General features: G+C 42.7%; 1 protein-coding gene across 4 annotated transcripts; it reads left to right on the forward strand.

Moving 5' to 3' along the window:
* The first annotated feature begins 3,244 nt into the window (after nucleotides 1–3,244).
* Nucleotides 3,245–87,619, forward strand: KIT (KIT proto-oncogene, receptor tyrosine kinase). 4 transcript variants are annotated; one of them, XM_079919982.1, is made up of 21 exons: nucleotides 3,245–3,443; nucleotides 40,378–40,647; nucleotides 44,346–44,627; nucleotides 45,697–45,833; nucleotides 52,326–52,497; nucleotides 56,362–56,551; nucleotides 58,968–59,083; nucleotides 71,584–71,698; nucleotides 73,353–73,546; nucleotides 74,727–74,833; nucleotides 74,928–75,054; nucleotides 75,332–75,436; nucleotides 75,954–76,064; nucleotides 77,308–77,458; nucleotides 79,326–79,417; nucleotides 79,949–80,076; nucleotides 81,151–81,273; nucleotides 84,751–84,862; nucleotides 84,977–85,076; nucleotides 85,425–85,530; nucleotides 86,655–87,619. In XM_079919982.1, the coding sequence occupies exons 1-21, from the start codon at nucleotides 3,377–3,379 to the stop codon at nucleotides 86,781–86,783; spliced, it is 2,934 nt and encodes a 977-aa protein (XP_079776108.1). In that variant the 5' UTR covers nucleotides 3,245–3,376; the 3' UTR covers nucleotides 86,784–87,619. The 4 variants fall into 4 exon arrangements, with proteins under 4 accessions (XP_079776108.1, XP_079776110.1, XP_079776109.1 ...); XM_079919984.1 differs by having other exon boundaries at nucleotides 73,353–73,534; XM_079919983.1 differs by having other exon boundaries at nucleotides 3,246–3,443; nucleotides 52,329–52,497.
* The last annotated feature ends 56,560 nt before the right edge of the window (nucleotides 87,620–144,179 follow it).

The following is a 144,179-nucleotide window of genomic DNA, read 5'->3' on the forward strand; positions in this document are numbered from 1 at the left end:
ACTTCTGCAGGAGATGTTCCTGAGGGCAGAAAAGCTCTGCTTGCATTGGTACTAATGAGCTATAAGTCTAGAGCTGCATATGAGGTCAGGGAAGCAATACAGGAAAGCATTGCTGAAGGATGGAGATGAAAAAGAATGCACGTGTGTTCACACACACACACAAACACACACACACCCCACCTTCGAGTCTGATGACTTTGAGCTCTTAGATCTAGGCAAGTCTGGGACATTATCACCCCTTGACTTTCCAGTTATCTGGGCTAATACATTTTAGGTTTCTTTGTTTGTATAAACTAGTTTGCAACTTCTACAATTGCAATCGAGAGTTCTCATTAATACAATTACAAAAACAATAAAAATACATAAAGTATAATCCATGAAAGGGTCCAGGGCCAATCACAAAACAGAGTACAGAACTGGTCCCACAAATCATACCTGAGATATAAAACATTTCCATTATTGTAAATGTTTCTACTGGACATGATCTAAAGTATAGTTCATTCCCCTGGAAGTTCACTCGTAGCACCTTCTATATGCCTCCTTTTAGTACATAGCTGGCAGGGGGTACTATTAAAAATAGCTAATAACCCTAAAGCCACAAGGACTGGAAGCTCTCTGTTGTGCCTGTCATTAAACCTTTAATTGCTGGATCTGGGGAGATTTGGGGTATCTCAAGGGAGGAGTTGGAGTGAGAGGGTACTAAGGTGTTTAGGGAGGTAGGTTTGTTTCCAATCAGTACAGAAAGATTTCAATATTCTACCAACCGATGTGGCCAGCCTGGGTATGTACAGGCTGAACACGAGCCCTGTTAACAGATATTATAGTTTCTTATTTGGGTATCTGTTTTTCCTCCTGGAACAAGAAACCCTCTAGGTAGAGACTCTGTCTCACTGATTTTTGTATCGTATGCCTACCTAGGTGCTCATAGGTGTTTTTGAATGGTGAACATGAATGATAGTCCAGCATTGTATAATTCCCTATTGTTTTTTATTTTTTTTTCTGATAGACGTTTCCTGCCTAGAATTAAATTGCAATATGGTCTCTTTTCAGCCACTCTTCTGAAGACTTGTTATCCTCTCCAATATCAGTTGATTGAAGAAGAAAATTGTAAATTTTCTTTCAGGCAAAATGTTGATATTTTTAACACATAGTGATTTTTTCCCCCACTACGAATGATTTTAGAAATAAATCAAGATCCTAGAAACTTATGATTGCTTTGCATGGTAGGTTTTATCTCTGTCATTTTAAGAAGAAGATGTGGTCTGATGGTCCTGAGCACAGAGCCCTTTAAATTTCAGCTCTCCCACCGCTGTGTGCCTTGAACCATTTGCTAGGACATTGGGGTGTGGGTTCCCACACTTGACTGTAAGAACTGTGGCAGGACCCACACCTGTCTATGAACAATGGTCCTCCCAGTGCCTAGCCCGTCCTCGTTCACAGTAGACACTTAGATGCTTATTGAATGAATAAATAAAAACATTTAAAGAGAGGTGATCATATATATTGATGAAGTAGTGATAATTTTTAAGTGATTAGCTTTTTAAAAAATTTATTTATTTATATTTGGCTGCGTTGGGTTTTCGTGGCTGTGCGCGGGCTTTCTAGTTGCAGCAAGCGGGGGCTACTCTTCTTGTGGTGCGCAGGCTTCTCATTGCGGTGGCTTCTCTTATTGCAGAGCAGGGGCTCTAGGCGCGCGTGCTTCAGTAGTTGTGGTTAGTGGGCTCTAGAGCGCAGGCTCAGTTAGTTGTGGCGCATGGGCTTAGTTGCTCCGCAGCATGTGGGATTTTCCCGGGCCAGGGCTCGAACTCCTAACTCCCCTGAATTGGCAGGCGGATTCTTAACCACTGCGCCACACCAGGGAAGTCCAAGTGATTAGCTTTAAAAGTCACTTTTCTTAAACCAATTTAGGTCCTATCAACATCGAACAGGTGAGCTTTCAATATTAAATAAAGGGGGTGGCAGAGAATTGGTTAATTATAAAATTTGGCTGCTACTTTAGAGAAGAGTCTAGGTGTATCTAAATTATTCCATAGCTTTTTCTTATGGGCACTTCCCATTTCTTTTCCATTCTGAAGATTTCTGGAGAGGTGTTTACTGATTTATTAGAATGCACAGGGAAAGCTCATCATACCTGGGGTCAGTCTTATAATGACTGGGTCTCCCCTCTTTTAGCTGTGTGATCTTGGGCTACTTTTAGAATTGAAATAATATACATATTTGTTCCGCGACCTCACAGAGCTGTTACTGTGAGCATGAAATAGCATTCAGCCTAAGGAGGAACTATAAAACCCCATACAGATACTGTTGTTTCCTTGGGTAAAGCACTTCCTAGGCCGTGAAACTTGGCTTAAGAGGATCATTTTACTATTGTTTTGCCTTGGTACAGGCTAGGGCAGCTAAGAAGAACACAAGAATCCCCACCCCTGTAACTGTCGTCTGATAGAGAGGCAGAGAAACCCTACAGGAAAAAAAAAAAAAAAAGGCGCCCAGAGGGCTTCCAGAACAACGACTTTGGCGCAAATGGATTTAAAAACTCGGGTTCCCAGAGTAAACTTCTCAAGGCCCCTTCCCACCCCAAAGCCCCAGTCTCCAGAAAGGTCTCAGCAGGGGCTTGTTGGGCAGAGGCCACGCCGACCAACAGAAACCAACTGTGATCTTACAGGTTGAGGAGCAGGTGGAGAAACAGAGCATTAATAATTACCCACGCCTGGGCTCAGCTTTTTACCGCGGCGCCTGGCGCCACGCTTGATCCCCCTCGAATAACAGGAATAGAGAAGAATGTCGGGGCCCAATCCCATCGCCCCCCCCCCCCCGTTCCTGTCCCCCGCACCACCTTCCACCACTAGCGGCGTCCAGCCTCCTCCCTTGGGAGCGTGCTCAAGGGGCGGAGGCGGACCTTTATTGTCTGGGGAGCACCTGCCAGGTGGCGGGCCGGTCCCCTGATGTGCGCGTGGCGCCCAGCTTCACAAAGCGCGTGGGCAGCGCCACTCTCGTCCGGGAACCGCCTCTGGCAGCCCTACTATATCACAGGAGAGAAGAGGTGGAGAGATGAAGGGGCTCTGGGGTCAGGAGCGGGCGGTGAGGGCCGGTGTGCCCGCTCCCTACCCGCGGGCTCGGTCCCCCGGGATCAGCTCGTCGAAGGAGCAGGGGTCAGACGCCGCAGCCAGGGAGCAAGACCCTGGAGTGGGGGAGGGAGGGAGGGGAGGCGAGGAGGGGCGCGGAGAAGGGGCGTGGCCGGCACGCAGTGGGAGGGCGCTGGGAGGAGGGGCCGCTGCTCGGCGCTCGCAGCTCTGGGGGCCCGGCTTTGCCGCGCTCAGTGCACTTGGGCGAGAGCAGGAACGTGGAACGGAGCTCCGCTCCCAGCGCAGCCACCGCGATGAGAGGCGCTCCCGGCGCCTGGGATTTCCTCTTCGTCCTGGTGCTCCTGCTCCGCGTCCAGACAGGTGGGAGGGCGCTGCGGGCACCCGGACCGCGTCCCCCGGCTCACCCTGTGCCCCCGTAGGGCCCGAACACGTTGGGGTGTGTCGGGAGAGGTGGTTGCCGGCCCTTTGGTGCCGGGGCATTTCAGCCTCCGGGAAGATTCGGGGCGGCCCTGGGACTCTCCTGCGCCCTGCCCTGCTCACCTGCGCAGGGAGCCCCCTGTCGCTGGTGGTGGGCGCACTGAGCCGGGGGTCTTCCGGGAATGGGGGCGGCGAGGGGGGCTTTGGCTGAGCGAGGTGAGGCTGAGGGCAGCGGGTTGCGTGCGAGTTTGGGGATGCTTTTGTGCGGAGGGTGAGCGGGCGCAGAGGCGGGCGGCGAGGTGGTTCGCATGCAGCGCGTTAATCTCCGCCGGGCGAGGCGCGACCGCTGCTTCCTTTTGTTAAAAGTTGTGCGTGTGTGACCGGCGCACCGGAGGACCGGCCCGCAGGTTCTCAGCCGCGCGGAGGGCGAAGTTGGAGGAGAGCCTTTTCTTTGCTCTGCGGCGGCAGCTTTCCAAACCGCGGCGCTCTTTGTGCCCCAGAGCAGGGGACGGACCCCGCTGCCTCTTCTGCTCCAGGCGCCATCCTGGACCCGAGTCGAAGACTGCGTTGTCCTCGGGTCCTCCGGTTATGCCTTTTGCACGGGGAGCGTGCCGCGTGCGGCTCTGTGGCCGCGAACCTGGAGGTGCGGCTCCGGAGACAACTTGGGTAGGGCGTGTGGAAAGCAGCCGCTAGGTTGCAGACTTTTTGCTTTTGTAGATTCTGTGCCCGAGGCTCGCCCCTTTCTGCCGGGTGCCGTTTCTTTCCTGCAACGCGCCTCGGAGCGGCTGAGGGCTGCGTTTGCTGCCTGCTCCCGGGGGAGGCGGGGACGGTGCGCCGGCACCCTGCGGTTCCTGACCCCAGCCGCCATCCACGCACGGCCGGAGTACCCGGCCAGGCTGGCAGGGCTCTGCAAGCCCCTCTACACGGTGTCTGCGACCTGTAATCGCAGGTCCCTGTTTTCTTTGGGAATTTTGAGATTCGCAACACCCCCCATATGCTATCTCTACTGAAGAGCTGCCTGAGGTGAGGGGTGGGAGATGGAGTGGAACTTTCTGCAAATCTTACTTATATCTTAAAGCTGTTATGAAAATCCGTTATATCTGCGCGGGAACTTGGGTCTTCAGGTGGAGGAGGATTTGCAGGCTCCTGGAAGCCTCAGATTCCTGCCCCTTCTCTTTTTTTCTGGGCGTCGCTGGTGCGCAAGCGAGTGCAGGTCACCCGACTAACCCCTGAAGCCCTGCTTTTTCCCAGGTCATTTTTATTTTTTTTAACCTTTAAGGCTAACTTGATGATGTAAGGATAGAAAGTGAGTCTGAACTGGAATTCAAGGGCTCCAAAGGAAGCATCGCTGTGACTATTGTGGGACTCTATCTACTGCTGATCAGTTTTCCCATAAAGTCTTAAGATGCAGCCTTCCCCTTCCCGGTCTTATAAGGCATTGTGAGGGCTTTCCTGTGGGGGAAGAGAGGTAGGAGGGATCATGAATGAGTGTCCGGATTCCCGTGGCGGATTTGACTGCCTAAGCTTCAAATTAGACGTTTGGTCCTTTCCATCTTTGTGCCTTGACATTTTAATTTCAGTGAAGGGGTGTGCAGTGGACCCATCGGGCACACAAGAAAGGTAGACTACACATACTATTTCCCATTTTTTAAATTAAATGAATCCATTGCTCCCTTATTCCTCATAATTAGCCGGCTCCATCGAACAGATTTTTTGGCAAAGGGGATTTTAAGGTCTGGCTCCTGGGGGGCAGTGTGGTGTAGTGACAAAGCCTTGTGCTGCCTTTCTGGTTCTCCTTTTCTCAGCTTCTATTGGCTGTGTGCCGTTGTGCCAGTCCCTTAAATCTGTGGGAGCCCGGGGTCCTCAACAGGGCAGCAAGGGGTCTGCACCATGAAGGATCCTTTGGGTCCCAAATTCTCCTCTTCCAGTGTTATGAGCGTAGACTCTACACTTCTTCTGAACTCTTTCCCTGAATCCTTCCTGCCTCCTTGAAATTCCACTGCCTCCTGGTCACAGCGACCGCTTGGTGGTGTCCTGCTGGTCTGCCTCTGGTTAAAGCAGGGAGATGTGTGTTTCTCCAGTCCAGACATGCTCCCCTACAGTTTCCCTTTGAGGCTTAGGAGGTGCCAACTCTGCAGGACCCTCCATCGTCACCAGGCCCGCCCCGCCCCAGTGTTTACAACTCCTGTGCCCAGCAGGATGAACCTGCAGTGAATAGTGAATCATACCCTCCCCTCGTTCCTGCAGGTGTGAGGCTAGAGTCATCCCCAGCAGCTGGACACATAACATTCTGAATGACTGTCCTGCTGGAAATAACATGATGGTCTTATAAAAGGGAACCCAGATAATTCACTTACCACTTTCTGGTGTTTCCCACCCACCCACACATTTTTTCTTCAGACTTTATAAACCATTCATGCTGTGCTATTGCAACACGTTTTCTAGGGTGCCTCCAATTTCACGTTAGTGCCAGACCCAATGCTGGGGCCTTTGCCTGCAATTTCCAGTCCTCTCAGCAAGCCCTGGACGTAGTCTTGTTACCATCCCTACCATTAAAGCTGGAGAAACTGGCTGAGGATAAGCGAGTTCCCAGAATAATCAGGGGTGAAGCCTGAGGTTGGCCCCATATGCCCAGCTGTATTTCCAGTCACATGATTTCTAAGAATCAGTTATAAATTGAGATTTATTTGAAACTGTTTATATCATATGCCAGGCATTGTTGGAGGTTCTGGGAATATAGGATGGCCAAGATCATTACTTTCCCATTGTTGGTGAAAAAGACCTAGGTTTCCTGTCATACGATGTCTGAGTTAGTGTTCTCAATTTGAGGGAAGTATTCATTGAAGGGGGAGTCATTCAGTGATAGCTTCCCTGAGGCGTTTGTAGGCATTTGACGCTGGGTATGAGGGCTTTAGGTGTTAGCTGTCCTATTCCAGGTAGAGTCCCTCCAAAATGAAGATGCACTGTCTCTAACATGATGGTGCAAGTTAGTTGAAATTTTTTTCCATCCCCACTGCAAAAAACTAAAAGTGGTCTTAGCATTATATACTTGTGGGGTACCTGTGAGAGAGAAAAGCCCCAGTGATGGGTGACATCATTGGCTGTTTACCCTGGACGAGCACAGTGAGATATAATGGCAGCTCAACACTCCAAGCCTTTCTTTTTCCAAAACAAATGCTCATCAGAAATGTGCCAAGTTATTTTGTGGGCTTCCCTTGGAGCACGTTTATGTACAGATGTTGTTGTGATGGATTTTGCTGCTGTTGTTGACGGCCCTTAGAAGTTGCCCTGAGGATTTTGACTCATTTCCTCAAGTCTCCCCCAGCTGATTAAAGAAGGACACCAGGAAATGAGCCGCGGTGTCCTGAGCGGGAATTCTTGAAGCTGGACTGCAGTGCAGGGACCCCTTCAAAGGCAGCGGTCAAGGCTGCAGCGGCATTTTCTCCAGAATGAATTTAGTTTAAACAGCTGATGGGCTAGGGAAGTGCTTAATGTTGCTTCATTCACATATGGGAACTTTTTAAAAAAGGGGACTGAAGGACGTTTGAAGAAATCCTAAGCATGCAAAATTTCACCTGCAGTCTCTGTAACTTGAATAGATATTTTCGTGGCTGCAGATCCAGAGTGAAGAGGGCCTGCAAGGGAGTCACCAGAGGAAAAAGTTTGAATCTAGGCCGAATCCAGTGTAAATCTTTGTTGAAAGCAGAGAGGACTTGTGAGGAAGCCTAGCCTGGCAGCTCTTAGTCTCTTGACATTTTGGACCCGAGACAGCCCATCTTTTGACTTCAGACTCTTAATTGCAAACTCATAGCCCTTGCTTGGTTGTGTTTCGTTTGGCCCACCTGATGTTTTTTTAGAAAACATTGGGGCAGTATTTAAAATATGGAGAATTTATATCAAGATCTAGGTTTCTTTATTCTCTCGAAGAATCGAAAACTCCCCATCTTTAGATGGGACCTCTACTCTTTCCATTGCTCTAGACAGTACCACTCTATACTGCCAGTCAGGCTTTTAGGCATTTAGCCTTGGGTCCCGGTGAGCACAGGTGGGACCACGCAGGTACTTAGTGGAAGGAGCACAGGCCTAAGGAATGAAAACAGCCTTGTATTAGTCTGCTGGCTCCATGACCGACAGCTTTGTGACTTCGGAACAAATTGCTTACCCTTGCTGAGCTGCACTCTTTTCATCCTAGTTTTAGCTGTGTGACTTTGGGAAAATTACTTAACCTCTCTGTGCCAGTAAATGTGTGGCTACATATAAAGTTTTTAGAATGGTACTGCCCGGCACGCTCATGGTATAAGCTCAACACATGTCAAGCTCTGTACATATTTATTATCTGTAAATTAGGAATTATTGCTGTCCCTAAAATGGGAATGATGCCTTCTCTAATATGAGTACTCTAAAGGTTAGAAACAGATTCTTGTAAAGATACTTGGCACAGGGTCTGGGATGGCATAGGCACCTGACAAATGAAGAAATTCCATGAGTATGTAGAATCTGACTATTTCTCTTTATAATCCTTGCACGCAGATACCAATAGGTACTAACTTGACAGCTTTTAAAATGAAATAAACTTTAATTTTTGTCTTGAGTTTTACATAGCTTTTGACAAAACAGTTGGGAATCACTAGTGTTAAAGAGTGAACAGACCTTTGACTATTTTTTCCGCCGGGGGGGGGGAGAAAAACCCAGAAGATTTTTTTTTTCAACATCTTTATTGGAGTATAATTGCTTTACAATGTTGTGTTAGTTTCTGCTGTATAACAAAGTGAACCAGCTGTATGTATACATATATCTCCCAGAAGATTTCTCTAGTGGAAACATTCATACCTTCTAATTTTTCCATTCATCTTATGCTTTAGCCTTAATGCTTATGAAATGTGTTGGTTGGGTATTTTCCGCTGCATACCTTTCTGACAGTTAGGTTTTTAAGGCTTTTGCAAACTTTAAAGTTTAAGCTAAATTGTTATTCAGGGCATGAGGCATCAGAGTTAAGAGTTTGGGCTCCGAAGTTGACAAGTTTGTCCAGCTTGGCCTCTTGCCAGCTCTGTGACCTGGGACGAGACCCTTCACCTCTGCTTAAGCTTCAATTCCTCATCTGTAAAATGGGGATGATGGCATAGGCCTACTGAAAGGAGTAAATTAGATCATGCACGAAACACACTTTGCATACCGTCCCTTACAGGGAAGGCATGGGGACTCCACCATCAGGCTGATTTTATGTTTCTTTTTCAGCATTTGTCTCTTAGGAAAGAAATTTGGAAATGGTTTTAAACCAGATTATATAGAGGGGTTTCTTTTAGTATTAAGATGAAGCTTATCCATTCAATGTCTAGGTTTTTAAAAGGTTCACAGTTAGTGTTAATGCATACTTCTCTCCCTGGTTCTTTGTTTAACCTTATTCACAGACTGCTTTCCACCAAAGGGAATATAGCTTTCTGGATAAAAGTTTAGGAGGCGAAAGTTCTGTCAATGGCCCATTTTCTCAGTGAATAAGTAAGTGTAGCTCACAGAGGGTCCATGAACCCAATATTGCCTTGTAAAGTGGCATTGAAAGCACCTTGAGAAGGGAGGAGCTTTTCCGTGACTATATGAGGCCCTTCCCTAGCTGTGAGGGACCAAGCTGAACTTGTCCGTTGCCATGGGCTGGACACACAGCAGTGCTCAGGCAGTACTGGTTTAACTTCTCTCCTGTTCTCCAGCACTTGTACAGAGCTTTGAACTAGTGAATGCTGAGCCAACATTTCAGATTCAGTTTAACAAAGGATGATCAATCCTTATGCCTTGGTCCTTGTAGGGACTATATGTGTGGGCTCTGGGGGTGGGGTAGGAACAGAGTAAGAGCAGAGCCAACAATTCAAAGAGAGAATTGGTGTCATAAGAAGTGCAAAGTGCCCAGGCCATATTTCACAGGAGAGGAGTTTACGTCTTGGTGGGCATGTGATAGAGATCAGGGATCAGTCCACATGGGAGATAATATTTGACATTAATTTCTAAACTTTAAAAGAGGGTAGAGTGTCTGTAGTTGAGGCTTGTGTTGGAAAAAGCTCCTGAAACAGGGAGCAAGAGATTAAGATCTTATTTGAAGATTTTCAGATCTTTCAGTTGGTGTTAGGACTGGGGGTAGAGAATTGGAGGCGAAGAGGCTGGAAAGGTGGACTCTGATTAGCCTCAAGGAGCATTGGAGGGGGAGGGTATATTTAGTGTTGAGTTTGGTCCAGATTCTGAAAAGAACTTTGAAGTCAAGGCTACGGTAGACTTGACCCGTAGTGGCCCTCCCAGCTTTGCTTGCTGGTCCAGGGCTGTTCGCTCTACTGTTCTGTCCTGTTAAGCGCACTCCCCAACCTGCTTCAAAAACTTGGACATCCCCTTGCTGTGGGCAGCCAAAACTAAGGGAGGCGTGTGTGTGTGTGCGTGTGTGTTTAAATTTTAGTAAAATGCACATAACATTAAATTTACCATCTTAACCATTTTTTTGGTGTACAGTTCAGTGGTGTTAATTACATTCACATTGTTGTGTAACCCATGTCCAGAACACTTATATCTTGCAAAACCAAAACCCTCTCTACCCATGAAACGCTGAGCCCCTGACAACCATTATTCTACTTTCTGTCTGTATGAGTTTGACCCTCTAGGGACCTCATTCCATATTTGTCTTCGTGACTGCCTTATTTCATTTAGCATACTGTCCTCAAGGTTTATCTGTGTTACAGCGCATGTCAGAATTTCCTTCCTTTTTAAGGAAGGCAGTGTATGTATATGTATATGTATATGTATGTACCGACCACATTTTTTTCTCCATTCATCCATCGATGAACACTTGTGTTGCGTGCCCCTTTTGGCTATTGTGACGAATGCTGTTATGAACATGGGTGTACAAATATCTAACGGAGAGTTTCTGAGGGGCCTCTGTTAGGATGGTTAGGCCCACAGCTGAGAGCTACGTGTTGGTGGGGAGCTGGGCAGAGAGCGGGACCTTCGGTCATACTCTTTTTTTTTTGTTTGTTTGCGGTACGCGGGCCTCTCACTGTTGTGGCCTCTCCCGTTGCGGAGCACAGGCTCCGGACGCGCAGGCTCAGCGGCCATGGCTCACGGGCCTAGCCGCTCCGCGGCATGTGGGATCTTCCCGGACCGGGGCACAAACCCGTGTCCCCTGCATCAGCAGGTGGACTCTCAACCACTGCGCCACCAGGGAAGCCCGATCATACTCTTTAGATGGTTAGGTGGTCTCTGGATGAAGGAGTGAGTGCTTGCGTGTTGGGGTGCATGCTCTGGAAAGAAGGGGGAACACTTAAGAGACATGAGGAAGATAAAGGTGGCAGACTTAGTTACTTTGCTTGGCAAATTTACAGGCATCTTGGATGTGCCAGGCACTACGAGATTGTGGGGAAGGGGAACAGGAACTATTGTGGGTGTGGTAACGGAGATCCGGGGGTGCTGTGGAGTTCACAGAAATAAAGCCAAGAAGAGGAGCCCGTTTGAAAGAGGCCATAAGATGCTGGACTCCGCTATGTTTGTTTATTGATTATTTACAGGCTGCATTTACTTGACACTTAATTTCACAGACACGATGATAGATATAAATGAAAATCTTCTTAGGGTCATGTCCATGTTAAAAACTAAACCTCAAAGGTCACAGACCATGGCTCTATAATATTACAGTAGGATTTGGGGATCCTAAAGAATTGTGTGTTGTGTACCCGTCGTGTAATGAAAAGTAAATTTTCATGAAAAGAAGTCGATGGCAGGAAGATAATTCTTCATTTAGTCTCTGCATGAGACTATTTTAAAAGTCTGTTTATTGGTTTTCTCAGAGAACAAAATGGATGTTTTAGGCACAGAAGAGGACGTAGAGTTGATTAAAGCTTTGGGAAATAGGCCCTTTGAGGGCAACTTAAAGAATTGGATTTATGAAGCCTGGAGAAGATAAGGTAAAGGAAGGTTTAGTGAATGACAGTCTTCAAATATTTGTAGTATGTGAGTGAAGAATGGGACAAAATGAGAATAGTTGAAATTGCCCCAGAAAGAAATTGAGGCTTTTTTTTTTTTTTTTTTTTTTTAGGGAAAATTCTTTGATTGGAAGGGTTGGAAAAGACTTTATTGTGTTACCAGAGTTATAGGGCCTTGGCTATAGGTATGAGAAAAGCCAAAAGTAATTGTCATTCTGAAATGGTTAGGTCCTGCCCACCTCAGTTGGCTTGATGACCCTTTAAGGGCCCAGCTGAAATCTTTCTAAATAAAACAACCAGCTGTTTTTCTCTCTTCACTGCCTCGGCTGTGGGCTGGACTGTTTCTTATAAATTCTGGGTAGACTCTAACACGATCCTTACAGTTTTTGGTTATATTGAAAATAGCCAATAAAGAACTCACACCTAAAAAGGGGTTATTGATCGATCTATTGGAGTTGGGGACGGTGGATCTAACCACAGAATGAATTGTGCAAGTGCACGATAGCTTAAGCTGAGTGCCAAAATAAGTGCCCAAAACAAGGAAGTTCGAGGTCCGGAGAAATCTATAATCGACCATAATTAGCCCTAACCTAAGAATGACTGTGCTCTGTGATCACCCGACTGACTGTTGATTCTGAGACACAGCCAGCCATGCTGCATGTAGGCTGACAGATCTGTAAGGGTGAAGGAAGTCCTTTTCCCTTGATTACTCAGGGATGGACTGTTCAGTCTGGGGTTTACCCAGCACCCTCACTTCCCTTCCCACCTGTCCCTTCCCTTTGGTCATTTCGTGGTCATGGCTCAGTGGCACGTTAGATCAGCCAGTGGTCCAGCAGGGGAAGGTGGTAGAAATGAAATTGCAATTGGGCAGTCTCTGGTTGATTACATCATTTCACTTGTTCTGTCAACATGCATGATGATTTCTGAGATGTGATCCCTGCCTTCAAGGAGCCTGGGATCTGTGGAAACGTAAGTGCTTGGTGTAGATGTTCACACAGTTAAGATTTGTAATAAGATTTAAATACTTGTGCTGGTCCTGAAGCCAGGACACATATTCATTTGCATTGGGTTGGAGGAATGAGCATCATTTCTTGAGTAGAATGGCTGATTCCAAGGAAGATCTGGGACCTGAGTTGAATCTCGAGGAATGGGGCAGGAATTGGTCAAGGTGTGAACAGCAGAAGTAGAGGTTTACAGTCAGCTGAAAGACTCCCATAGAAAAAAACCTCTGTGGAGACCAGCAGAAGATGAGATAGGATAAGTTTTAGGGCACCTGGATTTTTCTTCAGTAACTGCAGTGTCTCCTGCGGTACCATATGTGATGAGATTTTTGTATGTGTCATCTGGTCAAGTAGGTGCTTCCTCAGAGAAATAACTTTAAAAAACGGAAGAGTATAGGTCTCACTTTTGCATGATATTACATATGTGGTATGCACAATGCAAATCCAGAGAGATCCACGGATGTGTACTTTGAGTTGCTTTTAAGTCCAGGGCTAATTACCCTCCCCTACCTCCTCCTCGCCCCCCGCCCCAGCCAAGATCACAGGTTTTGTAGGCTCAACATCTGAGTTGAGATGATCTTTGAGTCTCTGCTTCTTAACAAATTTTAAATATTTATTAAAATGATAAGTCAGGAATGTAACAGTCTGCATAAATTCACTTGTTCAACCAACCAACCAACCAACCTGGCAACAAATGAAACCCCCAAGCCTGAGGGGTTTCTAAGAGTCCTGACTGGCTTAGGCCATCTTGGGATTCTGCTGTAGGTTCCCTAGCCCTGCGTTTAGAAGGTCATTAAAAGGTAATGAGGGGGGCTGGTCACTGCCCTTCCCAAAGCAGTGAGCTTTGGGGAGGAGGTGGCTGTTTGTGGCGGGCAGAAATCTATCACTTAAGGAAAGAGTGTGAGTGATGGTACTTTCCAGGGAATGCCTTGTTCTTGACCTAATGGATTAAAATATAATAGGGAAAATGAAAGAAGGAGAAATCCTTACTTTTTCCCTTGTGTCTCTTAAGTTCTTCAGTGAGGCAAAACATCCCACTTCATTTGGGTTTATCCCAGGTGACTCACGTTATTTCAAAGGGTGTTATAAAATTCTTGAAAGCGATCAGGGCTGCCAGTAATTTAAATATGATGGCCTATGCAGACTCGTTAGCAGAGGAATTGCTTTGCAGGGTTAGAACAAAGGTGGCGTTGTCACAAAGAACTTTGGAAATTATTTGGTGTCTCTTTTTATTGGAAGGAAGTATTTATAGAAAGGGATCTAATGTAGGTGTGACTTCTGAGGAAAACATTTACTAGCGATTTTGTGTGGCATTTGGCTGTTATTCTACTTGGCTAGTGCATGCTTAAAAAAAAACAAAACTACGGGCTTCCCTGGTGGCGCAGTGGTTGAGAGTCCGCCTGCCGATGCAGGGGACACGGGTGCGTGCCCCGGTCCGGGAAGATCCCACATGCTGCGGAGCGGCTGCGCGTGAGCCATGGCCGCTGAGCCTGCGCGTCCGGAGCCTGTGCTCCGCAACAGGAGAGGCCACAACAGTGAGAGGCCCGCGTACATCTAAAAAAAAAAAACTGTTGTTTAAAAAATTGAAAATTATACTACTTGGAAAGACTATGGGTACGTTATAAAGTGATAAGTTTTAAAGTTTATAAATGTTAAAATGCATTTCCATCCTAATTTTCACAATGTAGATTTCTTTTTTACCGGCTGATGGAAGATTTGCGTTTCAAGGAATGGTCTGGTAAAACTGCATGGACTGGCCTTTCGGCTTTTCGTCATTGTTAAGTCAAACCAGGATTCTTACTCCAAAAATATGTCATTAGAATCACCACTTGAAAACAGTTAATTGGGATGTTTAAAGGTTTTTCTCCTTATTTTAGTATAGTCAGTATATTTACTACAGGGAAATAGTAGACACGTTTCTAGCTCAAGCAAAATGTATCACTTTCATGAAAAAGAACCCCCCTTTCCAGCTTTTTAAAATAAACTAGCATATGTAGAAGGGTTTATGAATTTTTTAGGAGATTTGAATGTGTAGCCTCATTTCCATTCCAGTCTTTTCAAGGGATAGTATTTTAAATGATCACCTTCGTTTCAGAATGACTGCCTTCTAAGAAGGAGCTGGCCAGGATGCCGAAAGAGCTCAGGTAGTGAGTGGCATGCCATCAGGTGAGGACAAATCCAAGGCAGGTGCAGATGGCTTCTCTCTCCATTTGGAAAACTTGGAACAGCAACTCTGGGCATAAAGCTGTAGTGCTTAGGATTTACAGTTTCATTCTGTTAGTCCCTTCAGTATCTCTTAAACGGACCCTACACGTACCAGGAATTTATAGATTTGTTCACAAATAATTATCGACGCAGTAGGGGGGCGAGTGGTATAGCTGTAAACACACCAGGCAGAAATCCTTGTCCTCTTGAGGCTTATGTTCTAGTGAATTCTTTTTCTTTCATGAGTCCAGGTCCGCAAAGAGCCCAGAAGGAAGAAAAAGTCTAGAGTCTCTCAGAGAAAGCGCCTTCCTTTAGATTTATTTCAGTTTCTTATTATGGTCAATTAAGGAAGGATGCAGAGAAAAGCAAGGTTTCTCAGAGGGTTGGGGGACGGGGTTCACAGGGAAGGAGGGACCAGAGGACGCAAAAATGAAGTTAGGTAGGGGTGGGTTGGGGAAGGGCCTGGGTCGGGGCCGACTCAGGAGGAGCTCTGTGAGATGTTGGTCGGTTGAGTCCTGTCCGCCCCGCCAGTGCCCTTGGGAGGGCTGAGCATCACACGCCAGCCTTCCAGCTTGTCACGGCTCCAGTCTTTGTAACTTCAGCCTCTCCAGCAGGTATGAGGATGTACTGATGAAGGATGTACCGAAGGGGGTGGCAGAAATGTCTGCAACGCCGGGGGAACACAGATAGGTGTCTTCACTTTCAGGACTTTGTGGAGCCTTGAATGTGCCAAAGTGCATCGTCCATCTGTGGCTTTAGGACCGTTTTTCCCAGAATGGACCAGAATGCTTTTTCACAGCTGAGAGAGGATGCTTCAGGGGTCCAGGCTGAATGCTCTCCAGTATGTCTCCAAGCACTGGAGGCTCTGCACCTCCTTTTTTTTTTTTTTTTTTTGCGGTACGCGGGCCTCTCACTGTTGTGGCCTCTCCCGTTGCGGAGCACAGGCTCCGGACGCGCAGACTCAGCGGCCATGGCTCACGGGCCCAGCCGCTCCGCGGCATGTGGGATCTTCCCGGACCGGGGCACGAACCCGCGTCCCCTGCATCGGCAGGCGGACTCTCAACCACTGCGCCACCAGGGAAGCCACTGCACCTCCTTTTTAAATTCTTTCATCTGTTTCTTGTTGAAATCTGACCACCTTCAGTTTTTAATATACCTGTATTTAACTAATGGCACTTTTGAGTCTGACAGAGCGCCATTTAGCCACTGTCTGTTATACTGGGCATGGTGTGTCAACTCCCGTGTTGCTGCAGCCAGCCTGGGTGAGGTGACAGGGTGACTTCATCTGACTTTGCATTTTAGCCTTAGGGTGGCCTTTCAGAGTTCCATGAGGTGATAAGCCCTCCAGCTTCAAATCGGGGACTCCCCCAGATGAGAATTGCCACTGTTTGTGCCCAGAACTGGAAAGTTCCTTCTCTGTCAAGTCTTAGGCCTGGAGTAAGACTCGTGCTGCCTTTAGTATTGATCCTCAGGAAGGAATCCAAGATAAAGACTGTCCAGGGACAGAAAGTGGTACCCTCTTGAGTTATGGGCAGGAAGGCATCCACTGACTACAGCTGGAATTGAAGGCATTAAGGTAGATACTCAGGTGCCTGGTACCATGTCAGTTAACAATTTCGATGAAACCAACAGCTTTAGGTATACAAGTGTGGATGCTTCATTATGAAATCAGTTGCCTTAAAGCACTTGGTTTAGATTTGCCGAAAGACTGTAGTGTTTCTAAGCCAGAGAATTCTTTTTATCTGGTGTCATCATCATTGGTTAGCACCTATTGTTTTGGGTGAGAATTTCAGGGCCTAAATTTAAATAGACCCTGTTTAAGTTTGCTATCAGTTGACTAGGAAAGGATTTAAAGAAAAAGGGGGGTGTCCTTTGACTTCTAGGCTGGGTTATTTGAAAACCTATTAGCAGCCATTTTATTTCAAGATGGAGGAATTGAATCTCACGTTAACTTTAAAAAATATGTAACTTTAAAATACATAGAAATGTAATTATATATGTATTTATCATGGGACCACCTCACACACGGAGAATAGTGAACGAACCCTCATATACCTGTCATCCAGCTTCAGCAGTTGGATCAACACCAGTCTTTCTGCTTCACCTCTACCCACTTCATCCTCCCATTTTTTTTTGGCCGCCCCACGCGGCTTGTGGGATCTTAGTTCCCCAACGAGGGAACGAACCCGGGTCCACAGCGGTGAAGGCCCATGTTCTCACCACTGGACCGCCAGGGAATTCCCTCCACCCTCCCATTATTTTGAAACATAAGCATCAGAGAATTGCATCTGTGAACATTTTCAGTATGTAGCTCTAAAATAGAAAGGTTCCCTTCCCTAAACATAATGATAATGCCAATGTCACAGCCTTCCAAAGCAATAAAATTCCACAGTGTCATTGAGTAGCCAGGATTCACATTTCCCTTATTGAAAATAAATATAAAGACATATACGAATATATAAATATTTGATAGACTCTAAGCAAGAGCCATATATGGCAGTTCGCTGATATGGCCTTTTAAGTCATTTCTTATTTATAGGTTCTATTCTCCAGTGTTTGTTGAAGAAAACTGAGGATTAGTCCTGTGCAGTTATCCACAGTCCGAATGCTGCTGGCTGCATTCCTGTGGTGCTGTTGAACATGTTCTCTGTTCCCTGAATTTCCTGTAAATTGGTCATTTAGAGGTATGATCATACTCAGGTTTGATTTCTTTTTTAGTAAGACGACTTAATAGATGGTGTGTTCCTCTATTATTCTATTTTCTTTCCCTTTTTTGGATATACCGTTGGGTACTTAAAAAGATTTGTGCTTTCTGTTCTAATGGTTGCCTTTATACTTCTACCTTTATATGATACCCTTGGTTCGCTCTTTCTGGGGCTCTATTTTCTATTGGTTTCCTTCTGTGAGTAACAATTTAAATTAGCTAGCAGCCTGTTCTTTCCTCTCCCTTTTCTCCGCTGCTTGGGATTTGAAGTAATAGCCTTTTACTATAAGGCCGTCAGCAAGCATATTCTACTTTGCAGATGCTCTCCCTTCCCTAATTTTTCTGATAACTGCACCAAAACTACCAGAATATACAGCAATCACATACTCTGCTGTCTCCTTTGTTATCACCATTTAATCTTTTTTTTTTTTTTTTTTGCGGTACGCGGGCCTCTCACTGTTGTGGCCTCTCCCGTTGTGGAGCACAGGCTCCGGACGCGCAGGCTCAGCGGCCATGGCTCACGGGCTCCACAGCATGTGGGACCCTCCCGGACCGGGGCACAAACCCGTGTCCCCTGCATCGGCAGGCGGACTCTCAACCACTGCACCAGCAGGGAAGCCCCCACCATTTAATCTTAGTTCTACAAGTAAATATATGTTTAATGCTTGCCACCAGTTCTTATGTTCTTCTGTCTTTCCTGACATTTTGGTTTTCTGAAGCTCATCCTCTAACAGATACCTCAGGAAGCATTCATGGGAAGTGCTTCCTGAATTATGTTCACAACAGCTTGTCTGTAGCCTTCGCTTTTATACTTAAAAGTCAGGTTGTCTGATATAAATCCTTGGCTCATCTTTTCTTTGCTCAAGGATCTTTAATATTTTACTATATTGTCTTTTGCTATAAAGTGTTGTCAAAGTCTGCTGGCAATCTGATTTTCTTTCCCTCCTATTTAACTTGGTATGTTTGCCTAGATACCCAAAGGCCTGTTTTTTGCCTTTATTCTTTGAAGTCCAGTAATTCTGTAGTGTTAGATGCTCTGGGTTGATATTTTCAGGGACATACTGTGCTACTTTAGTAAGTACAGTATCCTCCCATATCTGCAAGGGGTTGGTTCCAGGACCTCCACGGCTACCAAAATCCTGGATGCTCAAGTTCCTTAAATAAAATGGCACAGTACAGCCGGCTCTCTGTATTGTGGTTGTGGAACCTGCAGACACAGAGAGCTGACTGTAATTTCAAACTTTCTTGTAGTGTAGCCTTTGCTGTTTGTTCTATTCTTCTTCTTGGCTTTTGGAACTCCCATTGTGTGTATGTTAGATCTTCTTTGCCTGTCTTTTTATATTGATCTTTTTCTCTCAAATCCTTTTAATGTCTTCATAATTCGTTTGAATTAAAAAATTTTTCTCCTTTCCATTTTCTCCTTCTTTTGAGACATTATTCATTTTATTTGCTCTTGTGTTCTTTTTATTTACCCTTTATTTCTGAAATGATTTTTTTCTTTCATTTCTAATTCTTATTTCTTTATCTCCATTTTCAAATCTTCGTTTTCTCCAGTTCATTTCTTTTTTTCCTTTTTTTTTTTAAATTGAAGTATAGTTGATTTACAAGGTTGTGTTAGTTTCTGGTGTACAGCAAAGTGATTCAATTACATATATATATTCAATCAGCTCATTTCTGAGTTTTAAAAATTCTGATTTAGGCTGTTCTTTATACCTTCTTTTTATTTAATTTAGCTCATTTTTGAAATATTAGGTTATAGTTTTCATTTTTTTTGTGTCTTTCTGGCATGATTTTATTTTCTATACTAGGGATGTCATTCTATTCCTTATTTTTTCTTTAAAGAACGTATTTGGAATTCAACTGCTATTCTTTTCTGTTGTTCACTATGAGTTTTCGTATACTCTTATTAGAGCCATTATAGCTTTTCTAGCTTCACAGTTCTAGAGTACCCACTTAACATTGTTTTCACAAAGTGGTGAAAAAAATGGTCTTGTCTTTTCTACACCTAAGATCTTACTTTTTTTTAGTCTCCGTTCTCAGCCCCTACTTATCTGAACCTTTCCTTTCCTTTGCCTATTTAACTCATCTTAGATTCATCTTCAGCAGTTTCTCCTCAGTGTGGGGCTTTGACCTAGTTTGTTAGTTTATAGGGATCAGACCTCTCCCACCCCAGAACATTCCAGCCCATTAGAAATACATGGGTCACAATCCCCTCTGTACTTCCTAGGGAAGTTGGAACCTGCAGAGTCCTCTGCCAGCTTCTGTGGGTGTCCCCAGAATGGCCCTCTGAGCATTGTAGTGCGTACCTAACGGCAGTTCTTGAAGCTGTTGATAGTTTGTCCCCACCTCCTTCATACATAGGAGGGGGATATACCTTATCACCTGGTTTTGTGGGTAGGGGATACCTTATCACCTGGTTTTCTTGTAGATGCTATCCATAGGGTTTTTGGTTCTGCTCTATTTGTTTTTACGGTTAGGGTGAGTTGGGGATATTCAATAATTATGCTTCCACCACCATCTTGCCAGAATCTGTATGGACATTTTAACATAAAATTTGTAGACCTTTGGGTCTACCAAGTCGGGATGAAAGTAGCAAAGTCTTGAAACATTAAATCAGTAGTACCTGCCTTTAAAAATAATTTTCTTCCAAAATATAAGAAAGTAGAGAGAAAACTTAATGGTTTTAACTATCTGAAAACTGGCCACTTTATGGGCGACCTAAGCCATATCCTAAGCTTACTGTTTCGTTTTGTTTTTGAATTTTATTAATTTTTTTATACAGCAGGTTCTTATTAGTTACCTATTTTATACATATTATCGTATATATGTCAATCCCAATCTCCCAATTCATCCCACTCTAAGCTTATTGTTTATGACAAAATGTAATAGTTGAAATCATCTGAGTACCAGGAAGCCCATATCTGAGGAAAAGGTGTAAAGAGTGACACACTTTTGCCATTATTTGTTTGGTTTGATATTCCTTGAGTTCTGAAGGAGATAATGCTATTTTATAGTTTTAAAAGGGTTCAACCACATTTACACTTTTAATAACCATCTAGTAAAGATAAAATCATTACTTAATTAGGTGCATTTTTCTCTTTCAGCCTTTTTTTTCCCCCAGTGAAGCATTTGCATATCTCTAATTATAGTCATTTGAAAAAAAAGTGCTGCCAGGACTTGACATAATATTAATTCAGATTTCCAAAAATACTAAATTTCCTTCCTCCAACTTGAGTTTCCTCCAGTTGGCCATTGATTTAAGTTACATACTAAAAGGTGACAATTTTAGAATTGGCCCTTTTTTCCTCCTGTATTTAGGGATAGCCATTATTCTAAAGCCATAGAAGGAAGAAGTAAAACTTTCTCAATGGGTATATTGGAAACTTTTTTTTTATTCTGGAAAATAGAGTAAATCATTTTCAGACATTCCCTCTGGTTTTCTACAGAGATTGAGAAGAAATCATTTCAAAATGGGGCTGGTCATTAAGAATTCTTTGTAAACGGGTAGCAGGCTTAATGTATTGCTTGAAGTGAATGTCACCCAAGAAAAATTAAGGGAAAAGTCAACACTCATTAAGCAAATTGACCAGCCAAGTGTTTTGATGAATGTCGCAACAAATTTGAATAAACGAATTTTGTCCATTAGTGTGCTTTTAGACCAATGTGATTGTTTTGGTCTAATTATTTTTTATTTTCTGTATTCAAATGTAGAATGGCTGCAGAATTTACGATTGCAGCAATTATCTGATCAGCAATTTAGAAAATTGGTGAATAGTATCTGACTACTCACCAAGAAATGCCTGGCATTTGATACGCTGGTGCAGGACCACATACAGTCCAAGGAGAAGCCTGTGCTCTTTTCTCTGGTTCTCACCCACGGCAGATGAGAGCCCAGAGGCCGTCACTGGGTTAGCATGGGCTGTGGACATGGGCTCAGGGCCCTCGGATGTCACGCACCAGATTGAGGTCTGATGTGCTACAGAAGTTGTATTTGCCACCCAGTGTCACTATTCCAGAGTCCTGTAGCTGTGACTGGTGAATTCTGCAACATTTCCCACTTCTCAAGCTTGGGGATTCGAGAAATCTGTGCCCGACTGGCTGCCAAAGCTTGTCAGGGGGACCCAGTGTGAGGCCGATTTCTAGGTGTAAAAGCCAGGCAGATTTGCTCACTCAAGAAAATCTGTTTTGCAGGTTTGCTTTGAATTCCAAGATACAGATTCTGGTAAAAAAAAATTTTTTTTTGCTGCATTAATGCCACGGGTTTCTCCTGGTAGCTGCCTGCCTTGTGGGGGAGGGGATAACTGGTCCTCTACGTGGGGTCCTGGACCCAAATGCAAACTCTCCCTTCCCCTCCAGACCAGGGAGCGGGCCCAGCGGTCCCTTTTACCAAGCTGTCCAGGTGATCCTGGTACAGACTAAAGTTTGAGAACCTCCAGTCTTCAATGCAAAAATGATTGGGTTGTGTCACAGCGTTGGGCAGTGATCGTTAAGAAAATATTAAAGTTCGTGTGACCTCTTGAATGTCAGGCGAGGGTGTAATTCTCGGTTATCTTTCTGTGGCACTAAAAAGATAGATAGGAGTTTCAGTTGGTCCAGACAGGAAAGCAGACAATTGCAGTACTGTGGGACAGTGCCTCGCAGAGGCTGCAAGGGGCCTTCAGGAAACACGCGTGTACCAGGGGGAGGGGTGATGGGAAGGCCCCTCTTGGTGATATTTTAAAGGAATAGATGTGATCGTGTCCCTCTCTGACTAAAACCTTTCAGAGACTTCCCAGTGTTCCTGGAATAAAGTCTGTCCTCGTAGATCCCAGCCCACGCCTCCAGTGCCTCCTCTTGATCTCCATTTTGCAGATTCCCTGCCTCATCCTTCGCTGTCCGTGCTTTCTTCACTCCTTAAAGATGTCCTTGTTCCTTGGAGCTGCGGGAGCCACCCTGCCCCTCTGCCCACTGCCAGGGGCACTGTGTTTCTCCCTTAGTGCACCTCAGACCCCAGCTCGCATGTTTCCGTTGCGGTCCTTTCTGACCCCCCCAGGGTAGGTCAGGTCAGCGCCCCTTGTGTACAGTGCCCTTCTCCACACTCTGCACATTGTAATTATATAATTGTATAATTATTGGTTTACAGCTCACCCGTGGAGCTAAATATAAATTCATATACGTTCCACGAGAGACCCTGCCTTGTTTCCCTGCTGCCCAAGGGCCCAGCCCATGGCAAGCATTCAAGAAACATTTTTAGTTGAATGCATGAATGCGGGGGGGGGGGGGCAGTCCCATTTTTATCCCTAGGACATGCGGGCTGGTGAATGTATGCAATTTGGATGGAGGCGTCACCTAACGAGAGCGTATTTGTCACCATCATCTAATCCTCCTGCTAGAAAAGTGAGTCCCTTGCACAGTGGCAGCAGAATCTTATGATTATGGTTCTAATTTGGGATCTGGCCTGTGGACCCCCCAGGAGAAGTTCTTGAGTATTATGCTTCCAGGGATATGGGAAAGGAGGGAAATCCTCTGACCTTGGAGATGTTCATAATACCCAGGCCGGAAGCCAGCAGCCCGAGTGGTAAAGGTGGCACCTGCGAAGTTTTCAGGGAAATGACTGTTGTCCCCAGTCCCCTCAGGGCTTCCTGGAAGAGCTGCCCGCTCTGCTCCTAGAAGATGATTTGGGGCAGCTTCTTTCTCCCCACCCACTTTCAGATCTAGTTGGTGGAAGAACAGAGATGTGCTCCTTTGCCTCATTTTGGTCAATTTGTCCTGACCTGGGTAAAGCCAGGGGTTTTCATTCCTGTTCTAGAAGGTGACAGCATGGGAGTTACTCCCAGAGGCGACAGCTTCAAGGTGGGGGGCATTTTACCTCCAGTCAGAAACTAAGTAAGCCTTACATTGATAATTCATGGAAGGGCTGGCAATGGCACACATGGGTGTAATTTATAAAAATACACGTACTGAGAGCAAGGGCTCAAATTCTTTTTAAAGATGGAGATTTAAGATCTAGAGTGGCTTGCGGGAACCTTGCTTTTGATAGAGGAACTGATAATCTGCTATTTGCCAATTAATTGTTTTTGGTTTACATTTGGGGCTCAGCATACTCTCTTCCTTTTTTTTTTTTTTAATGTATTTGGCCGCGTTGGGTCTTTGTTGCTGCACGCTGGCTTTCTCTAGTTTTGGCGAGCGGAGGCTGCTCTTCGTTGCGGTGCGCTGTTTCTCATTGCGGTGGCTTCTCTTGTTGCGGAGCACGGGCTCTAGGCGGGCGGGCTTCAGTAGTTGTGGCTCATGGGCTCAGTAGTGTGGCTCGTGGGCTCTAGAGCACAGGCTCAGTAGTTGTGGTGCACGGGCTTAGTTGCTCCGTGGCATGTGGGATCTTCCCGGAGCGGGGCTGGAACCCATGTCCCCTGCATCAGCAGGCGGATTCTTAACCACTGTGCCACCAGGGAAGCCCCTCAGCATACTCTCTTATACCCAGTGTAAACTCTGTTAGATTTAGTGAAACATAATAAACACAGTAAGTTTTGGAACAAACATCATAAACACTATTTCTCACTTGCAACCATTTATTGGACATAAGGTAGGTATAGGATTTGGAGATAATGTATGAATCCTGATGTATCTCACCCCCAATTTATAGATGTCAAAACTCTGAGGCTTGGGCTTCCCTGGTGGTGCAGTGGTGGAGAGTCTGCCTGCCGATGCAGGACGTGGGCTCGTGCCCCGGTCCGGGAAGATCGCACATACCGCGGAGCGGCTTGGCCCCGTGAGCCTGCGCGTCCGGAGCCTGTGCTCCACAACGGGAGGGGCCACAACAGTGAGAGGCCCGCGTACCGAAAAAAAAACAAAAAACAAAAATACCAAAACAAAACTCTGAGGCTTGGAGAGGTCAGGTAACTTCCCCAAAGTTTCACAACACTCAGCTTGGAATCTGCAAAACGTACACCTTTTCCATTATATTCCTGTTGCCTCCCGTGCTCATCCAAGCTCAGAAAAGCACCATCAATCTCCAGTCTCTGAGCTTGCTTCTAGACTTTAAAATATTGCTGAATAAAGCTACAAAAGTTGCAAGATGACTACAAAGAACTTCAGGATACCCTTCACTTAGACTCTGCAATTAACATTTCCCCACATTTACTTTGTCCATGTATATACATATTGGCTTATCTGATCCAATTAAGAGTAAGTTGCTAACATGCTCCCCTGAAAACCCATCTGAGCCTCAGCCTTAGGTTTGATGAGAACACTGAGGCCCCCCAGGCTGAGTTCCTTCTTCTGCCCCCCACCTGTATGGTCTTCCCCCTGGCCTCTAGGCTGGGGCCTGGCTCCAAAGAGGGACACTCAGCTCACTTTTGCCCTCAGCCCTAGTCCCAGCCCTTTAAATTTAATTCAGAGGCTAAAACCCATCCAACTCCCTTTCTGGAAATTGGCTCTCTCCAGCACCTAACAAACAGAACCCCTTCTATGGCAGGGTAACACAGGCAAACAACAGGGGGCTCCCTGTTTCGTGAAAAAGTGGGGAGACCAGGGACTCGCCCCAGGTTGTTATCCAGGGCTGCAGCTAAACTGTTTGGCCCCTGCTAATTCACCTCTTTTCAAGACAGTTACCAGTTCTGGTAACCTTTTCTCTGTCAACTGCTTCAGATAAAATTGCTTTTTTGGTTTGTTTGTTTGTTTTTAATTAATACTTTTGTTTTTACTTCCTTTGTTTTAAACCAGCCCAGTGGCTATAAAACAACATTTTGAAAGTAGAACAGAAGGAAAAAACATTCTCTCTGCTCCATGTATGGGATGGAGGGGAAAGTACAATTTCCCTTAACTGACAGTTGTATTAAAAGCAGAATTTAGTATATAATCACTAGTAAAATGTATTGATTTACCCATTATGGTGAAAATTAGCTTAAATATCTATTTAAGCCAAGTATTATTCCAGGCATCTTTCAGAACTAGAAAAGCAGAGAGGCCTTTCAAAAATGTAGGTCACATTTGAAGACAGAGTTTAAAAACCGCCTCAGGAAAACACCTCAAATATCAGGATAAATGGATAAACTAAAATATGATATTTACATACCGTGGAATACTGTTCCGCCTTAAAAAAGGAAATTCTGACCCATGCTAACAACACAGATGAACTTTGGAGACGTTAGGCTGAGTTTAATAAGCGAGACACAAAAGGGTAAGTATTGTATGGTCCCACTTACACGTGGTCCCTAGAGCGGTCGGATTATTGAGACAGAAAGTAGAATGGTGGTCACCAGGGGCTGAGGTGAGGAGGTGATGGTGGAATGGGGAGTTATTCTTGAATAGGTACAGAGTTTCACTTTGGGATGATGAAAAAGCTCTGGGGATGGATAGTAGTGATGGTTGCACTACATTGTGAATGTATTTATTGCCACTCAAAATTTGTATAATTAAAAACGTTTAACATGATATTATGTTACGTATATTTTACCACCAAAAGATGTTTTTTAAATGCCCCAGTTGGCATATATTTATGTTCGCGAGTGTAAAAATATTGACCAGACAATCTCTTGCTTATTGGTGTTACATTTGATGTCATTAGAATGAAATGCTATAGAATTAGAACCAGAGCTTATGGGTGTCGCATATTTTTATTTCTTCAAGTTTTCATTTGCTGCTGACACAAACTCATTTCCCCTCCTGAGCCTGGGAATTGGCATGTTGAGGAATTGGCAATTTCTTGGTTGGAGGAAATGGCATAGTGATTACAGGCCCACACTCCACCACACATGTCCAGGACAGCGCTAACATGAAGGCAGTTTACGCCTGACACGTCCTTCTGCAGGTCCTTTCAAGGGTCTAGCTGTTGCCCTCTGTAGAGCGTGCAGCCAGGAGGTCTGCTTGGAGGTGAGACGCGCACGCGTCTGTTTTCCTTGGTACTTGGTAGGTCTGGGGTGAAGCTGGCCTTTGACTAGCGAGGCCGACCTTCCACGCTCTTCTTGCCGTGTTCCTTTTCACTTGGCTGTTTATTGTTCTTCAAGTCAAGGAAGTTAATGTTGAAAGCAGTCAGGAGCTTCCCCACCCCAGCTTCACAGATGGTAAGGGTCTTGTTCTGTTGTTTATTGGATTTCAGTCCTTCTGCTTCTTATCTGCTGTTTATTTCATTAAGTGCTTTACAGAATTCCAAACGTGGAAATCTCCGTATTTACAACAGAAGCTGCACTGGGCTATCAGGAAAAGCCCACTGGAAATTAGGACATTCCTCTTTTCTGCTACAGGGATGGATCCTCTTACATTATGTTTGTCAAATCCAGACCTCATCTGACTCCCCAAAGACCCACTTCATAATGGCCATGCGTATCTTTGAGATCAAAAGGGGAAGTCCTGGGTCTTCCCTGGTGGCGCCGTGGTTGAGAGTCCGCCTGCCGATGCAGGGGACGCGGGTTCGTGCCCCGGTCCGGGAAGATCGCACATGCCGCGGAGTGGCTGGGCCCGTGAGCCATGGCCGCTGAGCCTGCGCGTCCAGAGCCTGTGCTCCGCGACGGGAGAGGCCACAACAGTGAGAGGCCCGCGTACCACGAAAAAAAAAGGGGACGTCCTGCTCCCTCAAACATCGGGTTGTATTTTTCTTAGGGTGACTGAGTAGGAAATATATTAAGTAGCCCTATGTAAGCCTTTGCTGCTTGGGATGTATGCATGTCTAGAAGAAGTTTTGCAATATCGTAAGCTGAGAAGGATCCTCCTTTCATTGTCGAACGGGTGATACATGCATCTCCACACTTACTGTTCACTTCATAAGATATAAGAGCCAGGAATCAAGTTCCATGTTTAGGCCCTTATTTAATTCTGTTCAAACAGTGGTTTAAAAACAAAGCAGGTGATTAGTTATATTATTTATATCATAAGAGAATCACTGCTATTCATTATTGCCATAAATAGTTGAGTACTTTTTATGTCCAGCCAGTTTTGTTTTTTTTTAAAATAAAGGGTTTCTTTATTTTGACCCTATTATGGCCTAACTATTTGATTACAGATCCTAGAATCTTAGGGCTTTTGATGGCCTCTTTTTAGTTTTTCAGCAGAGGAAGCAGACGCCTCGAACCTAAGGGACTTGCCCCCGATTTAGAATCCAGAATTTCTCTATGTCCCCACCATTACATTTTTCCTTCACTAACTGCTTCAGAGCAAAAGTACAGAGTTACACATTTTATGTAAAACGTACAAATATTAAATATCTTAGCAGACACCAAACAGTAATTTTGCTCGTGCCTCCGACCTGAGAAAAGCTTTGACAGATGTCGTACCTTTAGAAGGCGTTTATTGGAAGCCTGAATCCTTGCTGCTGAGTCCTCTTAGTAAGTTTCCTCAGAAGAATGCAGGACATCTAACATCTCCTTGATCTTGGGTGTGCTTTTCAAACAGCAAAAGCAGCCTGAGGGCAGCTTCTCTTGCCCCCAGATGGCATGCTTGTGAATGGAGAGTTGATGGAAAAGAAGGAGTTGAGGGTTCAAGTACAAGGAAGCTCCCGGTTGGGCATCGTTGAGGGATCTGCGTGGGGATGTGCTTTAATAGCAGAGAACGAGGCCTGCGTGATTGGCCCAGGGATCACAGTAACAGCCAGAAAAGCAGAAAATACACATGTTACAGGAAAGGTGTGATCAACACAGGTGATTTATTAGTGCTGGGTTTGTCCATGTGGTTAAGGCAGAAAATAGAGGAGCTGACTCGGCCCCCAGGAGGAAACCGCTCTCAGGAGCAGAGGCCGGAAGGGCCCAAACCACAGGTGAACCCACCCCAGCTGAAAGCCTGCAGAAAGGTGAGCCAGTGTGGGGTGGGAGTTGGGGTGATGTGGCCCAACCCTGCCTCTCCAGAGAAGGGCACCCCTGTTTGCACTAGGGCATCCCTTTTTAGCACCAGGGAGCCTGGTGACTCACACTTGCTCGGACGTCCACGAGAATGTGGGACCCACGTGTGGTAGCACGGCTCCTTTGTGCCACAGATGTTTTTCTGAAAAGAGCGTGTTCAAAGAAAGAGGGGCGGGCTTCCCTGGTGGTGCAGTGGTTGAGAGTCCGCGTGCCGATGCAGGGGACACGGGTTCGTGCCCCGGTCCGGGAAGATCCCACATTGCCGCGGAGCAGCCGGGCCCGTGAGCCATGGCCGCTGAGCCTGCGCGTCCGGAGCCTGTGCTCCACAACGGGAGAGGCCACAACAATGAGAGGCCCGCGTACCGCAAAAAAAAAAAAGAAAGAGGGGCTTAAAAATAGTGTATTTACCCCGCCTCAGTCACCTCATGGCCACATTCATCAGCCCTTGAGGCCAGGCAGTAGCCGCCTAGGCCTCTCCAGCCAGTCTGTGTTGTGGTCTTCTCTGCTAGTCAGTCCTCTGTGTCCCTAAATCCCATTCCTTCCTTCCTTCCTTCCTTTGCTGTTCTCCCTGGCTGCCTGCGCCCTTGGATACTCATCCCCGCCCAGCTTTTCATGCGAGACCTCTGGCAGCTTGCATGTCTTCCATTTCCCCATCAGCCATTGCCTTTCCGCTCACTGACTTAAGGAGTCCTCCTTCCTCCTCCTCCCTCCCTTCCTCCCTCTCCTCTCCTTGACGTGCAGTCAAGGCTCCTCTTGTCCGACACCCCAGGCCTGCAGTACTGCCAGAGATTCTGGCAGGATTGGGTTCTGGTGTGCAGCCAGGGTTGCAAATGAGTGATATAACTTCCATGACTCTCCATCCCTCCTCCCTACTGCCAGTGACCAATCCTTTGTGCTGAAGGCTTTAGGGCTGGTTCTCTGTCCATTTCTGTTCCGCCACCTGCTGCCATGTCCTCCAAGATTCTAGCATCCTTCTAGAAGTCCCTCCGCACCCTCTAGCCTGGAATTTCCTGGTTCTCTCTTACCAGTCGAGTCATCACCGTCTCTACCCTACTGTAGCCGCCTTGGGCCTTGTCATTTCCCTCTCGGCCCCTCTGTTCTTTGCACTCTCCACTCCCTCCCTGGATGATTTTGTGGGCACCCCGGGATACCACCCCCTGTGTGCTGGTGAATGTGTCTGTGGCCCTGACCTCCCCTGCTGCTCCCACACCCATCAATTTGCAGAACCTTCCAGCTGCCACCTGCTGATCCAAATGCGTCTAAATCAGTTTTTTCCCCCTCCAGTCTGTGGGCACCCCATCTTCTCATAGGTGTAAGCCAAAAACAGGGGTGTCTTCTTTCCTTCCTCTTGCTTCGTTACTGCCTAGATCCGCCCATGCCGAGGCCCCGTACTCACCCAGTAAACACCCACCTCTCCTGTCCGTCCCACACCTCTGGCTTATGTTCTCATCAGCTCCTGTCTGGACCTAGTCTCCTAGCTGTCCGTGTCTCTTAAGTCCTGTTCTGTCAGTACTATCCTTCACTGCTTCCAGAGGGGTCCCCCCAAGACACACACCAATAGCTCCCCATCTGGGCAGGCTCCCCTCCTTACCATGACAAAGACCCTGCTGGGTCTCTGGCCTCACACCTTGATGCTGCAGGGATTTTGAGTGATACCTGACTTCTAAGCATGCGTCTTGCTGGTTCTGTGACATTGGCTCCTGTGGTTCCCCCACTCGATAGACCATCTGCGCCTGCAGTCTGGCCAGGTCGCACACATTTTTTAATCTGAGCTCTAGGAATTCTTTCTGACCCCTCTTTTTTTAAAAATTTATTTATTTTTGGCTGCATTGGGTCTTCGTTGCTGCGCATAGGCTTTCTCTAATTGAGGTGAGCGGGGACTACTCTTTGTTGCGGTGCGCGGGCTGCTCATTGCGGTGGTTTCTCTTGTTGCAGAGCACGGGCTCTAGGCACGTGGGCTTCAGTAGTTGTGGCACAAGGGCTAAGTAGTTGTGGCTCGTGGGCTCTAGAGCGCAAGCTCAGTACTTCTGGCGCACGGGCTTAGTTGCTCCGTGGCATGTGGGATCTTCTCGGATCAGGGCTCCAACCCATGTCCCCTGCATTGGCGGGGGGATTCTTAACCACTGCACCACCAGGGAAGTTCCTTGACCCCTCTTCTTGCCCACATGCTTCGTTGCCCTTTTTTTGTTTGTTTGTTTCTTTCTTTCTTTGTCTGCGATACGCGGGCCTCTCACCACTGTGGCCTCTCCCGTTGCAGAGCACAGGCTCCGGACGCGCAGGCTCAGCGGCCATGGCTCACGGGCCCAGCCGCGCCGCGGCATGTGGGATCTTCCCGGAGCGGGGCACGAACCCGTGTCCCCTGCATCGGCAGGCAGACTCTCAACCACTGCGCCACCAGGGAAGGCCCCCGTTGCCCTTTATGTCTGCACTTGCTTCATTGTATGGTCACTATGTGTGTGAGTTCAGCTTCCCCACTGGGCTGTCATGCCCTGCTCTGTATTCCTGGTCCTCCCAGGACCCAGGCCCCACACAGGCCAAACGGTAGGAGCTCAATTACCATTGCATCCATGAAGACACGTTTCTGAAGTGCTGGCTTTGTTATTGAGCCCTCTCTCTTTGCCACTAATGACTAATGCTCCAGTTTTTCTTTCTCTGTCCTTCGGTTCCCTTCTGTCAATTAGTTCATAATCTTTACACCAACATTGAAATATGCTCAAGGAGCTGCTTTTTTAAAAAAAAGACTGTGCTGCGGGATGTCTTTGTTATTGATATTTTGTGATTTTAAACTGACTTTCAAATGGCTGATCATTTTATAATGGTCTATTGCCATTGCTTGCAACCCTAAGCTGTCTCGAATATGGAAACAGATTTTGTATAATCACTAAATATCCTGGACCTAATGTAGTACCAAGGCCTGGCATGCAGAGAGAAATTTTATTTTTAAAAGATAAATACAAATTTGCATTGTACCAAGGAATTGGTTTTTTCAGGCCCCGAACTTAGGGGTATTACACTGAGAGACTTAAAGGATGGTGAGGAGACTGTGTCAATTACCTGCTGTTCATCTCATGTCTAAACCTGAGTAGATTTTAGCTGTGAGTTCTTCTCAGTTGAGTACTTTAAATCTCTATGTTATAAGATTAAAGATATATCTGAACTTTTCTGTTACCCAGAAAATCCTTTGGACAGTGTTCAATTGGAATTCAAGTGATCCATTTAGAACTGTTCTCAAACTTGTCCGTGGAGGTGCATTTAAAGGTTGGAGATGGTCGGGATTTGGGCGGTGTGTTTGTGAGTATGGAGTCGTGAAGCAGTTCAATTTCTTTGAAAGCTCATGTTTTCCCCCGAAAACAATGTGTTTGATTTTTTTCTTTCTATTTTATGCTACATATTATAATATAAAAGGATGTTTACTGTTATTTGTCACTGAGTGAAATTGACGTTCAAGAAGACTGTTAGTGGGCTTCCCTGGTGGTGCAGTGGTTGAGAGTCCACCTGCCGATGCAGAGGACACAGGTTTGTGCCCCGGTCCGGGAAGATCCCACATGCCGTGGAGCGGCTGGGCCCGTGAGCCATGGCCGCTGAGCCTGCGCGTCCAGAGCCTGTGCTCCACAACGGGAGAGGCCACAACAGTGAGAGGCCCGCGTACCGCAAAAAAAAAAAAAGAAGACTGTTAGCAAACACCCTAGATGAGGAAAGCACTGCTCTGTAAGATGATGTCTCAGATTATCTTCTTAAATCCTGAACCTCTGCATTTCCTATATGTAGTCATTCCTTCGCTGTGCACTTAGTGAGCACATGCTGTATTCCTGATGCCCTCTGAGGCTTTGAGCCTAGTGATGGCTACAGACCTTGCTTTGGATTCTGAGAGCTCACAGTTTGGGGGGTTGGGGTGGGTGGGATGGGGTCCTCATAGGATGAGCTTTTCCTCGAATACACATACAAACACGGGCACATGCAAACACACAGACAAAGACTTCCTGGCTCAGCTCCCATGGCCCCTCCTCCTGGAGCTTTTCATGGTCCTTTTGGGCAGAATGATAGCTGCTTCCTTTGAGTCTTGGGACCTGTTTGTGACCTCTCAGTATTTTTGTTTCATTTGTATTAGATTCGTCTCCTACACAAGGCTGAGTTCCCCATCAGCATCTCGTTCACCACCATGGTAATAATTATGCAATAGATGCACGTTGACATGAAAGATTTCTTAATGGTTCTGGGGGCGTGGCCTCACCACAGTGGAATGGGGGCCATGCTGGATCCTCCATGGCGTGGCTTCCTCCAATTTGCGTGGGGATCCAGAGTGGATTCACACTCTCCCTGTCGCTGGGCAAGAGCATTTTTAAGGACTTGTGTGGTTTTCACGGAGCTCATACCTCCCACCCCAGCTTTATTCTATTTCCAGTATCATCTACTTGTTTTTAAAGCCCCATGGGTGTTGTGGGCAGTTACTACGATCCTTCCATCTTGATTTTTATCCAGTTTACTCCTATGGGAATATAAAAGTGTGTCAGAAACAGTAGGATATACAAATCATTAGCCCTTTTATTATGAACTGTGGTTGAACAGTATGTGAACCAGAGAGGAGCTGAACTACAATGGAGCTTTGAGCTTTGCCTTATTCACAACTCTACTTCCCCCAAACTAGAATAGGCCTGTCTATGTAGGGTTTCTTCCCTGCCATTATTTTGCCTGGCTCCTTACATTTGTGTCCAAAGAGGAGAAGGTTTTGAAACGACTTCCTTACTTTTAACCCCAGCTATAAATTCAGTCTTTGCAGCTTTAGATATTTGTGAAGGGTATAAAGACCTTAGGAGGAGAGTTGAGACTCCAGAATGATTAACAGTTGACATGGTCCAACCACTACTGAAGGTGATTGGGGAGCACCCTGTGCTCAAGCCAGTCGCCCCGACTTACACAGGTCATTAAGAAGCTTGTACTGTGGAAGCCCACTCTGGACTCGAGTCTTTTAAGCCACAGATCACAAAAAATACAGGTCTACCTTGAATGGTTTATTTCACTTAAGAAAAGAAAGATCATGGCTTTGTTCTTTTTGATGGAGAAACAGAACCTTTTCTTTGAGTTTTGGTTGACTTTGAGTTTGGGTTGACTGATGGGAGTTCTCAGGCAGTCTGAGCTGCTGTCTTCCCCGTACACCACACCCACAATATAAGGCCTGCAGTTTCTAATTTCAGTTTCTTTAAACGTAGTGCCTGTGAGAGAGTCAGAATGCAGAATCCACCCCCCTCCTCCCCTGTGTTTGTGAAGTGGAGACCCTCCCCCAATCTTCTCATGTTTCACCCACGTTTAACTTGAAGTACCTGTAGGGTTTTTTCAGTTGAGCCACCTTATAGAGTGTTGCTTAGTTATCACAGAATCAACAGCCTTCCCCAAACACACACACACATACACACACACTCACACACACTCATTTCATCGATTTCATAACATGTACTTATATATAATATAAAATCAAGTCCAACTTCCATAAACAGGTTTGAGAATAAAACCAAAGGACTCAGATGGTGTGAGGAGAAAAGCACAGATGTACAGGAGAAGAACTCTAGTAGCCCTGAGCGTTCAAGTCTCTTGGGCAGTAGTCAGTGTGGTTTAAAATTTCTAGCTTATTCAGCCCAGAGCACTAATAAAAGAGGCTTCTGCTGTGAATGGCTACTCTGTATAAGGTAGTAGAGAACTGGGAAGAAAGAGAGCTGGTGTTCAAGCCCTCCAACACAGCTGTGTGGAACAAATAAAAATAATAACAGTGATTAATTTTTTAACGCTGTGATTTAAGATAAACTTGGGGGGCCCACAGAGGCTACTACTAGAGGTCAGAGTGGTCAGATAAGAAAGAGCCCAGGTAGCTGAGAAAATTTGAGGCTTCCCCCGGGCCTTGAAGAATTACTGATTTTTTAAAAACTTTAGTTTTTAAAAAAATTGTGGTAAAATATACATAATATAAAGCGTACCATTTAAAAGGGTCTAATTCAGTGCCATTAATGTACATTCACAACCATCACCATATCCATTTCCAGGACTTTTTTTTTCTTAATCATCCCAAACAGAAACCCATTAAACAATAACCCTCCATTCCTCCCTAGCCCTTGGTAGCCTCTATCCTACTTTCTGTCTCTGAATTTGCCTATTCTTGATACCTCATATAAGTGGAATCATACAATATTTATCCTTTTGTGTCTGGCTTATTTCACTTAGCATAATGTTTTCAGAGTTCATCCATGTTGTAGCATATGTCAGAATTTCATTCCTTTTTATGGCTGAATAATATTTTGTTTTACGTATATACCACATTTTGTTTACCCACTCATCTGTTGATGGACAACTGGGTTTTTCCACCTTCTGGCTCTTGTGAATAATGCAGCTATGAACGTTGGTGTGCAAGTATCTGTTTGCATCCTGATTTCAATTCTTTGGGGTATGGTTGAATTTTATACTAGAAGGAGGTCACAGAGGGTATGTTGGTATTTATCTTGAACTATTGTTAAAATCTTGCATTGTTGACTGTTCCTAAGTGCCCTTTTCCTCCCTCATTTGTGCTTCTTGAGAACAAGGACTGTTTCCTAGGTCCAGCGCTTGGCAAGGTACCTGGGATAAGTATTTGCTGAATAGGTCCTGGAGTTCCTAGCCCAGAGCCATCATTCATTATAGTACTTGGTCCCCAGAATGGTGGGTTTTGCCATCTGTCATTTTTGGGGGGGCTCATTAATTAACATGTGTTCAGGAAACAGAAAGCAACTCTTGATATTTTTATTAGCCAAACATAATTAGGGAAGTATATGTTCAAATGCAAAGGGTCCTGATACAGATAAAACCCAATTCAACAAACGTTTGTTGAGAACTTGCTATGTACCAGATATATTTCAAAATGTGTGATTCCAGAGCAATTTCAGAGGCCAGTTGGAATAAATTATTGGTATTGATTTTTTTTTTTTTTTTTTCCTGTGGTACGCGGGCCTCTCACTGCTGTGGCCTCTCCCGTCGCGGGGCACAGGCTCCAGACGCGCAGGCTCAGCGAACATGGTTCACGGGCCCAGCCGCTCCGCGGCATGTGGGATCTTCCCAGACCGGGGCACGAACCCGTGTCCCCTGCATCGGCAGGCGGACTCCCAACCACTGCGCCACCAGGGAAGCCCTGATTTTTAAATATAATAAAAGTATGTGTGTATATATGTCTGTGTGTTTGTTTATATACATATACACACATATATATCTTTTAACAGGAATCTCTAGGTTTTTTTTTTTCTTGTGAGAGCATTATTTGGAGACAAGAGAATAATATCCACAGTCCCATTCTGATATAAGCTCTATTTTCATTTTATAATATGAGTTTGAGGGTTGAACTTATCATTTATTTTGAAAATAAAACCCTGAATGTTTCTGGTGGGGATTATTTAAAAAATTTATTTTTTAAAACTAACTCTAGAAGTAAAGTGCAAACTAATGATATCAAATTTGGAGGTATCCATAGTAGTTTTTTTGTTGTTGTTGTTTTGTTTTGTTTTTTTGCGGTACGTGGGCCTCTCACTGCCGTGGCCTCTCCCGTTGCGGAGCACAGGCTCCGGACGCGCAGGTAAAGTGGCCATGGCTCACGGGCCCAGCCGCTCCACGGCACGTGGGATCCTCCCGGACCGGGGCACGAACCCGCGTCCCCTGCATCGGCAGGCGGACTCTCAACCACTGCGCCACCAGGGAAGCCCCTCCATAGTAGTTTTAATGGATGAATTAAGCCACTCCCTTTTCTTAGTGGAGCAGCAGAATAGACAGTTGTGCTCTTTTGGGGATAGGTCGGAAGACTGTTAACATCTGTTACAGGAGCTGGGTGTTTTGGAACCTGTCCTTCCTCCAATCTTTTATATGTTCAGGGATTGAAGGGAATCTTTTTTATGACTATGCTAGGGGAAAAAGTACAATTTAGGATCCTTACCCTGAGGGCCCTAAGACCTTGCAGTAGGTAGAGAAGGTAAGATATAGATGTAGACCACTGTGGTACAGCAGTAGAAGCCAAATGGGTGATGGGGCTGAACACGTTAGAGGGATTTAGTGGGGACAGGTGATCACGACCTGGAGTGGTTAGGGAACAACAGCCATGAAGACTGGGCTTTCCATATGACAAAAGAGGTGAATTGTTGGAGTAGCTGTGTCCTGGGGACGTGGGCAGAGAGATGGGCATAGCAAGGACTGAAGAGTGTTTGCAGCATCCTTAGCCTAAGGGTCTGTCTGACTGGAGAGGCAGGTTGGGTCCAGAGGAAACAGCTAGAAATTAATCCCGTGAAAATGCTTTGTAAGCCGCACATGATGTCAGTGTTAGCTGCTGCTGCCTCTGTTAGGGGTTTTGAGGCTGGGAGTGGGGTTGTTGAAAAAGTGGTGTTTTAGGCTGATGGGTCTCAGGGTTATGAGGTTGGATGATTTGGGGGTGGGGTGAGTGGAGGCTGGAGGCATGGAGATCTTTCAGGAGAGGGTGTTCTCTCCATGACATTGTAAGTGGCTAGTCTGGGGTGGGACAGCAGGAGTGGAAAGGCATACAAGGATGTGGGGCAGAGGCTCTGGGGAAAGATTGCTATGATTTTACTGCCAAGGAGGGCGAAGTAGGCAGAAATCTGTTTGGGAAATGATGGACCCATTCACATCCATAGGAAGTAAGTCAGGACTGATTGGAGGGAAGATAAGAGATTCTGTTTTTAGAATAATTGTCTCGTATTTATTATGTGTTTTCTATGTGCCTGGGCACAATTCTGAGTGCTTTACGTAACAGTTTTATGAACAGGTGCTGTTACTATCCCTACTTTCAAGATGAGGAAACCGAGGCAGAGATGATTGGTAACTTGCCTAAGGATCACCCACTTAGTAAGTGGTAGAGAGAGCCAGGATGCAAATCTGTACAGTCTTATCTCTAGAGATTATCATACTAACTGAAGTAAGTCAGAACGAGAAAGATAAATACCATATGATATCACTTATATGTGGAATCTAAAGAATGACACAAATGAACTCATCTACGAAACAGAAACAGACTCACAGACATAGAGAACAGACTTGTGATTGCCAAGGGGAAGGGATGGAGTGGGAGTTTGGGATTAGCAGATGCAACCTATCATATATAGGATGGATAAACAACAAGGTCTTACCATATAGCACAGGAAACTATAATTTCAACACCCTGTGATAAACCATAATGGAAAAGGATATGAGAAAGAATATATATGTGGATACCTGAATCACTTTGCTTATAGCAGAAATTAACACAACATTGTAAATCAACTATACTTCAATAAAATAAATTCAAAAACAATTTAGAAACCTCAAAAATTGAGTCAAGCTCTTACCTAGGATGCTTTATTGCTTCACTGTAATAACTAGCATTTATTACAAACCGCAGTGCTGTGTTAAGCTCCTTGCGTGTATTTATCGCATTTGATTTGCATTAGGACTCTGTGAAATTAGGGTATTTCTATCATCATTTTCCAGATGTGGAAACTTGGGCACAGAAAGCTCTAGTGGCCTGCCTTAGGTCACACAGCTAAGCCTTGCCTACGTTGGGGTGGCAGGTCTCCGGAAGTCAACAGTATTTATTCAACCAGGTTGTAGTATCTGCATATGCCCTTAAGACCCACTCATGAGAAGATTGAATTGATTGGAATATATTGCAATATAAATTCTTGAGAATTTTTGGATTCAGTTTACTGTCAACGTTGCTCATATGGACTAGGAAGTACTCCTTTTTTTTTTTTGTCCGTGCCACGTGGCTTGTGGGATCTTAGTTCCCCGACCAGCGATTGAACCCAGGCCCACAGCAGGGAAAGCACCAAGTCTTAACCACTGGACTGCCAGGGAATTCCCGGAAGTATTCCTTTTTTAAAGGGGATAAGTAATTGAAATAATAGCATCTCTATTTACCGCTGTGCCCATTTTCATTATTTAATGCACTGTATGACTTTAAAAATAATCCTAACCGCTTCATTCCCACATTCTGGCTCCTCCATTTAGATGCTCAGTCTAGAGGGCACAGAGTCTCGTCCACAGAGTCTCGTCCATAGCACTTCTCATACTGTTGGTGCTCAGTAACATTTTTTTTTTAACATCTTCATTGGAGTATAATTGCTTTAGAACGTTGTGTTGGTTTCTGCTGTATAACAAAGTGAATCAGCTAAACGTGTACGTATATCCCCATATCTCCTCCCTCTTCTGTCTCCCTCCCACCCTCCCAGTCCCACCCCTGTAGGTGGTCACAGAGCACCGAGCTGATCTCCCTGTGCTATGTGGCTGCTTCCCACTAGCTATCTGTTTTACATTGGGTAGTATATATAAGTCCATGCCACTCTCTCACTTCATCCCAGCTTACCCTTCCCCCTCCCCGTGTCCTCAAGTCCATTCTCTACGTCTGCGTCTTTATTCCTGTCCTGCCCCTAGGTTCTTCAGAACCTTTTTTTTTTTTTAGAGTCCTTATATATGCGTTAGCATACAGTATTTGTTTTTCTCTTTCTGACTTAACTTCACTCTGTATGACAGACTCTAGGTCCGTCCACCTCACTACAAATAACTCAATTTCGTTTCTTTTCATGGCTGAGTAATATTCCATTGTATATATGCGCCACATCTTCTTTATCCATTCATCTGATGATGGACACTTAGGTTGCTTCCGTGTCCTGGCTATTGTAAATAGAGCTGCAATGAACCTTGTGGTACATGACTCTTTTTGAATTATGGTTTTCTCAGTGTATATTCCTAATAGTGGGATTGCTGGGTCGTATGATAGTTCTATTTGTAGTTTTTTAAGGAACCTCCACACTGTTCTCCATAGTGGCTGTATCCATTTACATTCCCACCAACAGTGCAAGAGGGTTCCTTTTTCTCCACACCCTCTCCAGCTGACCTTGTATGTGTGCGGGGGGCACGAATCCCAGGCACATGAACCGTTCCCCCCATGATCCTGCAGAAGTAGCTGAAAGCCCTCCAGGGGGCTCTGTTATCCTGGTGCCCCAGCCCATCTCACGCAGGTCATATGTGAGTCAACCTTTTGTATTTTTCGTGGCACTCTAGCCACTAATGTGCTCTTCCTCTGGCAGTCTCAGATCTTCCTCTTTTCATCTCAAATCCTTGCTGTTGGGTTCTGTGGCTCCTGCCTACCTGAGGACCAGAGCTTTTCACTGGTTTCCGTGAATCTAGTTGACCTCTGGTATCTCACTGTGCGTGAGTGTCTCTGTGGTATATATCTCTGGTACCTGTCTGTCTTTTCTTTCTCCTCTTCTGATATTGTGAAAATCCAGCCCACTTCTTTTTCTTTAGCCTAAAGCTAAACCTTGTATCTTGGTTTCATTATTCTGACATTGAACACTGTGTACTTTAAGCTCTGGAGTGTAAGGACTGTGTGTCCATTTATGGGGATTTTCTCCCAGCACCTAACAATGCTTTTGTAGATCACAAGTAATGAACAGATACTTGCCTTCATGCTGCAGATGCAGGCGTGCACAAATGAATGAATGAATTGGCTGCTGTGAATTTTCTAAGGTTCAAGTTTCATATTCAGAGTCTATAGTTTATATCTTTAAACTAGTTTCCTGTGTAGGAAACCTCTCTAGGCATTAGGTAGGTAGATCAGGCTGCAAACCAACATAGGCCAGGAAATCTCACGATCTGATCATTAAAATAAGATTTTCATTTTATGACTTATTATTTGAAACTTCGAGATAGTCCTTTTTTGATGACCATCACCATATAAGGAGAATTGCATAGAAATAACTGAATTCACAAAGTTTTAAGAAAAAGCCAAGTTAATCATGATCATGTACATTTTGATTAAAGAGTGACAGCCCAGTAGTTTCTTTTTTAATAGTGTAAGATTTTGTTTTTGTTGTTTCTGGACTGGGTGTCAGCATGTCAGTATCATTGCAATGGCCCACGTTCAGAGTGGAAACTTGACCCCGCTCTGTGTTTAACCCAGCGAAGGCCATGGCATCCAGCAAGTCTTGGCTTGCATACCAAGGGTGACCCTCAGGATTAATTGAGGGTTGCAGAAAATAACTTAATATTCTAGATGAACTTGAGAAACTTTAAAAAGAACTCTCTGCCCATAAATAGCCGGGCAGCTTTGTCCTATTTTTATTGTCGAGTACACAGAAGATGGAAATCAATATTGGAAGAAATCCTTATTTCGCCTAAGAAAAAGATCACATTCAACACGATTTTCATTTTTCTTGGCAGGCTCTTCTCAACCATCTGTGAGTCCAGGGGAACCGTCTCCACCATCCATCCATCCAGCAAAATCAGAGTTAATTGTCAGTGTCGGCGATGAGATTAGGCTGTTATGCACCGACCCAGGATTTGTCAAGTGGACTTTTGAGACTCTGGGTCAATTGAGAGAGAAAACACACCCAGAATGGATCACCAAGAAAGCAGAGGCCACAAATACAGGCAATTACACGTGCACCAATGAAGGCGGCTTGAGCGGTTCCATTTATGTGTTTGTTAGAGGTAAATGCTCAGCTTTCTTTGATGCTATACTTAGAAAACTTTATATCCTGTCCTTAATTAGGGATGACATACACATGGCTGAGTCATGGATAAAATATTACTGGCTGGGTCTAGGAAGCATAAGACAAAAATTTTTATTGTTAGTTTCCCCCATCTTTTGATACATAGTGGCTTTGGGTATAACTCCAGCTGGAGGTCTGCAAGGCTGTGTAACTCTTCCTAATGAGATTGCAATATGGTTTAGCCCATTTGTCCTGGTGATGTGAGTAAACCCTGAGAATAAATTAGGCCCTTTGGGAAGGCGGCATTTTAATGCCTTGAGATTCCAGATACTCCCACTTAGTAAAAACATTTCAGGGAACTAAAGGCCTCTAAAGGCCTAAACAGACCAAAGCTTCAAATGAATTGACCCACTTTTAGGGAGTAAATTCCAGAAAAATAACTCAGTTGGCTAAGCACCTCCTGTCCTTCCTAGGTTCTTAATAGAAGTCAGTTCATTCATTTAAAAAATTGTGACCTCTTAGAAACAAAAGGAAAATGTGACGGTTGGATTTCTGAACCTCATCTCATGTGATGAATGCAGTGATTCATCTGTGTTTGTGCTTTTAATATCCTTGTCCGGAGGAAATTTCCTAGGGGGCTAGGGGCAGGGATAAGGGAGGAGTCTCTTTCTGCTGATGTAAAAACTGAAGCACTTAAAGCTTAAGAGACAGACCCACATTATAGGAGGATAAATAGTTTCAGTTCTAGTCCTGGGTTTGTACCTGGCCTGGGGTTGTCCTTGCAACCTCATGCATGGTATTGTGGAAGAGGACCGAATAAACTTATCCTAGATTGTGGATCTGAGCCACCCCTAGAGTCACAGTTCCTCATGGCAATGCTTGGATAAGATCGCCTGCGCTGTCTTTCTTATGTAATTGTTATCAGGGAGACAAAATTGTGCAAATTCTAGTTCTGTCAAGGGTTAGTAAAATTGACTCTCATGTTCTCTGTACAGAAGGTTGCCGTGAAACTGACGCTGCCTCTCCTTAGTTTATCTTTTACTCTTTCCTGGGTGGGTCGCTGCAAAGAAAGACGCGCGTTGAAAAGCCACAGCTAGCCTCCGGATTTGGTTCCATAATTGTGGAGACAACCATGTTCTGTTCTTTGACATTCAGGAAGGTACTCTGTAATTTCCAGGTGGTAATGAAGTACCATTCTGCTTATTAATAGGGTGGGTAGACAGCTGACTAAATAGGGAAACTGCTGCATTAGCCAAATCAGTCTCACAGGGCTCACAGATTTTCTTGATGGGGGACGTCATCCCCAATAACTTAGGACTATACTTAATTATTACCAATTTAAGATGTTTGGATGCTTAAGTAATTTGTCTTAGACAGCAGTGAAGGAAATTGGGGCATTGCTGTAGGAACTATGACTCAAGTGACTGAGAAAGAATAGATGGAAAATTAACCAGCTATAGCCTCGAACCATATTTCAGCCATTATGAGATAATTTGTTTGCAGAATAACTTAGTAAGGCTGGGAGGTGCATAATTTGTTTTGGAAAACTCTTTGAAAATTGGTCAAAATTCTATGATAAGTATATTTCAATTATGTCATTGATTTTTGTGGAACACCCGGTTTACAGATGGAAAGGACAATTAAAAAATATTTTAAGTGTAATCTGTGGGCCCAACCCTGTATCTGTATTACCTTTACACAGTAGAGGCGGCAGCATATTGTGTATACAGAATGAGGTTTGTATTTGCTTATATGAGATCCTAGTCGACCGGAGGCTTTCCCAGTCCATGCCTGGTGTCCTGGCATAATTATTAAGAGTACCCCTTTCAGTCACAAGTATCCTGGTTTGGACGATCAAGTATTTGCCGTAGCATTTCTGAAACTCATAAGCTCCCCGTTTGCATATCGGTTTATTTGATTTCTAGAAGTTCTATTTATACATACCTTTCAAGGAATATGAATAGAGTGGGGCCCACGTGTTATTTATACTGTGTGGCCTCCTGATGGTTTTCTAGATTCTATTCAGAAACTGGAGGATCCTGGAGACTGGGAACTCTGGAAAGAGGCCCCCGCAGAGGGGTTAGGGTTTTGTAGGAATGAAAACACTGAACGACAATTTTATGGTGATACAGTTTTGTTCATTTTCAGTCTTAATTGTACTCTATTGTTACTTATAAGCTGATTGAAATTTATCTTAATGAAGAAAGAATTGTGTGGAAAGTCCCTGTGCTCAGGGTGTTCAGCTGGTGGTTCTTAGGAACTTTCTGAAACCCGTGTTGTTACAAACAATGGAGATGCTGGTAATTCTCTCACTATATAAGGAAAAACATCTGGACCCCTGCAGCTCATTCTCCACATTGATGTACTCTGCACTGTTACTACTGATTATCATCCAGGCTTCAGGCTGACCCATGGGGTTCCCATATTCCTTTCTTCTTAGCACATCTTGAGTACTGATAACATGAGTTAGTCCCCTTTTTAAACATTTCTTATTTTTTTCCCTTTCGTCTCATTGAATACCCTCACATGACTCCTAGATCGTGGTCATTTTGCCTGCCTCTAAACCTCTATGTTCTTCTTTTTTTTTTCTTTTTTTTTTTTTTTTTTTGCGGTACGCGGGCCTCTCAACTGCTGCCGCCTCTCCTCCTGCGGAGCACAGGCTCCGGACGTGCAGGCCCAGCGGCCATGGCTCACGGGCCCAGCCGCTCCACGGCACGTGGGATCCTCCCGGACCGGGGCACGAACCCGCGTCCCCTGCATCGGCAGGCGGACCCTCAACCACTGAGCCACCAGGGAAGCCCTGTATTCTTCTTTTAATTCATAGACTCTTTCCCATGCTTCTCCCTTATTTAGTCTTGGAGGCGTAGAGTACATATTTGACTTTGAAGTCAAGCACACTTGGGGACAAATGAGGCAAGTTATTGTATCACCAGAGGGAAATTATTTCACCTTTCTGAACTAAATAGGTCTTCTTGCTTGTTAAATAGATTAAAAAAAAAACCAAAAACATATGATTAATTCGGAAACTGGTACAACATGGAAGTATATTTGGACACTTTTCAAAAAAGTGATAAAGGCTCACACAAAAGTAGAAGTTGTGTCAATTAGATAAGATCAAAACAAATTACAGGTTGGACAGTGGGTGGGAAAGTCCTGAACAAGGTATAATTCCACTTTTTCCCACCCTATTAGATACCATCAGGCTGGCTTATTCTTGGCCCAGTTTCTTTGGAGTGTTACCTGCTGTAGAAAAAAAGTAACTATTACAATAAAATATTCCCAGAGCTTTAAGAGTTCAGATTGTGGTATCGGTCAGACCTGGCTTTGAGTTCTGTCTTGCCATTTCTGGGCTGTGTCACTTAAGGAGAGTTACTGTTTTTGAGACTATAGTTTATCGATAAAATGGTGATAATGATAGCGCCTGTCATATAGGGGTGTACTGAGGATTAAATGAGAGTGAGAAGTGTGTAATGGTCCAGGCTTAGTGCCTGACACATGGAAAGCGTTTACTAGGTGTTAACTCTTCCTTATTAGTATGACTCGGATAAATTCTACTCTTGTTTGCAAAGAATAAAGTCAGCAGCCATTTGGGCCACTAGGGATTGTTGTTATGAGCGGCAATATTTTAGATTTTTATAAAATGTTTTCAGTGTCTGTGACCAGCCATTCAAACTACTGATTGTTGATATGCTGTAGATCCTGAGAAGCTTTTCCTGGTTGAGCTTCCCTTGTACGGGAAGGAAGGCAACGACACGCTGGTCCGCTGTCCTCTGACAGACCCAGAGGTGACCAATTACTCCCTCACGGGGTGCGAGGGGAAACCTCTTCCCAAGGACTTGACGTTTGTCGCTGACCCCAAGGCCGGCATCACGATCAGAAATGTGAAGCGCGAGTATCATCGGCTCTGTCTACACTGCTCGGCGAACCAGAAGGGCAAGTCCGTGCTGTCGAAGAAATTCACCCTGAAAGTGAGGGCAGGTATGGGCCCTTGTTTGCTTTCTTCTGGGAGTCGGAGCATCCTTTGATCTAAAAGAAGACTTCTCTCTTCTCACTGGTCCAACTCAGTATGTCACTCAGGTAGCTTCTCGGATCGTTTCGCCCAGCCTCAAAATAATGCTGGTTGCTTGTGAATACTTTCACAGCCTCCATCCCATGTGTTGGGTCCATGACCACCTCCAGCTGGGTGTGTCTGCCAGGGATGGGCATTCAGATGGTCCTGGGGACGGTCTTTAAACCTACTGACATCAGGACATCCCAAAGTTTCATAATTGCACAAACTGTTCCTTCCAAGAGAAACTCATTGGGAAGCCTTAGTTACACTGAAAAGATTAGCATACAGATAATTCACTCCTTGATTGACTATTGATCTATGAATTGATTCCTCCTCAGCTATTTAATTTTAATACCTCTCAAACTATTCACAATCTGAGGAGGAAAGTACCAGCTGACTTTGGACCTTGTTCTTAATGTGGCATTACGTAGAATATTTTGATAGCTGGAAGATACCCAGATTTTTGTATTTCAGAGATCATCTAACTCAACACCAGTTGGCATTTAGCTATTGAGTAGTTTTTATTAAGGCTTTTGAAAAAGGATGCTCTTTGGAATTAAGGCAAGTTTGATTATTTAAAACCTGTGATTTTAAGAAATAAGACGTTATTTTTATAGCGCGTGGGCAAGATGCCTGTTTGGTTAAAAGAATATAATTAGTTGTTGGTCACATTCTCATGAAACCAGCAAGTCAAATAAAGATGAATGCAGCTTCACTATGCCAGGGCTTCTACCTATTTCAAAATAGCATTGCCCAGGATTATCATAATCTCAAAGTAGACAGTCTATCTTTTTCACTCGGTGTTAATGAAGTTACTTGAGGGATGTACAATTTCATTGCTGATGTCTTCAAATATACAAGTAATACAGATCGGTTAGTACCCTACTTTATATCTTATTTAAAAGACCACAAAGTGAGCTGAGGAAAAATGGTAAGTTAAAACATTATGCTCTACTACAGCCAGTTATTTGAGGGCCACGTTTCGTTTTATTCTAGCCATCAGAGCTGTGCCTGTTGTGTCTGTGTCCAAAGCCAGCTATCTTCTCAGGGAAGGGGAAGAATTCGCAGTGATGTGCTTGATAAAAGACGTGTCTAGCTCTGTGGAATCAATGTGGATAAGGGAAAACAGCCAGGTGAGTGGATTGTTTTCTCCATTTGCCTCAAAGTATCATTCTCTCTGTGTGGGAGAGTTGAAGGTTTTTCTTTAAGAGAGTCCATTTTTAAAAAAAATTTATTTTCTTGAAGTAGAGTTGATTTACAATGTTGTGTTAATTTCTGCTGTACAGCAAAGTGATTCAGTTATACATACATATACATTCTTTTACATATTCTAGAAAAGTCTGTTAATTGTCCTGGGGATGGCTCAGCTGGTGTGTCTGTCAGAGGTGGAACTCTCTGGAGTGTGTACAGATGATGTGTATTTACCCCTTTCATTGCACCATAGGTAGATGTGTATATTCATTATGAGTAACAAAGAAATGTCATTTTGTAAATTTATTTTGAGAAAGTCGTAGAGAAAACTTCAGACTTGTTATTACTCCATGCTGTTTCTTTTGAATGACTTTTGTGGGGGGGAAAAAATTAATGGTTCAGTGAGTAACTACCTTGATTTTTAAAGCTACTATGGCAACTGTTCAGACCAGATTATTTAAAATATTGGGGAAAGTTGCCAGTTTTTTTCCTTCCATATTAAAAACATAAATCAACGGTCTCAGATGTCAGCCAAGAAGCCCTTCCCTCTGCCACAGAGAGGCCTGTCCCTTTGAGAGATTTCTTTTTGTATGCATCTGATTTCCTCCTTTGAGCCTGCTTACCCGAGATCAGGTTGCTAATGGTTTTCTATTTGTTTTAGTCGCTATTAATAAAATGGTTGTCATCAATCTGAAACATTTGGACACGTTTAGGTTATCATTCGTTTAACAAATGCATATTGAATGTCTACTGTATGTCAGATACCGTGTTAGGCATATCTTAAAATTAAATAAATTTTAGCCAGTTATATTTGAAGGTTTTTCTCCCTCTCTAATACTCATATTAATAACAAGGTCTTTAAAATGTCCGGTTTCCCTAATATTTTGCCTTAAGATTCCCATTGACTGAGTTTTTTTTTAAAGATGCCAACTGTACTTGAACATTTGTTACTTTTTAAAAATAATTAATTAATTAATTAATTTTTGGCTGCGTTGGGTCTTCGTTTCTGCGCGAGGGCTTTCTCCAGTTGTGGCAAGCGGGGGCCACTCTTCATCGCGGTGCGCGGGCTTCTATCGTGGCCTCTCTTGTTGCGGAGCACAGGCTCCAGACGCGCAGGCTCAGTAGTTGTGGCTCACAGGCCTAGTTGCTCCGCGGCATGTGGGATCTTCCCAGACCAGGGCTCGAACCTGTGTCCCCTGCATTGGCAGGTGGATTCTCAACCACTGTGCCACCAGGGAAGCCCGTGACTGAGTTTTTAATAATTTTTGTTTGAATGATCTTGGCCAAGTAGTTAATTTGCTCTCATGGTAGTTTTTCCTGAGTACACACATGCGTATTACGTTGGAAGAAAGGAAATACTGTCTTTTCATCCTCCTCTTCCTCTTCTTCCGCCTCATGCTCTGTATTCAACATTGGCAGTTTCATGCCTGTTTAGAGAATTCTTTGCTAAACAAGTAACTATGGTGATTAGCGTAATGCAAACCATTATGATGGCGTTCATGTAGACCAGTGATGGATACCTTGCTAAGTGAAGCCTGCCACTAACAGGAGAATGGAACCAGTGGGTCAGAGAAACAAGTCCTATCATAAAACCAACAGCTTACACATGAATTTCTGACTAACCCTATAGAACACAGTCCCATATTAATTGCCTTTCTATGATCCTTGATTTCAGATGAGAGAACAATTTACGGGGTGCGTAACTGAGCCTCTCCATAACTTGAAAATTAGCCTTTTTGAGATGAGAATTAAATTGCCCCAGGCAGTTTGATTCTGAACCACTTTTTCCCAGGAGTCCTGCATGCCATTCCCAATTAATCCGCTGGTGCTGGTAGATAAGCCTGCAGTGTTGGGAACTCTTTGGGGAAATCCCAGTGAGCACCTCCAAGGGTTAAGGAAGAGCAAATCACATGCAAACAATATGTAATGTGTGACTTGCAGATGGGGCTCATGGCTGTATGCCAGGGTTCCTCCATGAATCTTTTATTGATATCCTTTGGCTTAATTTGGAATACCTAGCCCTGTTATAGCACTATCAGATTCTTTCAAAAATCCATAGTATTTGATCTGGATCATTTAGAATAAGTTTAGTTCACAATGAAATTTAGGGTAAAACGACTCTTGTGGTATTTTTGCAACTGTTTGTTTTAAAACGTAAGAGAGTCTTGGAGTTTATTCAACACTGTGAATCTTGGTTAGCTTTTCTAAGGCTTCTAAACCCTCGTATTTTTGCTTGCTTTTATTATGATCTTTGACAGTATCCTAAATTATGGCCTTCGGGTTTGGGTGCTGATGATGTATCAATTATTAACAAACTATTCCTTCTAGCACCAATGTATTCATTGTCCTGTTTAGCTCCCTAAACAGGGACTCCTGGGCTCTTGCAGGAACTAGAAGGAACATACCGGGAATCTAGAATATAGTCTGTGACCTGTCCATTGTCACTCTGCCTTTGCCGAGGAGAAGTCTGTATGATGGACTGGAAGAGGCCAGAGAAAAATGTCACTTCCCCTTTGTCTCTTCTTAACAATTACTCTTAGGCAGGAAAATGTCAGCTTTCTGCCAATTATTAGAAGAATCTCTTAGAAGGGATTATCTTCAAGTCGACATAGTGCTCCAAACCGGAAAGGCCTTTAAAGACCTTTATTCTCTCATTGCCTTTTAGAAACAAAAGCTGAGACCATAGTGGCATCCTTGACTTGGCCAAGATCTCACAGTTAGTTAACCAAGCAGGTTTCTCTTCTTTTTGATTCCAAAACATTCAACTTTGGCAGTCAGCTTTTATGTATGCTTATTTTAGTGAAAAAAATTTCCAAAAATATAATACCATGAGAAAAAAAGAGAAATAGCTAGAATTCTACCACTGTACATTAGCAGCGCTGTGCAGTAGAAATAGAATGTGAGCCTCCTATGTAATTTAAAATTTTCTAGTAGGCACATGACAGAGTAAAAAAAAAAAAAAAAGTAAAATTGATTTTAATGTATTTTATTTAACCCAATATATCCAAAATATTTTATATAATTAACATTTAAAAAAATTTTTTTAACATCTTTATTGGAGTATAATTGCTTTACAATGGTGTGTTAGTTTCTGCTTTATAACAAGAGTGACTCAGTTATACATATACATATGTTCCCATATCTCTTCCCTCTTGTGTCTCCCTCCCTCCCACCCTCCCTATCCCCTCCCTCTACGTGGTCACAAAGCACGGAGCTGATCTCCCTGTGCTATGCGGCTGCTTCCCACTAGCTATCTATTTTACGTTTGGTAGTGTCTATATGTCCATGCCACTCTCTCACTTCGTCCCAGCTTACCCTTCCCCCTCCCTGTATCCTAAAGTCCATTCTCCAGTAGGTCTGTGTTAGCATACAGTATTTGTTCTTCTCTTTCTGACTTACTTCACTCTGTATGACAGACTCTAGGTCCATCCACCTCACTGCAAATAACTCAATTTCATTTCTTCTTACGGCTAATATTTCATTGTATATATGTGTCACATCTTCTTTATGCATTCATCTGTCAGTGGACATTTAGGTTGCTTTCATGTCCTGGCTATTGTAAATAGAGCTGCAATGAACATTGTGGTACATGACTCTTTTTGAATTATGGTTTTCTCAGGGTATATGCCCAGTAGTGAGATTGCTGGGTCATATGGTAGTTCTATTTTTAGTTTTTTAAGGAACCTCCATACTGTTCTCCATAGTGGCTGCATCAATTTACATTCCCACCAACACTGCAAGAGGGTTCCCTTTTCTCCATACCCTCTCCAGCATGTATTGTTTGTAGATTTTTTGATGATGGCCATTCTGACTGGTGTGAGATGATATCTCATTGTAGTTTTGATTTGCATTTCTCTAATGATGTATGATGTTGAGCATTCTGTCATGTGTTTGTTGGCAATCTGTATATCTTCTTTGGAGAAATGTCTTTTTAGGTCTTCTGCCCATTTTTTGATTGGGTTGTTTGTTTTTTTGATATTGAGCTGCATGAGCTGTTTGTAAATTTTGGAGATTAATCCTTTGTCAGTTGCTTCATTTGCAAATATTTTCTCCCATTCTGATGTTGTCTTTTCATCTTGTTTATAGTTTCCTTTGCTGTGCAAAAGCTTTGAAGTTTCATTAGGTCCCATTTGTTTATTTTTGTTCTTATTTCCATTTCTCTAGGACTTGGGTCAAAAAGGATCTTGCTGTGATTTATGTCATAGAGTGTTCTGCCTATGTTTTCCTCTAAGAGTTTGATAGTGTCTGGCCTTACATTTAGGTCTTTAGTCCATTTTGAGTTTATTTTTGTGTATGGTGTTAGGGAGTGTTCTAATTTCATTCTTTTACATGTGGCTGTCCAGTTTTCCCAGCACCACTTATTGAAGAGGCTGTCTTTTCTCCACGGTATATTCTTGCCTCTTTTATCAAAGGTAAGGTGACCATATGTGTGTGGGTTGATCTCTGGGCTTTCTATCCTGTTCCATTGATCTATATTTCTGTTTTTGTGCCAGTACCATACTGTCTCGATTACTGTAGCTTTGTAGTATACAGTCTGAAGTCAGGGAGCCTGATTCCTCCAGCTCCGTTTTTCTTTCTCAAGATTGCTTTGGCTATTCGGGGTCTTTTGTGTTTCCATACAAATTGTGAAATTTTTTGTTCTAGTTCTGTGAAAAATGCCAGTGGTAGTTTGATAGGGATTGCATTGAATCTGTAGATTGCTTTGGGTAGTAGAGTCATTTTCACAATGTTGATTCTTCCAATCCAAGAACATGGTATATCTCTCCATCTATTTGTATCATCTTTAATTTCTTTCATCAGTGTCTTATAATTTTCTGCATACAGGTCTTTTGTCTCCTTAGGTAGATTTATTCCTAGATATTTTATTCTTTTTGTTGCAATGGTAAGTGGGAGTGTTTTCTTAATTTCACTTTCAGATTTTTCATCATTAATGTATAGGAATGCTAGAGATTTCTGTGCATTAATTTTGTATCTTGCTACTTTACCAAATCCATAACATAAAAATTTTTGATGGGATATTTTACACTACTTTTTTCATATTAAGTCTTTAAAATCTGGGACATATTTTATATTTGCAACACAACTCAATTTGGACCTACTACATTTCAAGTGCTCAGTAGTCTCAAGTGGTTAGTCCTTACAAATGCTATATTGCCCACATTTTTTTTCATGTTTATTTTCTCTCTCCCCTCATGCATATGTATTAACACATGGTTGCTGTCTTAAGGTACACTCATTTTATGCTTTTTACATAAAAGAAGCATTTTTCTTATTTTCACGTATTCATAGTTTTGATACCTGGTATACATTTAGGTCATCTGCAATTTTTCACCGCAGTAAATATCTTGGACCTTTTGTTTTCTGTTGAGTTGTTTCCTTGAGATAAATTTGCTGGAGTTGCTTAGTGGTCTGAACCATGCTTCCAAGTTGCTTTCCAGAAGGACTGTTCGGATTTACAGTACTGTCAGAATGGTCTAATGCCAATAGGTTCACCATAGCCTGGCCAGGGAATCACCCTTGATCTTGTTTCATGTCAATATCAGCTCCTGTTTAGTTTCTTTTTTAGTTGCCTCCCTCCCCCCATCGTAATAGGAATGTGTTCATGTTACAGAAAATTTGGAAGATGCAGAAAGCTCTATGCTATTTCTTTTAATCTTCTCAGAGAGTGGTTATAGTTTGTATTATGGTTGTTTCCCCATGACGTTTTCCATACAAGAAATCTCTCCATGTCTTATCTGCAGATAAATATTAACAGTGGCATGGTGATATCACAAGAGTAAATGCACAACCTTTTCTCTTCAGCTCATGTGTAAATAATTGGGGATTTTGTCTTATATGTCTTATATACTTTAGAACTCCCTTTAATACTTGCCAAAATTCTGCTGGGTAAGAACTATAGGATGAATTTTCGAGTTAGTCTTAGACACTGTAAGTCTATTTTTATTCATGAAAATAATATAAATGTTAATATAATAGAACGATTGTTACTAGTGATGTGTTTTCTTTCAACCAGTGGGATGTAGAATAGAAAAAATATATATATAACAGGAAGTATTGATAGGATATAAATATGCTGACTTTTAAAATATCAGTGTCCTGTATTATTTCTTATATAAGAACTTCTAAAATTTGGCACTGTTAAAAAATATTTAGCACTGCAGAGAATTTGGAATTACGTATGCTGTGGTTATTAAGAAATGAATTTTCATTTTTTACAATCATCAGTAATAACTATCTTTCAATATAATCCTGTAATATGAAGTGTTCCAATGACAGACTTGTCATGATGTTTTATTATACTTACTTAAGTAGTGTATAATGAATGCTAATACGGAGAAGTTAATTGCTGCTATTTTTAATTTATCTAGGAAAGATCCTGAATATAAATTTTATGGTAATCTTTGATTTTTTTTTCCCTCTCCTTCTGAAACCAGCAGACTAAAGAACAGGTGAAGAGGAATAGCTGGCATCAGGGTGACTTCAATTTTCTTCGTCAGGAGAGATTGACTATCAGCTCAGCAAGAGTTAATGATTCTGGCGTGTTCATGTGTTATGCCAATAATACTTTTGGATCAGCAAATGTCACAACAACCTTAGAAGTAGTAGGTAAATATCTCTGGGAATGGATAAATTACTGGCATAGTGAATGAAGGAATTACTAGATGGTTTCCTTTTTACGTTAATGGAATGTTGAACAGATTCTTAGGGTTTTTATTATTACTGAATGAATGGATGAATATATGAAAGAAAATGATCTTCGTAGCCTCTTCCAACTAGAGCACAAAAGCAAATTCTACCAATTTAATAGAGGCAAGTGGAAAGTTGTAACTGTGAAGCTGTTTGAACATGTCATTCTCTGCTTACCTCCCCTACCTCAACAAATACAATGTAGGTTGAGCCTTTCCAGAAACTCTAGTCCTTGCTGAATGACTTGACTTTGGAAATGGATGGAGACTTTTCTCTGTGGAGGAAGGCATATGCTTAGAGCTTAATGTATTTCTCTGAATCTTCTGGTGAGGTTCCTCAGCCTTTTGGTTTATCGTTTTTTGATTCATGGGCTCTAGTCACCCTTTGTAGCAGGAAGGACTGAATTGGCTTCTCCTCCTCAGTACACCCCTGACCTCACCCTGTCCTCCAGCCTTATAGGCTGTAGCATAAACCTTCAGGAAGACAGCCCACCAGGCATGGGTCATTGATTCTACAGAGCGTAAACTGAAACATAGTAACCTGTGCCCTAACCCCATCATGTCTGGCATACACAACTGGTTTAGTCTTCCATGCTTTAGATCTTACTGAATATTTATTTCCCAAGCATCTACTTAATGAGATCAGAGTGTGGTATTTTGAATTACTGAAAATAATAATAATTTTAAAATTACTTTGTTTATACTTTTCTTGTCTTTTTAGTACTGTTTGCGTTTAATCTATTTTCTTGTCTTTTTAATGCAACCATATTCTCAGCGCTTGACTTTAAGTACTTGTAGGGTGGTGAAATTCATCATGAGCAATAATAAAATGGTGTGATATTTGTTTTCATTTCTCTCCTTTCCCCCATATTTCTTCAATAATTTATGTACCAATGTTAGAAGTCTGCGATTTATCCCACAATAATCTCATATGATTTTGGCGTTTCTGCCCATGTTGTAATGGAAAGTATCTCACCAGACTGAACGTGAAAAAGACACTTTACTTGCGATTACAGAGCCAGCCCAGAGAAAGGGCACTACTCTGTCCCTAAATGTGATTGTGAACCATTTATTAATTTGAATAAAAGGCTATGCTTTTAAAATATTAAACTCCATAAGTGCTAATTTGCTAAGTTGATTAGGGAGCATGTTGATATATCAGCTTCAGCTCCAGAAAGCAATTAGTAAGGATGTTTGGAGCTTATTGTTGTATGTAATCAGATTTTTAAAATCCATTCATCAATTTCCAAGAATATAACTGGAAAGACTGGAGGCCGTGAAACCTGAATCTGGCTTTGTACTATTTCAGGAGTGGGTTGGGATGGGAGGAACAGTAAGAGACAAAGAGAAAAGTAATTTCTTTAGGGGCTGGGAGTAGGATTTGGACACAGTGTGGAGTGGCGCAAAAAAGGCTTCTGGGTGGCCCCAACCTGGTTTTGAGTTGGAGCTCTGGCACTTAACTTTCAAATACACCCCACTTTAACTCTGCCTGCATTTTCTCTTCCAAGAAACATAGCCTCTAACTCCCAAGGCTGTGGAGGGAGAAAGGCCATATATTTTGCAGATGTGCCTGGCACAGTGTTTGCCCTTGATTAAATGTTAATGTCTCGTCAATTTCTTAAATCATCCTCTGTAACAAACCCAGGTGGGGTTCTTTGAGTCTAATAATTCTTACACTTCATGAATTTGAAGCTGTGTCCTATTATAGGACATAAAACTATATTGAGCAAACTGGACTATAGAAAACTCAGGAGAACTTTAGTATTTTGTACATGATGAGAGGGAGAGAAATCAGTGGAAATATCGTTGTCTGTGGTGTTTGAATATTTTGCATTGTGTGATATCTTTGAATTTATGATCTTGAGTACCTGAAAATTTAACGTAACATTCAGACAAAACATTTATTTCCTCAAAAGTAATCTAAATTAGCTTAAAGAATGGCAGGGGTGTACCTTTTATGATTCAGGTATTAGAACAAAGTGGTGTTTTAATTTCATTTGGATGATTTTTGATTTTCACCTGAAAAATATTTTTTCCATTGATACAAAGGACAGTTTGACTCCATTTTTTTATTCTGAATCTGTAGGAAACTAAAGGAGAGTCAAATACTCTCATGTCAACATCATGGGGGCTATCAATATATTTAACCAAACAGTGCCAAAGACAATGGCACTGTTTGGTTAAATGACAATATAAAATGTTATAATTAATTTTCAAATTTTGGAAAATAAATAGAAGATTAAAACTCTTCCATAATTCCACTAACTTGATATAAGCTTTTTTAGGATTTGGTATATGGTTATATTTTTATATGCAACAGGATTTTAATTATACATACAATCTTATGTTCTCTCTCTTTCTCATTTGAAGTATGTGGAGACTCTAGGCTGTGCAACAGTAAAGAGACCAGCCTTGGCTTCTTACAGACCTGTATTCACATGTAGGCTCTGCTTTGGGTCGCCACCTATATGGCTTTCCAGGACTTGATTTCTTTTTCATCTGTGATTAGGGGTTACAAGTGTTCTCTTTCAGTATCATTATAAGTTAAATGTTTGTCATAATTATTAAACAAAGTGTATGCTAAAAAGCATTCCATAAATGGAGGCTATAAATATGATATTGGCAATTATTTTATGATGGTCTTTTCCAAGCTCTTCCTTGTATTGTTATATAATAATTTCTAAGGGCTGATTTATTTACTTAGCCAGTTCTCTATTTTCTCGTTTTTAAAATTATTATGACTAGTGTAAATAGCACTTCTTTTTGCACGTGGCCATCTACCTCACTAAGAAGAGTTCTCTGGATTAAATTGAAAAGTAGATAATTTTTAAAAATCTATATCGCTAAATGCTTTCCACAAGAGTTGTACCCATTTACAAAGTGTAATTCAGTGTGCTACTTTAAGTACACTTGCAAAATTATTGAGTTTATTTCAGATTAGTTTTACTATTTTTCCATAGAGTGGATATACATTATTTTTTAACAGCTTTATTGAAGTTTTGCTACTTTCAATATGTGAAAAGGAATGCCTTATTTAAATTAGCAGTTTATTTTTCCTTCTATATTTTTATGTCCTCTTTTTCCTATTACCTTAATTAATTTTCCTATATATAGATACTTTCTGAAAATGTTTATGTATTTAGATTTGTCTTTTAGGATTTTTATTTCTTTGGTTGCTTCTAAAAAGCCTAGAAAACTCCCCTCACCCTCCCCTCCACAAAGTTTTGATAGAAGTAAATTCCGTTGTTTAGTTAAAAATATGGTTTAATTATTAAAATGCTGTCCTTGATTCATTTGTGATATATGATATGATAAGAAGATCTAAGTTTATTTTTCTCTAAATACTAAATGACATTCTTGCAACATTTTTATTAAATATCGGGGCTCTCTTCCCCTTCTTGATTTATGACATCTTCTTACCACATATACAATTATATTGGATCTGGGTATGGGCTAACTATTTAGTCCAAATACTTTTTAGCCTAATAAACATCAGGACTGGTAGTTCTAGAAGACTTCTAAGATGGTGATAGATCTTTAACAGACTTGCTTAAGAGGCAGAGATAAGAGAATAAACATTTCCAACGTGTGTCCTTTCTCACTTTATGACCGTGATTCTCCAAGAGCAAAATAAAATGTAAAATGGTTAGTCAAAATTCTTACTTGTCATTGCCAATTAATACTGGAAATCATTCAATATCTTTATAATCCAAAGGTGAAGGTTTGTTATTTGTCAAGATTTTGGGGATAACAGTTTCTTTCTGTCTCATTCTGCCGTGATTAGATAAAGGATTCATTAATATCTTCCCTATGATGAATACAACAGTATTTGTAAACGATGGCGAGAATGTGGATTTGGTTGTTGAGTATGAGGCATATCCCAAACCTGAACACCGACAGTGGATATACATGAACAGAACTTCCACTGACAAGTGGGAAGATTACCCCAAGTCTGACAATGAAAGTAACATCAGGTAAGAAAAGGGCCTTGTTTGGGGAATTACACGTTCCCCCCACCCTGTCCCCTTGGCTTACCGGATCCTGTTTCTGTGACCCGTCAGTGTATGAGAGGACAGCTGATACGGAAGGAAGTTTGGGGCTGCTTCCTGAGTCATCATCATTTCATTTTGCTGTGTGTTTAGAGCACACAGAAAAGTCCATGCGTCAGTTTTCTTGTTTGTAAATTGGAGGATAGTTCTCTCCTAGAGTTCTGAGGATAGTTCAAAGCAGTGACTAGCATATACTAGGGACACATTAAATAATTCTCTTCAGAGAAAGAGAAATGTTAGTGCCTTTAATCATTTTTTTTAAGACTGTAAGAAAACTAAGAATCATTAAGCATCTTTGGGCCAGGCGGTGAACCCAAGTTTCTTTTACATCAGACCTCTCTCTCTCTCTCTTTTTTTTTTAATTTTTACTTACTTACTTACTTATTTATTTATGGCCGTGTTGGGTCTTCGTTGCTGCACGCGGGCTTTCTCTAGTTGCGGTGAACAGGGGCTACTTTTTGTTGCGGTGCATGGGCTTCTCATTGTCGTGGCTTCTCTTGTCGAGGAGCACGGGCTCTAGGCGCATGGGCTTCAGTAGTTGTGGCACACGGGCTCCGTAGTTGTGTCTCGCAGGCTGTAGAGCACAGGTTCAGTAGTTGTGGTGCACGGGCTTAGTTGCTCTGTGGCATGTGGGATCTTCCTGGACCAGGGCTCGAACCCGTGTCCCCTGCATTGGCAGGCGGATTCTTAACCACTGCGCCACCAGGGAAGCCCCAGACCTCTCATTTGATCCTCAAAACACTTACAATAAAAACAGTAGCAATAGTGACATTTCATGTAAGCTGTGTGTGCTTTTTTCCTGCCATGTGCTGTTCAAAGTCCCTCATGTACATTAACTCAATAATTTTGGTCCTCACAAATTCGATGAGGAGGCACTCTTACTTCCCTTCTTTCTATAGAAGAGGAATCTGAGACCTAGGTGTGTTAATCTGAACAAGAGCCCAAGGCTGATAAGAGGTAGGTGCCTAGATAGAGTTAGTACTTTTTCCTAGTCAGGAGCTCTTGGCTGTTGTAAGAGTGTGGATAAGAAAGGATGCTGTCCTGGGCCTCGGTCTAAGGGTTGGAGGGAAGAGCATGTATTGGGAGGTGTCCAGGATTCCTCCTTAAATGTGATCGAAGGGCTAGGAAAGAGGCAGGAGCTGAAGATGCTCTCAGGAGTCTGGTTGTGGCAGCCAGGTTGGATGGTAAGAGGCAATACTATTCGAGGGGGAGGGGAGAGGGAGGGGGCAAAGGCAATGAGCTCGGCTTGGGGTTTGTTGAATTTGAGGTTGACTGTGGGATCTTGAGCCGGGATGTTCAGGTAGAATGTATCGTAGGTCGGGTTCCCTGGATGCAGCGCCTGTGGGAGGGATTCACAGGCAAGGTCTTCATTAAAGGAGAGAGAGACCTGGCGGGGAGTTGGGGGGAACAGGGTAGAGAGGGGAAAGGAGAGAAGAAAGGGTGTGGGTGAGCCACAGTCCAGTCACAGGGACACTCTGGACTGGGGGGGGGGGTTGTGAGCATAGGTCTGTAGAGGAAGGAAGGCATAGGACAGGGAGGTCTGGACTAGAGGTCAGGATTTGTGAGCAGACAGTAAGTAGTTCAGGGGAGCATGGATTGCCCAGGGAGCACATGCAGTGTGAGAGGAGAGACTGAACCACCCACCGCGTGTCGAATCGGTTGTGGGGGTCAAGGGGCGCCCAGGGTGCTCCGTCCATGCTGGAGCCCGTGTCAGTAACGCCCCCGATGGTGGTACCGCGTGCTCAGTTATCACAGCCATCTACGATGTCCTTGCTGTGAAACAGAAGGTCGAATAGCACATGCTGCAGAGGACACTGGGAAGAAGCAGCGGCGGGGAGGAAGGAGGAAAGCCGGGAGACGGTGGTGTCACAAGAAGGAAGGTGAGGGCAGCGGTATTGACCTTGCCGTGTGACCCTGAAGCATCTGCAGGGAGACACCTACATGGAGATGCCTGCCAGCCTGGCGTTTTGCCAGGCAGGTGCCGTTAAAGCAGGGCGGGCGAGTTCAGGACACCGATGAGAGGGAGGTTGAACAGAGGACCAGGGCAGAGAAGGATGCGGCCGTGGGGACAGCTCAGGAAGCGGAAGAGGCTGCCATCTCTGTGAGGTTGCCTTTATGCCGAGAGAGCCTTTCCCCACTCTGTATTCTCACACGCCAGGCATCTGTCCCCAATGAAATATATGTGTGTGTTCTTGTTTGTTAATGTGGATCTTGTTAATACTGAATTAAGTGGGGCATATTTTTCCAAAATAAGCATGTATTTTCAGGTAGAAACTGATAAAGCCACACGCCCCGAGGCAGGCCGTCCACAGGTGACTGATGGGTTGTCCTTTCTTTGTAGATATGTAAGTGAACTTCATCTAACCAGATTAAAAGGGACCGAAGGAGGCACTTACACGTTTCTCGTGTCCAATTCTGATGCGAATTCTTCCGTGACATTTAATGTTTACGTGAACAGTGAGTAGAACGAATGGCTGCTTATCTTTTTATTTTTTTATTCTTTTAAGTTGTGGCTAGTGTTTGTAACAGCTGCTGCACTGAGTTCATTGTGTACTGGGTCAATAACGTTTCATGATAATTTGACCTTAACAAAGACCTCGTGGTTTGGTGGTTGGAAGACTGTGTACAAAAACCAATTCCTTGTCCTACATTTCACTAACCACATGACCTTGTAGCTGGTGCTCAGATGCTGGGTGTTGCCTTTGAAGTCAACAGAGGAGCCATAGAAGTTAAAAATAGCAAACAGTTTGAGGGAGAATGTATTCTTACTGATTGTTGAAATGGGGAGCCGGAGGTTGAATAGGAGCTAGATTATGGTATCAGGTGGGAAAGAAGTGCTATCAAGCCCTGACAAACAATTTCTTGTTACAACGCTTTCTCTTTCGGGTTGGGGTATTCTTTTTTTTTTTTTTTTTTTTTTTTTTTTCGGTATGCGGGCCCCCTCACTGTTGTGGCCTCTCCCGTTGCGGAGCACAGGCTCAGCGGCCATGGCTCACGGGCCCAGCCACTCCGTGGCATGTGGGATGTGGGATCTTCCCGGACCGGGGCACGAACCCGCATCCCCTGCATCAGCAGGCGGACTCTCAACCACTGCGCCACCAGGGAAGCCCACGTTGGGGTATTCTTTGTGTGAGATGAATGCAGTATCGCTCAGCTCAGTGGGTCCCTACTGCATGTCACGTGGAGGCTGTGGGAGAAGGGCGCAGGTGGTTTAGGGTGGGAGGATGGCAGTGGACGTGGGAACCTGAACACCTGAGCCCTGTGTGGCCCACATCCCACAATGTCTTGGGGCAGCTTCTCTGCACAGAGGCTGATGCCTGGGGCTGTACTCACTAGCTGGGACTTTTGCCAAGTGTAGGGCCCGCTCTTGGCTCTGCTCTGGGGCCCCCTGCATTTCCCAGGAAGGGTGGCAGGTGCCTACCACACCACACCAGCCAGGGGACCAGAGGCAGGAGGCCTCCAGAGGCACGGAATCTCAAGGGACCAGCCCACAAAATGACCATCGGAATTAGCCATCCGGGGCATGGCAGGGAGGGGCGGGGGGGCGTGAGGAGACAACCTGGAACATTCCCTAGAGAGCAGCTTAGTAACAGTTTGTGTGTGTTGGGCTGCAGGATGGGAGCCAGTTCCGTGTCCTCCAGGAGCTTATTACTTGCTGCATAGAGTGATTTTTCCATCGTTCCTTCACTGATGCAGCCGCTCACTAGCGTGGTGGGGTGGTGAGCGTGATCCCTTTACAAATGAAGACAGGAAGCAGCTAGCAAGTGACACTCAAGACAGGTTTTTGATTGCTAATCTGGAGTCCTTTGTCAATTCCAGCATTTCCAAAATTGTGTTTCCTGAACAAGGTGTTAACATGTATTTAGACAAAGAGCATCACATCTGCATAAACATTTTTCTTAACTGCAGACCTTCCCGGCATCCTTCATACGCTAACGTGTATTTTGCCTGCCCAGGAGGAGGCATGGAAATGAGCATATCTCTCACATTTGTATGACCACAGAACTCTCCTTTTCCAAGGGAAACACGTTAATTAACATCTCAGTTCCCGGGAACAGTTTTGATTATGTGGTATCTCATTGGCCTGCAATTCAAATATCTCTAGATTAATTCAGATGTTAATCAGAAGAGTTTAGTGTATTACACATGGGCAAAACTACCTGCTTACTGTTCAAGTAATTGAAGAGATGATTGCAGGTAAATCAGTATCCTTGCAAGCGTCATATCCGTACTGTCCGTACAAAACTTTATTTAGGGTGTTGTAGTGCAGTACTTCTCAAACTGTCTGTGGTAAGGGACCTTGTATTTTTAATTTCCAGTTCCTTCTGGATCAATACTTCTTATAAAATACAGAAAGAACCAGCCACTAGAAAAGTGAGATGGAAAAGAGCAAAGATATGTAAAATCCAAGAATGGATTTTTTTTTATTATTAGATTCAACAGATACAATTAAGTCAAATTGCTTAGTCTCGGTTTCTCTGCTTAGGTCCCCAGTACCAGTAGATCATGGACATGGCCTACTCGACAGGCCTCACTTTGAGAAGCTTAGTAGTTGGGAATTTTGTAAAGTTATGTCGTTTGCATTTCTCTTTCCCTGGCTTCAAGGTCCAGGGTGCATTAAGATCTGTCTCTTTCCCCCTTTTTCCTGTTTCCATTTGCCAGTGTGTGTGGTCTGCCAGTCAGTCATGAGTCACTGACCTTAGAAAGACATCTCTGAAGTCACCCTTACTTTTCTCAGGGTGACAAAATTGCTACCTTTTTACTTACCAGCCTAATTTGCCATCCATAGGATCGGTGTTAATGACCTCTGCTGGTGAATTCACGCCTGTTTGAAACTAGAGAGGAAATGGCCTGAACTGTCCCAAATGATCCCTTCTTGGATTCCCTGTTAGCGCAGGAGGCCTTTTCTATTGTATATTCTGGGGCCTGGGTCGCAGATACCTCCCAGCACGTACTTGAGCTCCTGCTTCATGGCACTGGGCACACGGATGAGGGTGTGTAGTGTCTGCCCTCGTAGGTTAAGCTCTTCAGGGAGTCTCTTCATTGATGTCAGTTTATTACAAACACTAAGCTGACGCTAAAGGCATTTATTTCACTTACCTAACATGTTGGATTTCTTGACCTCCAAATGGTTTGACAGAGCTAGCATTTTTGTGTGAATCTTTTATCTGTTTCTTATGAAGTATGTCCCGATTGCTCTTCACAGATATAGTTAGCTAATTTCTTTGTTAACTTTATTTTTTGGATTGAAAAAAAAATTCTAGTTGATGTATCATGGGGCAAGATGTTACATTTAAAATCAAAAGCTAAAAATAGTTTTAAAATTTAAACTTGGACCAGTTGTGTCTATTTTGACATACCATTTTAGCTGAGCCAAATTACGTATGTAGATCTGCTGCATGTTTTATTCTGTAAATAAGCTTAGCCCCAAGGGTGAAAGGAATTGTGCTCTGCAAAAACTAGAATGAATAAAAATCAGAATAATAAATGCATGCTATTAGTGTAGGAATTCAGGCTACTTTCACTCAGTGACAGGGATGCATAATTGCTTAATAGATTCAGCTATGAGAAATGCTCAGGAAGATCCTTGATTTTGAAGAGTTAAATGTTTGGTGGTTGAAGAACCCATTTGTTTTGAAAATTCCACATGTAGATTTGAGGATATTGTGCGTGCGTGCGTGTGTGTGTGTGTGTTTGTGTTCTAATCACTTACATGTAACCTTTAAGAGAGAAATATGTACATGTTAAACTTGAAAATGTTTTTTTTTTTTTTTTGGCGGTATGCGGGCCTCTCACTGTTGTGGCCTCTCCCGTTGCGGAGCACAGGCTCCGGACGCATAGGCCCAGCGGCCATGGCTCACGGGCCCAGCCGCTCCGCGGCATGTGGGATCTTCCCGGACTGGGGCACGAACCCGTGTCCCCTGCATCGGCAGGCGGACTCTCAACCACTGCGCCACCAGGAGAGCTCCTTGAAAATGTTTTAATACTGTTTTTAACTTCTCTAACAAGCCATGATTTACGTGGGTCTGGTAAGTAGGCTCACTGACATTAAAGGTGGTTTATAATGGCCAAAAAATCAGTGATTCTTTGCATTGAACTTGCATTACTATAATTAGTCTTGAATTGCTTATTGAAGGTATATACAGAAATCAGATTCTTAGTTCTAAAAAGAAGTTTGATATCTTCGGTGAAAATGGCCATTTGTTTCCCTTTCAGATCAAAATCGGGAGGAAAATAGAGTTCTAAGAACTATAAAACTACCCAAAAGTGCTTTCTTAATAGGCGCTACTCTTTCCAAAATTCCTGCAAATGTTTAGAAAAAGTAACATCACCAAGATTCTGTAGGTAGCCTGTGATAATGGATTAGAAACCTATGGTCTCTTTGGTTACAATCAATGTCATACAGTAAAGGTTTTTATCAGATCCAGGACAAATAAGAGGCCAAACACGTATTTTAACCCTGATTATCCACTTGGCCCCCCTGTCTCTCTCTCTCTCTCTCTCTCTCTCTCTCACACACACACACACACACACACACACACACACCACATTTTCTTTATTCATTCATCCACTGAAAGAAATTTAGGTTATTTCCATACCTCGGCTGTTGTCAATATTACTGCAGTGAACGTGGGAGGACTGATAATCCTTCGAGATAATAGTCTTGTTTCCTTTGAATTTATACCCAGAAGTAGGATTGATGGATCACATGGTAGTTCTATTTTTAATTTCTCGAGAAACGTCCATACTGTTTTCCGTAATGGTTATACCAATTTACGTTCCCACCAGCAGGATACAAGAGTTCTCTTTCTCCACATTGTCGCCAACACTTGTTTTCTTGTCTTTTCGATAATAGCCATGCCGACAGGTGTGAGGAGATATCTCATTATGGTTTTGATTGGCCAGTAACTTAAAATGACACTAGTAGCATTATAAAATGTTATCTGGTAGCATTTCCAGATCAGTATTATGCATATAAAATTTGTAGCAAATGTTATCTGGGAGCCATAAATAGATCCCTCTCCAATCTCAAAGGTCTATCCTTTAATGACAGACCTATCAGTTGAGTGAGAGTATGGTGGTACTCAGGTGGTGGTACAGCAAGGCCATCAGGACAAGTAAGGTCTAGAGAATGAAAGCGCTTGCCTTTCATCTTTGGGATTACACGGAACACAGGGAATGTTAAGCTCGATTGGATATCCAAACAACTGCTGAACTCTACACCAAATTAATTCTCTAAATCACCGATTTCCCTCCATTTATGGCAGAGTGTTAACAAGGGATTGAAACAATTTAAGGAAATGCTAAATACTGTATTATTTCTAAACCACGGCATCATATAATTAACATCCTGTCTGCTGTAAGCGATTATTTATAGATCATACAATATACCCAAATCGGTCAAAGTAATCAATCATCCGGAACGAGGCTTCTTCATGGGAATGTTTCCCTTTGACCACATCTACAGAATCTGAGCTGCTCTTTATGTATTTTTTATTTGGGGTCATAGTTAAATCCAGTTATGGATAGCTAAACTATCCTTCTTCCAGGGAGAAGCCACCCTGAGTGCAACACTGTGCAAATACAGCACACGCGCAGCCCACCATTTGCCGTAGGTGAGGGCAGACCTAACAGGACAGCCGTGTAGCTAGATGGCTTTGGACAGTCTGCCAGCCAGCCAGCCAGCCATCTGGGTCATCCACCTGGCTGGAAGTTTCAGTGACTTTATCCAGGGTGAAATAATACCCGGGGTGGCCGTGCCAGTTTGGGGGTTTGGGGCACCTTTCCAGATCCTCATGCGTCAAGAGAACAAAGTTACTAGGACTTTGCCTTTTGGGAAGGTGGAAATGTCTTCCTACCTCTTAACCTGTTAGCCTTTCTGTTTCCATTTTTTAAAGATGATAGGGCCTTCCAAACCTTTGGGTGTCCACACCATACTTGCGGTAGAGGCTAAATTACCGCTAACACACTTATCAAGTTTTACTTGAGAAGCTTTGCTGTTTAGTGTTTTTCTGTTTTTTCTTTTCTTTTTTCCTACTAGGTGGATTCTATTAGACCTACTCCTATACTAAATTACTGGAATTCTTCAACATTAAATAAAGCTAGTGCTAAGTAGACCTCCTTTCTCTGATTTATTTACTGGCTTTTGAGAGTTTGCTGTAAGGCTACCACAGTAACCAGAATGTAGCCTGGTTTGTGCAAACATTTGTATACATGTGTTTTTAGATTTAAACAATTTTTTCTTATTATAAAAATGTTATGTGAAGGATGGGGTAACTTGAAAATACAAATAGGCAAAAATAAGAATCAAACAAGTTTTAATTGTACCTTTTGAAGTTTATTTACATGTTGTGGATTACCAGTGCTAATATATCTCATATATATCTTTACAGACCATTTTTAAAACTTTTTTTTTTTTTTTTTTTTTTTTTTGCGGGGGTGGAACAAGAATGAGGTTCTTTTGCTAACCTTGTGTGCTTCGGTGCTGAGCAGTGAATGCATTGTAAGCAATCTTCCATACCATAATATTTCTTCTACAGTATTGCTTTGGTAATCTCACTGCATGGCTATTTCATAATTTCTTTAACCCGTATCTGATACCATTTTGAGACATTGTGGTGTGTGAGGGTGGGACTCTGAAATGATGTGACTGAGTTTTTAAAGAAACCAACCAAATGATTATTTAAAGTTTATAATTATCTTGTTTAATCTCAAATGAGCGACCTCAGCTAAGTGCCTGGAAGTTGATAAGGTTATCATCTGTCATCTTTCATGCTCTTATGTCTCGAACATATGTCACGGAAGATACACTGTGCTGGCTTGCAGGACAGTTCCAAATTAAGGAATAATTTTCAGATCTTCTTAGTATGGGTAGTTAATCTATGTAAAAATAGTTTCTTATCTTTCTACATTAATTTTTTTATAGGTGATTTGAGATACTTGACAGTATCTAAAGTCTGTTTTTATTTTCTTTTCCTGAACTTGAAATGAGTTTTTGTTCTTAAATTGCTTGGGAGTTATGAGTGTTGTTTTTGATGTGGCACTTTATTATCTCCTTCTTATGAAGAGGATCTCTGTGGATGCAAGAATTGCTATAGACATTTAAATTGGAAGAAAAAAGGAATATCATGGCAACCTACTTTAGAGTTTGATTCTCTTATATTTTGAAAAAATTTAGGAAACGTGTTGGTATCATTTTTCTTTCATGTCTCATTAGAAAGTTGGTCTGGTGGGGTCTCTTGGTAATTTGGAGATCTGTTAAAACGCTGAACCAATTGGAGGACAGGTAACCCATCTAGATCGTTAGGCCCTTTGTTGGTGTGGTCTAGCCATTATTTCATGTTTATGGTGGAAAAGCAGAAGAGGTTTAGGTTTGGAACCATGTAAGCTTCAGCTAGAATTGACCCTGGACTTGGGATATACTTTTGTAAAAATAACATGAGTAGTCCCTTTCATATTAGTGGAACTTCTGCTCTATGGAAATTTCCTTCCCAATTGAGCCACATGTGTTCTTACATCAGATTAGCCCCCTTCAGTTACAAATGTATACAGCGTCATCTATAATGTAGTGGAGATTTAAATTAATCCAAGAATAGGTACATAATCTTTCCATGGGCATTGTGTCAGTAACCCTTCTCTTCCACTTCTGAATTATGTGGCACATTGAATTCACTAGTCATACAGAGTAGAAAAATAGCACTTTATCACATGCCTGCACTCCTTGGCAGCAGGGAGGGTTGCACTGTGATATGTGTACACATCCCCCCTCCGTCTAGGTCACCTAGCGATGGTGCTCCTGTAAATTGGGCGCAGTGATTCTGGCTGAGGAAGGCTTTCTCCAAGTAGTTTCATCATTTTTTTTAAAGCTAACTTTCAGGATAGGGAGATCTTTTTTGATGGCTGTTTAGAATAAGGATTGGCAAACTATAGCCCTCTGGCCAGATTTGACAAGTATCCTGTTTTTGAATGGCCTATAAGCTGAGAATTTCTTTCTTTCTTTCTTTCTTTCTTTGGGGTGGCGGGTGGGTGGTAGGAATGGTTGGAAAAAAAAAAAACAAACCAAGATTTGTGAGATGTGAAAATAAAAGTCAAATTTCAGTGTGCATGAATAAAATCTTATTGGAACACAGCCTTGCACATTTGCTTACATGTTATGTTTGTGTCAGAATCGAGTATTTGTGAGAGACCTATGGCCTCTAAAATGTAAAATATTACTGTTTCACCTTTTACATTAAAAATTTGCATACCTTTCATTTGGGACATCAGTTCAGTAGGAGAATGATTTTTTTTTTTTAATGATAGACACTCTGCTAAACAGAACTGGATGTAGGACACTATAGTTGAAGTTTTGTTTCGTTTGTTAAACAAATTTCTATTAAAGTACCCATACACCAGTTGCTGGATATCTTTAAGAATGTATAAAACAAAATGTATTTTCTTTCATTTTTTTTTTTATTGAAGTATAGTTGATTTACAATGTTGTGTTTCTGGTGTACAGCAAAGTGATTGAGTTGTACATACATATATAGTACATATATTCTTTTTCATATTCTTTTCCATTATGGTTTATTATAGGATATTGAATATAGTTCCCTTATAGGACCTTGTTGTTTATCCATTTTATATATGATTGTTTGTATCCAAAATGTATTTTCAAAATATCTGTTCTGGGGATTTTTTTTTCAAATATTAAAAAAGTATGATACTCCTTTCATAAGTAAAAGTTAACCTGAGTTTTTTAATACTTCTATTTTAGTTGATTTAAATTCCTTTATTATAACGATATTATGGCAGGAACGTAGATTTGACTCAGACCCAAACCATGATAGTGACAAATTGCTACAAATCATTGCTGTATTGCCATTAAATATCATGGGACCTACAACTGTAAAAACATACTCATCCGTAAGATCCCTCTTCATTTTGTCTTTTGTTTATGGACACTTAAGTCTGTGTTCTTTGCTGATTAGAGAGTGTGGGCAGATACGCATTTGTAGCAGGAGTTGGTGGAGGTAGTTAAGTTGAGCCAAGAACTATACTCAGTGCTTCCCCACCAGTTACCTGTGCACCTCCTCCCACCCACCCCCCAGCTCTTGTTGTCTGTGCTGTGTTCTTTAAAATTCGATTTGTTCTTGCCTTCCGTATGGACACGATGTTGGTGAAAAGGAATATTTTGTAAGATCACATATCTGTGGGGTAAGTCAGGAAATGGTTGGGATTTTTAATTGCATGAGCAATAAATTCTCAGAAGAGTTATAAGCACTCTGAAATCTGCCTACGAGCTGATCAGTGTTGTCGGAGACGCCAGATGACTGAGGTCCACAATGCTTTGAAAGGAGACAAGGCTAATTTTTATCTCCACGGGAAATACGTAGCTTATACACCTCTTAGGCTTATCTAAACCTCCAACTTGGGAGGAATTAAGGAATGTGTCATTTGGTATACTGCTGATTGCAGAATATCTAAGGAAACACAGCTCAGATTTAACCTGGAGAATTGCAGGGAGTTATGTGTCTTTAAAAGCAAAATGTATATTTAATGCCTTAGACGGTGCGTTGAGGCACTTACAAAATGCAGATGAGCCCAGATTTTCATTTTTAGGAATCAGAATTATACCTAGCTCATTCTTTATGCATTAAACATTTTTTTGTAGTGCAACTTGCCGTGTACAGCCCAAACTGGACTCATGTAATTTAGCCTTTTCACAATGAGGTCTCTTGTCACCAACATTAGGGACAGGGCTGGAATTAGGATGAGGCAGGAGAGATGCCTAGGTTGCCAAATTTAAGGAGGTGCTCGCTCAGGGTGCCAACCTGTATTTGCAAGACCTAGAGGGTGAGAAGCTTCTTAAATTCCTCGCCTTAGGTGCTCTTCTTGCCTCACTCTAGTCCCAGCCCTGATAGGGTCGCTTGAAGATTGTCTAAAAAAGCCCTTTGCTTGGTCAGATGCTCAACTTATTAAATCTCTGGAAATGGGGCCCAGGAACGTGCATTTTAACCTCATCTCCTCATGCTTCAAATGCACGCTGAAGTTTGAGGAGCCCTCTGAGCTTGGTTTGCCAGCCTAAGGTCCAACAGGACAAAAGCTGCTCTGTTAGCCTTAGATTAGGTTGGGATAGTAGCTTAAACATCTGCCTAATTAACCAGCACACAGGAACAAGTAGGTCAGCCTGACTGTGCCTTTTGCCAGCCCTGGCCATTGTATAACTGCTACCAGGTGTCATGCTAGAAGGCTTGGATCTTGTAACCAAAGCTAAATGCAATTGATTATGTAATTTTCAGCTGTTCCAATTTTTTTTAATTAAAAAATGTCTTATAGGTTTGCTATTAGCTATGTGTTCACTGTCAAAAAAGAAAAAAAATTTAGAAACAAAGTCAAAAGAATGAAATAGAAACTATCCATAACCCTGCTACTCAGAGATAACCACTGTGAACGTCATCAGGCATCCTTTCAGCCCTTTCCCCCGTACTGAGTAATATTTAATTCCACTAAAAATCCATCATGTAGCGTTAGGAAGAATGAGTGACAAAAGGAAGGTTGGTATGAGGAGATCTGTCTTATGAACTTGATTCCCATTTGAGTCCTATCCAGTTATCTTTACTGTCTATGTGTAGACCTTCCCCTCTCATCATTAATCTCAGTATGCAAAAAAAAAAAAATCACACAGCCAGGTATATGTGTGGATTTCTTATGTCATTGGCCCACTGTTGAAAACATAGTGTAAATCCTGCCGCTACACAGGAAAATCACCATTAGGCTGTTCTTCCAGGTCCCTTTTTGTGACTCTAATTGAATTCCTTTGGAGTATGAGGGACTTGTGCCTCTGGGGGGACTTAATCATTCAACAGCTCTTACTGTATGTCTGCCATAGGTCAGACTCTGCTAGGAGTCAGAGGTACAGTCAGTGAGACATGGTCCTTGCCCTTGAGAACATACAGTCTGACGGAGGAGGAGACACACCAGGATATTGTATAAGCGCGTCAGGTGCTCTAAAGGGCTTCAAGAGTACGGAGGCGAGACTGACCAACTTGGCTTTGGAGAGTTGAGGACGGCTTGGAAAAGAAGATGACACTTGAATTGAGTCCAGAGAGACCTGCCGTATGGTGCCTGCAGTCTTCAGCAAATAGCATTCTCCTAAAGTTCCGCTGCTTTCTGTGTTACGTCCTACTTTTCAGCCCGATCACACAGTTGCCCATGATAATTAAATGAAACTTGCCAGATGGATGCTTTCGCAAGACGATGGCTTGTCGTCTTGCTCTATTTGTGAAAGCTGGCATTGGATCCAAACTCTCAAGGATGCCCCTACCTTGAGACTGCTTGTGGATTGTTGCTCTTTTGTGTGTATTAGCCAAATGGCCTGCGCATCAGCAGGGCCAGGTTGAATGACAGGTGGGTGTGCCATGCATGCAGACACTCTGATCCCTGCCAAGCCATTTGCCTGCAAGGAGGTGAGGTGCTGAGAGGTCGTTCTACAAAGATGTCATTTATCAGCTTATTTCCTTCCTTCGAGGAAATAAGCTTCTGATCTGTCAGTCTTTTCCTCTGACCATGTATATTTTTCCTGTCAGTTGCAACATAATCAATGTCAAATTCCCAATGCATCGGGTTAAAACACACACGTTATCATGCTTATCTTGAAGCAGTTTTTAGATATTGAAGAGAATATTTAGAGTGGCAAATACAGTTAACCTAATTGGTAGCAAACTTGATTAACCGAGGAGGGTGGGTACTCTGAATAGAAAAGAGTAACTGAATAACTAATAAATTAGTAATTAATACATTTATTGTTTCGCCTCTGTGAATCATTCTTGGTTCTTTGTGTGCGCCATCTCATTTAGTTATCACAGCATCCCTATGAAATGGGTACTCTTGTTATTCCCCACTGGACACCCGAGGAGACTTGGTGGAAGGCAGAGAACCTCTAAGTGTCAGAGCTGGGGTGCAGGTCTGTGTGCCGCACGCCGCCGCCTGTAGCTCTGTGCTCGTGCTTGGCGTCGGCACATGCGATGCTGTACCGGGGATGCAGGATGAGCACGTCACCATCCCTGCCATCAGGTGCTCACAGTGGAGCTTACTCATTCTCAAAGGGTTAGAATCCTTCAGATATATTACCAGTAGAACAACTGTATGTAAATTCATCTTCCGTTCACTTTAGAAATAATCTCAAGAATTTGCAGTGCTTTAGGGCACCCTTGATTGAACATCAGTTGATTATTATAGTTACACAGAAATGTCAAATTAGAGCATTCCTGCTGATGATACAGTTTACTTTTTCAGTGATTATACTCAGGTTTAGACATATGTATAAATAAAACTCTTGAGCTGGTTTCCTCTTCTCATTTTCTGTTCCTGTTTTGTATTTGAAATAAAAGTTTGGAGTTAAAAGCCCATATTGGGTTTTACTCTTATGTTTTGACTTCTCTGTAAAAGGGTGATTCAGCTCCTTATCTGCACCACACCCACGCCCAAAAAAAAGGGGAAGTATTCTAGTTCCTGCAATAACTTGAAATTCCTATGAAAGTTTCAATAATTTGAAATCCTGATGGCAGGAAACCTTTAAACCGGATTTCCACCTTTAAGATAGTTGGGAATCCTAGAATCCTGATTAGATGCCGTCTTTCAGGTTCCCCCTCACTGGAAACAGAAACCCTGCCCGGTGGTCCTGCGACCTCAGCCATCCCCGGGACAGGGAGATCTCGGAGACCCCGGCATCCGTAGGATGGACAGGCCACATGTGGACTGGGCAGCTCTAACCGGGAAAGCCTTTCTTGGTCAGACCCTCACATCTGCCTTCCCTGTGCCTTCCACTCACTGGTTCAGATTCTCCCCTTTGAACAACATGCTCCTCGGGGTCCCCTTCGGCCTCGAGAAAGTTTTTGAGGATTCAGAAATAGTGGAGTGAGCCTTGGTGAGGTTTTCCAGCAGTCTGACATAAGGCCACTTCTCTCTCCCTGCAGCAAAGCCAGAAATCCTGACTCGTGACAGGCTCATGAATGGCATGCTGCAGTGTGTAGCAGCAGGATTCCCAGAGCCCACCATTGATTGGTATTTTTGTCCAGGAACCGAGCAGAGGTGAGATGATTATTTTGGGTACTACTTAACATGCATAAGGAAAGGACTGCAATTCACTTGAGTTTCAAATATGTTTTCAGATTTTAAAAAAAACCAAACTTTGTTTTGATTAATTTTTTTTCTATCCATGTGGCTTTTTAAAGGACATAATTGCTATATTTTTCTTGGTAGACATGAATTTTGTTTGCTGAAACATGATTACTGAATGACTTCTCTATTTTGGTGGTTATCTTCTTGGATTTATCATGCAATTTCCACCCTGCAGGTAGATAAAGCAATTTTCCAGGACAGAGTAATTAGATTTCCAATCTATACACAGGAGGTAATATATGTGGGAAATGTGGCTGTAGTTATCATGAAAAAAATTACCTCGGAAGTTAATTGCCAAGTTACCAAAAAGTAATGATCGCACAATTACCACATACATGCGGCGTTTGGGAGCTATGTCTTTTAAAAAGGTTTTCTCCTTGATTGAGGTGCCCAGGCCCTGAGCAGAGCACATCTGGCATTGTACTTCCTCTCCCTCACAATCCACACTTAAACCTTAAACTGTCCTTTCACATTACCTGGAGATGAAAATGGGGTCAGCATTGCTGTTTTTATCCATCAAATGCTATTTTACACTCAGGCCAGTGTAACGTCACGATCATTTAAATAGTCAGGATAATAATAGAAATTTCATTTTTCACGGAATAGACCTTTTTTATCAACACCAAGTTGGAAGAGGTTACATAGGATTGTTGTTCTCAGCTGAGTTTTAGTGGAGTGTTTTCTTTGGGGAGTAATAGGGGGTTCAAGACCCCTGGAAAGTATGCCCACAGGGAAAGCAACCACAGTAGTTTTAGGCATCTGTTGAGCAAATATTTATGGAGTTCCACCTCTAGGCCAGACATGGGTCTAGTGAACAAAACACCTGAGTCCCATTTGTGAGTTTATATTCTAATGGGCAGAGATGGGCAGAAGATGAAATAAATAACTACCATATGCAGGTGTTAAGTGCTAAAGGGAGAAAGTAAAGAGCAAGGTAAGGGATAGAAAATTGCCAGGCATATGGGGGGGATAATTTAAAATAGGGTCATCTGAGTCTTTGCCACCTGGAGTCCAGCCCAGCGGCATGATCGTACCTCGAGCCGTAGGGTCCTCACGTCTGGTGTTTGGCAGCTGGCCCTGTCTTCATCCTCATAGACTTTACTGCTTTCCTCCTCCACGCTCTTCCTTTTCAATCCTTCATACGTTCTTTCACCATTTATTTATAAAAGGCTACTGTGTGCCAGGATATGAACCAACCGTCTTATTGAATTCATCTCTGATCCTTTCGATAACCCTCCAAGATGGGTATTACCACCCCAAGTTTGCAGCTGTAGGAACTGAGTCTTGGAGGGTGTAAGTACTAGTCGGAAGTCAACAGAATAGGTGTTTGAGTCCAGATTTCGAACCCACATCTCACTCTGAAACCTCTTTCTTCTTTTCCAAGCGCTTTTCTTGTTCACGGTGCCACAGACGTGCTCATCCGTCATCACACTCTTCAGTTGTAAAAGGAAATGTCTGATTACAAACCTCTGACTTAGTTTTAAAAGTATGCCACATCCAATGTGTTTGATCGATTGATTCTTTTTCCTAGAGTAAGTCCGCACTGCTGTTTTTTTCCCGCTAGATGTTCTGTCCCTGTTGGGCCAGTGGATGTGCAGATCCAAAACTCATCTGTGTCACCGTTTGGAAAACTAGTGGTTTACAGCTCCATTGACGACAGCGCCTTTAAGCACAATGGCACGGTGGAGTGCAGGGCTTACAACGATGTGGGCAAGAGTTCTGCCTATTTTAACTTTGCATTTAAAGGTAACAGCAAAGGTATATTTCTTTTTAATCCAATTTAAGGGGATGTTTAGGCTCGGCCTGCCATGTCCATCATGATTTTAAGTCCATTCCATCCCTGGCCATGTCATTTCTGGTAATAGTCACATTGCACGTTTGATTGTCATCAAACTTACTCAGTTTCATCCTGTGCTAGTTTGTTAATAAAATGTGTGCAGTAACCATGTACTATATGTATTTTATGCGTGCGTGCACGTATGTATGTGTGTGCATATGTATCTGTATAAAATTAATGGTGTATTTCCAGCGGTTTCCATTAGGAAGGGGTAGAGACAGAAAATAGGAGAACTAGACTTACTTTATATCCAAACAGAAACAGAATTGGGACAATTTAAAGATTTAAATTCAATGAAAAATTGTTTAAGTTGTGACTTAAAATCAGTTATTTTAACAGATTGCCAGACATCATATCACAAAGTTAACATTACCTTTTATGGAATCATGTTAGTGAGCTATTTCTTTACCATCTTGAAAATTTGATTGATGAGTGACCAGCTCTCCTAACAAGTTGAACCATGCATGTGGACGAATTGATGAATTGGTATGAAGTCAGAAGACAAAGGAACTAGACACCTACATTCTTAGGGCTCGGTTTTTGTTTCTTGAGCTGGCAAAGATGAGTGCCAGAAAGTGGTGTTTGTTCAGTTTTTGAGTAACGAGGGGAAGAATCTTACATTGTTCTTCATCATAGGTTTTTTTTCAGGGAGTGCAGTGAAAAGAACACTTTAAAAGTGTTTTTCTCGGTTGTGAAAGAAGCTCAATGTTCAGTGTAGAAAATTTGGAAAGTCAGGAAAACATAAAGAAGAAACTATAAGATATCCATAAAGGAAACACTTTAAAGTTCAAGGCAGGAATTTGAAGTGCAAAGTTCACTGAGATGTCGCTTTTCACTGACAAACAGCGTAACGTTATTCTTGTGCTATGGAAATCGCAACTTCTTTTCCACAGTCGTCTGGTTTAAAGCTGTTATTTTAAAAGATGCCTTTGAATAACAAGAATAAGATAATAATCATGGCACGGAGCTCAGATGCAACTGGTTTGACTTCTGCCGTGATGGGCAGTAAGGTGGGAGGTGGGCGAGTTGGGGGCAAGGTGGTCGTGGTGAAGATCCGACCCCACTAACAGGTTGTGATTCCACGTTCCTCCTTCATTTTAGAACAAATCCATGCCCATACCCTGTTCACGCCTTTGCTGATTGGTTTTGTGATCGCAGCTGGTATGATGTGTATCATCGTGATGATTCTTACATACAAATATTTGCAGGTAACCATTTATTTGTTCTCTGCCTTGAACGCTGGAATGGCTGAACCATTAACCATTAAAAGATGATGCCTCTTTCCCTTTCTCCCTCCACCAGAAACCCATGTATGAAGTACAGTGGAAGGTTGTTGAGGAGATAAATGGAAACAATTATGTTTACATAGACCCAACGCAACTTCCTTATGATCACAAATGGGAGTTTCCCAGAAACAGGCTGAGTTTTGGTCAGTATGCAACAGGGGCTTTCCACATAACCTTTCTGTGTACACATAACAGTGACTTTAGGGAACCCCAGTAGCTTCCTTTATTTTATTCCACCTGAAACAATAAGTGTTTTTTGTGAGATGTCACCACCTTTGATAGATTTGGCATCAAGCACACTTTAAGGAAGTGTATCTGGACAAATTTGTCCCAAATCCTTTATTGGTTTTGAAATGACACAAATAGTCCTTCAGTCCCACCACACCATTGCCCCTTACTTCCTTGTCTTCTTTTCTATAGGGAAAACCTTGGGTGCCGGCGCCTTCGGGAAAGTTGTTGAGGCCACTGCATACGGCCTAATTAAGTCAGATGCGGCCATGACTGTTGCTGTGAAGATGCTCAAACGTAAGTTCCCGCAGGCTACTGTGCGTGCTCACCACCAGTGTCCCAGATTTGTCTTTTTTTGGGCTTTGTTTTTTGGGTTTTTTTGGGGGGATATAGTTGTTTTACAACGTTGCGTTAGTTTCTACCATATAGCAAAGAGAAGTAGAGTTCCCTGTGCTATAAGCAGGTTCTCATTAGTTATCTTTTTTTTTTTTTTTTTTTTTTTTTTGCGGTACGCGGGCCTCTCACTGTTGTAGCCTCTCCCGTTGTGGAGCACAGGCTCCGGACACGCAGGCTCAGCGACCATGGCTCACGGGCCCAGCCGCTCCGCGGCATGTGGGATCTTCCCGGACCGGGGCACGAACCCGTGTCCCCTGCATCAGCAGGCGGACTCTCAACCACTGCGCCACCAGGGAAGCCCTAGTTATCTATTTTATACATATTAGTGTATACGTGTTAATCCCAATCTCCCAGTTCATCCCAAGCCCCCCCCCCTCCAGATTTGTTTTTTGCTAAAATAAGATGTTTCTAATTTTAGCAAGTGCCCATTTAACGGAACGCGAAGCCCTAATGTCTGAACTCAAAGTCTTAAGCTACCTCGGTAATCATGTGAATATTGTGAATCTTCTTGGAGCGTGCACCATTGGAGGTAAGGCCATGGCCAACCTGACTCTTGTTATGGGTCAAATTATCAAAAGATGGGAGATTTTGATATGGTTTTTGACAATGCTTGATTAAGCTCCTTGCAAGATTTTGACCCAGGCGGCTAACCTCTTGCTGGATTCCTGCACCCCACCACCCAAGCTATTGTACTTTAAAAATGTATATTTCAGGTTTTATCATCATGGGGCAGGACAGCCCAGGACATACCCTAGTTACAGTCGTGTATGTCTCACCGACATTGACCTCTTGAATACCTCGAGAATGTCTCATCTCCTCCAGAAAGCTTTTCTTTTACCTTGTGAGCTTTTATATTTTGCTGGATGACATTTAGCCACTAAAGGGTTAATGTTCATATACATACCGTCATTAAAAATAGTCCTCTAAGCCTTCCAGCCCTCAAATATACACCAAATGAGCAAACATTTCACTTCTATAAAAAAGAAATTTCCAATTCGGAAGCAGTCATTAGTCTTCTCATCAAGGCTTTCTGGGATGTTGCCAGAAGGCATTTTGGTCAGAAGGAACAAAGATGTGTAAAATGAGCCATTCCTCAAGGTCTGGAGAGACCCACTGTCAAGTTGACAGGGTTATATAATTTCTCAAAACAGCCCCCATAAATGTTGCTTCACCACATCACCAATTGTTCCTGAGAGATTTCTGCCCGAGTTAATTAGTTGCCTGTTAACTTCAGAGCTACAGTTCTTTAGGCGTGCACAACACCAAAAAAAAAAAAAAAAGTTCGACAGATAGGCCCTGGAACACAGGCGATGCCCTGTCATTTCAGGGTTTCCCCCACCTCCTCGTCTCAGCTGGTGGTTCTGGTGGTTGGTTTTCCTATTATGCCACAGTTTTGTGTGTGTGTGTGTGTGTGTGTGTGCTCATCATCATTTCCATAATAACGTTACCAAGAGGCATGGAGCCCCCACTGTAAACAGAAGTGAATCAAAGGTTTCAAATAGCAGGCTTGATAATAATATAACAGTGAAAGCTATAACTCTTGTCTAAAACCAGCAGTCATGCCTGGCCCCTGATCACTTAAAAATTCAGGTAAAAAGGTTACTCTGCTGCTTTTTGCTAAGCAATGTTAATAGATAGGATCGTACTTGTACTAAGTAGGCTTAGCCTTGAACCTGAGTGTGAATGGCCGTGATCACCCTTGGGTATTTTTATGGGAGGCTGGATGGTCTGTATATCTCACCTTTTTCTAACCTTTTCTTAAATGCTCGTAGGGCCTACCCTGGTCATTACAGAATATTGTTGCTACGGTGATCTTCTGAATTTTTTGAGAAGAAAGCGTGATTCATTTATTTGCTCCAAGCAGGAAGATCACGCAGAAGCGGCGCTTTATAAAAACCTTCTCCATTCAAAGGAGTCTTCCTGGTAAGACTGATTTACATAAATAGCTGTTGACAGGCAGTTCATGGAGTCTGAGGGTTTACAATCAAGGTTGATTCTTTAAAAAAGTGAACCTGAGGTACTTGGAGGTACAAAATCAGAATTAGTAAATCATTTAAATGTGATGAACGGTTTAGAAAGTTCAAATGGTGTTTTTAAGGCTTGAAATAGTGTTGAACTTAAATTTCTGTTGATTCTTAAAAATGCATCTTTAGTGTTTTTCTAAGCTTTAGTTCTGTTCAATTGAGTGAATTCTGTACCTATTTCTCTTCTCATCGTTCTGTTCTTGGTGTCATTCTCTTTATACTGTTGAGCCGGGTACTGTATGCGTCTTTACAGTGAGACACTGTTTATAGGGAAAGTGGGAAAGGCTGCCAAATTGTCACCGTAAATTCCTTTAAAACCTTTAACAGAATGGCAAAGAGCTCCAGACAGCTCTCTGCACATAGGTTTCTCTCCATCCACCTCTGAATTATTTCTGTATACCTTACCCTTTCTTTTCTTAACTCATGCTCTCAAAGGCACAACTGCTCCAGCACGTTTTAAAAACTTGTGCCTTATTTTCATCTCTTTCATCCTTGATACCATTCTGAACTTGAATGATGTGTCAAGGGCTTCAAGTTCCTTTAAGGAGAATCGGTGTAGTTTACAACCAGAATAGAATTCTGTGCCGCGTCTTGCCTTTTCTTTCCAAGTGTTGTTAAGATCTGCCATTTAAGATTTCCTAGATCACCCTGCCCAACAGAAATCCTAGTAATTGTGCCTAATCCCTTATACTTTATATTTCTGCAGTTGTGTGGTGGGTTTCCTCTTTCCTTTTTATTTGCTATATCCCCTACATTTTGAGAAGGCAAGACTTGTCTCCTAAACTTAACCCCAGGCCCTCAAGGAAACCTTGGTAAATATTGTTGATAGGCGGTTACCTCCTAAAGTGTTTTTCTATACCTCTGGCTAAAGTTTTAAATCCTAGGTGAAGCTTTTTAATTTTTTTTTCAATCCTGTAAACTTTGAGTAGTGACAAGTGGAAGTAAAATACAGTATAAACCAAACCATCTTTTGTTAGTTTCTCTAGTGCACATCCTCTTTATATGAATAAATGAGCCACTTTGCCTTATTTCTAAAACCTTGGCCCCTTGTATATTTTTTAACTTTCTGAAGTAATGGCCTAAATTGTTCAGTCCTGTGTAGTGTTTTCTGTGCTTTGGGATCCCATATGGGATTGGAACCACCAGCACACTCTGAAGGAGATTGTTGTCATGGTGTTTCTATGCTAATCAGAAGCAGGAAGTACTAGAAATCTTGAAGACTCTCCAGCCAAATGTTGCAGATTCAAGAGGTCCAGATGGTTCAGAAAATCATCCAAATTATTGGTGTTTATCTGAACCAAACTTGGTTTTTTTAACCCTTCTTCCATCAGTTGCTGTATGTTAGTGATCTCTGTCTTCCCCCACTAATAACACATCTCAGAAGCTCTGGTTCTTTGTCTCTTTCATCTTGTCTCTCTCGAGGCTAATTTAGAGAGTTTGAAGTAATGTGGGATAATGCTTTTGGTTCTCTGCTTCTCATTAAATCCCTGGCGTCAAGAGATGGGAAATTTCTGACCTGAGTTCCATCTACAATTGAACACAAAAACGGCCATCTAATTCCCGGGGATTGGACCCGAATGTTGAATATTAAAAACTCGTATCTTACTGAACAAGATTTTCCTTATTGAAACTTGGCAATGCTTTCTTTAAATAAAAGCAGCCTCTTATGTTCAAAAAGGGATGGGGAGATAGAGCCTGGCCCTTGTGTGCTCCCCCATTTCCCATTTTATTTAATCATGATTTGATGCATGTTTCATCTCTCCCAGTGGTGATAGTACTAACGAGTACATGGACATGAAACCCGGAGTTTCTTATGTTGTACCAACCAAGGCAGACAAAAGGAGATCTTCGAGAATAGGTGCGTACCTATCAAGCAATAAAAACAACTTCATTGACAGAGGGTTTGTCATACCACTGTGGAATCTAACACCATTCCTGTAGTGACCGGTTCTCCTTTAGGATAGGATCCAATGGCCTAGGATCCATTGCCACGGGATCCAGTGGCAATGCCAGTGGTCAATGGCAGTTAAGGGTTGCAAGTGGATATTTGGGGTCAGAGCGTGTGTTATTGTATCTGAGCATTTTACTGCATATATGATAACATGCATATCAAAATATATCAAATACATATTTTGCATATAAAAAATATGAGACTTTTGTATTCATCCACTGTTCTTGTTCCCTGAAGATTTTGTAACTTAGCCCAGGATTGGGAATATTAGCTTTGTGATTCAGTACCTACCTGTCCTTAACATTGGGGAGGTGATTTGCCTGCAAGTTCAACATCAGTTCCTTGATTACCAGCCCTTAGAGGTATTGTTGTCACTGTCTTTTACTGTCCTTACTTGAAGGTTTTAATTGCTAGGAAAATCCCTTCTCCTCCTACCAGGTTCATACATAGAAAGAGACGTGACTCCTGCCATCATGGAAGATGATGAGTTGGCCCTAGACCTGGAGGACTTGCTGAGCTTTTCTTACCAGGTGGCAAAGGGCATGGCATTCCTCGCCTCGAAGAATGTAAGTGAGGGTGATTCTCAGAAGAGTCCTCTCCTTGCCCCCATGGCCCCCAAGGGGCATTTTAGAGCCATAGTTAGAAGGCAGAGTGTCATTTGAAATGTGGTAACCAAAAGCAGAGGAAATACAGTTTCTTCATGTTCTAACTGCTGTCTCTTCGGAATTCATGTTCTCATTTGTAAGCTTTAAAGTGCAAGCTTGTCTAAATAAGCTTTCTATGAATATATTTTTTATATGCAATGAATTCATTTAAAACTTGGCTTTTAGGATATAGGAGCTGCTCTTAGAAAATAAAGAGAGAATTATTTGATCAGCCAAAGGAGGGGGTACCTCATGTAGTTGCAGTGCTCGGTGAAGCATATACTTGGGTCTTTTTGAAGTTAGACCTCAAATATTGCATGTATGGTTTACAAAGTGCAGGGGAGTAAGGAATCAAGAGAGAGCGATAAACATTTGATCAGAAGGTTGGGGGTGGGAAGAGAATGATGGAACCAAAACAAGGAACATGGTCTCCGGAAGGGTGAGAGGAATTCCTTAGGAAATGGGACAAGCAGAATAGAATGAGGTTACAGAACCTACCCTTAAGTTATCATTGGTGACATTTCCAAACAATTACCAAACTCAAAGAGGATATAGGATGGCTGAGATAAAGAGCCTCTTCCCTTTGTCCTTAGGAGGTATCAGATTGAAGTTGTAGACATTTTAGAAACTCTTTAAAAGGACATTCAAAGAGAAGCATGTAAAATGAGTTTTCCGTTTAAAAAAATGATGGGACTATTTATAATGTATTTTCCTATGAATGAAAGTAGTCCTAAGGAAAAAAAGAAGCATTTATTCAAGTTGGTTTTGAAAGTGATTATAGTAATTAAGGTCCTAACAATGTGAAACACAAATTTGAACATCATTCAAAGTGTAATCTAGATATTTATTTTTGGTGCACTGAATAGTTTAAACGTAAAGCAAAAGTATTGGCACTGTATGACATGAGCAGCATTCTAGTATTAAACATAGCTTTCACTCTTTAAAAGTTTAAAATAAATGTAAATGGTTTTCTTTTGTCTCCCACTCTCCTAATAGTGTATTCACAGAGACCTGGCAGCCAGAAATATCCTCCTTACTCATGGTCGAATCACAAAGATTTGTGATTTTGGTCTAGCCAGAGACATCAAGAATGATTCTAATTATGTGGTCAAAGGAAATGTGAGTACCCACTCTCTCTTGACAGTCCAGTGAAGGATTTTTGTTTCAAGTTTTCTTAAGTATTGCTTTTTAGGATTTTCATAATGCAAATCCTACCTTTGCGGTACCATGCATTTTAGCAGTCAAATTAAGTGTACTTTAGCAAAATTCCGATAATAGAATTCCTAATTCTAATTGTGTAATTATGGAGCATGTGAAGGAAACAGAAATAGCCTTAATTTTCATTATAGCCTGAGAATAGCAAGGAACTTGATTTTGTTCAAGTGAAACAAATGTGGACCTGAAGGTCACAGCAGGAGAATTTTATTTTGAGATTGACATGCTATGTGAAAAAGGTAATGTTAAGTCTAAGATAATGTTCAGAGTTAGGTATATAGAATGTTGAATCTTATAATCAAGAGCTTATTAAAGACATTCATAAGGAATAATTGGCTTACGGAACATAGTGATTTTATTTCAAAGTGCTTTCATTGCCAGTTTTCATTGTATCATCAGGACAAACCCTTGGCATTAGAATGCAAGTCTTCACATTTTAAAAGTTGGAGAAACTAAAAACAGTGTATTTTCGTGATATTTGTCTGAGATGACACGGGTCAGTAGAGGCTGAAACCGGAGCCTATGATTTCCTGAGGAATATCCCATTAGTATGGGAAGCCAATAGTCTTGAACATATATTCTTCTGTATCTATTTTCCCAGGCCCATACCTATGGTCCAGAGCTGTTCCTGGAGGTAGCTCTTGTGTGCCTTATAATGATGTAATATTTCCTTCTCCATCACTATGGCATCTCTGTGGGTGGGCTGTACTAGACTTGTTGCTTTGCAGAAATGTTCCTGGATTTACTTCCTGATGATAGCATGTGTTTCTAGTAACTCCCTAAGGCTAGGAGTGTTAATAACACCAAGTCCTCTCCGTCCTGGTACACTATTGGAAGGAAGAATGAAAGGTGGTTCTCTATCCAGGCCTTTGAGTATTGACAGAAGGCTACTGGGTTCTGGACCCAGTCTTGCTGAGTTCGAACCTGGTTCTATCATTTAGTGGTTGTGTGATATTTGGCAAGGATTACCCCAGCACCTCTGAACCTTGGTTTTTCTCCTTTTGGTAATAATACTGTCACCTGCCTCGTGAAGTTGTTGTGAGGATTAAATGAGTTAATATACATAGTAGGGTATTTAGAATAGTGCCAGGCACACTGTGGCTAATACTTATATGAGGCACTTATTATTATGGCTAGATGTCTTATTTAGAATCTAAGTAATCATGACAGTGGTTATGCTGCAGCTTCTTAATAGCCCATTCTTGGCTCGTGTCCTTAGTTGGAATTAACAAGGATGGGTCAGGTGGTTAGGTCCCACCAGGCTTCAGATTGTGGACTCCAGCTAAGCCAGTTCTACTAACCAGTCACAGATATCACCCTTCACCAGGCTACTGGGTAAGGAGACCTAATGGGACAAAATTAAAAGCAGGGAAACTCACACAACATGTTATTGGCCCCAAATTTACATCATAGTCATTTGAGACCTCCTCGTTGTGTCAGTTTCTCTGAAAGTTCTTCACACACGTTCTTGGTCGTTTTTGTGCTGTGGCCCCTATCATAGTCTGGTGACAGCTGTGGATCCCTTGTCAGAACACTGTTTTAAATGCATAAAATACATAGGATACTGAGAAAAGCCATTAAATGGAAATGAAGTTATTAAAATATTAAAAAGTACCTCTGTGATATTCATTACACATGCTTCTTTGTTACACAGAATAACATGTTCTAACTGTGGGTCTAACAACTACTGTAATGTCTAAGTGATGAATATAAAACTGTAATGTGAAGGTATCTATGTTACTGTTGGTGACAAAGTCACAGGCACTGCTAAGACCTGGTGCTTTATTGCCTGAATTTATAATTTAAGGAAATGCTCAACTTTAGTTAGTCAACACAAGAATGTAATTTTTTCCCTTCCAAGTTCACAAGCTCCTGAATTCAAGACACATTGTAAATCTCAGGTTAAGGGCCTCTATAAGAGTTTTAGCATAAAATCTGGGAGGGGATACTGGAAAGCATTTTTTTTTTCCTACTGACTAAAATAACTTTAAGACCAGAAAAAATTGTCTTCCCAGTTTTCAATCCTAAATGGATTAAGCGAAGGATTGATTTAGCTTTTTACGGTAAATTAAGATCCAGGAATTCAGAAATGTCTCTAAGAGGACTAGTCACGGAAAGTTTGGCTCGAGGTTAGCAGGAGGAGTTCAGGATGTGAAGTTCGGCCATTGAATTTCAACCCCAAATCTGCCACTCACCACATTGGAATAGTCATAGTCAGCATATCCGCTACTCTCTATCACGTGCTTGCTTGTACAGGGCAAGTTTTCAGACGCTAGTGAGTCAGCAGTACCCAGCTAAGCACTGGTACCCATATTATCTCATTTAACCCCCAAGACAACTCATGGAATCTGAAGTATTATTTTTGCTTTACAGAAGAATATCCTGAGGCTTAATTATAGATGCATAAGTGACTTTCCCACTGTATTAGTAAGGGATAGTTTTGGTTGCATATGACAGAACACCCCCAAAAAAGTAAAACAAATATAGGAGTAGCAGGCCGGGCCTGGTATGGAGGTTCCATGATGTACTAGGGGGAGTGAATTCCTCCACCTTTGTTTCTTTTTTTTTTTTTTTTTTTTTTTTACCATCCTTGGTGTAGCCCTTATCTTCATGGTCCATGATATGGCCATGAGAGAGCCAGCCAACACATCCAGAAGAGACAAGAAGGAAAAGGCCACAGGGCACATGCCAGCTTCATTTTAAGGAAGTTCTCCTAAAGCTGTCACACAACACTTATATACCTTAGTGGCCAAAACTGAGCCACATGGCTGCACGCAGCTGGGAAGGAGCTGGGCCATGCAGTCCTTACCGTGGGAGGCCATGTTTCTATCAAGGGAAAAGGGTAAATAACATTCAGTGGTAACTAACCTCTGTGTTACACAAGGCCAGTGGTGGAGCCAGGGTTAGAACCCATGTATCTGTGTCTGACTGTCTGTGCTCCTATCCACCACACTGTACAGACTCAATGTCCCCATCTTGAAAATGGGGATAGTATACAGTTGAACAATGCAGGGACGAATCTCAGTATAAATTAGAGCCAGCCCTCCGTATCCACGGTTCCTCTGCATTCTTGGATTCGACTCACCGCAGACAGTGTAGAATTTATTATTGAGACATATTCATGTGTAAGTGGACCCATGCAGGTCAAACCCTCGTTGTTCAAGGGTCAGCTGTACTTGTGATCCACCTATTTCAGAGGCAGTCGGGGTCATCTGAGGTTATGTGGGTGGAAGGCCTTCGTGAGATGCCCGTCAAGTTCTCACCTCCACCTCTCAGCAGAAGCAACATTTATAGGAATATATTCTGTTCCGTTTTTTTTTTGTTTTTTTTTTTTTGAGCTTCATAATTAACATTGTTGACTCTGTTATGCTTCCGTTGCAGGCTCGGCTACCTGTGAAGTGGATGGCACCAGAGAGCATTTTCAACTGTGTGTACACGTTTGAAAGTGATGTCTGGTCCTATGGGATTTTTCTGTGGGAGCTGTTCTCTTTAGGTAAAACGAGCCTTGCCAAAGCCTCCTTGATCAGACTTAGAGCATCTTCTTTAAGGTGTTGTCAGCGTCCTGCTTGCGTATTGTTACACTGATTGCAAACTGTTTGTGCCTCAGGAAGCAGCCCCTACCCTGGAATGCCAGTCGATTCTAAATTCTACAAGATGATCAAGGAAGGTTTCCGAATGCTCAGCCCTGAGCACGCACCTGCGGAAATGTAAGGGCCCGGACATTCTTCCTTCAGATAATGTTTCCCCTTTTATTTTCCTTTTTAAAGACAAGCTCAGATGTTGAGGGTTTTCACTAGCACAGTTTAAAATGTCGCTTGGTTCCTTTTTTATGACATCTTGGTCAAAGGTCGTTTCTGTAGCTGATTTTCATAATTCTTGTCACCAAATATACAGAAAGTTTGGCAGCATCTCATAGACACAGTTTTATTTTATGCCCATGTCATTCACTATGTCCAGTTGCGTAGCCCTGGAATTATTTTTGAAATTGCTGCATGGCATACACCTGAGGACCAGTTAAGGGCATTGAGGAGTGATAAATGGCCCTCATTTTGCAGGTATGACATCATGAAGACTTGCTGGGATGCTGATCCCCTGAAAAGGCCGACATTTAAGCAGATTGTGCAGCTGATCGAGAAGCAGATTTCAGAGAGCACCAATCACGTGAGTACACTCTAGCCGGGCAAAGGACCTCTGCTCTCTTGGTTCCAAGCGTGTCCTTCTCAGGCTCTGGGGGTGAGGACTAAGCTACCCACCCCTTCTCTCCTTGGCTTGGGCTGTAAATTGGGCTTTGGGTAGGAAAGTAAAGCGATGGAAACAGTTTCTTTTTACCCAACCCCTCCATTCTGGGCCAAGGGCTATGAAATAAGGAGGTGAAAGAGTAGAGGGCTTGGCACTCAGAAGTGTGGACATAGATGTTTCCATAAGGACTTGCCACATTTCCTCTTCCACCCCAAGTGCTGGTCATGGGGTCGGCATGCGCTCTGCCTCACGTGTCAGGCTATTCAGCCTTTGGAGGGTTGGGGTGATGTGCACTAGAATAAAATCAGAGAAAAGACAGCTTGTTGCTGCAGTAAAATAAACCTTCTGCTCAAGAAAGCATAGCCAGAATGTGGCAGATAGCTGTCATGGCCACAAGCCATAGAGAATGAAGACGTTGTTTGAAGTTGGGAGATCCCTCCCAGTGATTTGAGGAGGGGGGAAATCAAAACTCAAATCCATCATTTGTTTGGCTTTTAAGGAAGAATGAGTGATCCTTACTTTGACTCAGATTTTTTTTAACCTGCTTTTTTTCTGGTTTGTGTGTTTAGAACTGTCTTTTCTTCAGCATATACCACTGATACTTTTGGGTTGAAGCTTGCTCTTCCGGGTGTCAAAGCACATTTTGAATTAAACAGCATTTCACACCCAAGAGCCCGGTTCTCAATGGAAGACCCCCGGAAGGACCACCGGTTTCTTAGTGACTGACATCAGCCTTTGGATTGGAGTTGGCTGTAGAGATTTATACACCTTTTATAAAAGTTAGATCATTCTCTTTCCCAGATGTGTCCCAGAAGAAAAGCACATTTTGCACCATCACTTCTTAGGTAGTCAGACCTTGGGGAAAATGAGGGATAGAACAAAGCTTGTCTTTGGTCAATATGATTTGGTTCTTGGCTGTAAGGTCTTGTAAACCTTCTGGCTTTAGGAGTCTTCATAAGTTGTGATTCTGAGGCTGCAGACGTGCCCCTTTGTTGCTGTGCTCGTTATGGGGGCTGGTGTATTAACTGCGGACTTGTTTTCCTCAGATTTATTCCAACTTAGCGAACTGCAGCCCCCATCGGGAGACCCCCTCGGTGGACCGTTCCGTGCGGATCAACTCGGTGGGCAGCAGCACATCCTCCACGCAGCCTCTGCTTGTCCACGAAGACGTCTGAAACAGAATGCACATCTGGGGGTCGGTGTTGGGGGGCTCCCCGACAAGAACGGCCCCCATTCTTTTGGTTTTCATAATGGTTATTTTGTTTTCCTTCGACTCGAATCCTCCTCCAGGGTAATGGACACCCCACTGTACTCCTGTCTTTATGAGCATACTTTAGTGGCCGATGATTTCTGTCATCCGCTACCATTGAGCTGCATATGTTCCCAATAGCAAGCTAGCCCCCGTTAACGGAATAACTTCAGACTTGGAGAAAGGGTGGGTGGGATGGGCTATAGACACCCTGAGTCCTTCCCAGGGCTTCTCCAATTTCTGCCTGAAAAGTATAGTTGATAGTTTATTTGAATACATGGCAGTAGTCACCTTCATTCCTCATAACCATCCGTAATGATACGATGATGCGGCAGGATTAGAAACCGAAAGCTCATCCCTTGATGTGGAAAATAGAATGTTATTCAAAGGGCAGAAGCCTATGAGTATCTGGGCTCAAGAAATCTAGTATTTCATGCTGGGAGTGAGACGTAGGCCTTGGAAAAATGCTTTCCAGGCACGAATAAAGACTGCTGGGTGTGAGCCTTTGTGGTCCTGACCTGTTTTCTAAATAGAGTTCACAATTAGGGAGCTGAATTGGAGAGAAGGCCTCCCCAGCCTGCATTTTGTATATACTCATCTGTAAATTGTACAGATTCACATATTTGAGGGGGGAAACCCACACGATGTAGTTTCTGGATACGATTCTGGCTTGAGTCTGCTGTGTGTAGGGATAGCTGAAGAGCCAGACAAGTTTGAAGGAAACCGTTAGTGCTTTTTTTTTTTTTTCTTTTTTAAAGAAAACACATAATTGCCAAGCACAGTCTTAACAGAGATCTCCTTTGTAGCCGATGAACTTGCTCTAGAGATTGTCCAGAACAAGCTGACCGGCTTCAGAATGGCATTGTGTTCAGTGGATTTGATGCCGTTTGAAAAAGTGACCGATTTAGTGCATGACTCCGGCAGAAGTGACAAAACAGTACTGTCTCAGTTGGATTCTTCTGTAGCCGGAAATAAACTTCAGATTCAGCCTCCATCACAGACATGTCCTAGACACTGGGCCAGTATCTATATAAGTGTGTATGTGTGCGTGCGCGCGTGTGTATGCTTGTAGACAAATATTTTGGGAGTAGTCTTGCCTTGAGCCCAAGAGGGTCCTTCAGTACCCAAGAAGTCGCTTGGCTTTCTTCAGCACAGCTCTTGTTCCACTCCACCTAGCTGTGTAGAGAAGCTTACCAAAGCTTACATAGAGGCATATAGGAAGTGCAGTGCTTAAGGACCTGTTGATTTGCAATCCACCTGCACTTAAGGCACTCTGTTATTTATACTCAACATACTCTACCTGTTCCTTAGACCTTATTAATGCTACTTTCCCACTGAAACAGATTTAAATTTTACACTTTAGGCTGTAGCCTGGATATTACTGTTAGAGTTTACCTTTTTTTTTCCTACCCAACTGGAAGAGATCCATGGGTACATGGCAAGGTTTGTGTGTTGTCTCGTGAGATTCAGGTATGCTGCCCTCACGGTTTTCTCCTCCTAGGTCTCTTAGCTTTCATTTAGAGAACTGTGGCCATTTATCTGGAAGTAACCATTTGCACTGGAGTTCTATGCTCTCGCACCTTTCCAAAGGTAACAGGTTGGGGCGTTTTGTTGTCACGTAAGAAGTTGTCGCTGTTTGCCATACTTTGAAAATTTCCTTTGTGTTTCTATTGACTTTGATTATAGTAAGAAAAATGGTTGTTAATTGTAGATGTCTAGGTACTTCAGGGGCACTTCACTGAGAGTTTTGTCTTGGATATTCTTGAAAGTTTATATTTTTATAATTTTTTTCTTTTTTTTTTACATCCCATGTTTCTTTGGCAGTGGCTTAATGTTTGAAATTATTTTGTGGCTTTTTTTGGTAAATATTGAAATGTAGCAATAATGTCTTCTGAATATTCCCAAGCCCATGAGTCCTTGAAAATATTTTTTATATATACAGTAAGTAACTTTATGTGTAAATATGTAAGCGGTGCAAGTTTAAAGGATGTTGATGTTCTACGTTTTTTCTCTGATATGTTGTCCAATTGTTCACAGTTCTGAAGAATTCTAATAAAAGTGTAAATATATAACTCAAGTGGAATTTTTAATTATTTCAGACTCAGGGAAATTAAACTTGAAAGTGTTAAAGTGCATTCACCCTGACATTAGAATGGTTTGTACCTAGGATGCGTAAGATACACGCGAGGCTACCAGATTGCTAGGATTTATATACTTAAAGATTCAACAGACATCTGTTAAGAATTTGTATGTGCTGTATTTTCTCATTTTCTCTCTACAGCCCAAGGTCTCCATTAAATTGAGAAATAAATGTAGAACACATTGAGATGACTGCACAGTGCTGTGATGATTATTAGGTTGACTCATGTGAAATGACCATCCTGGTTAGCAGCAATTTTATGTGGTTCAATCTAATATAACTGGCATGTTTCTTCCTAAAAGAGATTGTCTAAAAATTAATATGAACAGTAAAGTAATTCACAAGGTTGACATGAGGAATCCCAAGAACGTGGTTTGTATTCTTGTTGGCTTGGATTTTTAACATCCCTTCTGACATGTCCATGTTCCACCCTTTCATCTTCATTCTCACTTGCTTCTGGAACAAAATGAAGTTCTATCACTTGCTTGGAGGGAGGTGACTTGTGCCTTTTAATTTGGTACTGTCCTTTGGCTGGAGCAACCTTTGTGATCAGCAGGGACTGTCCAGACCATTGGAACCTGCATAGAGCCTGAGTGTTACTCCAGCTTAAAACAAAGAATCACCCCGAACCACAAAATCCTATTAAAAATGAGTTAAGCACACAAAACACCATCAGTTTTATTTTCTTTTTTGACATGGCATCTACATCTGCAGAAGTAACTCCTGGAAGGAGAGGGAAAAGGGGTGAACGGTGAACTGTAATGAAGAAGAATCCTTTTAAAATCAGGAGGGAATGGTGTGGCCAGAAACATCAATAATCAATGAAAAACAGACCCACAACTCAGTCAAGCGTTTTTCCATTATATTATTACTGACAGGAATGAATGCTAATTGACCACAAAACAAAGAAATCCTTTATGAATGGTTTCATTGTCATTTAGACTTTCTCATGTGTGTGTAATCAAGAGTTAGAAGCAATCCCTGGCCCTTATATTATTAAGGTAGCTGTCACCTTCACTGGCCCAGTTTTTAATCACAAAGTAGATGCTTGGTGTCCAGTCTCTCACTGGGTTCAAAGGTGCCAGCCTTGTCTCGACCCCTTATTGCTCTGTGACATTGGGCAGATGAACTCCTGAAATCTCATTTTCCAAAACCGTGGTAACTGCCTCAATGTACTAAAATGAAGCTGTCAGACCACCTTGTTCATATGCCTATTACATAAATAGCATTCAAAAATGGTGACTTTTGGGCTTCCCTGGTGGCGCAGTGGTTGAGAGTCCGCCTGCCGATGCAGGGGACACGGGTTCGTGCCCCGGTCCGGGAAGATCCCACATGCCGCGGAGCGGCTGGGCCCTTGAGCCATGGCCGCTGAGCCTGCGCGTCCGGAGTCTGTGCTCTGCAGCGGGAGAGGCCACGACAGTGAGAGGCCCGCGTACCGCAAAAAAAATAAAAATAAAAAAATGGTGACCTTTGTCCTGGCTGATGAGGCTCGTTAGGAAGGAAGAAGATGCTCCCGGTTACCCCGCATAGAACTCTACGGTCAAAAATGTGCTTCTACCTGTTGTCTTTCTCTAAAATGCGAACAGTACCATACTAGTTTGCTGGTGAAAATTGACTTTGCTATAGAGATTTCTGTGTTTTATTAAAATCCCAACTTTTTAGCCAGGAATTCAAGGCTCTATTCTTGCTCCAGCCTTCTCTCCACGCTTCTCTCATGTTACCCTCGACTCATAAATATGCCCCACTCTTCTGCTTCCATCCATTCTGACTTTATGTTGTTGTCTCTTCTCTCCCAACAAGCCCCCCACCCTTCAAGACCAGGGAAATAAACTCAATTGGAAGTTGCCTTTGAATCCCCATGACATTTGGTACCCATCATTTTTATTGCTCTTATCAATCTATTCTGCCTGGTACTGTAATTATTTTGATTTTTTGTGTTATCTGCTCCCCACCGATACTATAGTCAGTGTTAAAATTAATTAACATAAAATACCTATATGTGGTGGGTCACTAGTTTCTCTGGTTATCATTCACTTGTTAAAATTAGACACTCCAGAGGTTAAATTGCTCACGAGTTTGCAGGAGGTAAAGACTTGCCCAAGTTTGCTTAGTGGTATGTGAAGTCTCTGCACCTCCGTGGCGGCAAGTACCTGGTCTTCCCATGCTGGCATCGAAGTCTCAGCTTTCTCCAGGAAGCCTGTACTTCGCAATTGGAGGTAGCCTAAGGAGAGACTTACCCGTAACCCTTAAATGATCACTACGTTTCATTGTGCCGATTTCAGAGCACTCTTTTCAATTATTTCATTATTTAGAATAGTACCTGGTCTGTAGCAGACACTCAATACTTGTTGAATGAATGAAGTTTTATGCTTCTCCTTGGAACTTGCCCCCTGGCCTGCCCTCACTGGTTCTCCTCCTCTCTGTTTTCCTCCATCACCCCTTCAAAGGTCAGAGTTGCACAGAGTCTGGCCCTTCATGTCTTTTCATCTGACATCTCCCATCAAGCCCTAGTCTGTTTCATCTCATCCCTGGGATGTGGCCATCACCTACAAACAGACGATTCCAATTCTGTCTCTAACATTTCTCCCCTTGTATATACTAGTGTTGCCAGATAAAACAGAGGACACCCAGTTAAATGTCCCATACAATACTGGCGACACATAGATGCTAAAGATGTATTTGTTGTTTATCTGAAACTCAAATTTAACTGGGTGTCCTGTATTTTGTTTGCTAAATCTAATAACCCTTGTCTAGATTTTGGGAATATTCAAGGTCCAGCATGTGGAAGAAATGAAGAGTTAAAGTGATTGTAAAACACAGAGGAGGAACTTTATTTTAGTGAAGGTCTGTAGGTGGGAAATCTTGTTTTTGCTGTCTAAATTACTTCACCGTCATTCTTGAAAGATATATTCACTGGATATAAAACTCAAGGTTGGCAACTTCAGCATGCTTATTTCCATGCTTTCTTCTGGTTTCCATTGTTGTTGAGAAGCCAGGTCAGTCTATTGTTCTTTTGAAGATCGTTATCTTTTTTTCTTTACTGCTTCTAACATTCTGTCTTTGGTTTCACTATTATATATCTAAGCTCGAATTTCTTTCTATTTATCTTATTCGAGATTCTTTGGACTCTGAATCTATGCATTGGTGTTTTTTACTGATGCTGGCAAATCCTTAGCCCTTTTAAAATTGCCTCTGCCCATCCTGTTTCAGTTCTCCATCTAGGATTCCAATTCATTGCATCTTAGAGCCCCTCACTCTGCCCTCCATGTCTCTTAATCTTTCATATTTTCCTTCTTTTTGTCTTTCTATGCTGCATGCAAGGTAATTTCTGTTCTTCCTGTCATCTGAATCCCCCTTCAGCGCCTGCCTAGGGAGACTTTTTTTTTTAGCACCTTTATTGAGGTATAATTAACATACCATGAAATCCACTCATTGTAAGTGTACAATTCAGTGATTTTATTAAATTTATAGAGCTGTGCAACCATCCCCATGATACAGTTTTAGAACATTATCCCAAAATTTTATCTCATGCTTGTTTGCAGTTAATGAGTATTCAAATAATTTAAATGAATTAATTTTCAATAATTCTTGCCTTGCTCACAGCACACGCACGCAGTCATTTATGTCTCTGGGATCTTTCTAGATTAGATGTTTCGGTCATATAAATAACAGTGACAATTGATAGGTTGCCTTGTTTGGATATTATCGGTGATGATGATGCCAATGGTGATGAAGATAATGATGGCTACCAGTTGTTGAACGCCTACTCTTTACCTGGACCTACATCGGATGTTGTATGACTGTTAGCATCACTGATGCCATCTTGGGCCCACACAGTTCCTCCTGTTCTTCCACTGTCCCTACCCAGGATTATGCTGTGCGGTAAATCACTTCTTTATTGTTAAGGGCTTTGTAGTTAATAGATATCGTTTACTAATCATTACAACCAGGTGGCCTCTATGCTCTGGTAGTCTCCAAACCATGATGAAATCCTTTGTTGATGTATTCCCGGCGCCCGTGAGACTACTTACCCATTCATAAATCTTGACTTAGGAATGCACTCCCTGTTTCCAAGCACGTACCCCCATACCCTAGGTTATCTATAAAAGTATCCCAGTGGCCCCTCGGCAGTGTGGAGTGCAGCTGCAAATGCTTCTAGATCATTGTCTGCCCAGTCCACCCCGTGAGTAAGCTACCCTATGATAAACTGATCCGTTGATTAAATCGAGCTGCCTGCCTCATTTTTCGGTCTCAAGACAATTTCTCATTTCGATGGGCATTTTTTGTTCTCCCTGTCCTCCAACAGATGTTTTACACATTTTACCTTATTTAAGCTTCAGAATAACACTAGGAGGTAGGTGTGATTTATCTCCGTCTCAAGGTGAGAAAACTGCCTCGCCCTAAACCTCACAGCCATGAGCAGCGGAGTTGAGAGGCAAGCTCTAGTTTGTTTGATCTCTGAATCCGAATCACTATAAACTAGTTGGTGTATAGGCAAGCTCCTTATGGTCTTTCTCTGGGTTCTGGATGATGTTTTAGCCATTTCAGTTCCCCTTCAAAAATACAAGAAAATGTAGAGAAAGCAAATCAACCATTTTGCTCCCTATTACCAGCTCCTTTAAATGTTGGTGAGAATGGTGGTTGAAGTCGAAGTTAATGTGAGGCTCCAGGATCATCTGTTGATTTCCCAGGTTCATGATCTGCCCCCTCCCTTATGCACCATGGGACCTTCCTCATATCCTTCAAGAACATTTTTGCCTTTATATTTCAAAGAACAGTCTTGTTCATTCGAGCCTTGTGAGAAAAACAAAATGTTGGGTTTGCAGAAGGGGCTGGGGTCTGAAGTGCAGAGAGAGGCATTGGAGAAAGGGCAAATCAAGAATTGCAGATCAGTGAGCGTGCAGGTGAACATACCACCTTGCCTTTGCTTCAACAGTTGTTATTGTTGCTCATAAATTAAGCTGTCGCCCATATGTCTCCTTCACTGTTGATTCCACTTTTGTTGGTTAAATGCAGCTTTTATGATGTGGGTTCGACTGAGGGGTTTAACCTCACAAGGGCTAGGTCCTCAGGGTAAAGGCTCCTAATTGAAATAAATGTTCTCAAGTGGCTCGTCTAGATGTCTCCGTCCGTGGTTGGCTTTGAACTGTGTATGCTTTTTCAGGCATATCAGCAGGACCCTGGTGTATTTTGTGAGACTGACTTTTTCTTTGTGGTCTGTGGCTTAGCAGCTGCTCTTGTTCTATAGGTAATGAAGAATGAGGACAGGCAAGCACTCTTGTCGTGGTTGCTTGTCTCAGAATGTATTCTAGGGCAGCTGAAAACACTTGTGTTGACACAACAGGCTCCTGGGCCTAAAGGCCAAACAGCCCTTAAATGGCATCATTTGCCGCTAATCAGGGTACGCTTTATCCTTGGGGAGTGTGTGGTCTAGAAAACTGGTATGGGTAAACTGACTTTCTCCACTGCTTATATCCAAATATTCCAGTTGACTAGGATGCGAAAACAGTTTTCATTGGGTGAGCTAATCAATCAACAACTACTTGGAGCGACTGTTGGGAAGGATACAGGGACCTCAAACAGGTTGAGTGAAAAAGAATGCTGCTGTTGATTAGTTATGTCTGCCTAGACATTGGTATGGGGAATGCAGTATATGTGCTAACCCATACAGCATCCTTATATAGCTCTAATTATGTTCTAAGCGCTTTACGTACATTAACTAATCTGATCCTCACAACGACCCTATGTAATATTTTATAGACGGGGAAACAAAGGCATAGAGAGATAAAGTAGCTTGACCAAGCTCATTAGCTAGTAAATTGCCAAAGCAGGATTTGAATCCAGGGAGTCTAGCATCAGAGTTTAGGTTCTGAACCACTGTGTCACACTGCCTCTATTGTCCTATTATAATCAAGTCAGACTACCTGGGTTAGCCTCACTCAATAAAAGCTTCACATTTTTTCCTGGCATCACATACAAGAAGGGGTCTTCTCCACCATGATACTTACTTACTGGACTTTGTGGGTCTCTATGGCCCTTCCCTCCTCCCAGGATGACCAGGACTTAGATATCTGACCTTGCAAAACGAGATGGCTTTTTTAAACAGACAGTGAAGGTGGAAGTCCCCAGGTGCACACAGCATGTGTGGGTGACAACCACAGGTCCAGGTAAACCCAGGTCTCTGAAATGAATAATGTCTAAAGGTGACAGGAAAAGTTGAAGATAATTGTACCATGGAAGGTATTCCAAGCCCGTCACTTGCCCTACCCATGCCGCTATTTACCACTCAGGTGAGCCTTTTTCCTTTCACATAACCAATTATCAAGCACTAGGCACTTAACTTGCATTATTTCATCTTATCCTCGCAACAGCCCTAGGAGGTAGGACTTCATCTGCATTACACAAGTGAGGAAACTAAGACTCAGGGAGTGTAAGCAAATTTTGTTTGACTCCAAAGTCCTTCTCAATGGAATCAGAAATTTACAATTTCTTTTGCTTGGGTCGCTGCTGAATCCCCAGTTAAACGGAAATCCCAGTAAGCAAAACATTCAGTGGCAATGGGGTCCCAGGGGCCCACCTGGCAGGCTCTTACCCTCCCTTTCCCACAGCAAGCCCCCAGACTCTCTAGTCCATCACAGACCACATTTGGGAAACCCCTGAAAGTTCCCTGCAGTCTAGCAGCTTAAAAATCCCGTCCCAACTCTGGACTGGCCGACGATGTCTCCTCCTGCTGGAAGATTTCCTGTCCAAGGGCACTTGGGGAGCATTTCCCAGCCATTAAACAGAGACTCCTCTTTTGACTCAACAGAAAGATACTGGAGGAAGTACACCTTCCTTGTCTGCAAGTTTTCCAGTCTTCTGCAGCACAAAGGCTGTTGTTTTCAAATTAACTGTTACTCTCTCTTAGGTAATCGATGTTAACTTTGATACGGTTCCTTCATAACTTTCTATTTCATACAAATATATCTCTACCTCTATCATCTATCTGTCTCTCATCTCTCTCTCTGTATATATATTTCTTGTTCTTTAAAGGAATGGGATTATATATTCTGCAACTTATGTTTTTAATTTCCACTGTATCATGATTATCACTCCAGATCACTACATGTAAATGAAACTTATAATTTCGCATTGCATGGACATACCAAAAGCCTGGCATTTTCAGGTAAGAAACGTCACATTAGCTACTGGAAGTTTAAGACCTTATATTTGGGGCCCACTTCTAACAAATGTAGAGGTTGGAAGGCATTTGTTTGTTTGGGTTAAAAGCAGAGTCAGGGGGAAGTATGTGATAATAGATTTTAGTCCGTTTATTAGATAAAGGTAATCCACATGTGAAGGCCTAGAGCAGTGCCAGGTAAGGTGCATGTGCTCATTAAAGGTTAATTAAATCTGAAAGTATAATATCCTTCAGTAAGTAAAAAAGGGCTGAGAAAGTAGAAGGTATATTAGTGTGCCTGGATTGATTTTTATTCAGTGAATTTTAAAAGGAAGATTATTAGCTTTTCTCAGATGTCTAAAGGAAATTGGAAGAGAAGGAGTTATTTTCCAATTACACATATGCATCTACAGTTCATTTGCCTATGATTAAAATAAAGCCAGACTGGAGCTTCCCTGGTGGCACACTGGTTGTGAGTCCGCCTGCCGATGTAGGGGACACGGGTTCGTGCCCCGGTCCGGGAAGATCCCACGTGCCGCGAAGCAGCTGGGCCCGTGAGCCATGGCCGCTGAGCCTGCGCGTCCGGAGCCTGTGCTCCGCAACGGGAGAGGCCACAACAGTGAGAGGTCCGCGTACCGCAAAAAAATAAATAAAGCCAGACCACACCAGGGTTACATTAGATATTCACTGCTCAGACAACAATGGGCTATCACTTTCTCTTTGAACTGTTCTCCAATGATTCTAAGTCCCCTATCCCCAAGAATGTCAGTCCTTACCCCTGTCTGGGCTGATTAGTAAAGCTTTAGCCCGCTTTTAACCGACGATGAAAACAACTGTATGCCAGGTACTTTCAGGCCGTATAACCTCCAACTCCCTGACATTCTGAATCCATCAAAATCCTAGTTGATGGAAACAGTGCTTATGCACAATTGTCTAAAGAATAATCAGTTCATCTCTCCTCCCCTAGGAAATGCAAGTTCTATCCATGAACATAAGAATGTTATGTGCATGGACGAGACTATATCGTACCATTGCCAAATTACACTTTGGGATATTCCATCAGCTTCCACCTTAGATTAAGGAAATTGTAAAAAGAACATTATTGTGATTAATGTTTGGCGTTTGGAGTTGAGAAGACCTGAATGTTAATCCCAGCTCTGCCATTTATTAGCTCTAAGACTTCAGGTGAGTCATGTAATTTCTCTGAGCCTCGGTTGCCTCATTTATTATATAGAAATAAGAACAGCTCCTAGCTCACTGGCTGTTTGTAGAATTAAATGAGATAATCCAGGTTAAGTGTTGGCAGGACAGTACTCAATTCATGGTCTTCCTGGAGCACCTGGAGGGCCTGGCTTTCCATTTCCTCCACCCTGTGGGTCTCAGACAGTCTCCCCACATACGTCCCCAGCCTCCCTGGCAGGTCCCCGCTTGCCTCCCCACCCTTTCAGGAAAAACCTAGCATAATGCCTTCTATGAATCTAGGCTTTAAAAAAGGAAGGCTCCAAAAGGGAGGGGATATTTTCTTCCAGCAGCTTCTGCCCGTCACACAAATTAACCTTCTAACGAATTATACTGCCGCATCTGAAAATAGAGTTTTTTGACCTGTCAAGTGTTTTGCAAGTGCACAGAATATAACTCAGGGCTTCACTATCTGTCTAACCCGTCTGTCGGCTGGTCCCAACCAGCAGCAGCACATCAGTTGTGGGCCCTGCCAGCCACATGCTCGATAGTACACGGCACCGTCCCCATCATTGTTTTTAGTGGACTTGTATTGATTACAAAAGAAGCAGGACATAATGGAGGAAACCTCTTCAGATCTGTCGAATCCCAATCCCACCAAAGGCTGCTCGGCGCCCAGGTGCCTTCTGCTGGGTCGTTTAAACTCTGTGTGGGGGGGGGGGGGGGGCGGGGGGGGGTTGGACTCACCATCTTTGAAATGAGATGGTCACAATGTATCAGTGATTTCCAAAATACTCAGTAAACAGGAGGATGGGAGTGGGGGGGACTTTGAGTTCCCACCCTTGGTTTAACCAGAACTACCTGACGTTTATCTGGTCCGTATATCTGGTTAGAAGAAAGATGTCTGCTACCCAAAGCAAGGAAAAGGTTGTAAAAACCACTGGCTTGGTTGATCTCTGGGGTCTGTGATTCTGTGAATGCAGCAGCATCTGCTAAGAATGGGCAATGACTTTTCTTTTGTGTGTTGTCCCACCCAGGCCCTCTCTGAGATGTGAGCAAATAACAGGTGCAGCCCCAGCCATGGCTTCAGAACCCAGACACACAATGTCAGGACTGAACCCTCCGGGATGTGCACGGCTTCCTGGGAAACATAAGTTTTGGAAAAGTGCCTCCTAGCCTGGCTTTGGTGATCCGATCGCTCTCCCTTGCTTGCCTCACCCTCATCCGCAATCTTACCTTGGGCTGCGCAGGTTCGAAGTAGATGCATCCGGTCTCAGACAGGCAACTGTCAGCTTTCTCTCTTGGCTACCTTAGCTGCTGCTTTGGCATTTCCCTACTAGCCAAGTGAAGCCTGCCATTCTAGAACCGGAGGCACTAGCTTCAAAGTCACAGCAGGTGATTTTAATTAATCAATCATTGACCCCCCCCCCAATTATCCAACAAACATTTTCCGAGGACCTCCCCCGTAGGAGGCTCAGGACTGGGTGCCAGGCATACAGGGGTAAACAAAGCGTGGGCATCCCTGGTGGCGCAGTGGTTGAGAGTCCGCCTGCCGATGCAAGGGACACGGGTTCGTGCCCCGGTCCGGGAAGATCCCACATGCCGCGGAGCAGCTGGGCCCGTGAGCCATGGCCGCTGAGCCTGCGCGTCCGGAGCCTGTGCTCCGCAGCGGGAGGGGCCACAGCAGAGAGAGGCCCGCGTACGCAAAAACAAACAAACAAACAAAACAAACAAAAAACAAAGCGTGGATGTTGCCTTCAAGAAACGTCTGGGCTCCTGGAGGAGATGGATCACACGTGTACAACCCATTACCAGGGGATCAGGGTACACACGGTGCCTTGGGAGCACAAAGGGCTCAGTTAGCTTTGCCTGGGGAATTGGAAGGGGAATCATGGTGCGTGGAATATAGTAGCTCCTCAGTAAATATGTACTGAATGAGGGGGTGTTTGAGAAGGTGGACTTGCTTAGAATTGAATCTCAGCTCCTTCAGTTCATCAGACATGAGACTTTTGGCAAGTTACGTAACCCCTCTGTGTCTCAGTTTTCTCATCTGAAAAACGATGGGGCTAATAGTACTGACTTCACCTCACAGAGTTGCTATGAGGATTAAATGTCAACACAGGTGGGGTCCTCAAATCAATGTTTGGCACGCAGTCAGTGGGTCAGTGCCAATGACCGTGGGTACTGAACAGGAGTTGGTAGGGTAGAGAAAGGAGGGGAAGATGGAATCCAGATTAAAAACGCAGGAGTTCCTTTCAGTAACTCCCAGAGGGAACTTGCTCTTATCAGCATTCAAAAACAAACAAACATGGGCTTCCCTGGTGGCGCAGTGGTTGAGAGTCCGCCTGCCGATGCAAGGGACACGGGTTCGTGCCCCGGTCCGGGGAGATCCCACATGCCGCGGAGCGGCTGGGCCCGTGAGCCATGGCCGCTGAGCCTGGGCGTCCTGAGCCTGTGCTCCGCAACGGGTGAGGCCCGCGTACCAAACAAGCAAACAAACAAACAAACAAAAAACACAAAAATACCTGGCCCAGGATCCACAGTTCCCTGAATTTGCCTTCCCTTTCCCAGCTCTCCCTTTCCTATTCTTTCCTCTTTCACCTCCCTTCCTTCTCTTTTTCCCTTGCTCCATCCTCTTTTCTTTCCCTCTGTCTGATTTTTCTCTCTGCTCCCTCCTCTCCTTGCCTTCAACTCCCTTCAGCCCTCTGATATCTGCTCTTTTCATCCTCCCTTTCTCCCCACCACCCCTCTCCCTGTATCCCTGGTCTTCCTGCCCCTACCCATCCCAGCCCAGCTGGCCCTACAAACATTCTCCAAAGCATGGAAAACCAGACCCTCCTCTGCTCTTCGTCCGTCCCTCTTCCTCTAGCAAGCGGCATCAGAATAGAATGAAGGCAGACCAGAGCAAAGAAATAAATCTTTTTTGTTGTTGTTATTGTTGCTTCTCAGGGAAAAGTAGCCCTGGGTGCCCTTTCTTGCCAACACAGCCAGGGCTCTCTTGATGACATTTGTAGCTTGGGGTGATCACGGCTTTTGGCCTGCTAACGTTTTACTGTCAAACACTCTAGCAGTTTTCAGGGTTTAAATGGCAGCAGTCGACATGGACAGAACCACCCCTGCTGACACCCTGAGGGGGACAAAGCCTGGCTCCACAGAAAGACAAAATTCACGAGTTTACTGCACTCAGAAATTAATGCTCAAGCTTGAAGAGTGATCCCTTCTCACCGAGAAGTCTGGCCTGGGCATCTCCCTTGAGGGGCCTCCCTTTTCTCTATTCTGCAAATGATTCCTGCACGTTGGTCATGTGCCTAACACCATTCCAGGCTCTAAGGAGGCAGCACTGACAGGACAGAAGGGAGAGGGCGTCCCTGCTCTGCTGGGATAAATTCGAATGGGTGAGGTAGACCATGAACGAGTAAAAGCATGACTAATAAACTTGTAGGTAGTTACAAGTGCAATATAGAAAATAAAATAGAGTAATTAGTAAACGCATCTTGGTGGGGAAGTGTTCACTTTAAATCGTACAATCAGGAAAGTTCTCCCTGAAAGGGATCCGTTGAGCTGAATCTTTAATAACGTGAAGGAGCCTCCACGTACACCCGGGGAAAGGCGAGCAGCAAAGACTCAAGGTGGGAAGAGTTTGGAGAAAAAGACCCAGAGGGATGACGTGTAGGGACCTAGTGGAGAGGTGATATGTGATGAAACTGGATAAGCAGGAAACGACCGGGTTTTATCAGACACATTTACAAGTCCCTTTGTAACTAATAGTAAGTAACAGAGACGGATTGGACGATTTTATCAGAAAAGGAATTTATTGAAAGGAACTTAGGTAGCCCACAGGATTGTCAAGGACATATGTGGAAAAGTGACAAGAGCAAGGGACAGCAGCTGGACACTGACATTTCTAGTGCTACCATCCCTGTCACTGGACACTTCCACTGGACAGCAGCCAATGCCACTTTGGCTGCCTTCCAGAGAGAGTCCCTGCAGTCACTGAAGCAAGCTTCAGAGAAACAGAACCAATAGGTTGTAGGATGTCTATCTATTCTATTGTATTCTAGAATTAAGTCACATGATTATGGAGGCTGAGAAATGCCAAGATCTACACATAGCTGGCTGGAGAACCGAGAGGTCCTGTGGCATGAGTTTCAGTCCAAGTCTGAAGGCAGGAAAAGACTAATCTCCAAGACACTGTCCCAGAGCATGGCATGGAAGAGATGCCTATCTTCATGCAAATGACAATATAAAGTAGACATTACAGGTATGATTATATTACAGGTATGATTCAGGAGAGTAGGCAAGATTGGAGATAGCAATTGGCAGGATGGGCTTGGGAGCCAGACAGCTTTGCTTGGACTTTTGTTTCTGCTAATTACTAGTTGTACGATCCTGAGCAACTTGCATAAGATCTTTGAGCTCCAGTGTCCTCAATTATAAAGCAGGGTTGTATTCGTTTCCTGGGGCTGCATTAGCAAAGTACCACCAAACAGGTGGCTTAAAATAACAGAAATTATTCTCTCACAGTTCTAGAGGTTTGAAGTTAAAAATTAAGGTGTAGGCAAGGCCAGCCTCCCTCCGAAGGCTCAAGGAAGAATTCTCCCTTGCCTCTTCCTAGCTTCTAGTGGTTGCCAGCAAACCTTGGCATTCTTTGGCCTGCAGCTGCGTCACTCTGATCTCTGCCTCTGACATCAAATGGCATTCTCTTCTCCCCTTTCTGTATGTCTCTGTGTCTCTGTGTTCAATCTCCCTCTCCTTTCTCCTATAAAAACACCAGTCACACAGACCTACTAGAGAATGGACTTGAGGATACGGGGAGGGGGAAGGGTAAGCTGGGACAAAGTGAGAGAGTGGCATGGACATATATACGCTACCAAACATAAAATAGATAGCTAGTGGGAAGCAGCCGCATAGCACAGGGAGATCAGCTCGGTGCTTTGTGACCACCTAGAGGGGTGGGATAGGGAGAGTGGGAGGGAGGGAGATACAAGAGGGAAGAGATATGGGAACATATGTATATGTATAACTGATTCACTTTGTTATAAAGCAGAAACGAACACACCATTGTAAAGCAATTATACTCCAATAAAGATGTTTAATAAAAAATAATAATAATAAAATAGAAAAATAAATAAATAAAAATAAAAATTGAACTACCATATAACACAGCAATTCCACTCCTGGGTATAGATCCAGGAAAGAAAAAAAAAAAAAACCAGTCACTGGGTTGGGGCCACCCGAATCCAGTAAGACTTTACCTTGGCTTGATTATGTTTGCAAAGATCCTATTTTCCAAATAAAATCACATTCACAGTTCAGGGGTTAGTAATTCAACCTATCTTTTGGTGGGAACACAATTTATCTCACAACACGGGATACTGTTTTAACTACCTGGTCCATAATAGTTGCTCAATAAATGATTGCTCCTATTCTTTCCGTTCTCTTTGGTATGGACTCCATGGGAAGCTATGGTGATGGGGTAGTTCTGAACATACTGGTGGAAAGCAACAATGACAACACACATGCTTCCTTAGCACGGTAATTCTGGATCTGTAAGAGTTAGGGAAACAAAACTTTTAGAACACTACTGTCTTTGTATTTAATTGTCACTTGGAACCTTTTGCATTGTGCTGGAATTCAGTTGATAAGCATTTGTAAATTAAATACTGGTTGCATTTTATTGTTCTTATATTGTTACATTCTTAGGTTCCCTTTTGGACTTCAGGTAGCATATATTCTCTCTACTTTTCAGCACTACACTTGGTGCCTAAAACTGGGCTTGGCACATACATAGGAGCTGCTCAATAATTGAATTAATAAATGGTGTGAAAAGCTACTCAAGTGTCCCAGACATTACATTTTCTCAGACTTAAGCGATATTAAAAATGACTCGCGAATCGTTGCTAATTCTCCTGGCAGGAGTCTGACAGGGTTACTGGGGACAATTTTTTCATTAACTTTCGCTGTATGGCTGGGATTGGCGTATTTCTCAGTAACATAAATGGAATAGAATGGGCTGTGCAGGACGTTCAGTCGTTGATTTATTCATAATACTTGTAAACTCAGAAACCATGTCAACTAGCATCAGTGCAGTGAAGTTGTCCAATAAGCCAATGCATTTTGAAAACTTTTTATTTGGAAACGACTTTGAATTTGGAGAAAATATGCAAGAATATGAATAGCATATAGGGAATTCCCTGGCAGTCCAGTGGTTAGCACTCGGCACCTCCACTGTAGGGGTCACGGTTTTGATCCCTGGTCAGGGAACTAAGATCCCGCATGCCAGGCGGCACAGCCCCCCCAAAAAAGAGAATAGTATATAGTAAAAAAGAATGGTATATAAAACACAATTAATATACTTGACCTGGATTTACCTGTTGTTAATACTTGCCCCATTTGCCATCTATTGGCTCTTCTCTCTCTCTCTCCCTCCCTCCCTCCCTTTCTCTCTCTCTCTCAGTTGACCTCATACTTTTCATAATTGGACTCCTTTTGTGTAGGATCAGGGATTGCATTTAGCCATTGTGTCTCCTTGATCTCCTTTGATCTGGAACATTTCCTCAGCCTTCGTTTTCTTGCATGACACTGATATTTTTAAATAATATAATCCTTCCTCCCCCTTTTTAGTAGATTGTTCCTCATTTGGGGTCTGAGTGACATTTCCCCAAGGTTAGATTCATGGTCGCATTCCAGGCTGGATTGCTACTGAGTGATGTCATGCTTGTCTCAAGATGCACATCTGAAGGCAGAGCAGAGCCATCTGTCCCGTGTTGGCAAAGCAACTTTTTAAGCAACACTTTTGTTGAAGCATAATATACATACACAAAAGTGCACAAATAATCGATGGACTGCTCAGTTGGAGCTCACAAAGTGATTGCACCCATATAGTCACCACCTAGATCATAGTAGAACATTAGCAGCACCCCAAACCCCATCCTGGGTCTCCTTTCATTCACTCCTTCCTCTCTCCCCCTTCCCAAAAGGTAATTGCTAACCTGACGTCACATATCATAGATTAGTTTTGCCTATTTTTGTATGTTTACAAAGGGAGTCGTATATATGTTTTGACCCATTTGTCTTGTTTGGCTCAACATTATGTTTGTAAGATTCATCCACATTATTGATATAGTTGTAGTTCATTCATTTTCACTGCTGTATAATATTCCATTTTACTTTTTGTTTAATTTTTATTGGAGTAGAATTGATTTATGATGTTGTGTTAGTTTCTCCTGTACAGCAAAGTGAGTCAATTATACATATACATATATCCATTCTTTTTTAGATTCTTTTCCCATATAGGACATTACAGAGAAGAGTTCCCTGTGCTATACAGTAGGTCCGTATTAGTTACCTATTTTATATATAGTAGTATACATTGACATATACAATCCCAATCTCCCAATTTATCCCTCTTCCCTCCCTTTCCCCCCGGTAACCATAAATTTGTTTTCTACATCTATGACTCTATTTCTGCTTTGTAAATAAGTTAATTTGTATCATTATTTTAGATTTCACATATAAGGGATATCATATGATATTAGTCTTTCTCTGTCAGACCACTTAGTATGATATTCTCTAAGTCCATCCATGTTGCTGTATAATATTCCATTTTAAAATACAACACAGTACATCCATTTTACAATTGATTGACAAATTGAGTTGATAGTTTGGGGCTATTAGTAATAGTTGTAATAGTTGTTGAAACTAAGCATGTACCTCTGTTGGGCACATTCCCAGGAGTGCAATTTCTGCTTCATAGTCTTTGAATACGTTCAGCTTTAGTAGATATTGCCAAACATTTTTGCAAAGGGGTTATATTAATTTTCGCTCACACCAGCAGTGTGTGAGAGTTCCCATTGCTCCACATCTCACCTAACACTTAGAATTTACTGACTATAGCTTAAAGACTTGGCCAATCTGGTACATTAATAACACAACCTCGTTGTGGATTCAATATGCATCTTCCCTACTGAGGACCTTTCCTTAGGCCATTTGGTCATCGACTTTTGTAAGCTTCCTGTCTAAGTCTTTTGTGTATTGTTCTACTGTTTTTTCTGAGATTTTCTTATCGATTGGTAGGAGGTCTATGCATAGTCTGGACTAAGCCGTTTGTTGGTTTTCTATATTGCAAATTTCTTCTATTCGGTGGCTGGCCTCTTCACTCACTCCCTTAATGATATCTTTTGATGAATCAGAGATTCAATGCAGTCTAATATAGTAATTTTTTCCTTTATGGTTATTACTCTTGGTGTTCTGTTTAAGAAATAGTTTCTTCTTTCAAGGCCATGACAATATTTTCATATTTTATCTTCTAGAAGCTTTACCTTTTACATTAAAACTAGAATCCACCTGGAACTGATTTTTGTGTGTGGTGTAAGAGTCAAGCAGGATTTCCTTCTGTATGGATATCTCATTGTCTTGGCTCCTTTTACTGAAAAGATAATGTCTTCCCCTCTGCTCTATTTTGCCACTTTTATTGTCAATAAATTATCCATATATGTATAGATTACTTCTGTGCTCTCAATTATGTTCCTTCAGTTTATTTGTAATCCTTGTGCAAACATTACATAGTCTTTATCACCAGAGTAAGTCTGGATGTCTGACAATCTAAGTTTTCTAAATTTGATCTTCTTCCCAATTTTTCAAGGGGCTATTCTTGACCTTTTGTATTTTCATATAAAATTTAGAATTGGCTTATCAATTTTTAAGGAAATGACCTATGGGAATTCAGATTGGCATTGCATTAAACTTGTAGATCAGTTTGAGGAGATTTACGTCTTTATAAAATTGATCTTCTGGTTCATGAAAATTGTCATATGCTTCAATTTATTTAGGATTTCTTAAATTTCTCTCAGGAAAATTTTATAATTTTCAGAATGTAGATCTTGAACAGATTTTATTATATTTAGTCCTAGGTATTTGATTGTTTGGATGCTTTTGTAAATGATATTTGAAAAAAATTTTATTTGCTAACTATGACTGGTATATAAAAATATAAATAATTATATTTAGCAATCTTACTAAACTAACTTATTTATAATTTATATGAAGATTTCTTGGGTATGGATACAAATCACATCATCTGTAAAAACTGACAGTTCTATTTCTTGTCTTTCAATTCTTTTACGTTTTATTCCTTTTTATTACATTATTGCATTTATTACATGCTATTGGCTAGGACCTTCAGTATAATGTTGAATTGAAGTAATAAAGCGGGCATTCTTATCTTGCTCTTGATTTCAAGGTACAGTTTCTGTAGGATTTTTGTAGCTACCCTTCACCGAATCAAGGAAGTGTACTTCTATTTGTAGTTTGCAAGAGGTTTTTATTTTGCATTAGTGTTCAATTTTGTGAAATGCTTTTTCTGCTTCTATTCAGATAATTTATATTATTTCTTCCTTTGTTCTATTAATGTAGTAAATTGCATCTATTGATTTTCAAATATTAAATCAACTTTGCATTCTTGGAATGAACCCAGCTTGGTCCTGATGTATTTTCTTTCTTATATTCAATTTGCTAATAATCGTCTTGGGATTTTGTATCTATGTTTATGAAACACTCTGACCTACATTACAATGTGCTTATTAGGATTTACTATCAAAGTTTTGTTGGTCTAATAAAACAAGTTGGGAAATGCTCCCTTTTTTTCTATCCTCAGGAAGATTTTGTATAAGATTGATGTTGTTTCTTACTTAAATATCTTAAATATTTGGAAGTATTCACTGGTGAAGCCATCTGGAAGGTTTTAACTACAGAGTTAATGACTTTAACAGATACAGAATTGTTTAGATTTTTCTATTTATTCCAGAATCAGTTTGGGTAGGTTTTGCTTTTCTAGTTGTCATTTATCTAAATTTTTTAATTTATTGGCAAAAAATTGATCATAATATCCTTTTATTATATTTTCAGTGTCTGTAAGATAAGTGACAATCACTTTTTCATTCTTGATATTGGTTGTTTGAGCATCATCTCTTGTTTTCTTAATCAGTTATCAAGAAGTTTATAAAGTTTTTAGTCTTTTCAAAGATTCAACTTTTAATCTTTCGTATTATATATTGTTTTTCTTTCATTAATTTCTGCTCTTTATTATTACCTTTCTTCTACTTTCTTGAGTTTTAATTTGCTCTTTTTTTCTAATCAAGTCACTTAATTTCCAAACATTTGGGGGTATTTTTGTTATTGATCTCTAGCTTAATGCTTCAGTGGTCAGAGAGCATACTCTATATGATTTCAGTCCTTTGAAATTTTTGAACTTTGCTTTGTCGCTCAGTATTTGGATACATTAAATAAATATTCTATGTGCATTTTAAAAATACATGTATTCGGGGCTTCCCTGGTGGCGCAGTGGTTGAGAATCTGCCTGCTAATGCGGGGACGCGGGTTCGAGCCCTGGTCTGGGAGGATCCCGCATGCCGTGGAGCAACTAGGCCTAGGCCCGTGAGCCACAGCTACCGAGCGTGCGCGTCTGGAGCCTGTGCTCCGCAACGGGGGGCCGCGGCTGTGAGAGGCCCGCGCACCGCGATGAAGAAAGGCCCCCGCTCGCCGCCAACTGGAGAAAGCCCTCTCACGGAAACGAGGACCCAACACAGCCAAAAAAATAAAATAAATAAATTTAAATTAAAAAAAAAAAAGTGCTCCAATAGCCTAAAGGAGTTATTTAAAAAAAAAAAAAATACATGTATTCTACGATTGGGTATAGTGTACATACGTGTATGCTCATATGAGTATGTATATATATACAAATGGTCAACTTAGATCCATTATCCACTTATATATTTACATCTGTTATATTTATAAATTAGGTCAATTTTATTAGTGTTGTTCAAATCTTTTATATCTGTATTAATATTTCTGTCTGCTTATTTTATCAATAACTGGGAAGATGCGTTAAAGTCTCCCACTGTCTTTGTGAACCTTTCCATTTCCTCTTTTAGTTGTGTCAGATTCTGCTTTATAAATTTTGAAGGTTTGTTTTTGCTCCTGCAGGCAGTTAGATTAGGGTTGGATCACCTTAATCCAATGAGCTGATTTGAAGCTGGGTCTTTGTGAGCGCTAATCTAGCCCCATTTATCCTTCGCAGTTAATATTGTGTAATATTTTTGAATAATTCATATATTCATCAATTTGATAAATATCTCTTGCATGTCTACTATGTGTTAGGCACTACAATAGGTGCTGAAGCTTCTGTATTCTTTTAGAGTTATAAACAGCATGCAACTGTTTTTGAGAAGGAACCTCCAGCACCAAGGTGGCTATTTCTTATTTGGTCTCCTCATGTCTCAGGATTTTCCATCCTACATTCCACTGCCAGAGGAATTGCTATGAAGCCTCTCTTTCTTCTCACCATTTACACACTCAAAAACCTGCCTTTGTTTCCCAGTGCTTGAAGAATAGAAGTCCTTTTTTCCGCAGCTGGGAGGATCTAGGAGGGACTACCTTATATCTTCCTCAGAGTCTTAACAAAAAAGTCTTACCCCGCGTTTGATCTGAGTCAGTGCCTTGGATTTGATCTTTCCTGGAGAACATTTCTTAATTTCTCAGAACCTTTTTCAGATTGGAAAAACTATTTTGGGATCTCTGTATTTCCTCTAAATTCTGCTTGAAAACTGCACAGTTCCTTCTTTAAACCCTCTCTTCTTACGTTACCATTGGCAGCTTGATGAAACAAGTTGACGCTTTTTTAACATTCTGCCTGGAAATTTCCTTGACCAACTACTAACTAATTACATACCCTTTCTGTCTTCCCTGTGACAGCGGGTGAGAGTTTTGCCAAACTTTCTGCAACTGCTTAACACAGGTCACCTTTTCTCTAGGCTCCAGTAAAAATTGTTCTTATTGTCCGTCCAGCCTTTTCTAAAAGTATTCTCAAGGCTCTTCTGGTACCTACCTGCCGTTTGGTTTCAAAGCCACCTATTTTAGGCTTTTGTTACGGAGCATCCCATTGCCGGTAGCAATTTCTATTTCTGCTATTTATTGATGCTTAACAAATCACTACATAAATTGGAGGGTAAAAGGAACAATAATTTTTAATTTCTCATGATTCTGGGGGCTGACTTGGCAGTCTTTCTGCTTCACATATAGTGTCAGTTGTGCCCGTAGTCCTGGGGGGTTGATGACTGAAATCTCCAGACTTTGTTCTCTCACATTTCTGGTAACTTGGTAGGGACGGCAGGAAGATTGGATTCTGATGAGATGCTGGGATGGCTGGGCCATTCTCTCACTCTCCACATACTCTCAGGACCTCTCCCTCTGCACATGGTCTTCCGGCAGGGTAGCTGGACTGGTTCCAACTGGCTCTTTATTTCTATTCATTTCATTTATTAAATAAATGGCACTTTATTTCTCATGGCCCACAGATGCCCTATGAAAACTTTATTGGGTCCCAGGTCATTTGGACATCAGTGAAAAAAGTAACAGGAGAGGAAAATGCAGTCAGCTTTTCTAACCTCTGGCTGGAGATTAATTCTGCAGTTATTAGAGGATTACTTGGGACGTTCCTGGCCGCTCTTAGTTGGTACATTTTCTAAAAGTATTTCTCCTTCCTAAAAGTGAATGAACAAAGGAGTAGAGGCAAAGGAAATGGGAATCTGTAGAAATGGATTTGTTTGCAACTCTAAGAAAAGGTTTGGTAAAGTAGAGTGGCTATTAAGTAATTGATGTCTTGGTATTTCCTCTGGATTTAAAAATACCCTGTATTTATATAGCTCTTATCTTTAAACTAGCAAAGCACTTTATCTTTAACCTTTTAATATCCCCAAAAGGTTAAAGAAGATGTTTTTGTCTTAATTTTTTTTTAACCATGTTTTCTAGTTTCAGGTGTACAGCAAAGCAATTCAGTTTTATATATATATATTCTTTTTCAGATTCTTTTCCATTATAGCTTATTACCAGATATTGAGTATAGTTCCCTGTGCTATACCGTAGCTCCTTGTTGTTTTTCATTTTAATTTTATACATCTGGTAGAAGATGAAGATAAGCTAAATAACTCCCCCAACATTATCCAGATAATAAAACCATCCATCTATCTAGTCATCAATTAATTTTTAAAATTATTTATTCTTTCACACATATTTATTGATTACCATTATTTATCAATGATCAATTTCAACTTATATTTCTTGATTACCCAGGTTTCTGGGTATACAGTAGTAAGAGACCATTCATGACGCCTGTATTGGAGTACATGAGCAGAAATTAATCAAATAATTACACATATTCATATTTGATTATGCCATGTAACACATAAAAGGAGCCATGCATGCATGTTTTAGGAATACATGATCTATCTCAGGGGGTCAGAAAAAGCTTTCCTGAGAAGCGACCTTGTGGTAGATGTAGATGGAAAACTAGAAGAACATCCAGGCAGAAGATAGATTGTGTATAAGACTCCAAGGCAGGAAAGAGCTGTATACCTCTGAGAAATGGAGTGAAAGTCCGTGTGGCCAGAGGTTAGACAGCACGGGCCAGGGAGTCATGGATGTGGCTGATGGGGCAGAAGGAGACCATATTCTAGGGGCCTTTACAGGTTACACGTATGAGTCACATGGCCTTAGGTAAATCCCTTAACCTTCCTAAGTCTCAGTTTTCTTAAAATGGGGATAATTTTCAATATGCTAAAGCTCCAGCCTTGACCTCTCGTCTGGGCTCTAAGTCCTTTAGCGCAACTTGTCATGTTCATTTAGAAGTCCAACTGGCACTACAACGCATTTCCAAAACAGAACTGTTGATTCCTGAAGCTGCATCCCTGAAACTTCATCCTCCTCTATCTTCCCCTATTTCAGTGACTCCGTCCATCACCCACCCAATTGCTCACGTCAAAATCTCAGGAGTGGCACAGTGGTTGAGAGTCCGCCTGCCGATACAGGGGACGTGGGTTCGTGCCCCGGTCCGGGAGGATCCCACATGCCGCGGAGCGGCTGGGCCCGTGAGCCTTGGCCGCTGAGCCTGCGCGTCCGGAGCCTGTGCTCCGCAACGGGAGAGGCCACAACAGTGAGAGGCCCGCGTACTGCAAAAAAAAAAAAAAAAAAAAAAAAAAAAAAATCTCAAGGGTTAGCCTCCATTTGTCACCTTCCTCACTTTCCGTATAAAATAAGTCTTGTTGGCTCTGATGCCAAAACAAATTCCAAATCCAGCCACTTCTCACCATCTCCCCTGTTCTCACTGTAATCCAAGCCTATGCTTTTCTTCTCATCTGGATGATTGCAATTGTCTCTCAGCCGTCTCCCTGTCTACTCTTGCTCTCCTAGAATCCATTATCCACTCAGCAGCCAGAATGTTCTTTTTTTTTTTTTTTTTTTTTGCGGTACACGGGCCTCCCGATGCCGTGGCCTCTCCCGTTGCGGAGCACAGGCTCCGGACGCGCAGGCTCAGTGGCCATGGCTCACGGGCCCAGCCGCTCCGCAGCATGTGGGATCTTCCCGGACCAGGGCACGAACCCGTGTCCCCTGCACCGGCAGGTGGACTCTCAACCACTGCGCCACCAGGGAAGCCCCAGAATGTTCTTTTTAAATGTATATTTCCATGTCATCCCTTTACTTGAACACTCCTACAGTTTCCCACTGCAATAAAAATGAAATACAAACTCCCTACCATGACAAATCCCAGATGAGCTGGTCCCTGCCTGCCCCTCCACTACTGTCTGCTGCCACTTTGCTCACTATGCCCCAGCCACATTGGCCTCTGCTTCTCACACATGGCAAGCTCGCAGCTGATCTTTATGTTACTGGATCCTTCTCATCGCTTAGTCTTCAGCTAAAAAAATCACGTTCTCAAAGAGGCCTTCTATTCAATCTAAATGAGGCCCTCTCCAGCCTCCTACTGGGTAGTCACCGTCTCATCACCTTTTTAGTTTCTTAATAGCCACCACCATTCTCTGAAATTATCTCATCCATTTACTTATTTCTTTCCGACTCCCAAATATAAGCTCCATGGGAGCAGGACCTCGTCCATCTAATCCTCCTTACCTGGTGTAGGGTCTGGCATGGAGTGGGGCCACAATACACGATACAGTGGGAGCGATTTGTTGGGCTAATGAATGAATATGTGAATGAAACCGCCTCACAGGGGTATTACTAGCCCAAGAGCCAGGATCATTTTGCCTGGACTGCATGTTCTGGGACACACTGAAAGCAGCTAGTTCTTGGATTACGACCAGCATTTTATTAGTGCAGACTCAATTTCAACTTTCAAGGCCCCAAATCCATCGCTTTCAGTATGATTCAGGGACTGTTCTCAACATCATAATCTATTTCAATAAACTCATCAGAGCTGAGATATTCCATCTTGATGTGCGAGTTCCATAAAAATGGGTAACTTGTCTTTCTCTTTCTGACTTACTTCACTCTGTATGACAGACTCTAGGTCTATCCACCTCATTACAAATAGCTCAATTTCGTTTCTTTTTATGGCTGAGTAATATTCCATTGTATATATGTGCCACATCTTGCCAACGCATATATATGGAATTTAAGGAAAAAAAATGTCATGAAGAACCTAGGGGTAAGACAGGAATAAAGACACAGACCTACTAGAGAATGGACTTGAGGATATGGGGAGGGGGAAGGGTAAGCTGTGACAAAGCGAGAGAGTGGCATGGACATATATACACTACCAAACGTAAGGCAGATAGCTAGTGGGAAGCAGCCGCATAGCACAGGGAGATCAGCTCGGTGCTTTGTGACCGCCTGGAGGGGTGGGATAGGGAGGGTGGGAGGGAGGGAGACGCAAAAGGGAAGAGATATGGGAACATATGTATATGTATAACTGATTCACTTTGTTATAAAGCAGAAACTAACATACCATTGTAAAGCAATTATACTCCAATAAAGATGTAAAAAAAATAAAAATATAAACTAAATACAGCTCAAAAAAAATGGGTAACTTATACCCATGATCAATTTTTGTGTATATTTCAGTTTATAAACAAATATGAAAGTCCTCAGGAAAACCCTCTCCCACGGAAGGGCATAACTTTCAAACAATGGCTTAAAATGTCTATTGATTGCCCAATGGATGATTTGTAGTCACAGATTACACATTTGGGTAATAGGTCTTTGTGGGCCCTCTGAAATTTGTTTCATTGGGTTAACAGATAATTAGGGTCTTTCACACAGACACACCATAACCGCTCCTTTGGAGCAATTAAAGTCTGCGGAATGGATGCCTGGCTCTGCTGTTTCACTGGTGCATCCCTCCAGCTCTTATTACAGCCAGAGTAGCAGGGAAGGGCACAGCCTGGTATTTAAGGAGGGAGCTGTTTCGAACTAAGGTAGATCCTAGCAGCAGCAGCCTGGGTAAAGGGAGGGAGGGAGGGAGGGACGGGAGAGAGAGTTGGTCCTGCGTTCCTGGAGGCCGCCCAAGCCCCGCACAGCTGGCCTTGGGCCCAGTGTAAACTGCGGACTGCTTGCCCAGCAGGTGTGGGCCCACCTGAGCTGGATCAGCCTCAGCACATGCTTCTCTAGGCAGGACACACCGTTTGGCAGATTTCAGTTCCAAGTATTTGTTCCCAAGCTGGTGCCGTGTCAACACCACCTTTTCTTTTTTCTTTATGGCTCCTAGTTTGAGAAATACTTTCAAATACTCAGCCCAAAGTCCTACTCGTTGTTCAGGCTCACGAGAAACATCCTGGATTAGAGCCTGGACTCTAGAGTCTGACGATACTGGGTTTGTACCCTGGCTCCGGTGTTTACTAGCTGTGTGACCTTGGGAAATTACTTAAGCTCTCTGTAAACCAAGAAGAAGGATATTAGTAGTAGCCAACTTTTAATGGACCCTCGCTTAGTGCCAGGTACCATGCTATTTACATGTATTTTTCTCTCTTAATACACACAAGCAACACTGATTTATTTTAAAATCATCATCTTCATCTTCAAGACAATGGAATGCTTTGGGCATTAAATAACTCGCCAAAGGCCATAAACCTGATACACGAAAGAGACCGTTTGAGCCCAGGTCTGGCTCATGTGCTTAAACAGTGATGCTCCCCTGCCTCCTAATAGCACCCTTCTCATTGGATTGTTTTACAAATTTGATAATGTTCCTAAAGTGCTTAGCACAGAGCTAAAGAAATGTTCAATAAATGCATGTTATTATGATTTGTATTCTTCTTATAGTTTCCTTGTGAAGTTTTCCTTGACTCTTCCTTGACCCCTCAGTGGCCCCTTCCTCTGGGTTCCTGTCATTTTGTACCTATTTCCCTCTATCCCATTTGAACTATTCTTTGTTTACCCACCTGTCTGCCCTGCTGGCCTGCAATCTCCTCAAGGCAGGAATTTTGCCTTATTCATTAGCAAGCACAGTGTTAGGCGCAGCGTAGGGGCTCAGGGAAAACATATGGAATAAACAGCAGTGAGAAGATGGACTTTATAATTCATGGACGGTAGCATCTGAGAAGCCCCAGACTCTTGAACGAGAGCCAGTTTTGGACCTGCGGGCAGGGAATCATGGCTTGGAATAGAGACAGGCAGAGGTGGGGGGTGATTGGAGGGAAGAATTAACAAGAGATAATGCTGGCGAGGTAGCCAGGCCTCTTAGGCCATGTGATGGCGTGGATTTTGTCTCAAGTGCAATGGGGAACAGTAGAGGTGTTTGAAGCGGGAGAGCCGTGTGATTGGGTAAGTTTCAGAAAGATTGCTCTGGGTGAAGTGTTGAGAATGGATGGGGGTGGCGTGGAGCAGAGGCCAGACCAGAGGCAGGGAGCCCACTTAGGAGTCCATTGCGGTGGCCCAGGCAAGAGACGATGGGAGCCTGGGTCAGGAGAGGTCCTGGAATGAGGTTTCGGGGTGGTAGAAAAGAAAGAGTTGATTCCCAGTGCCCAGCAGACCCTGGGGCTCTTCACAAGATTTCCCCCCTTCAATACCAGAAAAGAACCCCCAATAGCTATTTGGGACACCACTTGTACTGTGGATTATTTTCTCACCTGTTTCAGAAGCCAAACCATGGAGAATGGAGAACTCTGGATCGAGCCTGTTCTGAGGCACTCTGTTCGTCTCAAAATACTGGAAGGTATTAGAGAACTTCTCGAAGGTTCCAAGGATGCTGATGCCCAGGTCACCAGTCTGCTCACTGCTGAGAAGAAGGAAGTCAAAGGAAAAGATATATCCTATACTTTGGTCTCCACAGGTGACTTCTACCTACTCTGATCCTTCCCACAGAAGATGACCTCTAGCCATCCTGACATTTTCCCTAACATAGTTACAAATACTACTGCTTTTTCAAATCTAGATCAACAAAAAGGAAGAAGACTTTCATCAAAGCCCCTGAGAAAAGTTTTAGGTTACATCGGACACAGCCCTTCCTTCGCTAAGCATTTAAGAGAGTGATGTCTACCTTAAGGACAGATGAAAACCATATGTGTCATGTACCTGCAGAACTTTTCCATTTTGTTGTCCCTTAAAGAAATCACCAGCCACTCTGATCCTCCAAGGGCATTTGCTCTGTCGATACACATGCCCCTGCGGGTTTCCCTTTGGCTTTGTGCTTTGGAGGAGAAGTCAGTTAGGAAAGAGGACAAAAGGTCAGACAGGAGGTGGTTGAGTTTATGAAGACTGAGTCAGCAACATGAGCCTGTAGGCTCAGTCAGGGGACCAGTTTATTCCTTGGGGCACGAGCTGGGTCAATTTCTCTCCTTACTGAACCTCTGAGTGCCCTGGACCCCAGTTACAAGCCTTGTAAAAATTGCCCACGTGTTGTCCACATTTGCTTCTTCTGCAAGTTTAGCTTGGTAGACTGGAGGGAATGCCCTTTGCTTCAAAGAGATGATGCTGGATCTAATGTTTGAAATTTTATAATACGGTTTAATGATCTATGAAGCACTTTGTATACATTATCATATATCTTCTCCCTACAGATCCTGTAACATGGTTATTATGAAGTCCATTCACAGATGAAAAGATTGAGACTTAGAGAAGAGGTTGAATATATTTCCAAAGGTCACATAACAATGAGGTGGTTGAGAAGGAATCAGACTTAAGAGTCACTCAACTAATCAAATATTTCATCGGTACCTAACATGTTCAGACAAGGTCTCAGGCACTAAGAATACAATGGTGATCAAAGACATAAGGAATTTTCCCTCGTGGAGATTACAGTCCAGTTGAGGAGACACTCATGAGACAAAGAAGTACTCAAAAAAATAGAAAATGATCCGTATGAATGAGGTCTGAAGGGAAAACACAGGGTATTAGGAGAAAGTGTAGCAAGGATGTAATTTAGATGTGGTGTGTGTCTGTGTGTATGGTGGTGAGGAGGGATGTGTGTATCACTGAAGACCAACTATAACATTTGAGCCCTGAGAAACAGGGGGAAGGAATCGGAAGAAGAGGAGGGGGAAGGGATTTCAGCAGGAGGTGGCAGCATGTGTAAAGACCCTTAGGCAGGACAAACTTGGTGTGCTTGAAGATCTGAAGAAGGCTGAGTGAGTCGGCTTGGAATGGAGCGAGCCAGGAAAAGAAAGATGTTAAGATGAGATCAGATTATTGGTAGGTTTTGCTGGATCACAGAGAGCAGTTAGCCATGGGTTTTATTCTAAATGTGATGAGAAACCATTGGGGGATTTGAAGCAGGGAAGTTGACTTGGTTTTGCACATTAAGGTGATCATTCTAAATGCTCAATCGAAATTAGATTGTAGAGGACAAGTGTAGAAGCAGGGAGACCGATTACGGGGAGGACGTTGCAACAATCCAGGGGAAAGTTGATGGCCCTATATCTTTAAATCCTGGAATTTTTGGTTATGGTGTGTGCTGTTATTGTAATTCTAGAGACCTGGCTGACAGTGGAGAAGGGGTGTCATTTACTACATTTTTTAAATCACCCTTGAGTTTTCTCTACTTACTAGGTGTCGAGGAACAACAAAACCATTGACACATTCAAGGATCGGCAAAGATTGCAACCACACTGTTCCAGGATTAAGAAAACCATCTCTTCGTGATCATAAAATGCCATGCAAATGACATTTGGAAAGAAACTGACTACCAGAACGTTTACTAACTGATCCTGAGGGGGCTATGTTCTAGTTTGGTGAGAATAGGACTGAGTTGACGCCCTGCATTCAATTTGTGCTTTTCCTGGAATTTCTTTTCTGTTCTTTCCGGAGGGGGAGGGCCGAAAAAAGGACCATTCCAGGGCGCGGCGCTGGGCTTGCCACATTTGGGAGCGCCGCCTGAAGTTGGGCGCACAGCCTCCCGACGCCCTGCTGTTGGGCTGGTGGAGGCCGCAGCACTGCTAGGGTTGTATCAGTCCTCCTGTTTGCACTATTTCTTTTTGCGACCATGGCCCCGCCTTAAGTATTTCTAATTAAGAAACAAAACCTCAGGAGACCGAAACTTAACCAGCCGCTCTCGCTTCTATAATTACGCCTGCTGACCCCCCCCCCCCCCCCGCAACCGTCCAACCAATCAGACGGCGACTAGTGTCTTTGTTTAAAAGTCAACCAATCGGCGACTAGTGTCTTTGTTTAAAAGTCAACCAATCGGCGACTAGTGTCTCTGTTTAAAAGTCAACCAATCGGCGACTAGTGTCTTTGTTTAAAAGTCAACCAATCGGCGACTATATTTGTATCGGTCTATAAAAGAGCTGTACTAATCTCCGCCGGGGCCTCTTAGCGTCACGGGAAAGGAGTGCGCGGAGGTCCAGGTTCGAACCTGCAATAAATGACCCTTGCCGTTTGGCTTTGACTCTCGACTCTGGTGGTCTTGTGGAGGGGCCTCGCGACCTTGGGCATTTCAATCCTCACTCAATAAAGGACACTATCATTTTTACTAGCTTTATGACAATGAACAAGTTACTTAACCTCTCTGAACCTAATTTACATGAACTGTGAAAGAAGGATAAAAGTAGTACTTTTCTCAAAGAATCACATTAGAATGACATTAGATTAAGAATTAGATCCATATGAAGATTAAATGAGATACTACATGTAAAACAACACAATGCCTAACTGAATAAGCATTCTGCTTTCAATAAATAATAGCTATCATACTTAATAATAATGATGCCTTTAAAGTGTAAATGGAATAAAATTAGGTACCAGCATTACTTCCATGGAATAATTAATTTCTGTCCCCAGGCAAAGTATTGACATATGTAGCTTAACTTATGAAGCATTACACTTCCCATCACCCCAAACTTTTAAAATGCTTTGAAATTCTTGGATGAAAGACATTATAAAAACATAAAATATTATTATTCCAAAGAGAAAGTTTATCCTACAGAGCGAGACTTTCCCTAATGACTATAAGCCATCTTTAGAATAGCCCATTTTATTATCAAACTGAACAGCTGGCAGTATTGAACACAATTACAGATTCTGCTTTAAAAACCAAACATTAATTGGATTTCTGAATGGCATTTGAACTACAGAAAGAGACAATTCTTCTAACTCGAAAACCTACTTCCTTTCAGCATAGCACAGGAGTTTTACATCTTTGAGAGTCTCCTGATGGCTTCAGGTAAGTCTGGAACTAAAGCATTAGATTCTCAGTGGAGGAAGAATGTATCAAATATCAAATGCAGGGGGCTGCCATTTATCTCTTTCCAATTCTGCTGAAATGACTGCCCTTTGAAAAATCTGTCTGATGAGAGAGTACTGTAGGGGAAATTCCTGTAAGTATCCTTGTTTCTAAACTTCAGTGGTCTGACCTTAATCCAAAGACAACTCAGAAGTCCCTATACTTATCTGAACTTTGGTGTGTAACCTGTATGCCTCCTTGACCCACGTGGCTCAGTTTATACAGAGACTTTTATTCAAGGATTTATGGATCAAACAGCCAAAGGTAATCAAGAAGGAAACCAGGCTCTAAATTGTATCTCTTTAAAAAGAGGTTATGAGGATCCAACTTATAACTGAGCGACACTACTCATCTCCCCTTTTTGCTCCCCTGAGTCTCTTGCACCACATATTACTTTGCATTCCCAGTCACTAACAGCCCCTCTTCCCACAAAATGCTTCTCCATCTCATTTAGCTTTTTGTCTCTCCCTCAGTATTTATGTATTTATTTTTTATTATTATTATTATTTTTTGCGGTACGCGGGCCTCTCACTGTTGTGGCCTCTCCCGCTGAGGAGCACAGGCTCCGGACGCGCAGGCTCAGCGGCCATGGCTCACGGGCCCAGCCGCTCCGCGGCATGTGGGATCCTCCCGGACCGGGGCACGAACCCACGTCCCCTGTATCGGCAGGTGGACTCTCAACCACTGCGCCACCAGGGAAGCCCTCTCCCTCAGTATCTAGATTAACTTGGTTTCTTTCTCTGCCTTCTTTCCCGTAACGTCCAACTTGCCATCTTCTTTTTTTCTTTGCCCGTTATCCAGTTCTGTATCATGGATGTCCAGGGATTCAATTGACAGAGGCTAATTCCCCACAGGGAGCCACAATCTTCCATCTTAATAAGGGCTTGATCTTTGGTCCTGTGATCTGCCGAATATTGCACTGGAATATAGTGCTCTGTGGACATGGGACTTGGGTCATTAGGTTCCTTGTGGATTATATTCAGTCCCAGTTTGGATACAGTCCCCTTGTCCTCCATGGGAAGGAATTGAAATGGGACAGGGAAGGAAGGGTGGAGGGCAGTGTGAGCGAAGCTATGTCAATCCCAGTGGAAACTTAGAACTATGGAAGATAGTATCTGCCATCAGAGCTGCTGAGGAAGGAAAGACATGGAGCAGAGGGAAAGGAGTAGGGGAGAAAGGGGATGATAAAGATTGTAGAGGGTCCCGGGGGCTGGGGCAAGAAGGGGTGAAGAGAAGAAATCAGGTGCAGAGAGAGGTGAGGGACCCTTCCAGAAAATCTACCATCAGCAACTTGACTGCTTCCGACAGCAGTCACTTGATTCATGATCCAGGGAATTGAAAGGATTACAGTACCTTAGGTGATATGTCAGGAGCAGGTGTCTGGTGGGAGACTTGAGACTGTGATCAGAAATGTTTCTTGGCTGTTGAATAGTTGAATTAGCCTCCTAGGAATATGACCCCAAATAACGAGCAGGGATGACACTCTTCTCTGTTATCTACACCCATTTGATTATGCTTCAGAAATACGCCAAAATCTCTTCCCCAGCTCCTGAGACATCCAAGCCCAGAATACCTGTTTCTGTGGCTGAGTTATAGAGATTAGGCTGAAGTTTACTTAGACATTGCCTCTTATTCCAAAGGAGGTCAAGACTCCATGACTGACATGTTTGGATGGGCTGCTGGCATTTTTTTTTTTAAGGTTGGAAGAAACCTTGGAGATCTTACTAAAAACTTTCTTCCTTTTATAATACAAATGGAAAATGAGGGGCAGAGTGACAATTAAAAAAAAATAATCGACTTCTGAGCTTGCGTCCATAGTTCTGCATCTCTGGAAGAGGTAGAATGAACTCTGTGTTGCCTCAAGCTTGATTAACAGGACAGGACTAACGATGAATAACAGAGGGCAGAGCTCTTCCATTTCTACCCCCAGCACAATGCAGTGACAAGGACAAGTGGGGCAGACCCACTTCACAGATGAGGAAACTGAGTTCAGATGGTTGAAAATGCACAGATAATAGGGAGAGAGACCTCCTGCTTCAGACAGTCCAGATGAAATGTGGATGCCACCCTAACAGGCTGCTTCCTTCTTACTTGTGTGAACGGTTTTCTTTACCCGAGTTCCAATCTCTGCGGTGCTCCTGAAATTGAACAGTTCCAGAGTGGAGCCATGTTGACTCATCAATGCTTGGTTTTAATATTGACCACACAGAGGCCTTCATAGCATCCGCCAGTCGAGAGAATCACTCAAAGGCAAATTGCACAGTAGAGAGACCATTCAAGAGTCAGGGAGGAGGTGACTGAGAAGGAAAAGAATCTTCCTTCCTGCTTCATACCTTTGGTTGCTTCTTCCCCCAGGGTGGTCCTTTGGTGCCCACTTTAGTGAGGGCATCAGGAGGAAGATGGTACAGTGCGGTGGTACCACACGTTGCCATGCTGCTGGCTGATGGGTAGCCAATAGGACAAGGCAAATAGCATCCTTCCCCTACTAAAGACCTCTCTTTAATTTGTACTGCCTAAATACCCCAAACGCTATGTATGAGCTCCAGGAAACCTCAAGAGGGGTCTGGTCTGTATCTCCTTTGATAACGGTTTCTGCACATGTGATAGGGTAAAAGCCTTAATAATATATAAATATTCCCAGTATGTTTCTTACCATCATCCTCCACCAATGAAGAGGATGCTGTCTTTGGCGGCTCAGTTTTTTTCCCTCTCCCGTTACCCCATCAGGGAACCAGCCCTTACTTTACCATAGATTGTTCCAAAGCTCCCCAGACTACCCAATGTGGCATTTAAATATTTTCCTTTCCTGACTCTCCAATCGGTCTGCTTCTCCCAAACTCCTTACTTTCTGCTTCAAGTTATCATCCTTTTTTTCCTTTTTTAAATCATTAGGTCAAAATTCACTTTCTTTACTGGACACACACAAATGAGGAAAACTTGGCGACTTTTTCATCTGTCCCCAGCCAAGCATAGTTTCATGACAGCTCAGCGCTGGTAGTGGGAAGAGCCTCAGAGAAGGATCCTCATCCAATAAACCTGGGCTATTGTTTTTGGATCACAGACTGTGAATTGATTTATTGTTTGAAGTGATGAAAAAGGGTGTTTGGAGACTCGGAGGCGAGTTTTGCTCTGCGGTGATGCCTCTGCGGTCAGGAAACAGTTTTCTGAGCAATTCGGAGCTAGGGAATGTGGGGTTATTTTGGTAGCTGTCAGCAGGAATTGGCTAGAATCTGTATGTTAAATGAATACAAACTGCCTATTTAATTATTTAACAACTAGAACAAACAACCCACTGTTGGCAAGTGAAAAACAGCTAACACTCAAACTCTGTAAAATCCCATCTCATTAGTTCCCATGATATGATGTGACCCTGCTCACACCACAGTCCTGCCTTCAGCCCTCCAGGGCATCTTATCTCGATTTTATTGGAGTTTTTGCTGGAATTGGAGTACAAGTGTCCTTAAGCAAGGAAATGCTGGGGAAATAAGAGCAAGTTAACCTCTAAATGGGTTCCAAGGCAACCACTGTGTTGAAACTTCACTTGGGTTCCACTGGCTGTTTTGTTTGGTTTGTTTCCTTCTGCTTCTGCCAGATTGTTGACATCCCTTGTTTTCTGGAAACTGCTGAATTTGAGCAACCAGGGGCAGGAAGTCTCTCCTTAATTTAGGAAGACTACAACAAGAATTCGAACTTGTTATTTTTGAGAAAATAGCTGTGATAGTATGTTGATTTTACTAGTTGCTTAAAAAGACCCTCAAGGTTAATTAGATAGCCATCTAGAAACAGGCTGAGCTAACTAGAATTTGTGTGGCCCGAAGCGTTGAACACTAAGAAACTATTTGATTCTAGCCTCTACCTAGGCAACCTTCTTAATTTACTCTGTGTGCGTGTGTGCGCGCGCGTGCATGTGTAAATATAAATAAAACTTGCTTTTGTGATAAAATAAAAATTTTGCCATGTTGTATACACATTTTGAAATTTTGGAACCTAGAAACGCCTGATAAGCATTTAATATGGAAAAAATGACTATTTATAGTCAAGATGAATAGACTGGCTGACGTGAATCTATCAAAGTGAACAAGAAGGTAGAGGGAAGAGGAGACAAGCAGAGAAACGAAGGGAAGGAGAGAAGAGAGAACAGACCACATCAAAACTAGGAGAGCTCTGGGCACCAGAACTAAGCAATGTGCTTCTTGCTAGTATCTTTTTGCAACTTCTAAGGGCAGCAAACAAGCTGGACGCCTCGTCTGCACGCAGATTTCCATTTTTATAGTGCGTCCCATTCTTAGTGTTTAGTAAATTGATTGGGCTTTAACCTCGTTTTCCATGAAGCCCTACCTTTTGATTTGGGCTAAGAATTACGATTTTGCTTTGCGAAACTGGAACTTTGCGGAGAATCTCCTGCCTCATCCATGGTGAAACCCCAGAGCCAGTGGTTTTTATTTCTACATCCTCAGCAGACACAACGTAGAGACTGTAGTTAACACCTGCTCATCCTGACATCTCAGCTCAAAGACCCCTCCCTCAGGCGGGGCCAGACCCCTCTTCTTATACTGATACATTCTCAGGACCCCTGTGCTTTTGATTTGGAGCATTTACTCCAGTCTCTAATTATATATTTAGGTTGCGATTATTTATGTCATGGTTTCTTCCCGGCTAGATCGCAAGTTCCATGAGAGCTGCGGCCATACCTGTATCTCTTACCCTTGTTGAGACAGCAGTTACACAGGTCCTAGGATGTAGTAATTGTTCGATAAACATTTGTTGAATGAATGCTATACTACTATACATAAGCATGTATGCACATAGTCCTATACTGTAGGAGGCATAAATAGAGTTGACCCTTGAACAATGTGGAGGTTAGGGGCGCCAACCCCCCCCCAAGCAGTTGAAAAGTCTGTGTATAGCTCTTGACTCCCCTCAAACTTAACTACTAATAGCCTTCAGTTGACAGGAAGCCTTACCCGAGAACATAGACAGTCGGTTAACACGTATTTTGTATGTTATACGTATTGTATACCCTCTTCTTAAAGTAAGCCAGAGAAAGCAAAATGTTATAAAGGGAACCATAAGGAAGAGAAAATACATTTTCAGTGCTGTACTGTCTTTTTGATACCGTTTACAAGATGAATCGTCTGTCTGTCAGTACCTACATCAATATAGTCCTATATGCTACAGAACACTGTAGATGCCGTATGTACTATTAACACTACTCATCAAAATAAAAAGATAATATGAGAAAGAAATTCATATATATTTACAGGTATAACACTCATGCACTGATAACGAAGAAGCAGCAATATGATTGCTTTGTGGTAGCCTAACGTAATCGATGGGTTGCTTCATGGTAGCCTAGCCTATATACTAATGAATGAATCACTATAAAAAATGAATGAATCACTATAAAATTTTTATGGCATCACAGTCATATTCATAATATAGCATTGAAAACATTGTTACATTTTTTTAAAAAAACTACTTACCTGTGATGATAGGCTGATATGCAATTTCTTCAGTTACTAGAGAGAGAGGTATATGTAGGTTAATGTAATTCTTTGAAAGGAAAGTTATAAAACAGTAAGGAAACTAAAACGTTTTTCATTTTATATTAAATATCACTCACCTTATGCCTACATAAGGATAGATTAATATCTACATATATTTTATGCATTCATGACATAATTTTTTCTTAAAGTTTCTTTTTTTTTTTGCAGCACGCGGGCCTCTCACTGCTGTGGCATCTCCCGTTGCGGAGCACAGGCTCCAGACGCGCAGGCTCAGCGGCCATGGCTCACGGGCCCAGCCTCTCCGCGGCATGTGGGATCTTCCCGGACCGGGGCACGAACCCATGTCTCCTGCATCGGCAGGCGGACTCTCGACCACTGCGCCACCAGGGAAGCCCTCTTAAAGTTTTTTGATATTTCTGGGCTATGCAGTTCATCTGTGAGTTTGTTCTAATTCTCACAAATCTCCAAAAAAATATCCAATACATTTATTGAAAGAAAACACATACAAGCGGACTTGCATAGTTCAAACCTGTGTTGTTCAAGGGTCAACTGTGTGTATAATACAGTGTGTATATTCATGGGGTGAATATATAACAGTGTGCATACCACCCCCCTCAACACAACACCCAGTATTTACTTAATCTCCCTGAGCCTCATTTCCTCATTTGTGAAGTGAAAGTTAATGTGAGGCTCTTTGCAGACCCCAAGTGCTGGACCAATAGATGAGCTCAGAATCACCTTTCACTTCAGACCCTGGGAGAGAGACCCCCATAAATGCCTTACATGCTTCGGGAATGCATTTAAGCATCTCTCAGTCAAGCTCTCTCTCCACCCAAACCAGTCCATCATTCAAATTACACTAAATTTAGGGTCATTTCCAAACATAGTACATTTCCTGGGCAGTTCCTTCCCTGAAAGACAGCCATGTCCAACCCAAAGTGAGGGCCAATGCTTCTCATCAGCCTGGTTGCATTTCTGTCTCCCTCTTGGCTGCAGTGTGTAAGCTGATGGGGGGCCCATGTGGCCATGTTCATGTCCAAGCTCAGTAGGACGAATTTTTCAAGCATGATTTGCGAGTCACGCCATCACATGTATCCCGAGTCCAGCTGTGTTGCAGCTGCCGCCTCCCCTGTATCCGTTCGTCTTGCACTTGGATCAAAAGCATGAGTATACTCGCCTGAACTGATTTGGTCTCAGCCCAGCTGTTTGTCCCCCATTGTCCTCAGGATGTTTACAGACCTGCTGTTGTGGCCATTCTTGTTTCATTATCACACTTGGGTCTGAAGAGCATTTTCCCACACGGCCCTAGCCAAAGAGGCAATTTGGCTAAGTCGTTACTGAAACTTCCCTGAGGCAGTTATTTCAAACCTTATGATCTAAGCATACAACTGCGTATTTCTACAGTGAAAACAAGAAGAGGGGCTAGGGCTACAGATTTTGTTTGAGACAGGCCATGAGTGTCATTGTTGGCCCACTAATCTCATGACGTGATCTGTTTATTACTGTTTGACAAGAGAGCAATTTCAACCGGAGACAAAGCCAGATTAGAGGAAGAAATTCATTCTTCCCCCTCTTATTTGGGTTAATTGGGTAAACATATTTTACCTTCCCAGAAAGTTATTTTGACTGTTCTGAAAACCACTGATGCCTGTCACACGCCAGCAGGTATTTTGTTGGCAGGATCTGTGCTGGCAGAAGAGTGGGCGGGGCAGGGGTGGGCTGTTGGCGTGGAAAGGAGCCTGGTGGTTTGCACTGAGGTTCAAGGGCTGGCTGACCCTCAACTGTGAGAATACGTGTGAGTCACTCACTGTCTCTGGGACTCTATTTCCTCCTATTAATAACAGGCACCATGTATTATCGTGTTAAAATCTGCAGTTAAAAATCTGCTTTAGAAGGACAGACTCCCCCCAAAGATCCTGTTTCAGTGTCTGAAGTGGGACCTGAGTCTCTATATTTTGCAGTATCACAGCCCATGGCCAGTGTTTCCTGGGGTCTCCCCTACAACCACTCCACTTTCTGATCCAGGATATTTTATACTGTTAATGAGGTGTTCCTTCCTAATAAAGAGCGTGGTTCTGATTTCCCAGTAGCTCAGAACATTAAAAGGTGCAACTCACATGCCCATGATGGGCTGACCCTCAGAGCCGCACTCAGGCCAGCATCAAGTGCAGTGGTGAGGACTGGACACGTGGCTGGTTGGAACTGGGATGTGCTGTACGTATAAGGTATGCATCAGGGCTTCCCTGGTGGCGCGGTGGTTGAGAGTCCGCCTGCCAATGCAGGGGACGCGGGTTCGTGCCCCGGTCCGGGAAGATCCCACATGCCGCGGAGCGGCTGGGCCGGTAAGCCACAGCCTCTGAGCCTGCGCGTCCGGAGCCTATGCTCCGCAACGGGAGAGGCCACAGCAGTGAGAGGCCCGCGTACAGAAAAAAAAAAAAAAAAAAAAAAGATATACATCAGATTTCGAAGATTTAGTATGAAAAAAAGGAATGAAAAATATCCACTTAATCATTGCATCGACTACATGTTGAAATGATAGTATTTTGGATATGATGGGTTAAAGAAAATATACTAGTCAAGTTAATTTCACCTGTTTCCTTTTTTTAATGTGGCTACTAGAAAATTGAAAAGTCCACCCGTGGCTTGCATGTTTCTATTGGACAGTATTGCTATCTAGCAAAAGGCAATTTTTTGAGAACAGTATACCCATGAGGATAGACCATTAACATGGACTACATCATAGTAGCCTTATAAAGCGATCCAGGGTAATTCTGCTGGTCCTGCCCGAACCTCAGCTCCCAGTTTCCATTCTGACTGGTGGAATTTACAAAGAAGGCTTGAGAAGGCATTGAACAAGCAGGCGACGGGGATACACTGTTTCCTAAGTGAGTAGATGTTCTCCTTAAGGCACGTCTCCTGCCTGGATCCAGCTCTTTTTAAAAATAGAGAAGTTTTACCCATTCCCATTATAGACTCAGATTTTTCCCACTCTCTCAACCCATTCTTCTCATTCTCCACTTCACCCCTCGGTAACCTAACATCAGGCTGTCCCCTTGATGGTATGACAAACATTAAATTAGAATAAAAATTTTCCCAACAATATCCATTATAGGAAAAGGTATAGTGAAACTGGGACACTTCTATGTTGTTTGCAGTAGCAAAAATTATAACCCCTTTGGAAACCAGTGTGACATCATATTTCAAGAGCTGTATAAATGCTTTTAATCTTTGATTTGGTCTTAAGGAAACATTCAACAGAAGCAAGATAAATGTATAAAGATATTCAAAGCAGCGTTATCTCCACTACAAAATTAGAAGCCATTTAAACACCTAATCATTGAGGAACAGTTAAGAAAAGTATGCTGCACAATTCAATATAATATTATGCATTCACTCAATTTATAATTATGAAAGCTATACAGCAACACAGAAAATTGTTTACAAGATAATGTTAGATTTTATAAAGTAGAACACATAAATTGTATGTAGATTATGATTGCATGCTAACAATTATGCATGCATATGGAAGACTTAGAAGAAATGTGCAAAAATGAAACCTCTGTTAGAGTTATTAAAAAATAAATCAGAGCATTTTAACCAGGGGACTATACTTCTTATGGGATCCAGAGATGGGCTCCCACAGTGTCCATAAATCAAGTGAAAATATGTAATATTTTGTGTGGCTGTACATAAAATGCATTTTTTGAGAAGTGAAAACATAACTTTCGTTAGATTCCCAGAGGAGTTGAATGATCGATCACTTCCCTCCCAAATTAAGAACTAATGCTTGATGATTGTGCTGTTATTTTATTCTTTTAATAATTAAAAGAAAGCGAGGCATCTCCTCTCCACGGACTCCCCCAAGGTGAATTCATAAGCGGGCTTGAGGAAGAATAAGAGCCCTTAGATGGGAACAGGTCTAACCCTGGTAGAACTTGTGGGGAGAAATAGGAAACCTTCAGGAACCCCACATATTCCCATTTATAACTGATCTCACCCTCTTCCAGTCCCTCCCACCTCAAGGGCCCAATGCTTCTCCCTGTAAGGACCCTTCCCTTGCCCCTCCTTTTTCCCTACTCCTCACTAATGCTCCAATCAGGTCAACTCACCCAACTTCAGGCCTTTGTAGCTCTCTAATCTTAGAAACAGTGGCCTGCTAAATGCCCTGCAGGGCTAATGGCTTAGCCTCCTGGGGAATCGTTGCCTTTCAACAGGCGCTTTGAATGAACAACACTTTACCCCAAAGAGGGGTTAGCACAAGAAGGTATCAGACACTAGGGCAGGGCCAGAGACAGATCCGTGTGGGGTACTGGCTGCTCTCTATCCCTCAGACCACATCGGGGCCACCCAGCCACCGTTTGAAGGATCCCTGGCATGTGAGGGACATTGTTCCATGAGTCCTAGCATTGTTTTCTCTCCTCTGAGCCAATGAAAGAATATGCTAGTCCGGGCCTTTTTGAAGAACCCCTTAGAGAAAACAAATACCATATGATATCACTTATATGTGGAATCTAAAATACAATGCAAATGAACGTATCTATGAAACAGAAACAGACTCAGCAAACATAGAGAACAGACTTGTGGTTGCCAAGGGGAAAGGGGGATGGGGCAGGGAAGGATTGGGAGGCTGGGATTAGTAGATGCAAACTATTATATATAGAATGGATAAACAAAAAGTCCTACTGTATAGCACTGGGAACTATATTCAATATCCTGTGATAAACCATAATGGAAAAGGATATGAAAAGACTACATATATGTGTAACTTTGCTGTACAGCAGAAATTAACACAACATTGTAAATCAACTATACCTCAATAAAATAAAATAAAATAAACCTTAAAACAAAAGTCCAACAAAGATCTTAGCTTTCCGGCAAGATTCTGGTTGTTCTTTCTTGTCCATGTACCTTGACAGTGTCTGGATTCAGTCACCCTCCACCCCACGCATCCTCCCTTAGTCCAATGCGTCACTGTTGGTTTTTTGCCCTCATTGATGGCTTTGGAGTTGGCAAGAATTTCTTTTTCTGAGACTCTCACTCCCAACACCCCGTACAGTCTCCTGGGCTGCCTGGAGCTGCAGCTTTGTCCTAATTCATCAGAGTGAGATTTCTTTCATGTTTTCCAGTTAGTCTATTTGCCTGTAAGAGAGTAGATGTTCTGTAATGGACACCTATAAATGAACTGAAGAAAAAGCAAGAGAAATGAGCATTTCGAGAAAAGTAGCCCAGGAGCTCTCCCCTTGAAGAACTGTCGCCAACTTTACCCAGCGCTCATTTGTTAATGGCTTCACTTCCCAGCATTTCTTTTTCCCCTGGCATTTTGGTGAAAGCTTTTTTTTTTCCTATTCCAATTTAACATTTACCCTTCAGCTTTTCTGTCAGACTTATTTTTCCCTGGAAACCTTTACACTAACCAGATCCAGCAATCATTATTATTATTATTTTCTTCATGTATATATGCCCCTTTCTTTCTAATCACAGATTCACTAGCAGTCTAACTTTCAGGGGAGAGGGACCCCCAGATCCCAGGCAGTTTTCTCTTGCCCATCTCTGAGCATCTCCCAGGAAGGGCAAGATGATGTTAGACTTTTCTTCAAGACCCGTTTCCACGCATCATTGTGGTAAGACGTGGAAAGTTCTTCTTCATGTCTGACAAGTGATGGCCGTCTAACTTGATAATCTCCCACCTGATGGCAGTGGGACTTTGGGAGCTTGTTGTCATCACCTTGAGGACCCTTGATTGTGTGAGAAGCAGTCGCTCTTATTTGTTAAGAGGACAGATTGTAGCAGAAAAATATTGGGGATCAGATCAAACCCCAGCCACTTCCTAGCTGTTATGGCCCTTGAAGAAGAAACCAAGCCTCAGTTTCCTCATCCGAAAAAGGTAACATAATAATGATGGCTGTTTCATAAGTACACACACATTCCATTGTGACAGAGATCAATTGTTGTTACTGAATATCTCTTCTTCTTTTTATCCTCCATAATAGAATCTTGGATTTTCAGCTGGCTTCTTGGCAGTCTGGAATGAATAAAGATTATATTTCCCAGTCTCCATGGCAGCTAAGTGTGGCCATGGGACTAAGTCCTGGCCAAAGAAACGCAAGTGGAAGAGGTGTGGGTAATTTCCTTGAAGTGCCTTTAACTTGAGGGTTTGCACTTCTTTTTAAATTTATTTTTGGCTGTGTTGGGTCTGTTGCTGCGTGCGGGCTTTCTGTAGTTGTGGTGAGCAGGGGCTACTCTTCATTGCGGTGCGTGGGCTTCTCATTGCAGTGGCTTCTTTTGTTGCAGAGCACAGGTTCTGGTGCACGGGCTTCAGTAGTTGTGGCACTCAGGCTCAGTAGTTGTGGTGCAAAGGCTTAGTTGCTCTGCGGCACGTGGGATCTTGCCGGACCAGGGCTCAAACCCATGTCCCCTGTATTGGCAGGTGGAAACTTAACCACTGTGCCACCAGGGAAGTCACAGGTTTGTACTTTATCCTTTCATCCTTCGTCTTGTATAAAATTGGGATGCAATGGTGGGAGCTCCTGAAGCCATCTTAAACAATGAGGAGACTTAGTGAATGAAATCCACACATGACAATTAAACAAAATAGAAAGAGCTCAAGTCCCTAACATAACAGAGCACCATAACTGCCTTGGATTTTTGCCTCCAGAAGTTGGCAGGGGAGAGAGAAATACATTTCATCTAAGTATTGTATTATTTTTCTGTTGCTTGCAGTCAAATTTCATCCTAAACAGGACCCTAAACATAATAACCACTTAGTACATGATAGGTGTCACTTAAGTCATCACCTATGCATTTTTGGAGAAACTCTCCCCATCCCATCCAACCCCCACAATATAACAGAACTTGCAGATGCACCTTCTGTGATGCTAACGTTTATCGAGTGTTAACGATGTCCCTGGCAAGATAACAAGTGCCTTACATGGAATATCTCATTTAAACTTCACAACAAACCCACAAGGTTGGTACTATTTTAAACTTTCATTTTATAGACAAGTATATTAATTTCCTAGGACTGCCATGACAAAACAACACAGACTGGGTACCTTAAACAACAGAAATGAATTTTCTCACAATTCTGGAGGCTAGAAGTCCAAGATCAAGGTGTTGAAAGAGTTAGTTTCCTCTTAGGCCTCTGTTTGGCTTACAGGTGGCTACCCACTTGCTGCCTTTTCACATGGTCTTCCCTCTATGCCTGCACATCCCTGGTGTCTGTGACTTAATTTCCTGATATTATAAGGGCACCAGTCAGATTGGATTAGGGCTTATTCTAATGGCCTCATTTTAATTGAATCATCTATGTAAAGGCCCTGCCTCCAAATATAGTCAAATTTGGAGGTACTATGGTTAGAGCTTCAACATATGAATTTGGGGGAACACAATTCAGCCCATAACAATGAGGAAACTGGGTCAGAAGAGAAGTAATTTTCCCCAAAACTACACAGTGAGGAAGTAGCAGAAGTCTGGTTCCTGAGTCCAGGCAATGAAACACGGCACATTCCGTGTTTCCATTCCATGTTACCATCTTTAATAAATTTAGCTTGACAATAAGCCCCCAGTTCCCAGAACTCCACACATTTAATGGTCTAAGTTGCAGTAAATCTATAAACACAGATTTGAGCTTTGTGGGGGTAGCTTTATGTAATCACCCTTCTCCTTTGTCTTAACCCTGGTTGTCACCTGCTAATTGTCCTGGGCCTTTAACCCAGGTCACCACCAAGAGCCCCAGTGGCTTCATTCCTCCAGCTCCTGGGGAAATGCACCCCCTGGAGCCCTCTCCCTTCCCCACTAGCCAGTACCCTGAACACAATGCTTTAGGAAGAGACCTAAACACTTCTACAGACATCAAGGAGGAGCTACAAGCTTCTTCCACTCTGCCTAACTATGTCTCCATGTGGGTGACCCTAGAAACCTGTCATATTCCCAAACCCCAAGTCTCAAATCCTGAGTCATCAGCGGGAGGCAGAGAGTGACCCCAGCCCACGGGTCCTGGATGCTGCCCTATACCATTGCTTCCTCCCCAACTCTTGTGGTACTTCTGCAGGCACTTGGCTTCTATCCCACTACCTGTGCCCATCACATATCATTGCCCTGGGACCTCCTTGAGCACAAGCCTCCCTGGAATCTGTCACTTTCATTGCCCCAGTTTTCTCCTCTGCCATGTCTTGCTGATCCTAAAAATGGAGAACATAGCTGTTGACTTGGGTGATTAAGAGCCAAAGAGAGCTCTTTTTCCAGCTCAATCACAAATATAAGGTTAAATAAAAATAGCTGCTACTAAGTACTTTATACAAATTAACTCAATGACTCTTCACAACAACCCTAAGTTATTTCTCCCCTTCTACAGATAAGGAAACTGTAGCACAGAGAGGTTAGGGAACTTGCCCAAGGCTACACAGCAGGTACAAGGCAGAGCAAGGAGTTAAACCAATGTAGTCTGTCTACAGAACTCATGCTCTTAACCATTTCTCCAGGTATCACAAGTTAATCTTTTTTTCTCCCAAACAACATGCAGATGTGGACACATACACATACCTTCCGAAGACTGGCCTTGGATGAGTCCAACAGGAACCCATGAACCTAATTTGTCAAAAAGTTTGACAAATACAAGGTTGCATTGTCCATGTACCAGTACTTTCTATCTCATAACTGACAAAGTAAGGGGTGCCCCCCAGGTCTCAGACCATTCCAGCCATTTTCACATGTATCATCTCATTTATCCTTGCAATATTATTTTGAAGTAGGCACTATTATCTCCATTTTACTGTTAAGAAAACTGAGGCTCGGAGAGGTTGAGCAACTTGCCTTAGGTCACACAGCTAATAAAGGGTGGAGGCAAGATTTGGACACAACACTTCAACACTTTTGATATAATGAGGTGTGCCCAGGTGACAAGCTATGTGACCCCAGCACTCATCTCACTACATCACCACGCTGCCTTCCCACCCTGAATGCCGCTGGAATTCTGAACAGGGCTGCCGAGGAGAAATGACAGGAAGGGTGCAGAGTCAGCTTAAAGAAAATATGACACTTAGATCTAAAGTCCACATTATTGTATTTATACAAGCGTTCAAAAAAATTCTGAATTCTAAAATATAACAGAGCTAATCTCCTGAGTCCCAGCTACCACTGCACCTCTCACTTGCCAAAACCCATCCAGTGAAGAAACGCGACATCTCTAAAGTATTTGTGCTTGAAGTCAAATCCATAAAACCTGCATTTACTAAAATCCTTTCTCTGAAAATCTATTAATAATGTACGGCCAGAAGTTGCAGACGATGTGATCGTTGTTCTAGGGATTTGAGACCAAAATATCCCATTATGTGGAGGTTTGATTTTTGCCCAGTGATGACATTTTTGATACAATTTTTAAGGAAGGCACATGTTCGTCCATTTGCTGATTCCCCCTGGCTCACAAAGCCAACATGACTTAAACCCAAATTGCTTTCGATCTTCCCAAGTACCTCATTTTTATCCCAAAGGGACCTGCTACACAAACGATCTGTCATTCAAGTAGGAATACTCATATGTTAGACGTAGTCAGTATAGTTCATGGTGCTAACCTTGTGCTAGCAGTTAAAGGAGCTGAGTTGTGGAGATGGAGAGCTGCAGTGAGGTGGGGAATTCTGGGGGATTCCTTAAGAAAGCCCAAATACAAGAATTCTAACCAACAAAGCAAGTAAATTAGGAGTGATTTCCTACTGTGTTCCAGTGGTGCTATGGGAGATACAGAGAACTTACATGTAGGAGTTATGGATTCGAAGCCAGATCCAGCTACTTATCAGCTATGAGACCTGGCACAAGTTACTTAACTGCTCTGAACCTCAGTCTCATCCTCTGGGCATATTCAGTACTTATGTCTTAGGCTGCTATGAGGTAACAGATTTCACAATACCTACTATATACCTGGCACAAAATTAATATTGAAAATCTTTTTCAATCTTTAAATCTGAAAGATTAAAATTTTCAGCATTAATTCTGAATTTGAATTTTAAATAATTTTCCACCTAAAAGGGCAAAATCTTAATTTATATGTATTTCTCTAGGAACGTATCAATTAAGCAAAATAAAAAGGGAAATCCTGAAAGTTTGTAACAGATAGCAGGAATATCTGAAATCTTATTCTCACTTTCCCCTGTCACTGGGACAACTTGGAGTCAGCCGGCCATGTGTGTTACTTCCTGCCAAAGACTTTTGGGCTGCGGGGTTTGTTCACTACGAAGTAAGCAGACCACCTGTTCCACTCCCTCACTGCGTATTGCCAAGAAGAGAATGTGTGTTGCCCATGGCCATTGTTTAGTTCTGTTCCATTCAGTTCAATGATTATGGACAAGGCAGTGCCCAAGGCACTGAACATACAAACATGAAGGAGACATGATCCCTGCCCTTGAGGGGCTCATAGCCTGGTGGGGAGACAGATGGATAAACATAATTTTGTGTGAGCTAGTGTGTGAACATGGAGAATTATGGGCCTGGGGGAATTAGGAACAACTTTCTGGAGGAGGTGATGCCTGAGCTAAATCTGGAAGAACACATGTGTCTATCTACCCACCCACACACCCATCCATCCACTCACCCATCCACCCACCCACCCATCCATCCACACATCAACCCATCTACCCACCCACACATCCATCCACACATCCACCCATCCACACATCCACCCATCCATCCACACACCCTTCCACCCACACACCCACCCATCCACACACCCTTCCACCCACCCACCCATCCATCCACACATCAACCCATCTACCCACCCACACATCCATCCACACATCCACCCATCCACACATCCACCCATCCATCCACACACCCTTCCACCCACACACCCATCCATCCACACATCCACCCATCCATCCACACACCCATCCATCCACACACCCTTCCACCCACCCACCCATACATCCACACATCCACCCATCTACCCATCCACCCATCCATCCACACACCCTTCCATCCACCCACCCACCCATCCACACATCCACCCATCCATCCACACATCCACCCATCCACACATCCACCCATCCATCCACACACCCTTCCACCCACCCGCCCATCCATCCACGCATCCACCCATCTACCCACCCACCCATCCATCCACACATCCACACACCCTTCCACCCACCCGCCCATCCATCTACGCATCCACCCATCTACCCACCCACCCATCCATCCACACATCCACCCATCCATCCACACACCCTTCCACCCACCCGCCCATCCATCCACGCATCCACCCATCCATCCACACACCCACCCACCCATCCATCTGTCCATCCTTCCACACAGCCATCCCTTTATTCAGCAAATATATGTTAAGTATTTACTCCATGCCTGACATTGCTCTAAGCATTGTGGTTAGAGTGGTGAACAAGCAGATAAGGTCTCTGCTCTTATGGAAATTACATTCTGCTGAAGGGAGACAGAAAATAAATGAGTGAATAATAAATATATAAATATAAATAGCTTCAGGTAGCAAGACAAACGCTAAGAAGAAAATGGGCAGTGATGCTTCTGATCAGGACATGGAGCTGGAAGAGACTCTTTCAGATAATTTCCCCAGAGGAGGAAAAACTGAGTCAAGACCAGAGTAACAGGAGAGAAGACAAGCCATGCAAAAATCCAGAGTTGAGAGCACTAGGCAGAGGAAATGCGTAAAGGTTCTAAGGTAAGAACTAGCTTGGTCTAATCATAAACAAAACAAAGTTGAAAAAAACCACGTCAAAGCCAGTGTGGGGAGGGAGGGGATAGTCTGAGATAAGGTCAGATAGGAAGGTCTCTTTGCCTATGAGCCATGGCAAACGGTATCCTCGGTGCAATGGGAGGGTTCAGACCAGGAGAGGAGTGTGATCTGATTTCAGGCTTTTATGATTGCCCAGGAGTCAGCCAGCGGAAGTCCAGAAGCAGGGAGCTTCAGCCAGAGGAGTATGCCCCCTTCCGCGTGCATACTTTCTCTGGTCAGTGTGGCCCCTCTTCTGCCTCTTCCTCCCCTCCTTCCCATCACAGCAGTGCTGTTGAGATGGTCATGAGGTCAGGGTACACAGTCAGGGGCCTAACAGATGTCGCTCCTGGGCAGCACTCTACGGAGAATCCCTCCTACTTCTAGAAATACTGGCTCAATTGCTAGACTCCTCGTGTAGCAGCAGTGAGGCCTCGTATGTGTATGGTACTCTGACATTTTTGCAGGGTGTTCACCATCATTATTTGATATTATCCAGGGAGGTAAAAACATCAGGCATGTTTTTTTTCACGCTCACGTGATAGATGAGGAAACTGACGCACAGTGAGGTGAATCAGTGCACACAAGGTCATATACCTAGTTTGGTGGCAGAGGCAGGATTAGAATCTGAGTCCCTGATTCACATTCTGTGTTGCATCCACAGCGGTTCTCAGTGTGGTGCTATTGAAGTTGAGTGGAAGTGAGCAGTTTTTCTTTATTATGCTAGACTGTCCCAGATATTACAGGACATTTTGAATCCCTGGCCGGGGCCAGTAGTATTCATGTGTAAAACCTTGTGACAACCAAAATGCCCCCCACATATTTCCATACACCCCCTGGGGAGGATTAGTAGTGCCCCTGGTGGGGAACAGTGAAGTTTAATCCTCTCCTGTATAGACGGGAAAATGAAGACACCAGAGGCAGAAAGCACTTAGCGGCTGCTCACACATTTGCTGCATATTATTTAAACAGCTGTCGTTAATACTCTCCTCCAGTCTTATCTGGTAAGCGCAAGGATGCTGACCCATGCACACCATTTATTTATTTAGTCATTTGACGGACAGTTCCTAATTACCTTGTAAGGAAGTGTTCTGTGCTCTAAGCTAAGGATGCAGTGTTGCAGAGGGACATGGCGCTCGTCTTCTCATCACGGGGAAAGCAGGGGTGAAACCCCAGAAGCTAATGAACAATTACAAGGCAAAGAGGTAAATGTCAGGATGCAGTCACCGAGGTGATGGAAGAAATCTAGACAAGGGCACCCAGATTTGGAGGCACGGGAAAGGAGAGATTTTCCAACACCACAGCTGTCCAGAACCAGAGCGTTTTGGAATATAATAAGCTTGCCATTAATGAAGATGTTTAAAGAGAGACAGGATCATCAGATGGTTGAGAAAATGAAAAAGGTTTAAGCAGCCTATGTAAGGTCAATGCCCTTTCCAGTCCTGCAGCCTGGGATGTCCACATGTCCACAGAAGACCATAAACAGAATGTAATCACATCTGATTTCTGTAATGATAAGTGGCAACGAGGTGACGCCATGTTAGACTAGGTTATAAAAAGAAAATAATGTTAGAAATAATCTGGTTTTCCCCCAAAGCTCTTTCTACAAATTACCAACTTAAAAAAAGTACCATTTCCACCTGTCCATTCATGTGGGGAGTGTTCAGGACAGGATTGAACATTGAGAGGGGGTTGGTAACCTCCAGCACTGACCGAAAGGGTGGGCTTCTAGGAGGGCAGGGCAAGAGAAAGGTCCGCTATGGAGGGACTTTTAATTGGGCACCAGGCACTTTTTTTCCTCTCAGGTAGCTAGGAGAGCCAAGGAGAGCTCCTTAGTGCCAATTTACTCTGGTCTTTGCTGATCTGGAAAGGTTGGCAGCCCAAACGTCAGCAGAGGACAGTTCCTGACAACTCTGTGACAAGGGAGAGAGTCTCGAGGGACCAGGGTGCCCAAGGACCACAAACGTTGTTCTGCATTCCGGGAGGTGAAGTGTCAGCTTTCAGCAAATGTTCCCTCTGTGCAAGGACAGAAAATGGCATCTAGAGAGCTGCTCTAACTGGGTTAAAAGTCATGTTTGTGCCACTCATGTCAAAAGGACAAGGCTTAGGAAAAGGAATCAGCCATTGGTCAGGGTGATGATTGTGGCTTGCTGACGGCTTAGATTTAAACTTCAAAGGATAAAGCTGTCAGCGTTCGCTTTTCTTGTTGCTTCTGTATTTTCGATTGGAAAATTTTTACTCAAAGCAGACATATGCCAGATACCTATGGGATAATTAAAGAGTAAAATAATGGCCATTTTCAGACTTCAAAAAACAAATCTCTCTTCCCTGCCCATCATTCATCTTCTATTTTCCCCCTGTACGCCTCTCCTCACTTCAACTATTCTCTCCAGTTTTGCTTTAACAAATTCTTTCACCAGTACCGAACTTCATTTACTATAAGCTTGCTTTTGACTGAGGGATGCATTGAGATGAATGGGCTATTCTCTTTGAGGATTTAGATTAATTCATTTTCCATGTTCGGTGTTCAACTTAGGATTCCAAACATATCTTGTGGTTGTCAAACTATCTACTGACATCTGGTTCAAATAAAAAACCACAAATAGAACTACCTTATGACCCAGCAATCCCACTACTGGGCATATACCCTGAGAAAACCATAATTCAAAAAGAGTCATGTACCACAATGTTCATTGCCGCTCTATTTACAATAGCCCGGAGATGGAAACAACCTATGTGTCCAACATCGGATGAATGGATAAAGAAGATGTGGCACATATATACAATGGAATATTACTCAGCCATAAAAAGAAATGAAATTGAGCTATTTGTAATGAGGTGGATAGACCTAGAATCTGTCATACAGAGTGAAGTAAGTCAGAAAGAGAAAGACAAATACCGTATGCTAACACATATATATGGAATTTAAGGGGGGAAAAAGGTCATGAAGAACCTAGGGGTAAGACAGGAATAAAGACACAGACCTACTAGAGAATGGACTTGAGGATATGGGGAGGGGGAAGGGTAAGCTGTGACAAAGCGAGAGAGAGGCATGGACATATATACACTACCAAACATAAGGTAGATAGCTAGTGGGAAGCAGCCTTTGTGACCACCTGGAGGGGTGGGATAGGGAGAGTGGGAGGGAGGGAGATGCAAGAGGGAAGAGATATGGGAACATATGTATATATATGGCTGATTCGCTTTGTTATGGAGCAGAAACTAACACACCATTGTAAAGCAATTATACTCCAATAAAGATGTAAAAAAAAAAAAAACCCATCACATTTAGGAGGAATTTTTGCTCTTGAGAGACCCCTTATTTTCAAGAGTTTGTCTTTGAAACTCTGTCTTCCTGCTTTCACGTCCACCCTCACCTCCTGTTCTGGACTGCTAGGGTCTTCTGTTATCACGCCCTTTCTTAAATTTTCTCCCTCTGTCCTCTTATTTCCTTCTTTGTTTTCCCCAACTTCACCTGAACTCTACCTGATTTGGCTCAAAAATTTCTTTCTAGCAGGGCCTCTCCTTAGAACATATTAGATTCTGGGGTTCCTTGCACTTTCATGTCAAATATTTCCTTAGTTAACTTTTGCTTAGAAATACATGGTCCCTAAAAAAAAAAAAAAAGTAACATTCAGTAAAACATCCCTATAGAAAATCTAACATACAAATAAAAAGGTAAAAATTACCTATAATTTAAAAAACCTTTTTCTGTTATCTAAGTTTCGGGTGTACAGCATTGTAATTCTACTACCCCAGCATTATAATCTTGCTACCCTGAAATGAAAATTCTTAACATTTTGGTGTATTTTCTTCCAAATACATAGGTGTATATGTAATCTATGCAAAAAATATTTATTTCCCTTAACTTAAAAAAATTAGAAAAGAAAGAACAGTCCAAGTTCACCGAAATCTAGAAGTTTTGTGGGTGCTTCTGTAGAAAACAGGGCAGGGTCTTCAACCAACAGAGCGAGTTTAGCTCGGTTTTCTCATCCTGACTGTGTGCATCAGACTCACCTGGGATGAGTGGAAAAAACACAGATGCCCAGGGCCCACCTGCAGAAGTTTTATTTCAATAAGTCGGGGGTGGAGGCTTAACATCTTATTTTTTCTTCTGAGATCTTTGTATGATTCTAAAGTTAAGCCAGAGTTGAAGACAACTGGCAGCAAAGGATGACTGTAGGTTCTTACATCAGGATTAATGACCCCTGAAGACACCGCATCAACTGGAGGCTGTGGGAGCTGACAGGTCACCTCTCTGGTTGATGTGGGAACGTGTGGTGGGGATGAGAGGGCACCAGTACTCAGCCTTCTAGGGGCTAATTGGCTGGAAGATGCTGGCTTATCTTATGTTGTCACTTCACTTCCTCTTCGTCCTCTTTTTGTTTTCCAACACTTGCCAAATACACGAGCTGTGCTCACCTGAGGGCCTTACCTGCCTTCTCCTTACCAGCTGCTGCTTCTTCCTCTACTCTGTTGACCCTTGCTCCCACAGTGATGACCAGTGATCTTCTGGATTGCTGGCCAATGCCTGTGGCCTCTTTTGTCATCTTCCTGAAAGATCACTGGCTCTGTCCTATGGACCACTTTGTGCACTGACTGGATACAACTATAGAGAAATATCAATATATAAATAAGAGGATAGAAGGAGCAAAACCTTGATTAATCAGATTCTTCCATTTCCAGAACACTATGGGGTCTATTCAAATTGTAGGAGAGAAAGATAATCATAGGAAAATAATCTGATAACAGGAAACCAAGCAGTCAACCAGTTTCTAGGGTTTCTTAACCTGGAATCCACAGATAGACTTTAGAGGATCTATGAACCACTTGAAACTGAAGGTAAAATGGTGCATGTGTGTGTGCCCGTGTGTGTGTTTTTTCCTTTGGGGAGGGTTGGGATGTTTTCTAAATGGGTCCTAATTCAAGAGAGCCTGAGAATCACTGTTCCAAGGTGTGTGACTTGCTGTGGGGTTCCTGTATTCCAGCATCATTTCTTGTTTCTCTTTTTCACTGCCCCTCACATCAATCTGGTTTATGTGTTGTCTCCATCTATTCTCCATACTCACTTCCCTAGGCCAGGCCCTCTTCACCTTTCACCTGGAAACTGTGACGTTTCCTGTCTAGACTCCTCCTTTTCTCCCTCCTTCCCACCCTCTTTTCTTGTCTCTTTCCTGTACCAAACATCTCTCCCTCATCCAATACATTCTTGTCACAGCCTCTTATAAACTCCAAATCTGATCACAGTCACTCTCCAGCTTAAACTGGGGGGGGGAGGGGTGTTCTCAAAGTACCTACAGAATAAAAATCATGCATTCTGTTATGGTATTTAATGTCTCTCATACCCTTCATTAGGAGGTCCCAACTAGCCTCCTAATGTTTTCCTCTATGACTCCACATCGTGACCCAAGCTTCTCCACCTCTGTGCCTCTGTATCTTCTACTCCCTCCACTTGGAATGACCTTTCCTTTACCTCATGTATCCATACTCTATCCAAACATAAAATGGCATCCCTGCCATGATGCTTTCCATAATCCCACTTGTTCTCACTCAGAACTCCAATTGGATTTTCCCTGTACTGGTCTTTCTACTTGCATCATCATGATTTATGTACCTGCTTTAATTTCCATTGAGGATAGGGCACACATATGATTTACCTCTGTATCCTCCATAGGCTTTAGTATAATACTTTTGGACTTAATTGGTACTTAATTGGTATAAATGCTTATTTAATATTACTCTGTTTTAGCCAGCTTGGTTTGCCACAGTGAAATACCACAGACTGGGTGGTTTCAACAACAGAAATCTGTGTTCTCACATTTCTGGGGACTAGAAAACCAAGATCAAGGTATCAGAAAATTGAGTTTCTGGTGAGGCCTCTCTTCCTGGCTTGTAGACAGCCACTTTCTTGCTGTGTCCTCTTCTCTATGCTCAGGGAGAGAGAGCTCTGAGGTCTCTTCCTCTCCTTAAATGGGCACTAGCCCTATCGGATTAGGGCCCCACCCTTATGACCTCATTTAACCTTAATTATGTCCCTAATAACCCTGTCTCCAAATACAGTTACATGGAGGGGGGCGGGGTTAGGGCTTCAACATATAAATTTTGGAGGGACACAATTCAGTCCATAAAATCCTCTTTGGCCTCCATTTGTATCTCTCTAAAGTATAGGTAGACAATCTCCAGAGTGCACGATAAGGATCCTGAGTCATGGCTTGTTTCTCAATCGACAAATGAGTCAGTGGTGTTTAACGTACGCTCTTTACTAAATCAGGAAAAGAAAAAACACCTGAAATTTTAGTGTATTGTTTTTCAGACTCTAGTCATTTGCATATCAGTGTCATAATTTTTGTCATAGTTTTAGAGCAAATGTATAATTGTTTACTTAAAAGCACCTTTAAATTGATTCATGCTTTCACTTAAATATTTTAAAAAATTATCTGTGAAATCATAGATCTAATTATGTTTTTATGACATATATATTACGATTAAAATTATTTGTTCAAAATGTTCAGTACTGCACCCTCCAGAGCCCCACTCTGCTGGGAAAGATTCTATGTATTTCCAGCCCTATTGAGGTCAGCCTTAGCCATGTGACTGGCTTTGCCTAGTGATATATGGTGCTCCCGAGCAGACAATTTATGAGGCATTTTCTGGACTTGCATGATTCTTTCTTCCTGCCTCAAGACTCAGGATCTGTGCTTTAACCCGGTCCTGAAATAAAGAAAACATGAGGCATATCTGAAACCAGCTGGCAACTTACATATATGTGAGTGAGAAATAAATGTTTATTATTCTAAGCCACTGAGATTTTTCTTACAGGTCATTGGTTACCACATCCAAATTTCATCTAAGCTGACTAATCAAATGTCCATTTGTATGTTACCTAGAGTCATTTTACATAATAAGATTTTGGGAACCCGAGACTTCCCTGGTGGTGAAGTGGTTAAGAATCCGCCTGCCAATGCAGGGGACATGGGTTCGAGCCCAGGTCCGGGAAGATCTGACATGCCACAGAGCAACTGAACCCACAAGCCACAACTACTGAGCCCGTGCACCTAGAGCCCATGCTCCACAACAAGGGAAGCCACTGCAATGAGAAGCTCATGCACTGCAACAAAGAGTAGCCCCTGCTCACTGCAGCTAGAGAAAGCCCGTGCGCAGCAACAAAGACCCAAAACAGCCAAAAAAAATAATAAATTAATTTTAAAAAAAGATTTTGGGAATCTTATGCCTTTTGAGAAACATTTCTGAGTTTCTGAAAGCTTGAATGAGGAGGCAACTGTAAGGTATCTCTGTGTTTTTTCAAATGACTCCGTGATTTCATCTTATGGGGAAATTATTTGAAAGGAATTTTTACAACCTGTGAATAACCCACATCCTGACAAATTATGGACTACAGCTTTCCTGCCACCCTGGCCCTTGTCCTTGTAGCATCAATAGCTCAGGATGGTGCTTTGTCCGTCACACTTTAAAAATAGCCTTTAGTCTCAAGAAGTGGTGATGGAGACTTGGCACTCAGATGACCTAAAGGCATTTTTTTGTCTCAAATACTCCAGTTTCTCCCACTGACACTTCAAAGACTTCAAAGGCAACTGGACTTTGGGGAGTGCTATGCCTTTGAAGTGGGCATGGAGCGTGTGAGAATGCTTTTCAGGGCTGGGACAGGTGGATGGTTTTTAACAGAAATGAACTATGGATAAAATAAAAACACAAAGTGTAAAAGTATTTCTTATCTGTCTGTCCCATTACCTAATCTATGCAATCTTATTAAATACAAGTTTTCTGCTATGACAGGAGAATGGCAGTGAAGTAATTAATTAATATTCAGTTTTATAAAAAGCTGCTATGTAAGAACAACAAAATTTTAAAGACTCTCAGTGTCACAAAATAATATATAATTAGCGGATATAGTGAAACCATGGGTCATTCAAAGTTACTTCTGAAGGCCCCTCTGGGCCACTGCTGAGAACAACAGCCATCTTTTGGCTTCTGTTCCCCTCCATTTCTCCATGCTGTGGCCTCCAGATAATCATTATCTCCTTTTGCCAAATCAGGGGTCTTCCTTAGCTCTCTTCCTCTTTAACTCCTCGGCTGCTGTGACAGT

The sequence above is a fragment of the Stenella coeruleoalba genome (assembly GCF_951394435.1).
Source record: "Stenella coeruleoalba genome assembly, chromosome: 4".
Classification (NCBI taxonomy): domain Eukaryota; kingdom Metazoa; phylum Chordata; class Mammalia; order Artiodactyla; family Delphinidae; genus Stenella; species Stenella coeruleoalba.

Excerpts from the sequence above, each read along its gene's own strand:
- KIT (XM_079919982.1), top strand. The coding sequence starts at position 3,377 with ATGAGAGGCGCTCCCGGCGCCTGGGATTTCCTCTTCGTCCTGGTGCTC. Across the intron at positions 52,498-56,361 it reads AACAACCTTAGAAGTAGTAG|ATAAAGGATTCATTAATATC; the intron begins GTAAATATCTCT and ends TGCCGTGATTAG. Across the intron at positions 84,863-84,976 it reads GTGGGAGCTGTTCTCTTTAG|GAAGCAGCCCCTACCCTGGA; the intron begins GTAAAACGAGCC and ends TTTGTGCCTCAG.